Raw genomic sequence first — 119,600 nt, 5'->3', positions numbered from 1 at the left:
CCGGATCAACATATTTGACGTCACAAAGTAATGATATAATTTTTTTATGAGCAAGTGATGAGCAAGAGATGAGCAAGGCGATACAGACAGTGGCACGATCGATAAAGTATTCATATCCAGTACTAGTTGAGCTTAATTTGCTTATCTTTCTGGAGAACACGGGTTTTTGGTTTGGTTTGTAACTAATTTGTAGTTTTCTGTGTAAAAAGTAAAATCACAAAAATACTGAACTTAGAGGAAAATCAATTCGGAAAGTCCATAATCACATGGCAAAATCAAATAACAAAACTGTGTTGTTGAGTGTCGTTTTCCCTTTTGTTCTTTTGTTCTGTTTTCATATTCATATTACATTATTGCCAACTGTTCTTCGACTCTATTTGTATTGTCATTTGGTGATCTTCTACCTCTTTTCTTCAAGGCAGTTTATATAATAATGGAGTTATATTTGCATTTGAATAAAAATACAAGAAATTAGACCCTCGTTGCAATTGGTTGATCTATTATTTATTTGTTGATTGGAAATAGTATCATACCATTAGGCATGCTAGCTTTGACTTTGAATTTCAAAATTACCGTAGATATAAATAACATGAGATTTTGTTAAATATGCGAGTGACACAGCAACCCAATATCACAAATATTCAACATTCATCTAGCGGTTAGCATACATTGTTTAACACTAGACAAGTATCTTTATTATATTATAGTATGCAAGTCTTAAATGTTTAATACATTCAACAAAAACAACCAAATGTAAGAAATCAACCCTCACATTCTTATTAAAAAAATCTTTATTAAGACTACAATTAGACACACTAACAGCGAGTTTCTTGTCGTTTATACGAGTTGTCCAAGGTCCCCATTTAACCCTTTCAATCTCATTTGGTGGAGCTACAAAAGAAACAACAGTATATACAATATACATTTTGATAATCAAAGAATTATCTATTTATACTATAGACATTCGAAACTCTTGTTGATTTTTAACACAGGAATAGAGTGCCATAGCTGTATCTGTGAAATGAGGTCCTCAATGCCTTTCCGAACTTTATTTTGACTTTTAATTTTTATAGAATCGAGCGCCAATGATGAGTCTTTTGTAAACGAAACGTACACAGTTGTAAGCATGATAGGTATAAAGAAGTTGTTTTTATGAACAACTAATCCACCATAAATATGCAAATCAAACGAATTAATCATACATAAGAAATAAGGCATGATATTAACCTAGAACACTAAAAGAAGGTTTATGTGCTCTCACCCTATATGGAATTTTCTAACCCCTTTTATATCGTATTAACCACTAGCAAACATTGTAACGGATTTATCTTACCAAATATCTTAACATGTCGTATTTATTCTGGTGGTCAATGAAGAGATCAAGTTTTCAATTTAAAGATAAAATTGAGAATGGAAATGGAGAATGTGTCAAAGAGACAACAACCCGACCATAAAAAAAACAACAGCAGAAGGTCACCAACAGGTCTTCAATGTAGCGAGAAATTCCCGCATCCGGAGGCGTCCTTCAGTTGGCCCCTAAACAAATATATACTAGTTCAGTGATAATGAACGCCATACTAAACTCCAAATTGTACACAAGAAACTAAAATTAAAATAATAAAAGACCAACAAAGGCAAGAGGCTCTTGACTTGGGACAGGCGCAAAAATGCAGCGGGGTTAAACATGTTAAAGAGATCTCAACCCTCCCCCTATACCTCTAGACAATGTAGAAAAGTAAACGCATCACAATACTCACATTAAAATTCAGTTCAAGAAAAATCAGAGTCTGATGTCAGAAGATGTAACCAAAAAAAGTAAACAAAATGATAATAATACATAAATAACAACAGACTACTAGCAGTTAACTGACATGCCAGCTCCAGACTTCAATTACACTGATTGAAAGATTATGAATTCATCATATGAATATCAGACACAATCCTTCCAGTTAGGTGTTAAGTATCATACCATCATAACATATATGAGAGGAACATAACCCGTGTCATGTCAACAACAGTTTTGTTTTTAATAAATGTGTTTAGTTCCGATGAAAAGACCCTATAAGTGAACCAATATTAACGCCAAAATATGCAATCTTTAATGACCTGGTAACAGTATCGTAACTATATCCCGAAAGAACCTACATACATTGGTCCATACAAAACTAAATGCCAATAATAACCACTTGTTTTCTGCATTTATATAACAGTCGTTCATCATCAATTTCTTCATCTGTTGTTAGAGCGTAACGTTTCATATTTGGCTATAACGTCTTGTAGTGTTTTACAAAGAGACGTACAACTGTTTATTATCCAATATCAAAATAAAACACGCCTACTTACGTTTACCCTATTTGAAATATACATGGGCTCACGTGATTGCTTTTAATCAATGATGTTCCTAGAAATGAATAGGAGGTTAAGATAATGAAGAATATTGCCCAGTCGAGACTTTTATATTGTACAAGCTAATAAGTATACATTTAGATTAGACCATTGGTTTTCCCGTTTGAATTGTTTTACACAAGTAATTTTTGGGACCGTTTATAGCTTGCTGTTTGGTGTGAGACAAGGCTCCGTGTTGAAGGTCGTACCCTGAACTATAATGGTTTACTCTATAAATTGTTATTTGGATGGAAAGTTGTCTCATTGGCACTCACACCACATCTTCGTTAATCTATGTATTTTCGACCAGGGACCATATCATCAATATTCATGCAAAATCCAATTTAATGTTTAATAAACATTGAAAACAACTGTTCTAAAAATTGTTTCGTTAATGATGAGGCCAACATTTTGAAGTTGAAAATACGATATATTTGTTAAGGTGCACTATCATAAAAAAAAGCGAACTTTCTGTGGCGATTTGTTGGAAATATTACGTTGCTATACAATAAACCAATCTACATTTACTATTACATAATCATAGATTGAAATAGAGAAATAATAAACGATATGCACCCTGTTTAATCAAATACACACACACACACACACACACATATATATATATATATATATATATATACAAGTTTTCTTCATACCCCTTTGATGCTGCATAATAATGATATGGCACAAAAATGTTGCAAAAAAATAGATTCTACATTGCAATCCAGGAAGGTAAATTGTAGGTAGTAGAATCAAATATCTTGTCAAGTTTTGATCCTTTTCTTGGAAAATCTTTGAAATATATTGTTGTACCCCCAATGAGCCAGGCAGTCCACCAACCATAACTTCCAGTGGTAACTATAGTATGATTACAGTGAGACATTATCGCCATGTCAACTTCCGGTGAATTTTTCTTGTTAATGAATGCTATATTTGATTCGTTAAAACGATTTTTGCACCATGCTATATCGTCTGACGAAAATATGAAAAAAGCATTTGAAAATTGTGATCGGAATTTTGTCATCGCATTATTTATGTAACTTTCATTTGCTGATGAATATCCAAAATTAACAAAGTGTTGATTGTTTACAAAATCTCCACGGCGAACATGAACAGCAATAAAAGTATGTTTGTTCACATTTGTTATGTTCTTTGACTTTATAATTTCTTGAAATTGTTTAGTGGCTTCTATCTGTACATTTTCTTTAAATTGGAATTCTTTTCTTATTTCTCTACTATTGTCAATAAAGTATTTCCAACTCTGAAAGTAGCCTTTGAGAGTCCAGTTGTATTTTGTATCAAGCTTAAAAGCATTTTCCTCATACACGTTACCTTTTTTCTCTACGTAACGTTTTAAGTTCAATAACGGTTTAACTGAAACAGCAGAAATTTTGAAAAACGTCCTTAACTTACATCCCTCATCAACAATAGGTGTAATGTTATGGTGTTTGGCGATGCCATAAAGTGATGCATATTCAAACATTAAGTTTCCGAGTCGACCTGAAAACTCCACTTTAACATACTTCTTGGATGACCTTGGAATTGCATTAACCTTGTTTAATTCAGCTGAATATACATTAGTAATTATATTTGTTGATACACTGTAAATAAGATTTTGCTCCTTGTAGTTGTTGAAAAGAACAAGACAAATTCCAAGCGTCAAAATCAACATCAAAATATGCTTTGACCAACCTGCAGCTAAAAAAATAATAATATACATATTCATTTTTTAAAATTTTATATTATGAGTTGCGACGCGTAGAAATCGACCTTATGCATGTAAAGGCGAATATGTACATGTACAATTTTCTGATTTATTTGGGAGCATTGACTTACGAAATACAATGAAATAAAAGATGAAGTTTTGTCCATTTTGTAGCTTTTGATTAGCAATTCAACTTGCAAACATTTCTAGACCTTCCGTTGAATTTATTTTCAAAACCTAAATACATTAACAGATACATTGATGTTGATTTGCATAAGGTCGATTTCTATCCGACGCAGCTCTTATGTTATCTGTCATTATTGCCTTAGTGTAATACGTATGAAATTATACTGTTAAAAACTTCAAAATTAAAGGATAAGTACTGTTTAAGTAATGTCCTAAAATTCGATTTAATTTTTTTTTAATCTTCATGTCAACACAGCCTAACTGTTTACTTTATATACTATTAGTTTTCTATTGAATAATCTAAATCGCGCAAAATTAAAATCACAAAAATACAGAACTGCGAGGAAAATTCAAAATGGGAAGCTTTTAATTAAATGGTTAAATCAATAGCTGAAACACAGCAAACGAATGGATAACAACTGTCATATTACTGATTGTGTACAGGCATTTTTCTTATGTCGAAAACAGTGGATTTACCGTCATATACCATAAAAATAAATAAGATTGTTTTTTTTCAACTATGTCCTACAATAATTGCATACACATAAAAATAAAATTGAGAATGGAAATGGGGAATGTGCCAAAAAGACAACAACCCGACCATAGAAAAAAACAACAGCAGAAGGTCATACCGATTTATAAATCTAACTATTTTCAAGCATTTGTATATATTTTTTCTATAGATTTAATTACTCGGACAGCGGTTGTGTCATCACAATAAAAGAACACGAACTGTGAACAAAATGCATCGGCTTTTAAATATTGTAGCAAGTCATTTAATATTTGTTATTGCTTTCATCATGTTTAGTGCATGTATAACATATATATTTGAGATTGTCGATTTTCCGATTTGCTATGTTTTAAACGTGTAATCAATATACCTTTATAATAAAGAGTCACAAATAAAGATGTGTGCAATTCAAACGACGTTCTGTATTTGGATAGAGATGGGAACATTACTATTATACTGTCTCTCGCATTTAACGCACGACTGTTTGTTCATAATCACATCAAATTACAAACTTCCAACCTGTGTGCTGTGTTCTATTAATTTTTAAGATACATACTTTTGTAACACACATTGTTTATCTATAAAAGAAGATTCGGGTCTCATGTCATTGATTTAAAAAAATAAATAACTAAAATAACCAAAAGCTCTTTCGACTGCGCCTCTTTGTTTAGAAGTCTTAAAATCATTTTTAGCATATATGGCTTATTGTTGACAAATAGTTGTATAATATTGGATATACCTTTGAGCTTCATGCAAAGTCTTTTCACACCTGTAATTAAAAATAATTAAAATCAGAAAAAAATGTGATCGTATTAAATGCGCAACCTGAGTACATTAGCATATGATATAAACACAGGAAACGATATCACATAATAATCACAACAATTTATAACATTTTATACATAAGATAAAAGTTTTATTACCCGCACTTGACTGGTTTGGGATGTTGAGGTTTATATAATGTATAGCAGGGTAAAATGGCGTTTCGATTATATGGAATCAAGAAGGAACATTTCGCTCTTCAAACTTTTATCTAAGCAGTCCATCAAGACCGAACAAACTCCAAACTAAAATATAACGTAAGATAACAATAATTACAATAAACATGTATATAAGCATAATCAACTAAAGGATTAATTGCGTTCCGACTATATGTAATCAAGAAGGAACATTTCGCTGCTTAAGGTTTTATTTTAACAGTCGGGAAAGAACGACTACAGTTTAATTGTTAACCATATTTGAAAAATCTGACAAGTTTAGTTCTCAACCGACCCTTGTTTCGATTTTTTTAATATAAATCGGGACATAAATGTGACATGACAGTTTATGTGACTATACATTATTTCAAGGTCAATGTGAGAGAAACGATCAACATAGTCACCAACCTTTTAAATTTTTAAATAACACACAATCTGATTATAATAAGACCTATGTTAATTTGCGTGCTCGTATATAAATAAGTGTACCGAAATCAGCTCTAGAACTGTAGTTTTATTAGATTGCTTAGTAAAAATGGAGAATGTAGTCTTAAAGAAGCAATACTTCAAGTTTGAATTCAGAGTTTAGTTTTAATTTTCAGATAATATAAGTTATAAATACATGCCAGTCATTGTCTTTCCTTTCGTTTGGTTACTTCTAATGCAACGACAAATTTAAGAGACTGTTTCTATTCTTTGGTAATTTGATGACGATAATCTTAACATCTACACATTTTTGTTACAACAGGTCTCCAATCAGAAGTTAATTCATTTCCATTCTCAATTTTATCATTCTGTAATCCTTATTCAAGCTACAAAAATAATCATAGGACTTTCAAATATGATAACTAAAATGTCTGTTTTATATTACGAATTATTTAAACATTTTATTTGGCACTCTAAAGCAATTAAACCTTAGTTTCTTTTCATGTCAGCCTTTTGACAATCACGAGTTGGTTGACCGTTATAGAATAACCGTTTCCAAATGATATCGGATATGTACCTTACGTCGTAACTACAAACCCCTTCCCTTTCATGAATGTGACCTACCGAATTAGACTATTTACCGGATTTGTTATGACATAAGCAACACGACGGGTGCCAAACGTTGGGCAGGATCTGCTTACCCTTCCGGAGCATCTGATATCACCCCTAGTTTTTGGTGGGATTCGTGTTGTGTATTCTTTAGTTTTCTTTGTTGTGTCATGTGTACATTTGTTTTTCTGTGTGTCTGTTTGTCTTTTTCATTTTTAGCCATGGCGTTGTCAGTTTATTTTCGATTTATGAGTTTGGCTGTCTCTTTGATATCTTCCGCCCTACTTTTAAGTCTATCACCTTGGAATCCAATTAAAATTGAGATGTACACGTTATCGAAAATCAAGTGAAAAATGATACCAAAATTAAAAAAGTCGATGTGGTATGATTGCCAATGAGAAAACTCTCCACAAGAGACCAAAATGAGACAGACTTAACAACTAAAGGTCACCATACGACCTTAAACAATGAGCAAAGCACATACCGCATTGTCAGCTATAAAAGGTCACGTAAATACAATGTAAAACAATTCAAATAAAAAATGAACGAAAAACAAATATGTAACACATAAAGAAACGCAAACCAATGAAACAAAGAACTAAATACCCTCCTCCCTTTAGCCATGCATGAATCTCCAGATATCTATATTTCTAAACTTTACTGATCATGTCCTTTATGATGACTATAATATTAAAAACTTCAACCTTAATCAAGGTCCCTACCCTTTATACACAAAATTTCAACCGTCTGTGGTGCCTCGACCGTGTATATACATGATTCCAACCGTCTATAGCGTCTTCTCTCTGTATACACAGGACGAGGAAGTATAGTCTAAAAAATATCGCCTATTATATGTTTTGTTTCTATAACAATGTCGTCAATAACAACACAGATTTACATTTCCTCATCTCATATAAACAGTAAATTGTAATGATGGAATCCTATATATTGACCGACTTCAAACAATGGCTGTATTTTGATCTTGAACGCACGATGAGAATTGCTGTTTACTATTCTATTGTATATTATACATACCTACATACTAGCTATTGTGGGTATATGTATACCAATAGATCCGCTCCTGTATAAATGGAATCGCTAGTTTCATTTGCTACTGCATCAATAATGTATATATTGATTTCACAAATATTATTAAATAGTGTGTATTAAAACACTATGTTCTGGGTGAAAACATATTGTGAAATGGAGCAAATCGTTATTCTTGTTAAACCTTTAAATAAATATTTTAATACCGGGTAAAAAACGACTTTAGTAAACGACTGAATGATATATATGTATATGAACATCTTATAAAACATTAATGCATAAGCTTGTATAGCTTTCATATCCCTAGAAGTTTTTTTTTATTTCAAACTTACATTTGAACAGATTTTACGACAAAATTATAAAAAAAAAAATACAAAACAAGTGTCTGTGTGCGTGTGTGTGATACATGAAAAATGTGTCAAAATGAAATATAACACCAAACATGTATTATGTTATTCAACGAAATATAACAACGTTAAACACATGTAGAATAATATGGGTACTTCTCTATATCAACCGAGGACGCATATGTATTAGAGAAACTAAAAATAACACAGTACAACGTTATGAATAAAAAAACTTGACATAATTTTGCGTGCATTTGCAGCTATTTCATTCATAATAACATTCGATCACTCTGCTTGATACTGGTTTAATTAGGACTATGTGATTTTTACTGGTTATCCGTGTAATGATTTAGAAAATTAAACAAATTATAGATATTTCATATGGTTTACATCCATTTAATGTTTTCTTTTATTAATTCAAAATAATATCATACAATAATTCCATGACGGATTGTACCATTCTATTCTATCTAGGTCTTGTAAACTTATATCGTGATTTGATGCCATGTTTGTATTCTTTGATCACGTTGGTGACTTAATAACTCCTTAATCTAGCAATGGCGTTGGGTATTATTGATCGTCAATAACGTGGCATAATTCCTTGCAATATAAACAGTGCAATTTAATTTGGATTATTTGCATGGTCAAAATTAGTGTCGAGCATGTTTTCGTACCCGGTAAGTGACATCTGTAAAAAGCAAGGCATGGCATACCATTGCTATGCGGATGATACGCAAAAGAGAAGGTTCACGAAGGGTTAAAATTGGCCCTAAATTTTTGGTGTCATTTAATCATTAGATAATTGGGATGACATCACCGATCGACTAGAAGCTTGTTTGAAAGATAGGAAGAATTGGATGTTTACAAACATGTTAAAGTTAAACCAGGATTAGAGCAAATTGATTGTGTTTGCTTCAAAACACAAAGTCAAAAGTCTTGGTAAGTTAAAACTGAATGTTGTTGGAACTGTACTAAGTGAATTATCCTGTGTTCAAAATCTCGAAGTTTTTCTCGACGAAACCTTCAGCATGCAGAACAGACCAATGCAATTACCAAATCCTTTTTCCATCAGATTCGTAACATAGGACGGATTCGATCACATATAAATGATGACGCTTGCAAAACTCTTGTATGTTCCTTTGTTACGTCACGGCTTGATTATGGTTATGATGTAATGTACGGTGTTAATGCCTAGAGTCTCTCCAAACTGCACTGTGTTCACAACACAGCTGCCAGGCTAGTAACCCACTAAAATAAGTTTTGAACATATTACTCCAACCCTTATGACTCTTCATTTGTTAACATTTAAATTCTGATGCCAGTATAAACTATTGATTTACGCATTCAAAACCTTGCATGTATTTGTTCCTTTGTATCTTAGTGAACTGAACTCATACTTTTTTTACAAACCGGCACGATTGTTGCGATCTGAAAATGTAGCTTTAATCTAGATGCTGAAAAATGAACGGACCCAAATGTATGGTGAACGGAGATTCGATGTGGCGGCAAGGACACTGTGGAATAGCTTTCCAGCATATCTTACAACTGAATAACCACTTGAGCTATTTAAGAAAGGACTAAAGACACATATATTCAAAGTTGTATTTGTGGATCGCTTATAGTATAAGTCTGGAACCGTGACTGTTTGACTTATATGACTTGCTGTAATAATGGTTGGTACATTGATTTTGATTTGATATATTTTTGCACATTTTGATATATTTTTTAATAATGAGCCGATGTTTTAGTAGCATATTTTATAAATACAAATAGTAGAATTTTAAAGTTATTTAATCAAAATAACAGTTATTGAAATTTTTACCTATTCATTGATAATTCTTTTACTCCATTTTTTTACCAAATCGGTGAAGTTTTAAAAGTCTTACTTTTTTATAGTTGATTTGATTGTGTGTGATTTTAAAAGTATTTTTTAACTTTGTAGTCTCGTGTATGTACGAATTTGTTTATATATTTTAACATGTAAAGCGCTTAGAGTAATTGTAATGTTATATAATGCGCTATAAAATGCCTTGTAGTAAAAATAGTAATACGCGTAATCCTGTATTCATTCAGTCCAATTTAAATATAATCTCTGAAAAATGGAGGTTTTCCTATGAAGGGTGGCCTTATATAAAGATGTAATATTTTCCAGAAATTTTTAATTTGTGAAGTTTTTTGGTTATAAATAATCCTTACATATGTATTTAATGTACTTTAAATGGAAAGAAAAATTACAAATAGTATATCATATTAGTTTAAAAGGGTCTTAGGCCAAGTAAGACTGAAAATAATTTAGGGTCAATTTAGGTCGTTGCGCATATTTGCATTTAAAAATGTATACTGAAGCCATAGGAAATAAAAAAATGTTTCTGTTTTATCATTTCTATACTCAGGTTAAATGATACAATAAATATGAGCACAAAAGGACTCTTAAATTCAACTTTTATGCAGACAGTATGGTCAGATGGAAAGATTTTTCAATTTTCAATGAAATACTTGCTTGCAATTTTAGTCGCAATAGGCTTATATTTGAACCACTTGCTATCCTACAGAAGGAAAAAAAGATATTATGTGAAATGAAACAGGTACAAAAGACATTATAAAGTGCTTTTTATACAAATTTAGTGCAATCTTTATTATGGACTTCAACTTGTATGTACCAAGCTTCTCACATTTAACTTGATCCAAACAAGGCGTTAGACGAGGGTCATTTATACAACACATTTTGCACACATAATCTGAGATAATCATCTTTTCTGTAGATTCAGAGTTCACAAATGAGTTATACAACTGGACTAAATAATAGAAAAACAAATATTGACACATGAAAACTTGTCAGATACAAAGTCAGAATGCCAATTATGCATCAAAATTGAAAAAGGTTTGAAATGCTCATTTTGACCATATAATGCCAAAATGGGTAATTTTTTTGCAGAATTTCTATCAAATAAAAGTTTAAATCCTTTAGTTTCATGTTTTTTGACATATTGAAATCATTTAATCATTCAGGGAAGTTGACAAAGTACATATTCTTTTTTCAGGATTTCACTACACAGTTATTTCGTAATGCATTTATTTTAGACAATAAATGGAAATAAAAAAATCCCACCTGCGCTTTCTCAATAATATTTTTACGGTGTGGTGTACTACTTTTGGGACAAGTTATGTCAAAATTATAGAAAACGTCATCGGCTCTAACTCAAAATATGGACAATTTTATGATTCAGGTGGTCTTGAAATCTTTTGACAGCTTCCGAATTGATTATTTTTAACCTTTTTCAGCTGGACCAAATCACTACTTGACTTTAAAATTCATGAATCAATTTTTTTCACAGTGTAATTTTATCCCTCTACTTGCTATTTGAGGCATAAAATATGAAAAAAATACATTTGGAAGTTGTATAAAAAAAGATTGGCAAGTAACACACTGTCCGCACTAGGGACTAAATTCGTGGACAACGAAAATCAAGGGACGATAACTGTACTCGGACCTGATGATTTATTTGCGACATGATTTAACCTGTTGCCATGAACCATCGTAATGTTTTTCAACAAATGCTACTTTTTTGCTAGATCTTAATCGTAGAACATATCATATTTTGGCGTATCAAATTTTAATTCTGGTATCTATGATGAGTTGATAAGTGTCATTCAAAGGTTTAGAAAGGAATTACAACTTATTGTTCATGAATATCATTCTGCATCATTACGACTATTAAATGTATATCAATGGGTTCCTTTGCACATATCTTTAATATCATAAACTTATTTGATTGTAAGTTTTTGTTTGTCTTCTATTGCATTAGGTGATGTAACAATTGAAGGAGAACAACAATCATAAGACCAATTTAACCAATATGTTTCTTAAACGAGAGGCGAAAGATACCAGAGGGAGAGTCAAACTCATAGATAGAAAATAAACTGACAACGTCATGGCTACAAATTAAAAAAAACAACAGACAATAATAGTACAGAACACACAACGTAGAAAACTAGAGACTTAGCAACACGAACCCCACCACAAACTTGTGGTGGTCTCAGGTGCTCCAGAAAGATAAGCAGATCCTGCTCCACATGTGTCACCCATAGTGTTGCTTATGTTATTACAAATTATTTATACCGCTTTGTCCGACAACTATCACCGAATAGTTTTGACAGTTTAATTTATTATTACGTAAGATGATTTTTGGATGCGAGTGAGATCAGACTGAAGAAAAATAGTTAATAAGAAGAGTTGAGATGATATTGTGTGAATGAGATCAGGATTATTGTTCATCATGTTTATTTTGTTAAACTGATATTATACATTTAAAAGATTACAGTTTGATTTTAATTGAAAATTTGTGTTGTTTGTTTTCTTTGTGCCATTCGAACATGGATTTTACGTAATTTACGCTACCTCAAAATAACACATCGACACACAAGAATCCATAAAAAAACCGCTACACTAATATCAAAATATTAACCAAAAATTTACGAGATCAAAATCCTACGTAGATTTATATTTCTAAAGTGATTTGATTTTGACTGATTGATAATTTAAATAGATAGAAATAGTTTTGAAAGGATTGAAATAGGACAAACCACAATCGACATCTTTAGAACAAAAATGAACACTGATGTTAATAGGACTATTTACGATTAAGTTGAAGTGAAACAATTATAATAAAAGATAGTAACTGTTACGTTGAACCCTTATTACTGGAATGATTTGTTTGGTAATGAACCTATTAATCACAAATGCAGTAAAGCCGTTGTTCATTATGCTTACGTTGTTTTATTGTTAAAAATCTAAGTTGGATTTATTAAACTTTTAACCTACTGTAGTTTTGTTTATTTTTAATTCTTCAATAAAAATATTAGATAGAGACTCCGAAGAGCGTGTGACGCTCACCTTGGTCTATGTTTTTTTTATTGAGTAAGCTATGCAATTGATATTTTATAGTGTGTATTTCTTTGTTGTGATGTTATATTATTGTTTCAGAAAAAGGAGAAGGTTTGGTATCATTAAAACTTTTAATCCCGCTGCAATTGATTGCACCTGTTCTAAGTCAGGAATCTGATGTTCAGTGGTTGTCGTCTGTTTATGTGATTCATAAGTGATTCTCGTTTCTCGTTTTTATATAGATTAGACCGTTGGTTTTCCCGTTTGAATGGTTTTACAATTTGTCGTGCCCTTTATAACTTACTGTTCGGTGTGAGCCAATGCTCCGTGTCGGAGGCCGTACCTTGACCTATAATGATTTACTTTTATAAATTGTAACTTGGATTGAGAGTTGTCTCATTGGCACTCATACCACATCTTCCTATATCTATATACCATGTGCGCATTCAACCAAGGACACTCTCTAACATTGTAGACAAGAATACTAGAATTCACTATAAAAATCTGTTTTGTTGATCATGTATTACTGATCAATTTGCCTGTTTTGTTTCTATTTGTCGGCTTTAGTTTTTGGCTCAAAACGCATAGGAGGGGAAAACATTCTCATTTAAGGTCAATCACTTTTACAAAGGTTAGTCTACTTAGCTTTATCGGGAAAAAATTACTTGTTACTATAAATTGACTTGCTGATCATTTTTTTTATTAAAAGTATATCTTTATGTTTCTTATTATTTCTATCTTATATGACAAAACGTAAAACGACAATTTTAAAATTGAACTAATTTTTTTGATCATTTTTGCTTTTGTCGAATTTTCTCTCTTGATGATAGTGTTCAAAATAAAAACAAAATTTGCATTGTATCCCCCCTGTTCCCATGTTCTATTTATAGCCATGTTAACCATTTTGACTGGCACGCGGGGTCATTGTATACTTTTTTTAAACTAGATATACCAATGATAATTGTGGCCAATTGTGATTAAATTTGGCATAGTAGTTTCAAGGGAGAAGAATTTTGTAAAAGATTTTAAAAGTTTACGAAATTTAAAAACAAAACTGACTTTAAAAGGCAATAACTTATAAATGGTCAATTGGCAATTTTGGTCATGTTAACCTATTTATAGATCTGACTTTGCTAAACATAAGTGCTGTTTACAGTTTATCTCTATCTTTAATTAACTCATCACAGATACCAGGATGAGTATTTGCACCAGATGCGAGTTTCATCTACAAAAGACACAAATGATATTTCTACGATTTGTTTTTGACAATTTGGGGGAATCCATGGGAGACCTTGACGTATTTTCACAAGCTGAATAAATTATTTATTAATCGATTACTATTCGGTAAAACTATGAAACTGAATACTACTTACTCTGAAATGTGTGATTACCCGTCTTTCCTGCAAAATGATTGCGCGCAAATGTTGTGTACAACATGGTATAGCATATGTAAATAACGCAAAATTAGTCAACATTCAAATGATCGAATATTGATCTCTTTGATTATGGACATTATGTACATGTACAGATTTTAAACGCGTAGATAGACATTCTCCTTGTGATTATATTAGATTGATTAATCAATTAACATTCATAAAATTGAGAATGGAAATGGGGAATGTGCCAAGGAGACAACAATCCGACAATAGAGCAGACAACAGCAGAAGGTCATCAACAGGTCTTCAATGCAACGAGAAATTTCCGCACCCGGAGGCGTCCTTCAGCTGGCCCCTAAATGTATCAAATACTTTCTCATAATCAATTCAATTGTCTTTTAATGTTCGAACCTTGTTAAATGTCTCTCAGAACAGGTAATGCAATTATTTACTCTTCTGATCATATTTTTTTGTTTTTAAAATTAAAAAATAAAATGTTGACATATCCTTCAAACGTACCAATTCGTACTTAAGTATCTAAAGCCAACTTTTCGTTTTTATGTTGTATGATAGTGAATTCTACCATATAACAGCTATGTATATTTGACATATACATACACAGGCACTTGTCTCAGAAATATTTTTTTCTATAAACCTTATTTAAATTTTATTCTGAGACAAGTGCCTGTGCATGCATACCATGCTGTAAAGTAATTGTACTAAGTTTATTTAAAAAATAAAACACAATATCACCATTTGCGCGCAAACTTCTGATGCGATATTGGGTATCCTGATATAATTTTATTAACACGAGATGTTTGAAATTTAGAGCGATTTCATAGCTGCTTTATCATTTAATGTTTAAATAATGAACGAATCATGAAATACGATACATATCCACATATTTCTATTGCAATATTATCAGAACAAGCTTAATTTGTTTGCACAATTTTGTCACTAGACAAAAAACTGGTAATACATGCATATGTTCTACATACTATGCCAGCTTAAAAAGTTTATAAAGTTTCACAATTATTAAAACATTAACCAAAAATTTACGAGATCAACATCCTACATAAATTCATATTTTAAAGTGATTTTTTCTGACCGATTGGAAATTGAAAGGAAAGAAACAGAATTGAAAGGGTTGAAATATCTACTTCTTTAAAACAGAAGTTGAAAACCGATGTTAACTAATAAATGACTGTAATATGTTTTCTATCTATGAAGATATAAAATAAAAAAATGTGGTGCACACTAACAAACTCGGGTACACTGTTCAGGGGCGGATCCAGACATTTTCAAAAGTGAAATTCCCAACCCCGGATTAAAGGGGTCCAACCATATGTCATCATTCAAATTCATTGATCGTCCAAAAAAGAGGGGTTGCAACCCATGAACCCTACCCCTTGATCCGCCACTGTTAATACAAGAGGCAGATATATATAATGTACGGCTTGACAGAAGTGGTATAATAACAGAAATAACTGTTTTAAAAACTTTAACAGCATACTGTATGTAATGTTAACTGGAAGAAAAACTAAGTCCATATATAAGTGAAATACAGATAAAACAGGTACAAAGCTTTAACATCATTTCCTTCTAGATACTTGCTTTTGATCATACACAAGCTTCTGTCCAAGTTTGGTACAAATCCAGAATAAAGTACAAAGTCCAGTTATAAGTAAAATACGGAAAAGAACGGAATGTTATTTTTACAAATGTACCTCTGGATACTATCTTATGATTAAAAACAAGCTTCTGTCCAAGTTTTGTAGGAATCCAGGAAAGTTTAAGAAAGTTATTAAAATTTCAAAAACTTTAACCACAGAATAAATATTTGTGGACGCCGCCGACGACACAGTGACGACGTCGACGATGGAATGTAGGATCGCTATGTCTCGCTTTTTCGACTTAAGTCGAAAGCTCGACAAAAATCATGTATCTGACAAGACTAAATTCTTACCAAAACTTCTGTATATGTTAATTGAGACCCACTGTAAAAATGCATTACCATTGTTCTGTGTAACAGATTGTCATTAATACGTCAACCGTATTGATTTCTCTTTCGTGTATTTTGTTTTAACATCATTTGAAGTTTAAAAGTGTAAGAATTACAAGTAATTGATTTCATGTCCGAAAAACCGTGTGTTGCACTTTTGTTTTTAAAACATGCTAAATGTTTATAAGTACATGGATGTCTAAATATACATTCAAACATTACATGAATTGCCGGCATTTATTTCAAACGTGTCAGAAAACACGCACATATATAGAGTAAGCTGACAATAATTCAAGTGAAACAGAGGTGGGGACTTAATAGAACTCAATCTTTTGATCATTTTTGCTTTTGTCGAATTCTCTCTCTTGATGATAGTTTTCAAAATAAAAACGAAATTTGCATTGTATCCCTACCTTTTCCAATGTTCAATTTTTAGCCATGTTAACCATTTTGATTGGCAGGCGGGGTCATTGTATACTTTTTTTAAACTAGATATACCAATGATAATTGTGGCCAATTGTGTTTAAATTTGACATAGTAGTTTCAAGGGAGATGGATTTTGTTAAAGATTTTAAAAGTTTACGAAATTTAAAAACAAAACTGACTTTAAAAGGCAATAACTTATAAATGGTCAATTGGCAATTTTGGTCATGTTAACCTATTTATAGATCTGACTTTGCTAAACATAAGTGCTGTTTACAGTTTATCTCTATCTTTAATTAACTCATCACAGATACCAGGATGAGTATTTGCACCAGACGCTCGTTTCGTCTACAAAAGACACAAATGATTTTCCTACGATTTGTTTCTGACAATTTCGGGGAATCCATGGGAGACCTTGACGTATTTTCACAAGCTGAATAAATTATTTATTAATCGATCACTATTCGGTAAAATTATGAACCTGAATACTACTTACTCTAAAATGTGTGATTACCCGTGTTTCCTTCAAAATGATTGCGCGCAAATGTTGTGTACCACATGGTATAGCATATGATAAATAACGTAAAATTAGTCAATATTCAAATGATCGAATATTGATATAGTAATTGATTTCATGTCCAAAATACCGTGTGTTGCATTTTGTTTTTAAAACATGCTAAATGTTTATAAGTACATGAATGTCTAAATATATATTCAAACATTACATGAATTGCATTTATTTCAAACGTATCAGAAAACACGCACACATATAGAGTAATCTGACAATAATGGGGATATTTACGTAACAAAGTACTGTGAAAGAAAAGTTAGAGTATATGCAGTTGTTTCTGGAACGCTATAGTATTGATAAACATGCATGGGTTACAAGTCGAGTAGAACCCTCCGTGTTAACTTTGATTTTATTAACTCGGGCTACTCGGGTAAAGATGTTGTACCAAATCAGGAAAATGGCCATTGTTATATTGTAGTTCGTTTCTGTGTTTGTTACATTCTAATGTTGTGTTTCTGTTGTGTCGTAGTTCTCCTCTTATATTTGATGTGTTTCCCTCAGGTTTAGTTTGTAACCCGGATTTGGGGTTTTTTTCTTTCTCAATCGATTGATTAATTTCGCACAGCGATATACAACTGTTGCCTTTATTTGTTCAAAACATAATGTAAAGGATATATAAAGAGAAATGCTGAACAATCTTAGTTTGTAGCTTTAATCAGTTGACCTAAAATAAGCTATTACATATTTCAAAAATGTATATGTAGAAAAATATATAAAATTTGACACTCCTTGTGAAGTGCATGCATATAATCATTTGTCCAAAATAAAGAAATTAAAATTAAGATTGAATAATTTATAATACTATTGGGTGTAGGTAGATGCCAGTGCTGTTGGAGGTTCAACCATAGGTATCACCAGCACAGTAGTCAGAACTTTTGTGTTGGAATCGTAGCGGAGGGGGCATAAAGTGTTACCCTTGTCTGTCCGTCCAGAACGTCCGAAAAAGTAGGTTCTGTTCTCCTACATAAGTGTTGCTCAACCAAATACTAAAAAACTTATACATAATGCTTATTGCCACAAAATACAAAATTGATTTCGAAAGTGAGTGGTGTCACTTTTTCTGTTTATGAGTTATCATCCCCCTTTATAAACATAGAAAACGCAGAATTTTCCATTATTGTTCTCTAACTTAAGTTAGCCTCAATCGAATGTTATAAACCTTAAGATACGCAATGCTTATTACCTCAAACAATAGATCAAGCTCGATATTGGGTGGCGTCAATATGACTGTTCATGGGTTATTAGATTTAAGAATATGTGGTACAACTCTCCTTCCAAGTCACTATTTGTAATAATTCGAAAGGGTTCCGCGGAACGCAGTGGATCGCCTACTTTTGTTGTTAATGGCAGGCTCAACAAATATGAGAAAAAATCTATAAAAATATTCCTCTCGACACTTTCTTTTGATTGTAAAAAGCTTCCGTCCAAGTGTGGTAAAAATCCAGGATAGTTTAGGAATCTCATAAAGGTTTTAACTGTATATAGACGTTATGTAATGTTAAAACATTTTTGTGACGTCATTCTATTGTTTATCCATTCTTTGTTTCACTGATTGGACTATCATTTACCTAAAAGTAAGTTATAAGCCTCTAATAGTCCATTCTGTCCAATATTTTACATAAGGTTCATGTGGACCCTTTGGCTAAAATGGTTGTGTTTTCACCCCAAAATTTTCTCTAAGTACAGACAAACATATACATCTCAAAACGTTTTAAGGCATAGCATAAATAAAATTCAAATGCATTGTATGATTTAGAAAATTAAAAAAAAGTAACTGTATTTTGCAGTGCACTCTTTTTCGTCCATGCAGAAGATGATAAAATTAACAAACATTGGAGTTTTATGTGATATAGATACAACGCTTATCCATTGTATCTATAACTTAAACTATTGTGTTAATGTCTTGTCAAAATTAACGTCTATTCTTAATTAGAAGGTATTGTAAGTGAGTTTAAATAACCATGTTATCGTGTCAAACGATCCCTTACAATAAATTAAATATCACAAATAAATGTTTAAAAATACAAATACATTATTACACAACACGTCTGCCCTTTAAGGTCTTCATATTATCAGCCATCTGAATATTATCTGTTTATACAAAATAAGTTCTATTCGGACTCGTTTCCATTAAAATTGAAAATAGAAAAAAATACATATCGTGCATATAATAAGTGTGTTTCCGAATTTTTTTTAATACGGAGCCTAATTCTAGGCACATAACGATTTTCTAGCATAGGAATTTGCGAATTCGCATTTGTAAAATTATGTAGTAAAACAGATGAAATCATATTATATTAATTTATAAAACAATAATGGACAAACAGAATGTAATCATTTTTATTTCAAACATGTGGAATATATAAAAAAAAAAGAAGATGTGGTATGATTGCCAATGAGACAATTCTTATTAAGAGACCAAAATAACACAGAAATTAACAACTATAGGTCACCGTACGGCCTTTAACAATGAACAAAGCTCATACCGCATAGTTAGCTATAAAAGGCCCCGAAATGACAATGTAAAACAATTCAAACGAGAAAACTAACGGCTTATTTATGTAAAAATTGAACAAAAAAACCTACTGCATTACAGGTAGGCTCCTGACTTGAGACAGGCACATACATACAGAATGTGGCGGGGTTAAAAATGTTAGCGGGATCCCAACCCCCCTAACATGGGACAGTGGTATAACAGTACAACATAAGAACGAACTATAAAAATCAGTTGAAACAGGCTTAACTCACCAGATGGACAGAAATACAAGTGGACGTGGAATAGCCAACATTAATCCGATTATAAACGACTAAACTCGCTTTTACTACGCAAAGTATCAACAATAACATACAAAACAAGAACAAAAACTGAAAAGAGATTATTGACAACAAAGAGAATTCAGGGATTCGAACCTAAACAGACAAGACCTAAACTTTACCTCATTAATCTTAACCATGAAACCTCGTGGCTACCAACTTATATTGTACGTTTGCCTATTATTAATATATAAAGGTACAAGCCCTGTGTGTATGTTGAACCGATGTATATCATTTATTCATTTAAATATATAAAATAAACATATAAATCGTAACCAATTGGTAGCCCAGAGGTTTCATCGATATGTTGAAGTCAGTAACATTTAACAGAATTCATGGACGGGTTCGATTCCCAGTGAAGGCATACAGAAATTAGAAAAATTAAAGGTAAGTTTTTAAAATAATTCCATTTGTGAACAGAAATCAGTAAATTAGTCAATTCAACCTTAATGATATTAGACACACAAAGGAAACAATAGAATATAATCTGGTGGGTCCATTTCAGCGACGGATTTAGGAAGCGTTGATTCTGTTTCGGTTATTGTATAGAAAGGTATATACTATGAAAATTAGAGCGAGGGGCTTTGACCCAAGCTCTTATTTTCATAGTATATACCTTTCTATACAAGATCCAATTTAGCACATATTTACAACTTGAGTAATCCTGTAATTAGTCTATTGATATGTTTTGGCTGACTGGATGTAGCTCATTTACGTAGTTTTGTAAATCTATCTACTCACTATAATATCATTGTAAAAATGGGATTTCAAAAGGCCCTTGACTTTAGAATGTAAAGAAGGTAGCTGCTGGTGTAAGTATGTTTATTGATATGAACGAAGCGTTGTTTTACTATACATGTACTTATTTACATGGTTACAGTAAGATGACAAAATGAATTGACCAAGAGCAGACAATTCTTAAATTGCAGTGAAAGCTTTACATTCTTTAAAAAACATTTTTTTTATTTCACATAAAACCTAAAACTATCACAAACAGTTGGATCCCCCTCCCACATCTTTGGTTGAAACACCTGTTAAAAATGGCTGGATCTGCCCCTGGTATGTACCCATAGGTAGTCTAGTGGATAGTTTATATGCATGAAATATTTGTCACTGGACATTAGGCAACCAATTATCGACCAATTTATGACTAAACATATCAAATTGCTTTATTAATAATTTCCCTTCAAAAGATTCATGGTTGACTCTTTTTGTGTACAAAGTAATTGCATGGAAGATAAAGGATTACACATTTTAGATTGAGTTGTACTTTAATCAAGGTATAAAGCACCATTATAATTACTCTTTAAACTTTTTTAATTGTCAAAGCAAAATTTAGATCAAAAGATTGATTAGTAGGATGTTAAAAATCTGTTTGAAAACTAATTACAAACTATTTAGTTAAATTTGGAACACATCATTTATTTCAAAATAGCCAGTAGCAATTTTTGTTCTAATATCTTGATTACAATACAATGAAATCTTACCCTTGTGGTCATTCATGCGTAGTTACTTAGTACACGGAAAAAGTATGTACTATGAAAATTAGAAGGCAAATTCAAGCAATTTGATTGGACGAGAAGTTGTAAGTATGTGCTAAAGAAAAAGAATCCACGGTAAATGAATAGGCTGACGTCACCACAATGGTTTAATTGATATGGTCCACCCAGGTACACAGTTTAAATCCCCAATTATTGTCAGGTATCTATCGTCAGTGTCAATTTCTACAGCTCACTTCAATTATTACCTGTGGGGAAGTTCTCAAACCTCTTTCCCAACTTAGTTTATTTTGGCACCTTCTGGAGGAATGGAAAAAAGAGCACGGCAAAATCCTGTTAAGTTTTTATTTGTCTTAAACATAAAACATATTTGAAATATATTTACCTAGGGCATGCTATGCTTGAAATATTTTCCAAATGCGTAGGTTTGTCTGTACTCAGAGTAAATTTTGAGGTGAAAAATCAACCATTTTAGGCAAAGGGTCCACATGAACCTTAACTGGAAGACAAGTCCATTCGTAAGTAAAATACGGATAAACAGATACAAAATTTGAAAAGTTTAACCACAGAGTGAAGGTATTATTTCCAGGCCAAAAAGGTATTATTTCCAGGCCAAAAAACTAAGTCCATTTTTAAAGTAAAATACGGGGGGGTGGGATTTTTTTTTAAGGTTCATTGTGGACCCTTTGCCTGAAATGGTTGATTGTTCACCTCTGTTCTTCATTAACTCTCTTTTGAATAAAAAAAAAAAAACCCACTTAAATTATCAATCCTTGACAATATGGCCAAACTTACATATTTTAAGTATTTTCTTTCTAAATATAAACATAGTAAAATGATGGCCAAAAGAGTAAAAATCTGTTAACTGGTTTATTCTTTGATAAACGATTTAGATTGGATCTGGTTATTTGAGGAAACTTTCTGATAAACAATACTATAATTTATTGCATCTTTCCTGGTGGCTTAGTTGACCCCTTCCTAGGCCAAGCTATTGTATTCGGTATTATTTTATTATCGTTTTATGTTTTGCATTCATTATTATCAGCGACATATAATACATTATATGTCTCTGTTATTATCTTGTTGGAAAAATTGCATCTTTCCTGGTGGCTTAGTTGACCCCTTCCTAGGCCAAGCTATTGTATTCGGTATTATTTTATTATCGTTTTATGTTTTGCATTCATTATTATCAGAGACATATAATACATTATATGTCTCTGTTATTATCTTGTTGGAAAATGTATATGTATATATTATATATTGTTTATTTTTGTATGAGAAACATTTTTACTCTGAATAAGTATAAATATTGCAATTCAACTTCTTGTTTCTCTTTTCATTTATGCATTGCCCAAATGGTCCAATAAATGTTAAATACATGAGATACTCGCCGATTCATTCAAGTGAAAGGTAAACCTTTCGTTGTTTGTTTGGGTTGAAGGAGGAAAGCATAAAGGCAAGTTATTTTAATAACTCATTTTATGCAAACGACGAAAACCATTAATTCATTTCTTTTTGATTATTTTCATAATCCTTTGGGGAACCTCTGCATTACGCTCTGTTGACTGGATGCCCATTGGTTAGTTTATTCACTATGTATCTTATTACACTTTCTTGCTTATCTACAGATCGATAGTTTTGTAAACAAGATTTTTATTTTGAGATTTTATAAACTTTCCCACCCTCCTTCCCCTTTCCAACACCTGTAGCTTTTTATTTAAGATATTGGTTAGATGTTCATATATATTTTTGGTCAATTACAAATGTATTTTGGTAATAACGCCAGTTTATTAGTTTGTTGGCTACCATCTTCATTTTTGTATGCTTATGTAGCATGTGTTACATTTATCATTTTATATCTTTATATGGCTTAGTTGACCCCTTCCTAGGCCAAGCTATTGTATTCTGTATTATTTTATTATCGTTTTATGTTTTGCATTCATTATTATCAGAGACATATAATACATTATATATGTCTCTGTTATTATCTTGTTGGAAAATGTATTATATTATATATTGTTTATTTTTGTATGAGAAACATTTTTACTCTGAATAAGTAAAAATATTGCAGTTCAACTTCTTGTTTCTTTTTTCATTCATGCATTGCCCAAATGGTCCAATAAATGTAAATTACATGAGATACTCGCCGATTCATTCAAGTGAAAGGTAAACCTCTCGTTATTTGTTTGGGTTGAAGGAGGATATCCTTGAAATATATTCCAAATACGTAGGTTTGTCTGTACTCAGAGTAAATTTTGAGGTGAAAAATCAACCATTTTAGGCAAAGGGTCCACACGAACCTTAACTGGAAGACAAGTCCATTCGTTAGTAAAATACGGATAAACAGATACAAAATTTGAAAAGTTTAACCACAGAGTGAAGGTATTATTTAAGGTTCATTGTGGACCCTTTGTCTGAAATGGTTGATTGTTCACCTCTGTTCTTCATTAACTCTCTTTTGAATAAAAAAAAAACACTTAAATTATCAATCATTGACAATATGGCCAAACTTACATATTTTAAGTATTTTCTTTCTTAATATAAACATAGTAAAATGATGGTCATAAGAGTAAAAATCTGTTTACTGGTTTATTCTTTGATAAACGATTTAGATTGGACCTGGTTATCTGAGGAAACTTTCTTTCTGATAAACAATACTATAAGTTGGAGGTCACCTTAAAATTGTTGACTGTCATAAATCTTGATCAAAAATAAAAAAATAATTATATATAATCCATAAAGCAGGGGAAATCAACTTTGTATATTTATATAAACGATCATACTTGTAAATAAATAAATATATAAGCTTTATTTAGAGTTGGCAAAGTATACAAACAGAGACAACATACGCTCGAATGAGCTTTTAGCAATTATTCTTTGCGTATTTGTTTTTAAACTTTTGGGTCAGAGGAAGCCATGGAAAGTAATTTATTTCTAAATAACCTGCACGTTTACCCTTTTGTCATTTCAGTATTATAGATTGTAGATTTTTTCATTAAAGATTTTTATTGATGCACATTTTCATTTTTTATTTTGCTACACTTGAAGTGTTGCTTTTTCGGTAAAATTGGTTTTGGTTTTAAGACCACCTTTTCTATTTTTTTTTTTTAAATACTCGAAAGCAAAATTGTGATGAGAATAATAACAGTTGTTGGCACCATTCAAATTCACACAAAATTTCATTGAAGTTCAAGGTTTAATAAAATATACTTACCGAGAATATTAATTACCAGGCCAATAGTCAGTACTTTCAATGATATATCATAGAGAGGGTCTTTCTCTATAAATGAATAGTTAATCAAATTTCAAAATATTCGAAACTATATGTTTGGTTTAACCCAAAAACATAGAGGATATTAACTTTTGTCAAAACTCTTTAGAATGTTTGGTTTTCAATGCGTTCCATCTTTATTATATGAGATTTTTCAATTATCTGATTTTTTTTTAAAGACAACATGCGTTTGTTGTACCACATTTTAAACTTAGTAAATAGAATATTTGGAGAATTTCACATTTTACATAAAAACTCGTTACAATTTCACATTCAAAAGATGGTAGATTTATTTAGGGACTATCTTTACCTTACATAAGCACGATTATGATAATATGAACCAGTGGTGGATCCAGTGTATTTGAAAGGGAGGGCTCTTCCATAAAACAGAATCTTTAAAACATTTTGGCGATTTTAAACTAAAAGCAAACCCATATGAATTGTGAAAAAAATGATATAATAAAAAATAAAATGGCGATAAAAAAGGGGACGTCTTTGTCTATTGCATCCGCACCTGTAAACAGTTTAAAATATTTCATTATAATGTGACTATGTGGTATGAAAACAAATTGTATTGTTTTTGTACTTCCATATACCGGTCATTAGTTGAATCAATAAATATATTCTTTTTATCCACTGTATGTGTAGCATGTATATATTGTATATGCTATGTTTGAAAATAACATTTTTTTGTACATAGAATACAACTTAAAGTTTTTAAACTATTTGAATGCTATATTTTGTTCCGTGCTCTGGTCCCTCATGCTCACAGTATGTGCGTTTCTAAAATAAATACGACGTGTGACTGTCGTTGATAATTTACAATTGTTCTATAAATAAATTCAGATAAGTAGCCTCTATTTCATGTATATACAATTATAGTGTGTGTGTACCTGGTGAAATTTTGTTTGTTTATACACAATATGAGACATTTTAAAAGCTAGACTTTAGGTTTGTATACTTTCCTAATGATATATATTTTGACTCCCGTTTATGCTTTACCAGGTATATGAGCCACATAACGGGCAATATATACAGAGACGCCACGTTAATCAAACGTACATTATAAATATAATGTTTATATGATCTTATATGGTGTTCTTGTTAATTGCATTCTATATTAATCATTGTTTTAGTCATAATTCAGATTGTTGATGTCGGTGAATTGAATTTTCACCAAACAGCAGTCGCCCACTAAAATTTTGTATCCTAAAGTCTTTTTGATCGCGTGTGGTAGAACAATTAATATCCATAAAACATTTGACTTTCTTTTGCACGTGTTTGTAATGTTTTGGTAACTCTATTTTTCATTTATCGTGTGTGATAATTTCATGGAATTTGATGTTAGCTATACAGTTATCCACTGAAGACCAGGAAGTTTTATATGTTAAAAGAGACAATCACTACATCATTTGTAAATTGAATACCATTGTCTAAATGGTGCTATATATTATAGACTTTGCAGTTTCAAGTATACCGTTATAGCCACATGCAGCTAGACATACCTCAGTTTAAGAAAATTACAGTAATTTATCGATTATCGATTATGCAAATCTTATTATTTTTCAGTACGGGCAAGAATGAAGAAAGTCTTATTACTTATATTGACGTCTGGAGCCTGCATAATTGTTTACAGTTTCATTATTTACTGGGATACCATTTACGGCGTTATTAAAGACAACCTTCCAAAGCTCGACCAATTTGGGTCCAGGGAGCTCACAACAACAAGTAATAGCAACCAGGGGTCGTTGCGGTCAATTGACCAGAGTGTCACAACAGAGAAGACAATTGTTTCAACAAAATTACTGAATAAGCTATATTTGGAAAAATCACTTATGCCTGGCAATTTTACAAATAGTCTAGTTACTAGTACTCATTTCCCTGTAAGGGAGAATTTGGCGAAGAATTACATAACAATAACATTTCAAGGTCGCTTAGGAAACCTACTTTTTGAATATGCATCTCTTTATGGCATCGCCGAACACCATAACATGATACCAGTTATTGAAGGAGGATGCCATTTAAAGAAAGTTCTAAAGATATCTGCTACTTCCGGTCAGAAATTAGCAAATGTTAAACGGTACAATGAAGTAAAGGGGTGTACATTTGAGAAAGAGGCATTTAATCTAGACAGGAAATACAACTGGATTCTTAATGGATACTTTCAAAGTTGGAAATACTTTGTTGACAGTAGTGAACATATCAGAAAAGAATTGAAATTTAAAGACAGTATACAGCATGAGGCTACTAATCAGTTTCATAAAATTCTAAATCTAAAAGGTATATCAAACACATCTACTTATGTTGCTGTGCATGTGCGTCGCGGTGATATGGTGCATTCTTCTGTCATGACCAAATATGGATACACATCAGCAGACAAACGTTATATTGATGATGCCATGACAAGTTTTCAGTTAAACTTTTCAAATCCCTTCTTCATTTTTTCCTCTGATGACATATCTTGGTGCAAGACTCATTTTACCAAAGAAAACACTGCATTCATTCTTCAAAAGAATTCACCGGAAGTTGATATGGCAATAATGACAAACTGTAATCATTCTATTATAACAACAGGCAGTTATGGCTGGTGGATTGCATGGTTAATAGGCGGTAAAACAATTTATTATAAAAATTATCCAGTCAAAGGATCTGAACTTGATAAAGTATTTAATTCAGAAACATACAGACCTCCGTCATGGATTGCTCTCTAGCTATATAGCAAACCGTTTGATTCTGAAACATAGACCTCCGTCGTGGTTACCCTCTGGCATGTATAGATAAAACAAACTATTTAATTCGGAAGTGTGCATGGCTCTATCATGAATTGTACTCAAACTGTTTGATTGTGAAACATACAAACCTTCCGTCATTAATTGCAATGAAGCTGTTATACCTTATAATGTGTACTGAAATGTTACGGAATGCTATTAGACACCTATATATATGTGATCGAATCGAGCAGGAAAAGATGTAAAGACTTTTGGAAAATTCTTTTTTTTTTTTTTTTTTTTTTTTCATTCGCTGACCTTTTTTCTGTCTATTCTGCTTTCATGTAATACCGTACAGTGTAGATTTAAGACACTCACAATTTCTTTAGAAAGAGTATTCATTTAAATAAAACGAAGTAAAATGAACTATAGAGGTATGAGTGTGTGGATAATATATCCAGAAGTCAGACCAATGGAGAAAATCATAACTTTAAACTTCCGACTGTTTGGGGAATGTCCGATTTAAAAATACTATGCTTGCTTCACGGGATTTTGACCTAACTAATCACAAGAAGGACAATAAAATATGCAACATTCGTTGTTTAAAAATTATCAATTTTACGTATGCTATTGTTCTGTAATGATTCATCCCTAGAATACAATGTATAAAAAAGAAGATGAGGTATGATGTCCGGTGAGACAAATCACCACCAGACACCAAACTGCGTAGAAGTTAACACGAAACACATACTGCATAGTAAGGTAAAGTAAATCCCCGAAATCACATATTCAAAACTATTCGAACAAGATAATTGTACGTTGGTCTGATTTATGTGCAAAACAATAAACGATACACAAAATATATAATGCTGCAACAAAGAAAACCACTGAATGACTGGCTCCTTACTTGGGACAGGCTCGATCAGAACATGTTTGCTGGTGCCAAAAAGTAAAATATCAAACATATTTAAATGGAACTGAAATCAGTAAAATTTGTGTTTGTAATGGAAAAAGGTTAAATCACAAAAAACACTGAACTCCGAGGAAAAATCAAAACCGGAAAGTCCCTAACCAAATGGAAAGACCATCATCAATATATCTGAATGTGAAATGAAATGATATGGCTTTTTTTAATTTCTTGTTGTTGACAAGAGTTTGTGGGAACTCGGATTCATAGGAACATAGGAACAGGCCGGCAAGGAGAGGCGCACAGTTAGCTTCCATAGGAATGCCGACAACTTCCAAATTCAACAAATATGTTGTCAATAAGAAAATCCAGCATACTGATCACTTGTTCCTCTGTTAAGCTTTTTTTCATTACAAACTGTTACAATAATTTGGTATCCCAAAGCAATATATTCATGGCGTACTAGTACCAATTTTATATCGAAGAAAATCACTGTGAATAATCCTATTTTTGTTAGACGATTTTTCAATTTCACATTGGGAATGTGGTGTTCAGGTTTGAAAAATCAAAAGTTTTGATAGACTTAGTTTCAGAGAAAGATCCAAGATTTAGAATTATCCAGAAATTCTTTTAAATTTTTTAGAATCCAAATATGGTTAATACCAGTACGCTCGTAAACAGTGAACAGAACTTTTATCAATATAATGGGCAATTCCTTCATAGAACATGAAATGAGCCGGCAACGCACCGTTGTTTGTATTGAACTGCTGAAGCTAAGATAAATCCTCAGAAAAAATTTCATTGAAACCATGAAAGACTCATGATTCGCCAAACTCTCATCCTTGTCAAATGATATGATTTTGTATGTGGGATTACCTGAGTGCTTTACTATTCCTTATTCTTTAACAAGACACTCGTAATAATACGAGAAATCATTAAACAAAAAGAAATCATATGACGGCAATTGTCATTTAATTAAAATACTGTTGACCTAACTCACTATGAGTCATAATTTTATTTTGGACGTATTACGTCTTCTGATAGGCTGAAAGGTTTTAATTTTAAAGATCATAGACGTAATTTTGTCATGTGACCGTGACATCATCAACGTTTTTTTTTTAATAAATTTACTTTACGCCGTAAAAAATGGAATTAAGAATGAAACTTTAAGGAAATACTTATATTGTTGCTGTCTTTTTAAAACAATCTGAAAATGTGGTGCACACCGAATAACCCGCACATTCCTTAATTAAATATTTGCTATCATATATTCCTCTGGTACGCCTGTTTGAATTAAGTTTTAAAAGTCTCATTGTCATGTTTAAATGCGTTATAACCGATCGTGACAGATTACATCTTTGTATACCGTTATTATATTTTATCATTATTCAATCATTTAAAAACTATAAAACCGTACATTTGTATATATTGATATACAATTAAGTGGATGTCACTGTGTTGTATAAGTAAGTAGACAATAACTACATTAAAGATTTTGTTTTCTCATTTTAATATTTATTCACTGAAATACAAGCAGCTTAAGGTAGCACAATACAAAGATTTTTTCACTCCCATTCAGATTACTTTAAACTGATGTAATTCATTTCATCCTTCTTTATATTTTATAAATGAGGTACCAAAAGAAAGAAGAAAGATTAATCTTTCAAACTATGATAATTTCATTATGACAAAACTATTTCATAATTAATTATTATGTAATTAGTTGCTATATTGTGATGTCCACACTTGAATGAATTTATAGCGTCTTTGTTCTTCATAGCATCCCAAAATATTTTATAGATTCTTGTACAACACAGCTTGACCTCCATTGGTGAATTGAACATGGTTTTAAAGCTAGCTAAACCTCTCACTTCTATGACAGTCGCAACAAATTCCATTATATTGACAAAGATGTGTGAACAAAACAAAAACACTAAGTAAAAATGTCTTAAATAAGGTAAATAGTTTAATTCGGTAGGTCACATTCGTGAAAAGGGAACGGGAATGTAGTTACGACATAAGGAACATATCCAATATCATCTGTGAAACGGATATTCCTTAATTGGCGGTATTTTGTTCACGGTTATGGTTGTCTTTCTGATATTGTTTTACATCTCCCCCTTTTTTTAAATCAGTTTTGTATTTACAGTGTCATAGATCAAATTAATTCGTTCAGTATATGTACACTTGTTTTTTTATATCTTTTGATTGAGTTAAGCCATTTCATGATATTTTATAGTGTATCTTTCTTTGTCGGGATGTAAGACTATTGTTTCAGGTTAGGGTGAATGTTGGCACCTATTAAAACCCGCTGCATTTGTTAGCACCTGTCCTATGTCAGGAACCTGATGTGCAGTAGTTGTCGTTTGTTGATGTGGTTCATAAGAGTTTCTCGTTTGTTTATATAAACAAGACTGGTTTTCCTGTTTAAATAGTTTCACACTGGTCGATTGTGGGGCCCTTTATAGCTTGCTGTTCGGTGTAAGCCAAGACTCCGTGTTGAATGCCTTACTTTGACCTATAATGGTGTAGTTTTATACTTTGTGACTTGTATGAAGAGTTGTCTCATTGGCACTCAGTCATATCACTGTGGTACATCTTCTTATACCGATATTCCCTAACATTTTTTTTGGTGTTGACCTAAAGGATGTGCAACAACACCTGTCATTGTTGCCTATAGATAATGTACCTGAACACTTGTCGGGCTTAATCTTGTTGTTGGCTGAAAACTCGGTTGCAAATGTTGACCTAGATGCTGTACCTTAACGCTTGTAATTGTTGATCGAGATTATGTACCTTAACATTGATTAGTGTTGACCTTATCGATGTTACCTTATTTATATAAATCCCACAATATAAAAAAAGAAGATGTGGAATGATTGCCAATGAACAAAATTCTCCATAAAAGACCAAAATGACACAGAAGTAAATAACTATTAGGTCACCGTACCGGCTTTCAACAATGAGCAAACCCGTATAATCAACTACGAAAAGCCAAAAAATGACAAATGCAAAACAATTTAAAAGAGAAAACTAACGGACTAATTTTGGTACAAAATTAAATGAACGAAAACGTATAATATGTAACACATCAACAAACGACAACCACTGAATTACAGGTTCCTGACTTTGGAAATCCGTTTAATCATATTAATTCTATATATTTGCAGGATTGCAAGTAAAGATAGAAATATGTCAACATGATGTTTGTACGAGTTATTGTGCGTATAGTTCGTTTCATATACAAAAACATGTGGGTAGTATTGCTGTCAATTGCTTTGCTCATTTTTTGTATAGTAGTAAAGCATTTGTACAAATCAAATCCGACAAATACAGGAATGGAAAACAGTACAAACACGTGGTTGCTCGTCCTATGTACAACATTAGTGCCTAACGAAAGGCGAAATACCGTGTATAATAACACCATGCATAACTGGAGAACACTAGGTTCCGATATATTACCTGTGCTTTTTTTAAGTGATGAATACAAAACTGTAAGAGATACATTTATAAGAAACGGATGGCAAATTTTCCCGATTGAGCATTCTACATCAGACGAAATGCCCATTTTACCTCATTTTTTATCAGTCATACATCGGAAATTCAAATCAAAGTACATTGGTTATGCAAATGCTGATATTCTCTTCACAGCTGATTTGAAAAGCTCTCTTAATTTGATTGGCAAGCATATACAAGTTATTCCAGATGAAAACAGTGTTATATTCATATCAGGATGCCGCTTTGATATTGAAAATATTACATCAAAAGATATTTCCTCGTATGACAAAATACTACAGATAAAAGAAGACGCAAAAAGACACCCGCCTTCAGGACAAGATTATTTTATAACAGATTACACATATCCGTGGGGAGGGATACCCGATGTTGTTGTGGGCAAACACAAGATTGACAACTGGTTATTAATAAATGCAATTGAAAACAATCACACTGCCATTGATGCCTCGTCTTCAATTACAGCAGTTCATCAAACTGTTGATTTTGGTTCATGGGAAAGTAGTAAAATAAATTCTAGTTCGAGTGATCATTTGTACAACGAAAACCTTTTGCAGTCAGAATTCGGTCCTATCCATTTCGCCAGTGGAAATCTCAATTGCTTGCCACTCTATATGACGTACACTTACGGGAGAAAAGATGTTGTGCTTATAGAAAGAACTGTATATCCTGAATACTGTATTCGACAACAGGTATTTAGAGATTTTATTGAAATGGAAAGAAAAAATGCAGAACTACAACGCAAAAAACGTGAAAGACGACTACAAATCATGTTTACAAAGCCTAAAATTAAGGCTATTAAACCAACAGTTCCAGTTAAACACATTCATATCAAACCAAAAGATGATGACGGAAACAAGGAACGAGTCTTACAACAATTACATGCACCCAATCCTAGTTCTAGATGCCGTCTTTGTTTTCAAGAATTAACACAATTACGAGATATAATAGAAAATGTATGTAAGCAAAACTACTAACTTGCTTCGGCGTAGAAAAATAAACGAAGATGTAAAAACAGATGTTATATAAAAGTGTTGAGTAATTCTTCAATATATAAATAGGATATTGCTATTTTTTCTCTGTCCTTGGTTTGGTCTGTTTCGTGTAGGATCATTGATGATGTTAGGTTGATGAAAAACTTTAACGTGAAGTAAACTTTATCTTAAGGACAACCAACATAGGATAAATATTAAATATTAAAGCAGGTGAGACATTTTAATCTTGTTTTTCAATATATACGACTGTTTATCCCAGCTTCACTTGACAATTTATGTGTAACTTTACCTTAATTACTTCCGTTTGCTTACTATAACCTTGGATTTTTTTTTATATTGAACACTGATCACAATACTCTTTTCAATAAATTTTAATAACAGACAGACCGAACCAACCACCGACAAATGAATCATCAAGAATCATTAAATATGATGTACAGTTCAACAGACCATACCAAACATCAACACTTGACTCAACAAGAATCACTTAAAATACAGCACAATACAACAGATCATATAAACCACCGACACCTGACTCAACAAAAAACACTCAAAATACAGCACAATACAACAGACCATATAAACCACCGACACCTGACTCAACAAGAATCCATAAAAATACAGTACAGTACAATAGACCATATCAACCACATGCACCTGACTCAGCAAGAAACACTTAAAATACAGCACTGTACAACAGACCAAACAAACCACCGACACCTGACTCACAAAAAATCACTTAAAATACAGCACAGTACAACAAACCATATAAAAAACCGACACCTGACTCAACAAGAATCATTAAAAATACAGCCCAGTGCAACAGACCATATCAACTACCGACACCAGACTCAACAAGTCACTTAAAATACAGCATAGTACAATAGATCGTACCAACCATCGATACCTGAGTGAACAAGAAACACGAAAAATTCAACACAGTTCAACACACCATATTAATCACCGACACCTGACTTAACAAGAAAAAATAAAAATTAAGAACAGTACAACAGACCATATCAACCACCGACATCTGTCTCAACAAGAATCAATAAAAATACAGCACAGTACAACATACCACATTAACCAACACCTGTCTCAACAAGAATCCCTAAAGATACTGCACAAAACAACAGACCATATCAACCAACCACATCTGTCTCAACAAGAATCACTTAAAATACAGCACAGTACTACAGACCATATCAACAACCAACACCTGACTCAACAAGAATCATTTAAAATACAGCCCAGTGCAACAGACCATATCAACCACCGACACCTGACTCAACAAGGATCACTAAAAACACAGCACAGTACAACAAATCACATTAACCAGAAGCACCTGACTCAACAAGAATCGCTAAAAATACAGCACAATACTACAGACCATAACAACCACCAACATCTGATTTAACAAGGATCACTAAAAATAAAGCACAGCACAACAGACAATTACCACCAACAACTGACTTCTTAAATTGGGACTGATGCCTTATTTTCAAAACACGGTTAATTCATCATTTTTTGTTTATAAACTCAAATAAAGGCAACAGTAGTATACCGCTGTTCAAAACTCATAAATCCATGGACAAAAAACAAAATCGGGATAACAAACTAAAAAGCTACGAAGATGACCTTGTATGGGTTAGCAATTTGTTCTTTATAGCGGATATATGGAGCATCAGATTCTAAAACTATCCTGTTGATCCCTTTGTTGCAAATGATCTGTTTGATTGATGGATATTTGTGGGTAAAGATGAAAGGTGTAATGCCAAATACAATGTCCGAAAAATGTGATGATGCGGATTCAAAAATTAATTCATCATTCTTTGTTTACAACTCAAAAATCCTGAAAGTGATGACACTAAAAGCCCTTGATCTGTGGTTGGTGGTAACAAATGTTGTGTTTTATAAGATTTGGTAGAGGCAAAGTAAAGTTTGCATTGAAATTACAAATTCAGCAATTTGTTCATTTAAAGAGGGGCATCACTCAAGAAAGGTGAATGATACCAATCAAAATTGATCTTGGTCTGTGTTTATTTAGGGTTAACTCCTTTCTGGCACATTTTCGTGGCTAATTATAATCATGATTTTCAAATTTACTTAATGTAGTTTTTAAAATAATGCGGGGTTCACACATTGCCGATTATTGCTCCCGTTTGAGATCAGACAGCGATACGACACGAAAAGTGAAAAAAGTCGGATTAGTATCCTCAGTTATCTGGAATGTCCTATTATTGTCTGAACGCAGTCGTTTTAGTTCTTAACAGATTCCTACTGTTCGGGAAGGGTCCGAATAGTTCGGCAAAGCACCCCGACAGTTAGGTGCGTCCCGTAACATTCGGGGAAACTCAGCCGATTTTGTCTAGTCGGATTACAATCGTGCCTATGTCGTGACAGATTCTGCTGTATCGGATCGAATTCCTAACAATGTTCTGTGTATTCAGGACGGTGTCCTGTGGAACGGGAATGATCTGGAGAAGTCCCGACAATAACAGAATACAATACGACTGAGACCAGACAAAGCCGTTTGCAATGCGATAGAGCGGACCGTGATAGGATTACATTCCGACAGTGCCTGATCATCCCGAGTATGCCGACAGTTTTCGAACGGATAACTTCCGTCAGCGTCGGTTCACTGTCTTGTCACTATCTGATCTCTGTCGGATTACATTCGGTAGAATCGGGACGCAGTCGTGACAGACTCGGTCGAATTTTACCTGGCGAAAGATACAAATCGGATTTCCATCCACGATTCACAGGATCTTGATCAGACTTTTGAAAAATTTTAATCGGGAATGTTCCTGTCAAGGACGGCAGTAAAAATCGTGAATGTGTGACCCCAGCTTAAAGAAAGAGCCAAGTTTTACATGTTCGTGACAACTTTTATTCACGTTATTTTTCTTATCACAAAAGTCATGAAAAATAAATCGCTCGTGAAAATGAGTTGATTTACAGTACTCACTGTATTGCAGTTACAAACTATGACTGAAAGTTGCAGGAAAGGAGAGAAGAAACTGTAAAGTTAAGGCTGGCTGATGTTCAAAGGGCAGATAACTCAACATATTTTGAACGAATATACAATTCAATATTTATTGTATTCCTCATACAAAGAGCTTACTAGTAACATTCCATGTCAAGTAAACAAAAACATTTATATGGCACTAATACCCAAGCAGAAGATTCAACACATAGCAAATCATTGAAATAGTTAATGCTGAAGTTTATCTACATCCAATTTGATGTCTATAAAACAAAACAAAATAAATGTGTATCTGGAAGTAATATATCACTTATATTTATCAATAAACAATGGCAGAAGAAAAGATTTATATTTTTGTCAAAGGGTCAAAGTAAACATTTTGTCAAAATTTTTTGAAAATTAAACACGATAAATTAATTTGAGTGCAAGGTGTGTGGTACCACCTTTAGTTTAACAACAGTATTATGCCATGTGTAGTACATGTACTGGATCTCTAAAGTTAAACTATAGCAGTTATTAATTTAATATTTTTTGTTAAAATATTTTAATGTAAGCAGATTAATATATTTGTGTAGGTCCAATAATGAATTCTCATCTAACATATTATGCTATACATAATTATTTTTACCCAATCAAATTGAACAGAGTATAGAAACTATAGGAAAAATAATCACTATAAATACTCTATCTAAAGATATGTAACAAATAAAATGAAAAAGGCAAAAATAAATAAAACAAAAACAGATCTTACTTAACTATATATTAACAATATACTATACACAAGAAATATAGCTTTGAGAAAAAGGCAACATAAAGAAACTTTTCAAGATTGATTTTTTTTAAAGATAATTATCCAATGCAGCAATTTAAAAGACCCGCCATTCTGTTTCTTACATGTTTTAACAGAAAATACTTTAACAATATATAATTTTGTGTTAAATATCTACAACAGCTTCATAATACTCATACAGATCAGGATCACAGTGCAGAGACAGAAAAATATCCTATTTAGAAGATGTCTATTTTCTATTTTTGTCTATTTTCTATTTTTCTTAATGAAATTAATAAGTCCATTTGTAGAGGAATCATGAGATGAGACTGGATCATCGTCCTTTAGTTCTGGTTGGATGGCTTTAGCAAGCTGTTTGCCCAATTCAACACTGAAAATAAATAAATACAATTATAAAAATGGTTTGCATCCTCAGTATGCAAGGCAACTATAAACAACTCCATCTAAAAAGCAGATATAATTACAAATAATATTCAGGATCAAATACATTCCCTATTAAAATAAAGCTCAATATATTTTAAGATCAGTTCAAAGTCATTTTTGTCTTGCATGCAACAAAAGTCAGGGGAAAGAGAGCAATAGAGATTGCTTTTCCCCACCAAAGGTGATGGTGACAGCAAAGATGACGATGGCATCAACAATTGTTAACTTTTCTGCTTAGTTAGATTTATAAAAATTACTTGTGATTCATGATTGATACTTAAAAATAAAGTTTCATTACTATTAATACCTATCAGTTTGAAGACTAATTTGAGGCCCTGCCCTCTAGGTCATGGTCCATTAACTTTGAGTTAATTGCAATTTTCAATAATAAGATTTCTGCTTCAGTCAGTTATTGTGTTATTCTCAGTTCATATCTATTTTAGGACTATTTCAAGGTCCTGCCCCCTAGGACATAGTCCAACCATATTAAATATTAGCAATCTTTAAAGTTTTCTATAAGATAACAGTACTTTCTGTACATCTCAATTTGTTGACCATTTCTAGGACCGGCCCATAGGATAATGGTTTTTTGACTTTGAATTAATAAGCAATGTTGCTGTCCATCAGATTGTCTTTTTCTGAATTTTATGCTGCCAGGCGAGCCATATCCCTGTGTCAGTAATTCATTTTTACATTCAATTGTTCAAAATTTCATCGTTTTTATGTATAAGACATAGAAACAATAAAGTTTATAATTTTCTGATTCATATATTTCATGTACACCAAATCTCTATGATAGAGGAAATAAAGTTATATATATACATACCCCCACTGATCATATGAGTTGATGTCCCAGATTGTTCCTTGTACAAATATTTTGTGTTCATACATAGCTGTAATACATGAGATTAATTGTAAAATAGAATAATCAAGATACAATTGTGAACCTAAAGATGGAGTTTTTGGTGGTACATGTAACAGGTAATTTTTGTGTCATTGAATGTCTAAATGACCAGTCATTTAACAAAAAAATGTGACGAAGTATATGCAACTTGTCAAGTACAAAACAACATCTTAATTTGAATGCACAAAGATAGTCATATAAAAAAATGTTCAACTTTTTCATTTTATTCAAACACACTTTTAAAGTACAATTACGTTCCTTTATTTCATAGACAAGCATAAATGATGGTTGATGTTCATAATTGTAAACAGCAATTGTCCAAAGTTTGATTGTTTTCTTTTCATGTTAGGGTAGTTATGAAATTTAATATGATCACTGCATATGTTTATCTTTTGTTTTTTAAGTTATTGTCATCATATTACACTATAAACAAAAATGGCAAAATCACTTTATAAAGGATGATACTTAAAAAATAAAATATGAACACTATATTTACTTATCTTAATTTTTTAAAGTCATTTTGTTATCCTTGTTTGGTAAATGAGGTAATATGATTAAATTGAAGAAACAACTCTTAAGAAAATCTACTGAAATAAATCAGGTGAAATCCTAAGGATTACAGGTCTTGAATTTTTCATTTATTGAAAGCAATATCAGTCCATAACCAGAAAATATTCTTTGGATCAACTTTAACATCAGAATCTTCAATTAGCTGGAATTTGGTGTTACAATATATCATACATTCACCTCTTGACATCTCACGGTCATAAATCTTTGGAGCATGATTTTTGTACTCAGACTCGAAAAATCAACCAATTAAATTGCTGGATTTCATGTTTCGAGCATGATTTTTGTGCTCCGAGCACTGAGCAAAGTTTTATGCCTTTTATGGTCACCACAAAATTGTTCTTTGCTTAAACATGTTTAAGTTAGTGGGTTTCATAATAATTTGTTGGATACCAATTTATGTTGATTACATGGGTACAGGTGAACCACTAAATTACATTTTCAAGGAATGACAATGTTTCTATAGGTTTGTATGCAGACTAGGATAAAACCATGAAATTAAATTTACACTAACATGTAAGTTTTCTCTAATCCACAAAAATTGATATCCACCAAAAATAAATGAATCCACAGTATGTCGCATTTTGTTGACAGCCTATGATATACTTACCTATCAGTACACCTAGCATAAAAGGTGTTAATTTCTGGAATAATATGGAATTGCTGGGACGATTTCCTTCAAAAACCTGTAATGGAAAAGGCATTAATAAATTTCATTTTAGCACTCTGGATTCAGTATCATTTGAATGGTACTAATGGTTGTGTATTTTGTGAATCAAGAGCTCTACCAAAAGACTTCTCAAAGGTGTTGGTTCATCATTCCAAGTAAAATTTAATTGTTTAAGGTGGCTCGTGGGTACAAAAATTTCAGCAAAAAATTGAACCTTTATTTTTTCATTACAAATTTTATTTATTACACTATTAGTTATTACTTTATGATATGATAAAAAAATCAACCCAAAAAATTAACCCAAAAAATCGATTCGGTTTGGCCTCAGATGACTTTTAAAATGTTTATATCATTGAAAAAGCTCCAAATTATCTCCCTTTGGTGCAAAAATGCCATTTTTGGCATTAAATTTGAAATATCTTTTTTTAGCTCATCGGTGACCTATATTTTTTATTATTGTTTTCATATAAGCTGTACATAAACTAAATAACTGTCAAATTTAAGCGATTTCTGTAATAAGGTTATTTTTTTATTTCGATATTACCTCTATTTCTCCTATTAGTTCAACAGAAAGAAAGGACATTAACAAAAATGTATGCTTCTTCCGGAGGCAGATTGTGAGCTTAAATGAGCGGTGTCCCCATTTTTTTATTTCCTTTTTCTTTGAAGTATATGATAAAGTTCATTTATAAAAAAAATATAGCGAAATCTTATATTAGAAAAAAAAAATTGATTTATACCCAGGAGCCCCCTTAACAAAAAAAATTATACCGTGCATCATAATGTATGCAGATTGTGTCAAAACTCCAACATTACGTGTCCATAAAAATTTCTTTATTTTACTTCTCATATCTATCGAAGTCTGGTGGTTGTTAAATAATTTTTTCTATCAAACAAAATAAATATAATTGGTCAATCTTAACAAAAATTAATAATAGCTCTAAAGAAGCCTTATGAGGCAGCAATACATGTTCTAAAGATTTTACCTTATGAGGCAATATATTTTCTAAAGATTCTCCTCCCATTCCTGCAGCTACCAGTTCCTCTAAAGCTTCTTCTTTAGACTTTCCCTTCATTAAAGCTTCTGTCTGGGCCAGAAAATTAGATATCAAAATCTGAAATAATATAATTTCTGTTTAAATATTTTTGTAAACAGATAGCATAAATCTCATTACAAAATTGTTTGTCTCCATCAAGACTCAAATTCTGGACTTCTTTACTACAAGGCAATGTGTTAACAAACTGAGCTAAAGAAGTAATTCCTCAGCTCAACAGCTTATGGCTGACTAAGTATCTACCACATTTAACTAAGGGAAGCAATCCTGTCACACTTAAATAACCTAATTTCGTTACCTGCACCAAGTTAGTACCATATTTGTAACCAGTAGGAATATCTGAGATGAAAATGAAGTTATTAAGCCTTGTTTCTAGTAAGATTTACATGCTTTTCTATTTAAGTAAGGTGCAAATAAAAGTTTTATAGCTGTTTTTGTAAACTAAAGCCCTCAAACTGCAACTGAAGGATAAAAATTGCAGCAATCACAGAGCCAACTCAAGTAAACAAGAAAACTGTGATGCAAATTAGAAGTTATAAGAATTATTCCATTTAATCAAAGCATAAAGGCAAGGAGGCTGAAATTTTGCTAATGTACCATTAATTTCATCCCAAACTCAAAGGCATTTTAAGGTAAGAGAGCTCATTTACACATGGGTTACTTACAAAGTTTTTGACCATGACTTTCTGCCTATGGTTTTTCTTATACTTGACACCCCTTCTAGTAGTGATGATTAATCATGTCAATTGTTCATAACCCAACTCTAGGAGAACTTTGGCAAATTAATAGTTGAGGCCCTAATAGAATTACAGAATAACTAATCAAAGAATTCAAATAGAAAAAAATATTCAACAAGTGACCGAACAACACATTAATTCACAGATGCGCGTAGCTCGATGAGTTAATTATCAGTGTTGTTTGGTCATGAGTTAAATATTTTTAAATTTTTGAATTCTTTAATTAGTTATTTTTTTTTATTACATTGGCAAATGGCTTTTTTTAAAGAAATTACTGTAAAACATGTAAGGAACTATATCTTTTTTCTACGCATTCACAATTTGTTTTGATCCTCCGTTATCGACGTCTTGACAACGCCCATTGTTGTAAGATGTCAAAGATACAACAATAACCATGTTTATTTCACATGTGAAATTATCGGTTTTTATTAAACTGGGAAATCAATGTAATTCATTGCAACCAATGTAATAATATAATTTATTGTAACATTTAAAGTTCCATATCATTTTTTTTATAATGACTTTGATATTATGTGCAATGCAAACATACCAAATCATGACCAAAAGAAATCTGAAGATTTTAAAACTCTTTTCATCTCCAACAGTTCATCTATTGTTTAGAGATATATCTGTTATATGGATTTCCTACATAGGAACATTACATTTGTCCAAAATGCAGTTCATGCCTTACAGCTTGCTTCACTGTTTTCCTTCAATGTCATAAATATTACTAATAGACATTTGTATATGGTCCCAGTTTAAACATATTTTATTCGCATAAGGTGATACATAACCCTAAAGGGGAGATTACTCTGTAAAATTCAGCTGTGAAAGTTTTAATGACTTTCCATTATTAAGGAAATATTAGGTATCTCAATGATCAAAATTAGTGTTTGTCAAACTTCTATATATCCAACGAAATTTTTCTAATAAAGTGTGTGGTGCATTTTTTTGAAATTTTTATATTTTAGTCAACGATTCAAAGTAAATATTTCCTCAAAATTTTATGAAAGTTAATGAGCCAAATTAATTTTAGCCAAGGTGTTTTGGTTTAAGTATATGCAAAAGGGATGAGATACAAGTTAATCAAACTTATAAAGCCTTGTCCATGTTTCTATCATGTGTCGTTCATATATGTTTGTTTACATTTGACCACATAAAACAACCATTACTTGATGATGTTTGCCTTCTTGTACAGGATTCTGGGTTTCTACTGGCATCATAAAATCACAGGGTATAAGCCTTGTTCCTGAAATCAAAAGGTGACCAAAAGTCAGTGTATATATCATTTTCAATGATAAATAAAACTTAAACTGTATGAAATAAAGTAAGGATCTGTATCCGAATTTTTATAGTTGAGAAATGAAACATTAATATCTAATTTCAGTAAATTTACAATAACCTCATTCTATTTTAGGTATTAATTTGACCAGAAAATACATATAAATATCTGTATGATATTCTATTGCTGTTGTCACCACTATATTTAATTATGAATACACAAACTAAGTGTCAATCCTAAGCAACTAATACAATCGGATTACAATACAGATCCTTGGTCTATATGCTTTGCTTACATGTCAGGCAGTTCATCTAGCTATGTAAATTGTCAAACATTGACAGGTATGTACATGAATCTTACAACACTTCAATCTACTCTCTGTTCTGCTAGTTATCATGTCATAAAATTATTGAAGGTGTGTTTCATTAGGACAAAACTAGAAAATTCCAAAAATTCTTCAAACAGGAAGTAAAATGGGGAATTCAGCAGGGACTGCTCTGGCTCCCAAAAAGTTGGAGCCAGAAAAATCGCCAGCTCCTACATTTTGTCGCCAGTTTTGAAAACTTGGAGCAAACTTTAGAAACAGCTATTCTTTATTTCTTCTACCATAATTTTGACTATGTTTAATTTAAATTTCTACTGCACTCAGCCTGCACTTTACATCATTTAACATGTAATACTAAGTAAGTTATTGCATAGGTTTATATACAAACAACAAAACAACATGTGTACTTTATTTTCTTTTGTCAGTATTTCATATGTACAAAAATATAAATTAGCTTATGGTCTGTATCTATATGCTACAGAATAGACCAAATGTCTTTAAATTAAAAAATAAAGAATAGAAAAAACTGGTAATTGAATAAAGAAAACAAAATAAGAGGTGTTCAAATTTACAGAATAGTGAAAATTTGTATTAAAAATAAAGAATACAGAAAAAGATGTCAAAAGGCATCCTACCCATACTGCTACTAATACCCTCTTTAACTCTTCCCATAACTCAAAAGACCTAAACATATAAATTCTAAAGCCTGAATTATGTAGACATATCTTTGACATGTCTAAAGTAGGTATTGCAATGATAGGAAAAAGTAAAATTGAGTTATCTTTCTTTATTCTGGTGTGCTCCTTCTTTGGAGGATTGTACACAGTACGTAGAAGAAGTAAGTATGATCAACAATGGATGCTGGTTTTGTTATTTTCATATCATAACTGAGGGCAGTCAAAGACCAATTGCTATTATTTTAATGGAAAACAAGTAAAAAGATGTTTTAAACAAGTTGATTATGGGTTTTGACTTCCTGTCAGTTACACTTTCTTCATACAACTGCAGTAAACATCGAAATTCTGTTGATGTATGAACATTTCTTCAAATGAAATAGACAAAATGCTGACTGATGAATTCTATTGAATTAATTAATGTGGATGATCTTTAATGACCTATCTGATAACTGGATTAGCTGTAACAACAGATTATGACACCTGTTGTAACTGTTGATTGGCTTGGGGTCGTAAACAAAGTCATAAACTTGTCGCCAGGTGAAATTTTGTATAATTTTTTTTTTTTTAATATTTACCAATTAAAATGGAGATTGATATTGTCAAGAAATGAAAGTTTTTACATTAGAAAATGTTGGTGCCAGAAATATCGCTAGCAGCCATATTTTGTCGCAAGTAAAAAAAATAATTGAAAATTGCGACATTGGCGATGCACAGCGCGGTCCCTGCATTGGCAAACCCTTGAAAGAGAAGCAAGGACTGATAATCTGCATGTCAATGAGATTGACATTTAGAAAGTCTTTCTTTTGACATAAAAAATAGTAAAAAAATAAACTAAGTGAAAAAATTACATAAGTTTTCTTAAAATCACAATTAATTGCCAGATAAATTATTAATAACCACTTTACAGAAGATTTCTGCTGCTAAAAATTCCCAATCGAATCTGAATGGTTATAAAATATATCAAATTGATTAGGAAACACCCTGCTTGTAAATTTACCTTGATGTATAAGCTGGTAGAATGCATGTTGACCATTAGTACCTGGCTCCCCCCAGATAACAGGACCAGTGGAATAATCCACACGTTGTCCATTTCTGGTGATGTATTTACCATTACTCTCCATATCACCTTGTTGGAAGTATGCTGCAAATCTATGCATATACTGTAAGAAATTAGTAAATAAAATATCAATTATCAAAAAATCATTAAAATAATCAGTGTTTAATTTATGGCAGTTTTATAGTCTCAGAAAAACCTGTACTTATCTCCCTTTATTTTGCATCTGTTGTCTACATTGCTAAACAGTTCTTTTGTTTTGTTGTGTTGATGGGTGACTGTCTTACCAATCCTTTTGATTGAAAAGAATGTGTTTGTAGCACATTGATGCTCCACTCACACTATCATTTTCTATGTTCAGTTCAGTGGAGCATGAAATTGGGGTCAAAACTCTAATTTGGCATAAAAATTAGAAAGATCATATCATAGGGAACATGTGTTCTTAGTTTGAACTTGAATGGACCTCAACTTCCTTGATCAAAATCTTTAACCCTAAGGGGGACAAACGAACAAACACATACTAAACAAGAATGTGTCCATATCAGTGCTCTAGCTAGAAATCAAAAGGGGCAGGGTGCCAGTGGAGGGCAGGGCACTTTTTATGATAAGAAAGGGCACTGCTAATTTTTTTTGTCTACGTTTCTGTGTGTATCACGAGTTAACGAATCTCTTTTTTTTTTTTTACTGTATATGTTGTTTTTTTTAAATAAAGATGTTTTTCAACTATAGTGCCTAACAAGATTTTGTGAGGTAGACGAAATTGACTTTAAAACGATCGTATTGACTTTTGATGTCCAGAAATAGGCAGATCAAACATATTTTGACTTTATTTACTGACTTGTTAAGTTTGGGATTAATTGTAATTAACACATTCCAATGAGACTGAAAAATGCTTTTTTTTTGTTATGATAAATAATAATTTTACCTGCCGTAGTCGTGCGTAAAATATATTTCGGCATTTCTCTTAAGAAATGACTTATTTAATGGAACAAAACGTCCTATTTGTAAACTTTCTCTTTTATCTCCACAATAGGCTTTTAAAAAATAATCTTTCGACTGTGTATTCAGAAAATTTTGTGAAAATAGAAGAAGTGGCAATTCTTACCTTTCATACCTTAACTTTCATTGATAAAACATAATATTGACTCGTCCAGTGTCCAGTTTGAAGGTAATTTTAGTTACCGTACACATTCATGCACGTTATAATTAATCAATAGTCATGTATGAAAGGCATACACAAGTTTGAAGGTAAACTAATAACAACTTAATCCAATCAAATTGCCTACGATTCAATATTAATGACCAGTCCACATCATAAAATGTATAGGGGTAAACTGGGTAGGGAGAAAATGTCAGATATTTTAAGTTCATTATTTTGCAACAACGAATAAAAATTTGTTAACCAATAGATTTGCTATAATTTCATAAACATGTTTTTCTGTATCGGTATAGTTTTTGGATCTTTTATTTGCGTATTTAAGGCTGTAAAAAGTTTGGCCTTCAAAAGTCAACATAATCATTGACTTTATACAGAAAATTCGCCTTTTTAAAACATTGTATGTATCACGAATAATACGCGACAACAAAGTAAAATCATTTCTTAAAACACCTCAAAAAAAATCATTCTGATTGATACAGTGGTATTGTCATAAATTGCGCTGGAGTGAACAGTGGTACAGCAAACGTCGAATTCCCTCACACAATGTTATCACACACTATAGTCTTTATTTCATTGTTTGTGTAGTTATGAATGATATAGTACATCTTCATCAACATATTATGTTTTCACAGTTTAACTTTGCTCTCCCCGTTATCAAAGAATATGTGGGTTTTTTTTTTATCTATATAGGAATTATAGCTTTTAATACATCATATCAACTGAATTTGAGAGCATTACTAATTTAACAATGTTTAGAACATGGATTGCTAAAAGTATAATTATCAAGTAGAAATTGCAATATATATTTTTTAATATGTTCAAAGACAGTTAATATCTTTAAGGTAACATTACTATGTTATATATATATTAAATTAGTAATTTATTCCTTTTTTTGATACTAGATAATATTTTTAGAGCACAAATTTGTAATAAGCTAAAACAGGGGAAGTAACTCCAAAATCAATTTCCACCACGTTTGGGTTAATTAAAAACTGTGCTTGTCGCTAACAAGTTGAGATGGAAGACATTTCTGTAAAGGCATAGTTTTATTTTGATGACTTAAATTCAATTCTAAAGTCACGAAAGTCTTCATTTATATACGCTCTTCCATTGTGACTTGGACATCGAAAATGCCGACCCAAGCAAAACACACTCGCTGACACATTCATCAAAAGTATGACAAAAAGATACATTGTCCTAATTAAATTACCTAGTTATTAACACCTTTGAAGTCTTTATCATAGTAATTGATTGTAATGACATGATAAACCTGGGGGCAATCACACAGGTGTCATATATGTAATTAACTTGGAGATCAGAAATCGACAAAACAAAATTTTACCAAAACGGCACAAGATAATTTTGGAAAAAGACGACAGGGCAGAAGGGCGCGGATGAAGGCACCCAGGGCGCGGCGCCCTTCTATTTTGGGCTAGCGAGACCACTGGTACACGAATGCCCCACTCACACTATCATTGTCTATGTTCAGTGGACCGTGAAATTGGAGTCAAAACTTTAATTTGGAATTAAAATTAGAAAGATCATATCATAGGGAACAAGTGTACTAAGTTTCAAGTTGATTGGACTTCAACTTCTTCAAAAACTACCTTGACCAAAAACTTTAACCTGAAGCGGACAGACGAACAGAGGCACAGACGGACGGACGGACGAACGGAGGCACAGACGGACGGACGGACGAACGGAGGCACAGACCAGAAAACATAATGCCCCTCTACTATCGTAGGTGGGGCATAAAAGCATAATGCCACTATGTTGGGCATAAGGACTTCAACTTCATCAAAAACTACCTTTACCAAAAACTTTAACCTGAAGGGGGACAGACGGACAGACGAATGAACAAATGAAAGAAGGAATGTACAGAATGAAAAACATAATGCCCCTATGTTGGGTATAAAATAGTAAATGTGGCCTAAATTAACAATTCAACCTGTAGTTATATTTATACACTGTTTATGTTACTTACCTGATCATACGGAAGAAGAGTCTGAGTTTCAGCTTTGTAGAAGTTACTGTACCATATACCAAGTAAAGCTAATATAACTGGTACCTAAAACAGAAATTATTGCACCTTCAGTAAACATTGTAAAAATAACTGGTCCATTTACCAAGTAAAATATAGAAATAACTGATTCTTTTTATATGTGTTTGAATAATAAGTTTTACCTCTTGACTTTTATTTTCACTGTGGTCTGGAAAGTAAAATCACAAAAATACTGAACTCAGAGGAAAATCAATTCAGAAAGTCTATAATCACATGGTAAAATCAAATAAAAAACGCATCAAAAACGAATGGACAAGAACTGTCATATTCTGACTTGGTACAGGCATTTTCAAATGTAGAAAATGGTGGATTGAACCTGGTTTTATAGCTAGCTAAACCTCTCACTTGTATGACAGTCGCATCAAATTCCATTATATCGTCACTGATGCGTGAACACAACAAGCAGACACAATAAGTAAAAAGGTAAAAAAATAGGGGTACAGCAGTCAACAGTGTGTTATCATCTAAATCACTATAAAAACAACAAATGTAACGAAGAAGCACAAAAAGGCATACATCAAATTAACATCCTCATTTTGTTTATATTATACGTTTCAATTTATCTATGTAAAATGCACCCATAAAGAATGGCGGGTTTTAAGTACTGGTGTTAAATTGCGCATTTGAAATTTGCACAGGTAGACATGAAATAATTTTGTCGTTCAAAGTATGACGGGATACATAAATACAAGAAAAGAAACTGTTGTATTAAGAAATATATTCAAACATGATGTCAAATGTAAAAAAAATCTCTGACTTAAGTCTTTATCTTTAAACTAGACGGGAAGTATATATCCAATTAACTTATCATGCTTATTGCAGGTTATCTTGTGTTTAGCGTTTACTTATTGCAATATAGATTGAAAAAAGGTTTGAAAATTTATAATCGAAAACAATGGGGCAAACAGATTGTTTTTTGTAAGTAAGTAAAATAAATTCAAACAAAAAAGTATAGTTAGTTGTCAAAAAATATCAAAAGTGGTGAAACATATATTCTGGAAAAAAAAAAACAACTGTTGACTTGCATGAATATTTCTTTCGATAAAGTTTAATCCACTTATTTCATAAAGGAAAACATATAGTTTTGAATCTCATATATATATTCTATTCATGATTGTGACAGTCTTTGACCATTGTCTAACTTGAACATGTTGAATGTTTTGACATATATCCTGAACAAGATTAGTTAATCTGTTCCCATTACCATACTCACATTTTGTTCTAAAGGAGCTGTGCAGAAATGCTGATCCATAAAATGTCCTCCAGCAAGTAACTCTTCAAAATTATCCATTCCTATTAATGCAAAACATTTTTGTGAAAAAAGTAACAAAATGCACTAACCATGCTAACCCAAATAATTCAGTCCCCCTCCCCGTAATCGATCTCTCCTACTTGCGAGGGCCTGAATTCCTAACATGATAAAAACTCTTCACGAATCCTGGATTTTGATTGGTGACCTGTAGAAAAGGTGAATAATCAGCAATCAGCTCAATTTTATTGGAGATAGGTATATCCCAAGCTAATTTCCGAATGGTTGATTGAAGATTTTTCATTGTCTATGCATTCAGGCGTTAATGTAGTAATTGTAGATCAGCAGAATATAACAACTGAATTATTCGGGTAAAATATGAACTTATTAATATAATTTTAGTATATTCTAATATTTAGTGTGCTAGTGACCTAATATCATATATATGGGTAAGCTCTCACCCTATATGGAATTTACTGACCCCTTATATATCCTGTAAGGTCACTTTATACAAGAGTAATGATGTAATGCATTGTAATTCATGTTCTTAATTAGTACTCATAACTGCATAAATTTGTTGTACATTAAATAAATAGTAGATTTGGTGTTTCGTACACAAATTTTGTACTCTAAGAACTGAGTAAAGTTTTATGGCAGAGAGCCCTCTACTAACATGCTGAACATGACAATTTATCAGTTTGTCACTTTTAGTATATATTTTAACAGAAGCTGTAAGTTTTCATAGAATAAATAATGAATACTCATCAAATAACCTTTAAAATTTCAGTGGTATTCTTAGTATTGCAAATCTATTCTGATTTTAGATTGTTCTATTACTGTTTCATGTAAATAATCTATACTTACCAATAAATAATGCTATAGACATACCAATGGCTGACCACAAGGAGTACCTGCCTCCAACCCACTACAATAATAAAACATAATTCAGAAGATACAATGTCTGCTACACATAGTTACATGCATGAACAAGACGCCTCTTAACTGTAAAAGTTTTTACACTGGAATGAGCCAAAGACTTACATGTAATTATAGATTATTGTTAAACATCTCAACGAGATTGCTTTTCTCGCTTGAGCTGGTACAGCGAAAGTGAGAAAAGCAATCGAGTTGAGATGACCAATGATAATCTGTTTATAGCTATTTTACCTGTGACGACGTTGTCAATTTCATGTCAATTTCGTTAGCAATGCCACGTGGCCTCCTTAGTTTCTAGCGATAATTTTTCCATCTCAAGCGAGAAGCATGATATGAAAATTATCACAAAAAAAGATCAAAGGAAAAATGCACAAAATAGCGATAATAAATATTATTGCAGTTTTATGTTTTATGTATATCTAGACTAGCTCTTTCATTCTTGCTTATCTGTATTCAATCTCAATCAACCTCATTTTTTATCTGTTATTCTTTTACTGTGGATTCATTTATGTACGTGGGGACCAATTTTTGTGGGTTGAGGAAAAATTGTATTTCCTTTGATATTAAATTTTGTGGTTTAGCTAATGTCTGCAGAAAAGCTGACTGTGGATTCACTATTATTCGTTGGATACAAATTTTCGTGGGTTTCGTGGGTAAATGTGAACCACGAAATCAAATGTTCAACGAATAACATAATTTCAATAGTCTTTTTATACAGAGATCGGCAAAACCAGGAAAACATATATCTACGAATATGCAAGTTTTCAGCAATCCACGAAAAATGAATACCCATGAAAATAAATGAATCCACAGTATATTATATCCATTATCACTGAACTTGTACACATTTTTGTTTAGGGGCCAGTTGAAACAAGTCTCTGGGTGTGGAATGTTATTGCTGTATTGAAGATCCATTGGTGTTCTTCGGATGTCTTCTGCTCTTTGGTCGGGTTGTTGTCTTTTTGACACATTCCCCATTTCCATTTTCAATTTTGTAGATCAGGAAAACTTAAACTGACTAACTCTACCTTATTTTTTAATATTGATTCTATGTCATATGAACACACTTTCAGTTTCTCCATATTACATTTAAATTAAACACTGTTACTTGTTATAAGTCAAGTATATTTGTATGAACATTTATACATATTACATTCACATTTGCATGCCACAACTTAAAATGAAACAATTTCCAGTCAAATTTTGCATCACAATTTTACATACCAAATCATAATTAAAAAGTGATGACGCATAATGCCAGAAAGTTAATTGGAGAGAGATCTAGGGTAATTCAGAGCATATTCAGCTATATTCTCAAAAGCGTAAATATGTTCTATCAAATAATATAGATGTATGTTAAAAATGTTATAAATATACTTACATCCCAGAATTCAAACATATTCTTCTCATCGATTCCAAAGGCTTTAACCAATGTCTGTAAAGAAAAAAAATTAGTAAAACAAATCAACAGATAAAATAATTTAGATCTGAATTACAATATGAAATCCATTTAGTACAATTTGTTTATGCCATGCGATATTGCAATTTTTCTTTTTATCAAAATGCATCTACTTATTGATTTTTCACAAATAAATAGTTTTCGTAAGACTATTTCTCTACAAGATTTTCACCAAAAAAAAAATCAAACATTTTCTCAGTTCAAGATATTAACATTTTTCAATTTAAGATGTTCCCAGATTTGTTTAAAATGATTTTCAAAACTTTTGTATTATAGAACAGCAAATAACAATAGGAGTAAAAATACTATTATTTGATAAAAAAAAAATTACCTTTACATGTATCCCTTCCGAAATGCAAAGAAAATGTTTTATCTTTTTAACTATATGAATATGCACATTGCACACATTTCGTATATATAATGTATGTGAATGGTATTTAGTGAAATTAAATCTGAACATTATAATATATTTCATTATCATAAGTGTGTGCACTTTCAAAGTCTGTACTTAAGGAGGCTTGAGGGTAAAAAAAAATCAGAAAAATTTGAAACATTTTTTTTCGTTATAAATTTTATTTATTACAGTATTAATTGTTACTTTATGATCAATATGGTACAAAAATCAACAAAAAAAATGATTTGATTTGGCCCCAGATGACTTTTAAAATGTTTATATCATTGAAATAGCTCCAAATTATCTCCCTTTGGTGAAAAAATATTTCAATATTACCTATTTTTCTTTTATTAGTTCAACAGAATAAAAGTGCCTTAACAAAAATGCTTGCTACTTTCAAAGGCAGATTGTTAGCTTAAATGAACGGTGACTCCCTTTTTCTATTTCATTTTCCTATTAAGTATATGATAAAGTTCATTTATAGAAAAAATGGCGAAATCCTATATTTAAAAAAAAAAAACAATTTATATCCACAAGCCCCTACCATGCACATTAAGAAGGTCAAATACACATATAACCTTTTTGAAAACTCTTTTTCCCATAGTACTTGCTACTTACAACATTAGTTGACAGAGCCACAAAGTGTTTTCCTACTGCACTATTCTACAAAATAAAACAATCTTTATATCAAACTGAATACATCATCCCTTTCTGGTACATTAAAGTATATAACTCAAAGGTTTACAAAAAAATTTTGTCTTGACTATCTGATGAGTTGGTAGATTGATATGATATGCTGCACTTCATTTCGTCTTACAAATTTTATGACTATCAAACATCATTCTTCTACTTCAATTACCGGTAACAATGGTAAAACATCAATAGCATATAAACTTTGAAATTCATAGAATGGAATTCTTAATGTTCATTAAATTATGCAGTCTGATTAAAATCTAACCTCTAAGCACTCCCATTTTCTGATATCAGTAAACGGGAGCACTGAGAGGTTTGATTTTAATCAGAATTCAAATTATGGAAATCTGTTTCACTCTAACTATGAATATTTATTTGCAATCCAGACTTTAAATCTCTTTCAAAACCTTTGAACATACATCCAAGACAATTTGAAGATTTTTTTCATGTTGATATATCTAAACTTAAGTTCTTTTCAGCAACTGTTTGGATATCTAATCACAATTTAAAATGTGTTAGGTACTGACAGGAAAAACCAGTAAATGCTTCTAGGAGTATAAAAAGTCTGGGCACCAAAAACCTGTCAAGTATATATATGTACTTGATTTTTTTATGCCAATTAAACCACAGGGTTTAATAGCATTGTATATTGAATTACTATATTAAACAAAAGTTGAAGCAACTTAGGTGAGATGAATATGTCAGAAATATAAATAAACTGGTCTTGTAAATTCAATACAAATTTCAACACAATTACACAGAAAAAAAATCCATATTCTTTCGTCATCATACTTATTTCTACATATATATTACTATCTTTTTATAAATTTGAAAATTGCTACAATTGCTCTGCAATTAAAAATGTCACTTACATCCTTAGCAGTAGCCAGAAACCATGCTTTTGCTGACTCAGCATTTGTTATTGTTTCCTGTGTGGTAAAGGTCTGAAAGTATATAAATGTAAATACAAATGTACATGTAGTCCCAAACAAAATCATGATTAATGTTCTGTCCCTAACTGTAACACTTTTAAATCATACAGGGAGACACTAACTATTTCAATTTATACCTAAAATAACATGTGAACAAAAGGCTCACAAAATTTAATCTCTCCTTCCCTTGAACTTTTTATACAATGTATTTACTTTGACTTGCAGACAGACAGACAGCCTTATCTGCAATACAATTATGTTGGTAAGTAACAATAAAATCAAGCATTAGTAATAACCTTAAAGACAATCAAAAGATATGTCAGACATGACTCTATAAAATTGACTGTGTGCACATGGCTGTTAAACTAAATTTGTGACCTTTCAATCAGATATTTCACATTCAACTTGTGTTGGCACAATATTTACTCACTTTTAAATTTCTGAATATTGATCTACAGTTGAAATGTTTAACTAAAGTTTATGCACATAATGAGAGAGTGAATACTATACACAACTAAATATGTTTGTGGAATATATTGACACTTGTAAACAAAACAACTATTTTATAGAGAAAAAATTGTCCAAGTTTTAGGTTTTTGAGCCAAACAGTTGCTTAGAAGAATCCTTATTATTAAACTGACAGCTAATTTTAATGCATCTGAACCAATTTTAACAGAAGAAAAACTTTAACACTGTACTATACAATAGATATACTTTACGCTTATACCTATTTTATATATCTGTAATAAGCTATGACTTCCTTAGTATGTGTAAAATTAATATAAGCCAACTTGAATTAGTTACAGTTGGATATAACACTGACAACAGAGCACTACAATAAAACACAACATTCTAATAAATACATGTTAATGTAATGATCATGAATACATGTTAAAGGGTTTTAAAGGTAAAAGCTATTTTTTTTCAATCAATTCATATGCAATACCTACTTTTGAGGCAATGATAAACAAAGTTGTTTCTGGATTCAGATTCTTCAAGGTCTTTGCTAAATGTGTACCATCAATGTTTGATATAAAGTGGGCATTGGGTCCTTTCTGGTATGGTTGTAGAGCTTCTGTTGCCATCAATGGACCCTGAAATCAACATTTAATCAAATATTAATGTTCTCACATAAATAATAAAATCATAACATTTTAGCTAAAACTAGAGGCTCTGTGTCGCTCACCTTGGTCTATGTGAATATTAAACAAAGGAAGCAGATGGATTCATGACAGAATTGTGTTTTGTTGATGGTGATGTGTTTGTACATCTTACTTTACTAAACAGTCTTGCTGCTTACAATTATCTCTATCTATAATGAACTTGGCCCAGCAGTTTTAGTGGAAAATGTTAATAAAAATTTACAAATTTTATGAAAATTGTTAAAAATTGACTATAAAGGACTATAACTCCTTAGGGGGTCAATTGACCATTTTGGTCATGTTGACTTATTTGTAAATCTTACTTTGCTGAACATTATTGCTGTTAACAGTTTATCTCTATCTATAATAATACTCAAGATAATAACCAAAAACAGCAAAATTTCCTTAAGGCCAGGTGAGCTAATAATAGCCAAATAAACAGCTGCGCCATGAGCGCATGATACGCCGGACGTCTTGTGTGGAAGTTTTATGCAATGATCATAAATAGTTTCTGAGAAAGTTTTAAGCAATAACCATATATTGTTATTGAGACACGACAGGACATGTGAAACCCCCAATCCTGTTTTTTTTTTACAAAAAACTAAATATCACTAAAATAAAATTTTGAATCAAAACCAAAAAGTATACAGATCTTTAGATTAATAAAACAAAGAAGTGTGTAAAGTTTTAAGCAATAATATTAAATTATTTTTGAGTTACGGCGCGACATGTAAAATCAAAGCCTTAAAGGCTGTAAAAGCAATTGCTGTCATGTTAATGTTTGGGGACTTTTATTTTTCATCCACATATATATAATAATTAAACCTGACATGAGTGTTGTCTAGTTAGAAGTAAGGTTTTAACTTTATATAAATAAAAGACTTTAGCAGAAAGTCATTTTTAATATGTTTTATATTTCACAAGGAGACAACACGTTTACCAGGCTAAAGTTGGGGTCAAATATACATGTGCTGAAACATATAACTCAAAAAGAAATCATCATGGATTATCCCCTGGTAGTGTTTGTAACTGGGCAATAATTTCCTTTATTGATTTAATTTTAACAATTTTCATTATTAATTTATATTTAACCATTAACACAAATGATTAAGTTAAAACATTTCAACTTTCCAGACGCAAATGTTAAAAAACGGGAAAGAAATAAAATATCTTACAAGACATAAACATGTAAAGAATAAATATATATTTCAGCTTAATAAAAATATTTTCATAATGGTACTTTGTCATCATTTTTAAAACTAAGTTCCAAACATTATTGCTCAGTTGATATACATGTATGTCCTTCTGATGCGGTACGAGCACAGGCACTTGTTTCTATCCAAAATAGTTTTATATGGATAGCCGTCCTTCCTATGGATAGAAACAAGTGCATGTGGGTACGAGATAACTATAATTCTCATGCAATCCCGAAAGAGGGGGGGGGGGGGGGGGTCATCACAGACAAACATGACATTAAATCGTTATCACTGATGTATTGTTTAGGGCCAGTTGAAGGACGCCTCCGGGTGCGGGAATTTTTCGCTGCATTGAAGACCTGTTGGTGACCTTCTGCTGTTGTATGTTTTTCTATGGTCGGGTTGTTGTCTCTTTGACACATTCCCCATTTCCATTCTCAATTTTATTATACGAACAAGAACAAACAGCTCTACGTTGCTTTGACATTTATCAATTTTCAGGAAACATTGCGAAAAATGATCTTCAATATTTCGAAAACATGTGAAATAAAATTGCTAACACGGTGGACCGTCGAGTGTCAACAAACGTAGTAGACATGTTCACTGAAAAGACGAGGATAATGGTTTCATCTGACATTTGTTATGCATTCCCAGTTTTGATCATGATATTTAAAAAGACGTACTTTTTTTCAATCTATGTAACTAGAAAATTCCATGTTGAAATATCTCTTCATCTGGACCGACTTGGCATCTACTACGTTTGGACGGGTCCATTTCATTAGTAAGGTGATCGATAAATATTACGGAGTTTGACAGAAAAGGAAAACGAACTTATTGTTATGTGTTTTCAACAAGGGTTTCGTTCCGCTAAATTATTTGCGCAAACAAAGTTTGTCTATTTTTAGATTACAGGTAATCATTTGACACTACGCATTAACCTGTGTAGTGATTTTGATTTTACAATAAATGTATGAATGAACGATAATTTTATGAATGAACAAGAGCACCTGAACTCTTAAAGAAACACAAATTAAACATATAAAACCGTATTTAATAGGAGATAATTCAGTTAAATTTTCAATACTAAATCAACAACTGAAATGAATCCATATTTTGTTGAAACATCGTACGAACGTCGGAAAACGGAATCGCAATTATAAAAATGTACTTTTTTTCACTCGGACTTCTATGTTATTTGATAGTCAAACGGTTGACCCTTTAAATACAAAAATACATCTACAAGAACATATTCTGAAACTTCTTAAATCCACTAACGTTTTTTTAAAGTTTCAAGCTATGTATTGCATTATAAAACATACATAGGTGTTAAAGAATGACAGACCAGGAGCCTGTTTAACAAAATACTATGGCTTGATATGGGCGGAGTCTCTAATCTGGGTCACAAAGATGGCCATACGCGATAGCATAAAAGCAATTGCTTTAAAAACCCTCCCCTGTTTAACAAAATACTCAAAAACTCCAAAATAAAGTTTTGAATCATCACCAAAAAGTATACAGATCTTTAGATTAATATAACAAAGAAGTGTGTAAAGTTTTAAGCAATAATCATAAATTGTTTTTGAGATACGGCACAACATGTAAAAAAAACCTCCCCCTTTTTTTACAAAATACTCAATAACTCAAAAATGAAATTTTGAATCATCACCAAAAAGTATACAGATCTTCAGATTAATATAACAAAGACATGTGTAAAGTTTTAAGCAATAATCATAAATCGTTTTTGAGATATGGTGCGACATGTAAAAAAAAACCTCCCCCTTTTTTACAAAATACTCAATAACTCAAAAATGAAATTTTGAATCATCACCAAAAAGTATACAGATATTAAGATTAATATAAATAAGAAGTTTTTAAAGTTTTGAGCCATAATCAAGAATCGTTTTTGAGATACGGTGCGACATGTGAAAAAAACACCCCGCTGTTTTAGTTACAAAGTGCCGTAACTCAAAAAGTTTTAATCTTATTTTCACCAAAAAGTATACAGATCATTTGATCATTATAAGAAACAACTATGTTAAGTTTCATGAAATTTGGATAAGTCGTTCTCAAGTTACAGTGCGACATGTTTACGCCGAACAGACAGACGCACGGACGACAGACGGACGGACACCGGACATTTGTATACCATAATACGTCCCGTCAAAATTTTGACGGGCGTATAAAAACGGTATAATTTCTTTAAAATTGCCAATTCAGGGGCAGCAACCCAACAACCGGTGTCCGATTCGTCTGAAAATTTCAGGGCAGATAGATCTTTACCTGATAAACAATTTTACCCCCCCCATGTCAGATTTGCTCTAAATGCTTTGGTTTCAGAGTTATAAGCCTAAATCTACATTTTACCCCTATGTTCTATTTTTTGCCATGGTGGCCATCATGGTTGGTTGGCCGGGTCACGCCACACATTTTTTAAACTAGATACCCCAATGATGATTGTGGCCAAGTTTGGTTTAATTTGGCCCAGTAGTTTCAGTGAAGATTTTTGTAAAAGCTAACGACGGGCGCCGCCGACGACGTCAATGCCGGACGCCAGACGCAAAGTGATGATAAAAGCTCACTTGGCCCTACGGGCCAGGTGAGCTTAAAAGGGAGATGTTTTATGTAAAAAGTCACACTTGAACAAGGGAGATAATTTTTATCTAAAAAGGTCATACATGAACAAGGGAGATAATTTTTATCTAAATAGGTCACACATGAACAAGGAAGATAATTTTTGATAATTTTTTTATCTAAAAAGGTCACACATGAACAATGGAGATAATTACCAGATCTGACCCACCAATACCAATATTTACAACATCTGTGATAGATTTTCCTGTATAACCTTTCCACTTTCCACTGATAACCTCCTCTGTAAATTCTCTCATGTGTTGTAACACTTTGTTCACATCAGGCATCACCTATAATTTAAATTATTGAGTAAAATTTTGTCTCCCTAAATGTCTGACACAAACAGAAAATTGAGAGAACAATTTAAGTAACATGTATAATATTTTACTTTCCAAAAGCAAAAAATTGATATATGACCTTCTTCAATTGATTTATTTCTTTTTTTTCTGCCTGGGCAGGTGAATAGTTTTATCTTCTACCCCATGTGACAGTTTAATTCAATTCAATCAATATCAAATGTTTATGGATGCCCCCAATACTCTGAAAAACCTTTACGTTATTAAAATGTTCTTTCTCTCCCATAAAAGTCATTATTTTTCAACACAATCCCTCAGCATTGTCTTACATCTTTGTCATTTACTAAGATAGGTGTGTTTGATCTGTTTCTCAGGGCAATGTGTAGTACAGCTCTGTCTTCTGTAAAATTAATCTTCTCTCCACTAAACATAGCCTGTCTCATCTCTTCTACTTTACGGTCTCTTGCCTGAAATATTGAAAAAGTCTAAGTTATAAAATATTTACACTTTGTATTTAACTTTTGAGTGTTCCTGATTAGGGCCCCAGTTAAGTTTATAAAAAAAAACGCCTTTTAAGCATTTAAAGTCATACGTAACCAGTGACTGTTGAAAGGTTGTCATTGGCTGAAAGATGTTACATTAGTTACTATGTTTTTTTATTTATTTCTGAAAGCACTTTATAAAACCAGTCTATGTTTTTCCTTAAAATTTTGTCATTTAGTTTTCTTTCCATAGACACATATACATGTCTAATCTAATTGTCATCAAGTTTTTGTTAACTTTTATCATGTTTATAGAATATCTGTGTTAACCATGTTAAAATTGACCAAAGATAAGTTCCATGTGTCTAAGTCACAATTCTGTCCTTTTCTTGAGCAACACAACATGTATATCCTCCTAAAGTAAGAGCACCTTAGGTCATCCAGAAATCTGATGGGGTTTGTGTAGCTCACTATTTAGTTTCTGAGTATTGCTTTGAACTTAATGGAGACTGTTGTTTGTCTTTTCAATTTCAAATTATGATTTTGATACTGTACCTTTTGGTATCTTTTGCTTTTCTTTGTACAAACATGACAAAATAGGAGTCAATTTTGTTCAACATGTACATATAGATGGAAGCAATACAAGCTCTGTAACCAATACTTCAAATAAAGTATTTGAGAGAAAAAAAATGATACAAAATGTGTTTTCTTTATCATGTTTATATTCCAGTTCCACATCAAAATCAATAAGCATGTACATGTATAAATATGACTTTTACCTTGGAATGGGACTATTTTTAAATACTATTGACTATTGTATTTTTCCCTTACAGCATTCTCAATGCTATATATTGTCAGGTATTTCTTAAATCCTTTATGTGATACAATGAATGTATGAAGATTAAGTTAAAGTAACAAAATCTGCTTTAAAAATGCAACTTGGACAAGCAACTACCTTTTTTTGTAAATATATCTCTTAATTCTAATCATACTTATGATACAATTTATGTAAAAATGAAATTCTTCGATAATTAGTTATTAATACATCAACATGATCAAAAAAGGAATAATTTACCAGTTGGAACAACATCTTGAGTACTTCATCATTGACCAAATTTTTGGAATAATCAAGCAGCAACTCTCCATTTTTTGTCAGCAAATTAATACTGAAAAATAAACACATGAAACAGCTATTCAATTACAGTGAAAATTTAATCAAAATAAATTTTGAAAGTTCACACACATCACATTTTGATACTATCACGACACAGGCAATATACATGTATGCCCTCAGTTTTAAATTTAACATTCAAAATTGTTGGTCACTGAGCATGGTGTGTGTTCTACAAGGATCACCATTGGCCAGTTTTTCACCTTTCATCTGAAACCTTCGATGCTGAAATATATTCTACATGACTTTGTGTTTGCACCATTTGCACCGGTCTATGCATAACGAGTATCAATTTTGTTTTGTACAATACTTTTCAGTGTGTTCTTCTTCGACCCAGCCAATTTTGGTGGTGTAATATCTAACAAATATTTAAAGTCTGCTAAGATTCCTCTCATGCCAGTGCTGGGGTTGTCTTAAACTTGAAGTAAGGTGGCGGCTTTTTGTTATCCGAGTTAAAGGGGGTCACTAAGCTTAGAGAATTTTTTTTTTTATTCAAATGATTAAAAAGCTTTGTACCATCTTTATGCAAATACCAGAACATAAGTTTTGAACATGTTGAAACTAGACAAAAATATGAAAAATAAATTTACCACAGACTTACTACAGTTTGTACTGGCATTATACAAAGTTGAGTTAACTTTCTTTTACTCAGCTGGCTCTCCTCACATAAACTGTTTATCTTTGTTTAATCTACCATTTTCTACATAATGAAATGCCTGTACCAAGTTAGGAACAGTCTGCACGGTTAGCCACTAGTCCGATGCCCCAGACTAGTAAAATTTCATTCGGACTAGTAAGTTTTTGCCAAATTTTGTTTGGCCCAATAAGAAAAATGTCAGAATATTGGTCTTCGGACTAGTAGTTGAAAAAGTTTTTGGTGCAGACTGTAGGAATATGATAGTTGTTTTCCATTCATTTGATGTGTTCCAGCTTTTGACTTTGCTATTGCCTTTTTTTAAGAACTTTTCGTTTTGAATTTTCTTTGGAATATTGGACTTTTTTCTTACTTTTTTATACATGCATGACATATTCCATGTATTGTATATATAAATATATCGACATATGACATATCATAATGTTTTTAATGAATGTATTGTATTTAGGAACATGATGAATGTGCATTATGCATGTTGTATGTAAGCCTTTATCGCTATTTGGAAATCTGAGCTAGTTGACATTTTGAGCTATATAGCTACATTGTAGTTGGCCTGAGAATTTGCGCAGCTTGAACTTTCGACTTCATACAACAATTACATCTCCATTGTGTCGTCAGATATCTTGTATTATCATATACTTAGACTAAATAACATATGATTTTTACCGTATGATAATAGCATAAAACTAACGTAAATTCCATATTTTTCTAATAGGGGCTTAGCGGGCTGATATGAAAAGTTTATCACATGCTCCGAATATTATCACATGCCTTTCAGTAACGTTATCACATGGCATTCCAGTGATACTCGAAAAATTCCAGAAAATACACATCCAGTCAGGGGTACTTCTTGTACAAGTGTATTTTATTTTAATATTTACTTGAAGAAGTAAAAAAAAATATACACATATAAGTAAATAAATAATGTTTGAATAATCTCCCCTTATAAATCCCCTTAATTTTCTAAAAAAATTACTTGTATAAGTAAATTTTTTCTTACAATCCCACAAAAATCCTCAAGTTTTGAGATGTAAAATCATGCCTTTAATGATTTTTCCCAGGTTTGCTCAAATTTTTTCATTTAAGTTCAATGTTTCATCTCATTAATTCATCAAAGAAACTGATTGAGCAAAGATCTTGTATATTTGCATAAGGCCTTCAAAAATTTCTCCTTTGGGGCTTGTAAATGAGCAGTGTTATGAAGATGACAGACAAATGGGATTTTCATTGTCCATGAAATTACACTTAAATGATTAGTAAAGACATCTGTAAAGGGTACACAATTTAAAATTCTATTAGAGCAAAGAAATCTTAAGAATTCAAGAAAAGAAGAAAGGATGATTTTTTTACTTATAAATACAAGTAAAAAATTCTGAATGCCTTAGGGACATAACTTAGCCAATTTTTTTTTTACCTATACAAGTAAATAAAATTCACTTGTATAAGTATCATACAAATTTAATTATATGTGTATATTTTTTTTTACTTCTTCAAGTACAAATACACTTGTACAAGTAGTACCCCTGACTGACATCAATCATTTTCAATGGTACTTTTCAGTGAAAAACATTACAAAGAAGGGTACAAAACAATTATTTGGATACAGGAAAGTATATTGTGTAAAATTCAATTATGAATAATAAAAAAAAAACCAAACAAACAAACAAACAAACAAACAAACAAACAAACTTACAAATGATAAAATAAGGCATTTAAAAACAAATCCAACATATTTTAGAAAGTTACTTTAAAAATGATGACTTTTCCAAACAGTGTTCATTATGTTTATTGTTTATATTTTTTTTAATCATCCATACATATTTATAATAATATATCAAACTGTTGTTTTACCTCTCTGTTGAAGCATTTGATCATGTTAATGAAAGATTTCATTTTGGATGTACTACCTTGGGGTCCGATGTCTTTTTGAACTTCTATTTGAGAACCACTTAAAAAAGGATTTATATATTTAATCTGTTATTTTTCTCCATACACCTTATCGCTAATCCCGGCTGACCCGGCCGCTTGAACTTTTGACGCATACAACAATCACTTTTCCATTGTGGCGTCAGATATTTTGCTTTATGACGTCAAATTTTTTACGGGAACCTGTGTGATGGCCAGTAATGCATGTAATGGCGGACAAATAGCGATAAGGTGTATTGTTGAAGCATGTGATAAAAAGAACATAGCATGTCATTTTTTATAGGCAGTGGCTATTTGACCGGCACCGGCTAAATAGCAAATTTGCTATTTGACCGGCACCGGCAAAATAGCAAATTTGCTATTTAGCCGGCACTGAATAAAATTGTTCATTGATGTGATTAGTAGAGAATAAAAAAGCTTAATAAGAATTTAAAATAATTTTATCACAATATCAAGCATTAAATATACAGTACAATCAAAAATAAAATATAAACTTTATAATATTAATTAAAAGCATCAAAACACATTTGTACATTACTAAATATACTTTTTTTAAATATCTATTATTAAAAAGATGTTCAAATCTGTGTAAAATCTATGGTTTAAATATCCTTCCATGCTATAAAAATAGTGTTATGTTAAACTACGTACATCATAAAAAAGACAATATTAAAAGTTGTTTGCTACGAATTTCAAAAGGACACATGATTTAACATTTGCAATTGTTACAAAACCAATTCTTTGCCTTTGTAAGTAGTTTTAATCTAGCACAAGATAAATGTTGCCACTCCGAACAGGAACTACACATTACACTGGCTTCCTTTGAATCTGCATCATGTGTGCATATGTTACATATGTAGATAGATTTCTTTTTCTTCTCTTTATATACGCTCTTAATTTTGATTTTTTTAAAATACTAAGGCTTTTCTACCTCAGGCATAGATTAACACTTTTAGGAATTTTGGATCTCTATACTCTTCAACTTCGTACTTTGTTTGGCTTTTTAAACTTTTTTGGATTCGAGCGTCACTGATGAGTCTTTTGTAGACGAAACTCGCGTCTGGCGTATATATAAAATTTAGTCCTGGTATCTATGATGAGTTTATTTAATAGCTTCCCATGCATCTTTTTGACAATACTTTTTGATTAAACCAATGTTTTCAATTGAGTCCAAACAAGAGGCAGTTAAAAGTATGCTTCTTCTGTGTAGGCATATACTCAAACTAAGAGAAGTTAATCACGAAAATTTGATTGTTGCTGCTGCAGTGTCAGATCGTTGGGAGATTAACACAGTAAGGACATCACTTAGATTATTTGATGATACTGGTATATCAGAAACCCAGTCATCATATGTACCCCAAAAAGAGTGAGGAAAATTTCTCAAAGCACAAAATACAGGGAGACACAAATTCTGTTACAGCAAATGGCTAGGTTCATCCGAAGCTTCTGGTGGCGCATATCACTGAACAGAGAGTGAGATGTTATTCAGAGCGTTACAACTTTTTGCAGTCATGGGAAGAAGTGTATGGTTCTTGACGTTATAGATTCTGATTCTGTGGAAAGTACAAGTTCAAGTGGCAATGAACATGAACAAACACACGTACATGTTAATGAGGATATTGAAAGCATCAATGATGATATAAATGTAACAGACAATAAAGAAAATGATACTGATAATGTTCAAATATTTTTGAAAATTCACGAAAACAAGTTTCACAAGTTTCGCAAAAAGAAGAACGAGATACCGCTCAACAAGAATAACACCTACTGAATTCCAGTTGTTGTGGATCGCGTGTTTCGCATATATTACTTCAACCAAATATTAAGAAATGTGGAAGGCCAAAAGATTTGACCCAAACTATCATTTGTTTTTATTTTGGTTGTACTGTAATTTTAATGCTTGATATTGTGATAAAATTATTTTAATTTATTATTAAGCTTTTTTATTCTCTACTAATCCCATCAATGAACAGTTTTATTCAGTGCCGGCTAAATAGCAAATTTGCTATTTTGCCGGTGCCGGTCAAATAGCAAATTTGCTATTTAGCCGGTGCCGGTCAAATAGCCACTGCCTTTGTTATATCGCATGTATTATCAGCCCTCGGTCAATATAAGCCCTTGAGCCAAGCGGCTCTTGGGCTGATATTGAACGTAGGGCTGATAATATCTGGGATATGAAAAATGCCATGCAATAATCTGATAATATATAATCAAAATTTTACAGGTACCATTGTCATGTTTGCGATGTCCAGTACTGGCGGACTCATATATCTAGTGATTAGGTGTATAAAATAATGTCCTACACTGCAACTAAATAATGGAAGTCTGACAGATATTTAAAGGTATGTTGAAAAAAATTGCAAATGAAGCTGAGTTCACAATGTCTACTGTATAGTAGTAAACCAGGATGTATTTTTTATTTTATAAATTAATTTTTTATAAAAACCTTAATTTGTCAAATCTGGCTTCATCCTCTTTGAACATGTCTGGCATGTTAATTTTTGATCCATTTTCATCATAATATTTTTGAAGATTTTGCCAAGCAGCTTCTGAGGTTAAAAGAGGACGTTTGATTCCAGCCATTCTGCAACAGAAATATGAATCCGTCTGCTTGTAACCTTGACCTTTTTTGACCCTATCATCTTCATTAAAGTGGTGATTATTTCATATTGTTGATGCATTGTGAAAAAATGAAATAATTCAAAATCAAACCAAATATATAGATTAAATATTCTTATTAAGCAGTTTAATGAGACAGCGTCCTTTGAATGTGGAGCCATTTCTGAGGTTTATTTTGGTTTACATGAAAATGATCACTTTAAAGTTTAAATTCAACTTCCGGTACAAACTTTTGCTGAAACCAAAAAGTGAAAAGTAATATTTTCTATCTTTTCCCCATTTCCCTTCTAAAAGGAAATACTATTGAACTTTGTAATTATACACGATGATGTCTTTTCTTGAGTTAAGTTGTTTTGAATTTGTTAATTATGTTCCTGTGTCTGATCATAACGACAAGTCAAAATGCACGAATGCGGAATGGGAGTTTTTTTATTTGTTGACATGGACCTTGTGCAAAAACTCAGATGTATATTCTTTATTGTGTTATCCCTCACCATCGTTAAAAACTGTCATTACTCAAAATTGAAAACTATTTGCAATTGTGTTTTCTTGACATTTGTTCATATACATAATATACATGAGGTATTTTTTTAATATGAGGCAGGCATTACCTGTGAATGGGAACAAAGTCTGTATGAATTTATTTTTTTTGTAGCCTACATATTTGTTAAAAAAAAGAAATGGAAATACCCTTACGTTTCCGATTTTGGTTCTGTTGTTAGGGATTTTACTTGTGACGTTATTTAAGTTATGACGTCATGTTCAATGTAAACAAAGAAACGCAATGCATCAGGTAACGTTATAGATTCAAAGACAAAGAATAATTAAAAATGAAATATTGGTATTGTGTTCCCATATTTTACTAGACTACAAAAGTCTCACAGACAACGAGATCGGAAAAAGGAAGTAGGTTTCTGCGCAAATGCGGGAATTAAAAAAAAAGTGACAAAAAAAATTTGAACGATTTTGAGTTCATTCATTCATTAGTGCAATGAAAATTTTCGGGAAATTTTCCCTATTTTTTTTTTTTTTTTTTTTCTACTATTATTATGTAATAGTGGACTTCGTCCCCATAAAATTACATTGTATATCTTTTATCTGGACTTATTGCAGAAGGCATTGCCCATGTTGGCTGCATACGTTGACATGTTGAAATGTAACAATAATAAAAAAGTAATATTTACATTGAAGACTAACACTCCAAAAGAGGGACAGTCAAACTCATACATCATGTACATGTAGATGGAAAATAAACCGACAACGCCATGGCTAAAAAATAAAAAGACAAACAGACAAATAATAGTACACAAGACACAAAATAGAAAACTAAAGACTAAGCTCAACGTACACCACCAAAACTCTGGGTGATTTTATGTAGGGTAAGCAGATCCTGCTCCACATGTTGCACCCGTTGTGTTGCTCAGTTATTACAAATCCGGTAAATAGTCTAATTCAGTACATGTGATGTAGTTCACATTCATCATATGCAGAAGCTGCTGGAATGTCGCTATATAGAATATAAAAAATAAGAAGTCAAGTGGCTTTGACATGATTCTAAATGAAATGCTAAAATGTAGCCAGTCATTTCTATTAACAGGTTTAAAAAAATTATTTAATCATATTCTTTTAACTGGCTCCTTCCCTTCTATGTGGGCAAAAGGATTTATACTTACCAATATTCAAAAGTGGTTCTACTGATGACCCCTCAAATTACAGGAGTATAACCATTGGAAGTGCACTAGGAAAACTATTTGCAAAAATATTAAACATAAGGCTAGAGAATTTTTTATCAAAGAGAAATATAATGTAAAGAACAGATTGGTTTTTGCAAGAAAAAAAGAACAAGTGACCATATGTTTGTTCTCAAAACATTAATAGAAAAATATACTCAAATGGGCCCTAAGCTTCTCTTTTCTTGTTTTGTCGATTTCAAAAAGGCATTTGATACAGTTTGGCATATGGGTCTCTTCTATAAACTAAGACAATATGGCATCAGTGATTTATATTATAATGTTATTAAAAGCATGTATAAAAAGACTGAGTTGAATGTGAGAATTAGCAAATCTCACATGACAGACTCCTTCTCATCTAATATAGGGGTTCGCCAAGGGGATAATCTCAGCCCTAACCTTTTTAAATTATTCATTAATGACCTCCCTGAAATATTTGATAAAACCTGTGACCCAGTTCAACTTGACTCAATTCAGTTGAACTCAGTGCTTATTATATGCTGATGATGTAGTTTTGCTATCTGAAACTGCAGAAGGCTTACAAAATAGTTTAGATAAGTTGTGCCTGTACTGTAATAAATGGGGATTAGAAATTAACCTTAAGAAAACAAAAAGTTTGGTTTTCAATTGTACAGGAAAAATAAATCATGCATCTTTTAAATTAAATAATTGTCCTATTGACAAAGCTAGACAATATACATACTTAGGGATAAACTTCAGTGCCTCTGGAAGCTTTACAGATGCTAAACATGATCTGTATAAAAGAGGACTAAAAGCTCTTTTTAAAATTTATAAAATATTTAAAGGTCATAAACCCAAAATTAAAACTTTACTTCATATATTTGACCACACAGTAAAACCAATTTTAACTTATGGAAGTGAAATTTGGGGTGCTTTAGATTCAAAAAAGTTAACTGAAAAAGGAGATTGTTATTTTGAAAAATTATGTAAAGAACTGCAAACTGAATCAGTTCATTTAAAAATCTGTAAATTTTCACTGGGAGTAGGAAAGAGAAGCACAAATATGGCAGTGATAGGTGAGCTAGGGAGATATCCTTTATTTATTGAAGTTATAGTTAATATGTTTTCATACTTATCACGTTTAACAAGTACAGAGGACCAATTATTGTCTGAAGCTCTCCTTGTATCAAAATCCTTATCAAACCATAGTAAGAAAAGTTGGTTTAATTCTATAAGTTCACTAGCAAAATACTTAGACATAGATTTATCACAAGTTTTTAATATGAAATCAAACTTGAAAAGATTTATTTTAAACAAACTTAAATTAAAGTATAATAAGTTGTGGTATTCATCTTTAAACAATGACAGAAAAAATATGTCATTTGGAAATAAACTTAGAACATACAGACTTTTTAAGAGAAATATATATTTTGAACCTTATTTGGCTATAGGTAATAGGAATCTGAGAATTCAGATGACAAAATTCAGACTTAGTAATCATGATTTAGAAATAGAGAGAGGTAGATACAGGGGACTTCAGGCAATGGATAGAACTTGTAATCTTTGTAAAAAAGAAGTGGAAGATGAACTCCATTTTTTACTTAAATGTTCATCTTTGGAAAGTGAGAGAGTTTCCATTATTTCCAACATAGTTAAAAGTTACAAAAACTTACACAATTTAGATTATCAATCACAATTTATTTGGCTAATGTCCAATGAAGATAGTCACATTTTTAATCAAGTGAGCAATTTAATTAATAATTTAAATGTTGTTCGAAAACAACTATTAGAAACTTAGTGAGTTTATATATTTTACTGTAAAAAGACCAGTCTGCACCAAAAACTTTTTTAACTACTAGTCCGAAGACCAATATCCTTACATTTTTCTTATTGATCCAAACAAAATTTTGCAAAAACTTACTAGTCCGAATGAAATTTTACTAGTCTGGGGCATCGGACTAGTGGCTAACCGTGCAGACTGAAAGACAGAGGCATAATTTAGATATTTGTACAGTTTCTTATTGTAGGATCATAAAAGCACCAGGGGAAAAACCAGAATATTTAAATTCAGTTTCCTATATTTTTTAGGATCACTGTATTTGTCAAAGTTGAAACATGACACATTTTATAAATATTCATAAGTGTGTCTTTCTTTTCTCTTCGTTGTAATCATTGATTTAATTGTACTCAAATAATTGTAATCATTTTGTAATCATTGTACCAAATTTAACTTGTGATTATTCTGCCTGTAATGGGTGTCTTTAATTGACAATAAAATATATTTGATTGATTTGCATATGTATAGAAGAAAAATGTCAAATTTCAATTTCGATTAAACAACAGGGACAAACCCTAAAACAGTTTGGCACAGACTGGGTTACGTTGTGTTATTGTTATGTTAATGCACCTCAATGTACATGCATGCTGGGACTACTATCATGACTATTATGATTATAAAACATGAAAACTTTTTTTTGAAATATAAATCATAACAATATTGAATACAATTTTATTATTTTTATTTACAATGGCAGTTTTGGTAAAACAATGTTATGTATATCACTTTATCCCTTGTTCAAAGCAGTCTGCAACGTTAAGAGGTAGCCTTAAGGGGGTCTTAAGTTTAAATCTCATTAGACTTGTGCAGAAGCACTGGTGATTGCCATATTGGTCTAGTGAAAAACTTAAATTGTTTGCGAAATCTTAGCTGGCATTTTATTGAATCTATGAGAACAAGTTACAAATTTGATACCGATCTTGTTTCTGTTCTTTAACTGGTATCCCTATTTAATTCATATATGTTTTTCCATTCTTCTAATCAAAGGGAACCAGTTGTCAACACATTATACCTTTATACCAACGATATTGGGAACAAGGCTCAACCATGTGCTTGCAATAGACACAATCTATAATTACCATGAATACCACTCAATGTAAACAAACATTCAAGGATTTGATCTCATAGCCCTTTTACTGTTCCTTGACCTTAAGACCAAGGGTTTGAATGCAAATTATTGTTAAGACAAACAAAAATATGAAAGAAATTATTAGGAATAATCTAAACCGGTTGGGGACATCCACCAATTAGGGGGGGGGGGGGGGGGGGAAAGTAACAATCCATATTGGCTAAGTTCTTAGTTGAGTGATAATTTTACTAGTGCTAAAATGTCTCTTTACTTTAAATGGTACAAGTTTATGATCATGATGGTAACTGCATAAAAATTAAAGATGTTTATAATTAATAATTTGCAGTCTTGCAGAAAGTATACAACACAAGTTTATTCGTTTACCATCAACTTTTTATGCTCAAATTGCTGAAATGAAAAAAAAATAAAGTCAAACAGTAACTAAATTCAATAGGTACAAATGAATATTACTCTTAAATTTTATAGAGGCATTATAACCATCATAACTAGTAAAGATGTAGACAAAAATTTGAAATATGAATTTTTTTAATCAAAAATTAATAAAAACCGAATATTTCATTTTGAATTATTCATATTACCGAGCAGGCAGATGCAAAATAGTGTCTGTGCATGCGCAATAACTTGAAAACATTTGAGGAAATCTATACAAATTTAGATTTTCTGTTTCTTGTGACTAACATGCTTAATAAAGGTCAGGTTTCATGTTCAAGATTTAAGCTTTAATCTTTGTTAAGTTGTAGACCTTTAAGTGCAAATGTAGTGATACATGTAAGAGGAACTTAGAACTGTTGTCTGTGCAATGACATGAAAATGCTTTGACAATACCTTTTCATATATATATATGTTTAGAAGAGTTGTATATACATTATGTACACAGCCATGTATCACCATCATTGATGGCGATCCGATGGATACATCTGTTGTAGAGTTGTCACTGACTCAGACGTACTTATAAATATAATTATTTTCTGTGACTGTATATTACATTAATTTGTAGGATCCTTTACTATAGATAATTTAGCTGATCTGTAACAATAACATCTTCATGCCTTATATATCATGTACTGTAGTACGCCGCTAGATTAAAACTGATGAAGAAAGGTAACACACGGCCAGCGAAAGCTCTTTTTTTGAGAGCCCAGGTGGTCGTGTGGTCTAGCGGGACGGCTGCAGTGCAGGCGATTTGGTGTCACGATATCACAGTAGCATGGGTTCGAATCCCAGCGAGGGAAGAACCATAAATTTGAGAAAGCAAATTCACAGATCTAACATTGTTGGGTTGATGTTTAGACGAGTTGTATATACATTATGTACACAGCCATGTATCACCATCATTGATGGCGATCCGATGGATACATCTGTTGTAGAGTTGTCACTGACTCAGACGTACTTATAAATATAATTATTTTCTGTGACTGTATATTACATTAATTTGTAGGATCCTTTACTATAGATAATTTAGCTGATCTGTAACAATAACATCTTCATGCCTTATATATCATGTACTGTAGTACGCCGCTAGATTAAAACTGACGAAGAAAGGTAACACACGGCCAGCGAAAGCTCTTTTTTTGAGAGCCCAGGTGGTCGTGTGGTCTAGCGGGACGGCTGCAGTGCAGGCGATTTGGTGTCACGATATCACAGTAGCATGGGTTCGAATCCCGGCGAGGGACGAACCATAAATTTGCAAAAGCAAATTTACAGATCTAACATTGTTGGGTTGATGTTTAGACGAGTTGTATATACATTATGTACACAGCCATGTATCACCATCATTGATGGCGATCCGATGGATACATCTGTTGTAGAGTTGTCACTGACTCAGACGTACTTATAAATATAATTATTTTCTGTGACTGTATATTACATTAATTTGTAGGATCCTTTACTATAGATAATTTAGCTGATCTGTAACAATAACATCTTCATGCCTTATATATCATGTACTGTAGTACGCCGCTAGATTAAAACTGACGAAGAAAGGTAACACACGGCCAGCGAAAGCTCTTTTTAGACGAGTTGTATATACATCAACGAGTTGTATAAACATCAACCCAACAATGTTAAATCTGTAAATTTGCTTTCGCAAATTTATGGTTCTTCCCTCGCCGGGATTCGAACCCATGCTACTGTGATATCGTGACACCAAATCGCCTGCACTGCAGCCGTCCCGCTAGACCACACGACCACCTGGGCTATATATATATATATATATATATATATATGTCATGTATGTTATTTCCTGTGACTAAAAGTAAAAGAAGGTCAAGTTTCAATTTCTCAATTTTAGCTTTTATTGTTGATAATTTATACACCTTTGTGTAGTGTAAAATGATATTTAAAGGGTTGTCTCTGCAATAACTTGAAATTCTTGTGGTACAGCATACATGTACAACATGTATTTTGAAGAAACAAGGCAACAACCATTTGAAAGGTGGCCAAGTGGTATAAGTAGTTACTTACTGTAATCACTAGCCAGTCAACACTGAGGTTGTGAGTTTGCGGGTGCACTCAACTCCAATCTTAATTGACTAGGATTGTCAGTTTTCCTATTGAAGGTCGTGGTTTTCTCCAGACACACCAGCTTCATCCACCAATAAAAACTTACCGCCACGAAATAGCCTAAATGTGGTGCTTAAAAGTGGCGTTAAAACACCAAAAATCAAAATCAATCAATGTTAGAAGGTCCAGATTTACAAATTCCAGTTTGGTGTCAATCTGATTGCATCTTGTTGTAAAACATGCAAGACCTTTAAGCTCTAAAGCAAATGCATTAGATACATTTCAAAAATACAAACATGTTTATCTGACAATCTTATGTCCTATGAACATCTGAAATACAAATTTATTTGATTGATTTATAATACTACTATTTGATCAGTGGCGGATCTAGAACTTTTTATAATGGGGCAGCTGACTGACCTAAGGGGGCCCACTCCAGTCATGCTTCAGTGATTGCCTATATAATCAACCAAATTTTTCCCAGGAAATGGGGAGGGGGCAGGGCCTCCTGGATCTGCCTTTGTTGATTTCTAATTCAAGGGGCCAACAAAAGTGGCCTTATCAATTACCTTCTCCTTTGTGGAAAACCTTATAACATCCTGCACGAAACTTGTGATTTTTTTTTAAACATTCGAATAATTAAAAAAAAATGATTAAAATATGGAAATATGAATATATTTTGAAATAAATATTTGATTCAATTAACACAAAAGATTATGATAAAATAATGAAAATTAATAAACCTGTCTCTAAATAAAAGATATTTAATTCATCAAATCAATTTATGTGTGGGTGTTGTATATTGCAGTACAAAATGTCTATGTAACAGCTTGCTGTGTCAAGACATAATACAGCTACCTTTGACATTTAAAACTATTTTGTTGTGCAACTTTTACATATTAAGTTATTTCTTCATCACATTTTTGATTTATATATATATATATCAGAAATATATTTTTGTGAGTATATTGTACAGAGTTAAATACAGTTGATAACTTTAAATATTCATGTGTAAATGTCATCTTTATTAACTTATATTTTCAAAAAAAATATTAAGAGATTTAAACTAACTTATTAGGTAAGTAAGGATCAAATATTGCATTTTGAGCCTAGTCAAAATTATATTTTTGATTGAAATTAGTTCCTCCAGATATGAAATACATGTAAGACTTAAACCATGTAAAATTCAGCATGTTCAGACAAAGCAATAGGATTTTGTTGTATAACCTATATAGCTAGGTACTATATAAGAAGGAATTATGTTTTTGTCTGTCTTTATCAAGTTTTTAGTTTAGCTATTTCAAGGCATCAGCTGGCAATGGGTCCTCTTCTGGTAAACATGTAAAGGTTGTCTCTTGTTTCTTACCATACTTAATGTATTTTTGTTGTTGTTGAACATTAACTTGATAACAAAATATACTTCTTTAAAAAAAAAATATCAATCATTAATCAACATGGTTCATTTATTCTTTCCAATATTTTTATCTGTTACATGATAATTTCATCTGGCCTAGCAATTTCATTTTGTTATGATGACATGTAGTAACTTGATGTTATACTTACTTTTCTCCTGGACATTTCCCCATTACTTTGGATTCATTATTATTTGTTAGATGTCAATTTTCTTGGATCTCAAGTGTATAGAGCTTGGGAAACATGAATTTAAATGTTTAATGTGTGCAGACAAAATATCCTTGAAAATGCAACCACAAAAATAAATACCTATCATATGCATATGCATATACAGTGTAACCTGTCTTATCCGACACCTGAGTATTACAACATCCTGCTTCAACCGACACATTTTCATGGTCACAAAATATGGCTATCCTTGCAGGAAAAATCTGAGTATTCCAACACCCTTCTTAATCTGACATTTTTTTCTGGTCCCAAAGTGTGTTGTTTTAGACAGGTTACATTGTAAATGCAAATAAATGAATCCATTAAATGTATCTCTTTTTTTGTCATATTTATATTTTCTTATGTCTTTGTAGCCCAATCAAGACAGAGACAACTAATGCAATAAATATGGTGCTTGAGAAGAGGCAGAGATATGACCATTCTTCTCAACATGTTTCTATAATATATATACCATAAGTCCTCAAACCATGGAATCATTGAAGAAGCATTTTTCTATGAATGCAGGAGGTAAAGGAAATGAAACGGAAACATCAAAATCTAAATTCTTCTTGAACATGAACAATTCTTCGTTCATGTCACATGTTGTGAACGGATACGAAGGCGTGGTGGAGTACATTGATGCATGGAAGAAATTTGATGGGGCTGGTACCCACCTTATTGATTCCATGCAGAGTGCTGTGAAAGGGACATGTTATGAGAATCTTGGACAGGAAACCAGTAATGCCTTTAAGTCAGTTCACTCCAGTAGTAATGGTATTGATCCATCAGGAAAGTTGAGAGAGATGGAAAATTTATTGTTTGGTCTGAAAAACCAGCTTGAGAGTGGCGATGAAAATGACAGGTGCCATTCAAATTTACAAGTATGTTAAGTTGACTTCATTATTTACATCCCTGCCATTTATAATTTGTTGAGATTTTTTCATTTTAGTCTTTGCTAAATTAATGCTTGTTCCTACTTAATTGTCATTGAATGATTTGATTGTGTTGAAGTCCATTTTTTTTTTAATTACAAACGTTTTTTTTAGCTTAGGAACTCACTCGTCTCCAAACCATTGACTAACATATTATTTGTAAAAATACTGATTCTGAATACAGATAAATTGAACTCAATGCAGTGATCACTGCGAATACAGTATGTTCAAGTTAATTTGAAATTCATTTGGTAATAATGTTCAAGGATTTGATACGTACATGTATTATATTTTAGAGATATGTGAATATTAAAAAGAATTATAAGAGTAGTTCTCCCTTAAGATTTCCTAAAGGGATGCCAAAATCCTAGTCTGACCCTCTTACCATTCATTTTTTGTTTTCATTCGTTGACTTAGAATTAATTTATCTTTTCAGATTTTATGTCGGTGCTTATTGCTGTTCTTAAAAGTTCAGTTAGACTACCATCAAATGTGTTCTGCCACTGTTGCCTCTTTACTCAGTGTACTAGTCCAATCCTACGAGTGTTCAGAAAACAAAGATATTTTACTCCAAATGAGTAACTTAGACATCATACCTCCTTCCCCTAGGCAATCTCCTAGTCGTAATAACTTTCGTAAAAAACAAAACCAAAGCAGCTACTCACCAAAATTGCCTACCAAGCAAAATACTCTAAAATCATCATTTCTCTCACTCTTTGAAAGGAAGAATTCACCAGATGAAAGTAGCAGTGGGACTGCATTTTATGTGGACATAAGTAAAAACGATCAAAGTGATGCACCAACTAAAGATAACCAGAAAGTGCTCAATAAGGATGTAGTTTTTGACAGTATTGAAGAGCCACATGTTGAGTTTAGGGGAGATGTTCAGACAGGGATTCTGGTACAAATAGGACCAGATCCAACTGATGAAGTACTACCAGAGAGCAGTTTAATGAAACCAGTTAGTCCAGGTACAATTTTTTTATTTTGAGTATTATGGTCAAGTATTTGCAGTTCACACATGCAATTGGTCGCTCTCTCTCTCAGTCTCTCTCTCTTGGTTTCTTTTCTTCTAAAATATCAGCTGCTTGAAAATTTTCACAATGTGAAGCTTATTTTGCTGGGCTCACTCACTAAAAAGATTTACATTGAGGCTTGCAGCTGATATTTTATGATATCAAAGTGTAGGAAACACAATAATCGATATATATATATCAAGCAGCAAAATTATATAAACTTATTTATCTGCCAACTGCACCTACGTCATTCTCCAATTCTAACTTCTTGTATTCAAATTGTAAGATTTTGATTGATTATGTTTAAGTTATTTTTGTTAAAAAGAATGTATTGATTGTTTGCGATACATTTAGGTTAGAAAAAGATTGAAAAGCTGAGGAATATTTGTTGTGGATATTTATTTGATAGTTGATTATAAGAATAGTCTTATAATGGAACTATATTTAGAAGAAATAAAAATAAGGAGATTTGGTGTTATTGATGTTTTATTTTGGTCAAAAATTATTTTTTTTTTTTTAATATAATACAACACTTAACTGCACATTGTATTTAGTATCATTATTACTGATGGAATACTTGTATCTTTATATGATTCTTGCTGTACACAAAGAAAAACTATACAAATTTTTACTTTGCAATGCTTATTATAATATATATGTAAGTGCAAAGGAAAAAGATTCAGAAATTCAACCTTGACCACCTTGTACTCAAAACTGAAATTTTTATGACCCGCTGTAGCGTATGTGCCATTAAGTCTTACCCTTGTCTGTCTGTCAGTACATCCCATAACTGGTTTCCATTCTCTAACTTTAGTTTGCCTCAACCAAATGTTATGAAACTTATACACAATGCTTATTACCACAAAACACAGATCATGGTTGATTTTTTTATCATTAATATGCCATACATTTATTTGTATATTTCCAGATCAAAATATAGTAAAACAGATATCAGGCAAAACGCCTTTAGCATCTGCTGAAGAATTAGATAGTGTTATCAACTTATTGTCTGCATGTGGAACCCAGCCAAAACACATGGAAACCATTCATGAAAACCAACTTACTGTGCCAAGTATTTACACATCACGCACACCCTCTCCTGGGAGTGATGAAATGAGGCCAAGCAAAGTTCAGCCACAGAGACACTCAGAAGGATCTCTAGATTTTTCGGGAATGGGAGGAGCTGGTCGTAACACCTGGCCTCATCGCTCAAGCTTGCCTAGTGTAGCATTAAGTGGCCATATGAATTATCATGATATGATGGGTACTGGGGGTACATTACCAAGAAGGTTTTCACATGAACTGAACCGTCCAAATCCAAACTTTCTAAGTCCACAGCCATCTACCAATGCATTAACTGGTTCTAACTGGTCATTCCCAGATTATAAATATGGAAATAGGACCTGGCCAATGAACAGCATGTCTACACAGTGGTAGGTATTATAAATACATATTAAGTTGATAACATATCGTATAGCGGGTTATTTTCGCTTATTTTCGAGGATAGAACAAAATCGCCAAATATATTCCGCAAAACTAAAATAAAATTGAGAATGGAAATGGGGAATGTGTCAAAGAGACAACAACCCGACCAAATAAAAGTTTACATTCAAAGGTATTGATAAAAGTTTTAAATCCGCCAGAATATTGTATACCTTATTCAATAAAAATCGTGAAATTTTACACCCGCGAAAATAGCCCCCTATACAGTAGTATGCCTGGTTGAGACCTTTTTGGCCTTAAATCACCAATTTTTTGTCTTGAATGCTATGAAATAGTATGTCATTTTTGCAGCAGTCTCTATCATTAACTCGTAAGATAAATCAACAAAAAGTAAAATGAGGGTTTTGATGGGGTTTACATAATAGAGAATGATGGGCAAATTAGATCAAGAATAGAGTACAAGGTATATAAAACAATATAAAATGGGCACAATAAAATAAAGAATACAGACTAATCACTATTCAGCAAAATCCATAAAGAATAGAGCAAATCATGGTAAATGGGCCAAACAAATAAAGATTTGAGAATAATTGTATTGTTTAATGTAGATATTTGGTTGCTTAAACATAAAAGAATAAAATTTAGTTTGTTTGAAATATAAAGCAATTTTCTATTTTTTCTTCAATTGTTTTTATTCTCTTGATGGCAACATAACAATTATGCTATTTAGTTTGTTTGAAATATATAGCAAATTTCTGAACAAAAATATATTATATCAGCAGAAAATGATAACTCTCCATATCAAATATACAACCAAATAAAAAAAATAAACTTGTGACAACTCTGCTGCTATTTCTGTAGGTATCAAATTGATATTAAATTAGCTATCCAGAAATGGCCCACATTTTTGTTTTTGTTAAAAAAAACATAGTTTATTAAGAAATATATTAATTTGAACTCAGATACTCTAAACAGTCTAAATAGTAGCTGGTCTGCTATACAGGACTATATCAATGACTATATTCTCTTTACTTTCAGCTCAGATACTCTAAACAGTCTAAATAGTAGCTGGTCTGCTATACAGGACTCAGACGATCTCAGTGACGATTCTTCTTGCGGAGAACAGTTTTTTGCTGTAGGGCTGGACCTTGTACATGCAATGGATTCAAAGTAAGCTTCTTGCAAAGATATGTACTTTAAATAGGAAATTTCTACCATTGTTTATCAGATTTTCTCTAATTTTTGTGCTATTTTCACATTTCCGTACTGGTATGAGAAAAAAAATTCTCCTCACTAGTGAAAAATCTGTTCTCGGCAAATGATTGGTTAAAATTTAATTGTGATGTTTAATTTTCTTGATTTCTTCTGAATTTTCTTATTGTGACGTCATGAAATAAGGCGACCATGCCTGATGACAACACATCAAAAGTACACAACTTTCCTCAAATCTTTTAAAAGGAAGGATGAAAATCATAAGAGAAACAGATTCCACCACTGTAACTTGTGTATTACGATATTTGTCCACTCTCAATAGTTATATTTTAATTATTGAAAAAGCACGGCAAGCCTCGTGCTTTAAATATTAAAATTTAACTGTCTCAAGCTGAGAAATATTGTAATTACACTTGTTGCAGTTGTGGAATCTATATATTTCTAATAGACCATCTGTAAAAAACATGAATAAAAATGTCACAGAATGAAGGTGAATCATTAAAAAAAAATTACTTAAATAAAAGAACAGAGTTTCATTTTCCCCTGTGTTGCACATATTAATCTGTCAGAGGGCATTAAATTAAAAAATATTCTTTTTTTTTTATTCTTCTTTAAAACAAATTGTAAATATCTTAGTGAAATGAAGGCTTGAGCAAATGCAATGGAGTTTCCAATATTGTTAATAAAAGACATTTAGGGCATTAAATCAAAATGGAAAAAAAACCCAACAAACTGTCAAAAACACACTAAGATCACCTTTACCAGGTTGAATTTAATTATTGCAATGTTTTTATTATTGCGAAAAATGCAACAGGATTATAAATTTAAACTCCCATTTTGTAATTTTTAATGAATTAAACAGAATTTTCCTCAATATCACATTTCAGTTAAAAATGACAATATCGCAATGATAAATATACGCAATAATTTCTGAATTTACAGTATATAATTTTGTTGTTTATTACAATAACAGGAATGAAAGTAGTGACGAAGAAACAGACAAACAGGTAAAGAATACAGATGAACAAAATGTTGTAAGTTTTACATTTCATGATTATCTTTCAAATATAATTTACTTTATAGACTGATAGATTTGACACTTATGGTTAGAGTAAAAATATGTCATCTTATACTGTGGTTTCATTATCATTCGTTGGATACCAATTTTCGTGGGAACAGGTGAACCAAGAATTCAAATTTTCAACAAAAAACATAATTTCCATAGGCTTTGTATACTGAGATTGGCAAAACTGCAAAAATCAAATATGCACGAATATGCAAGTTTTTAGCAATTCACAAAAATTTATACAATGTACTAACGAAAATAAATGAATCCACAGTAGTATGTCAAATTACAAACAAGCTTTTGTTATTCATGAATTGTATTTAGTGTTTGATGGCAGAAATATAGAATTCCTTAAAATTTTCTTTATAATTAGAATTTGTATGAGAATTCACAAGCTTTCTTTAAGAGTTATGAAAAGTAAATATTAAAGGGAACTTTTAAAAATAAATATATCACATGTTTCATTTGAGAACTTGTCCTGAAATGATCTTGCATGTAATTTTAGGACATCTTGTCATCAGTATCATGGTCTCAGAAACAGTCATGGCCATCATCCAATCAGACTGCAGCTGTAACACCATGTGACCAAGTGAGAAACCAATCACATCGGCCATTATCTATGCAGTGGAGTGACCCCCTTGCCAATAGAAACATGTGGCCTTCTGCATCAGGTTTAACTTATTTACAAATTTCATGCTAAGATAAACTTGATGATAAACCTTGAGAATATTTTGCTTTTATTAATAAAACATTCTCATTTTGTACTGTGAAAATTTTCCCAAGGTAACTAATGACTTTGGATGAATTTGATAAATATAGTTATCATTGTCCTTTTCAAGCTAAATTTAGATATTTCAGGTTAACTCAGGAAACAAAAATTCAAGACAGTAGAGACATTTGATAGATTCCTTTTGTTATTTTCCTTTTAAGCTCACCTTTCCAAAGGAACAGTGAGCTTTGCCATCACTTATCTTAGTTATCATTCGTCCAGTGTAAACTATTTCAAAAATATTCTAATCTGAAACTACTGAACAATCCAAAGCAAACTTAGGCTGAAAATCCTAAGGGTATCTAGCATAAAGTTTGTGTTTTATTTCCTGTTTCTTCAAAAAAAACCATGCTGCCATGGCTAAAATTGAACATAGGGGTAAAAAGCAGATTTTGGCATATCTCAAAAACCAAAGCATTTAGAGCAAATATGATATGTAAAAATGTTCATTAGATCAAGTTCTATCAGCCCTGACATTTTCAGATGAATCTAATCACCCATTGTTGGGTTGCTCCACTAAACTGGTAATTTTAAGGAAATTTGAGTTTTTGGTTATTACCTTGCATATTAATAATGATAAAGATAAACTGTAAACAGAAAAAAATGTTCAGCAAAGTAAGTTCTTCAAATAAGTTTATCTGACCAAAATTTTCAATTTACTCCTAAAGGAGTTATTGCCCTTTCAACATGTAAAAGACAATTTTTCACAATTTGTTCATCTAGTTAACTTGCTTACTTTAAAAAAAATATTCTACTGTTCAACTGATGAATAATTTTCAGCCAAATTTGGGCTGAATGAGTTTCAAAGTATAAATTTTGTATTTAATTTCCTTGTATGTCAAGAAACATTGCCACAATGGATAAAATACAAAATGTTTCATAATTATAACATTGATAACAAATATATGTTTATTTTATTAGGACTCCAGAATGTACAGAATATACCTGGCTTCGGACACTTACAATAAAGAAAAGAACAGGGTACCAGTTTAAAATGGATTTCTTAGGTAAACAGATGATTACAACACAGTATTGCTATTGTAGTCTATAATTTTCATATAAGGAATTATATCAAGCCATGTTTTTCAATTCTTATTATTCATCTGATATTTACAATACAGTATAAACTCATCAATTATTATAACAGTTAATATGGGAAGCTGAATTTTTCATTTTTGACAGCAGTAATTTAAAAAATATTAGGATTCGCAAAACAAATCTATCTATAGATGATTCTATTCACATTTTTAATAAATATCCCTCATAATTTCATTATTATACACATGATTTGCTTTTGTTTCAATTGATTCAACTTTTATATTTGATGATAAATGATATCTTTTCAGCATATTTTTGTCAGTTATAAGATCTCAATTATTTTTAACAGTTTAATAAGTTGTAGAATATTAACAAACACCTAAATGTGTTTATTTTTTATCGATAGAAAAACTAGTCATCTTTTTTTTATCAACAAGCACTTGTGTTTGAGATTACACATTGAAATTACAAGAGATAACATATGTTTGTTATTTAATTGCTAATTTACTTACAACAGAATTGAATTCCATATATGCATGTTAATTTTGTTGTTTACAATGTGGATCTTGTTGATTTATGTTTGATGAGTTGTTAATGTTGTAAAATACTTTTGAAGTATTGTCATTTTTTGTTTTTTGATTTTATGATATTATGAATAGTTTTTGAAGTACCAAAGTTTTCTTTTATAAAATTGTTTTTCTTTGTTTTTATATGATGATGTACATCTATAACAAATATATATATAAATCACTAAAAAAGATATGTAGAATATATATCAATAAGACACCAACCTAACATTACAAATCCTTAATGACAGATTTCACTTTGTGTCCTATTTAATCTTGACAATGCAAATTTATACAAATCAAATATTTTCTGAATTCACTTGTTATAAATTGTTTCACATTACTTTTTCATCAGATAGAGTCTTTGATTACTTTATATATTCAACAGATGTGATTTTGACATCAAGCTAATTTTTAAATCGTTAAAATATAATTCTTTGAAGAAACTGTTGGTTTTATTTTTGCTTATTAAAGGGAAATAATCCAATACAATGTGTATATCATGTGATATCGTTTAAATAACTTCTTAAATTACATGAAGTATTGTTCTGTGTAAATCTGAAAGGGCATTGAGATTATGGCACAAAAACAAACAGTTTAAAATTACTGTTTCACAAATAATTTTCCATGATGTTATTGTTTATTTCTACTGCATGATATTTATTTACTCAAAACCAAACTATAAACTCTTCTGAAGCACCTGCTGTGGCTTGACTAGTGATGGGTTTTCTGTTGATGATTGTTTAGTTTTCTATATAGTATATTACTGAGTGTTGTGAATCTTTTCGTTGTCCTCCCATTCGGTTGTCTGTCTTTATCAACTTTTTTTTTGGCACTATATAGCTTCTTTCCTAACTATATATATAGTTTAACTATGAAAAATATATCCATCAAAAATTATGTATGATTACAACAGTTACAATTATTCAAGATTTATATATTGGTTGTTGGTGGCAAGGATCTTTCTTACACTTTTTAATAATCTCTTTGGCAATTCCTGTAATTGAGAGATCCCCTTTAAAATTGTCTCCCTTGGGAGGAATTATAAATTTTAATTGACAATGGAGACCTAGTGAAAAGAGCAAATTTATCTGTATGTAATGTGTAACCTTTTTAAATAGTTTTTAAAAACTTTAAATACATTTAATTTGTTGGTATGCTGAATTCTTTTGATACTTGAAATTATTTTTTCACTAAAAATTTCTAAAAGTGCCGATATATCAGTTTCAACCTATCATGATTTGCATTGGCAAAAGCCAATTTTGTTTGGTATAGTACTAGTGTAATATTGACGAAGGGGAATGCCTTTTTTATTGGCAAATGGTCTGATAAAACATTAAGTCAAGTTTAGATATAAGGAAAGGTATATTGATTAGAGTTGATATAAGCATAGTATACAGCAAGTGGACCAAAATTATTTCTTATTAAGTGTTTCGTGTATCATTTCATACAAAGTCAATTTTCGAAAAAATTATGTTGAACCAATTTTTATTCAGTTTTTTTTATCAATTCAAAATTTTGGAAAATCTAATATGAATACATGTACATATGTAAAAAAATATGCTCTAATATTAAAAAGTTAATGAATTGCCCAACACCACTAACAAATATTGTACATTTTTGTAGTTTCAAACATGTTATAATTCTTGGCATTCTTGATTTGGACACTAACTATAAATTGTGTTGCTTAAGTTTTTATATACATATAGTACGACTGCAACTGTATAAATTATACTTTGTGTGATTAAATCGTGAATGCTTGACAGTTGAAATATTGAGAATTAGGTGACAGTAAACTTTGAATAATTTTGATATTGATGTTGAAAGTTATATATAAAAAAATGTCAGTTCAAACAGCTTTTCGAACATGTATGGCATTAATAAAAGATGTGGAGTAAAACTAGGTAAAAGGAATGTCCTTTGTTCATCTAGTGAAGAATACAAATACCTCTGATTTAAATCATTTATTTTAATTTATTAAAAGCAATCTGAGAAATGATGTATGGTGCTATACTGTAGAAACAGTTGCATTTGATTATTTGACATTTTACAATGTTATTGTTGAGCCTTCGACTTTAGTCAAAAAAGCGAGACATAGCGATCCTACATTGCGTCGCCGTCGGCGGCGTCCACAAATATTCACTCTGTGGTTAAAATTTTTAAAATTTTATTAACTTTCTTAACCTATCCTGAAAATGTACCAAACTTGAACAGAAGCTTGTTTATGATCAGAACATAGTATCCAGAAGTAAATTTTGTAAAAATAAAAATTCATTTTTTCCATATTTTACTTATAAATGGACTTAGTTTTTCTTCCAGTTAACTTTACATACAGTCTGCAGTTAAAGTTTTTAAAACATTTTTAAGATTCTTAAACTATCTTGGATTTTTACCAAACTTGGACAGAAGCTTCTGACAATTTAAAGATAATATCGAAAGGAATATTTTTATTGAATTTTTCATCATTTTTGTTGAGTGTGTGATTAACAGCAAAAGTAGGCGAGACACTGGGTTCCGCGGAACCCTTACAAATTTTATTAAAGGTGCCATTTATTTTAATACTTATAATGAAAAATTAATATCTAAGCCTTAGAAATGTTAATAGTAAGTTAATGATATTAGTATTTTTTTTATTTTTTGGAAACTTCAAGTGTACCAGTAGTAGGTATTTCTATTCACAAAATATACAATATTTACAACGGGTATCTCCAAAGATTTTGGATTTGGATACCCTGTGTGATACTGTTGGGTCAAACTTCATGTTTCACCATTGTTATAAAAAAGGGTAACTTTGTTGCTTAGTTTTCTGTACACCATTGTATTCACAAAGAATATCGGATTAAACTAATCTGATCTACATTAGAACTATTTAAATGATCTTAACTTGTTCATAGATCAAAATTCAAATGCCATTAGACTGCATATCACTCAAAACCTAAAAAGAATTATGTTTTATTTCTAGAGGGTTTTATAATTGTGTTCAGAATATTCCTGAAAAATTTGAATTAAAAAAAAATATTGCAGCTATTACTGACTGCAATTTAAATTGCTTTTCTTAAAAAAAAATTTGACATGAATATTTATTGAAATTAGTCATAGCCTTTCAAATATCAATTGTTAAAACATTATGGTTTTAATATTCAAAAAGATATTTTACTAATTGGGGTTTTAACAACCTTGACTTTTCACAGTCACTCAATAGAAAGTCAAAGTTGTATATGTAAATACTTTTGTCATAACAAAATTTGTTCTTTTATGTTTCTGTGATAAATTAATTTTAGAAATCGGCATGTTCCAGGTGAACATGGATGTTTCGATATGTTACGTGTATTTTGATTGGTTGACAGTTGTTTAGAGATAATAATGTGCTCATTATATGTTATGTGTTCTAATTTTGTATTTGTGCTATTATGAGGAATGTATTATTTACCTCAGCTATTTTATTGGCTGATATTTTAAATGATATGCTATTCAATCTTATTTGAAAAATAACAGGGTATAATACCGCCAATTAAAAGTTCTGAATAACACAAATAATTCGTACATTGTTCTGAGTTGTTAGTTGCACCTGAATTCACAATGTTCTCCCCTTATTGCTTTGACAAAATCATTTTCTGATTTGAACGTAGCCTATTCCTGAATATAATGCAATGTGGGTATAATTTCAAAAAGGGTACACCACAACATTATGATTGGTTGAAATCATCCAAAACCTTGGATAACCAACCAATGGCATACCATCATTTTGAATATTGTTACAGAAGTAATGAAATTACCCTAATATTTTTAGATTCTGACACTGCAAATTGAATAAGATGTTTTGAGAGTAACACTAGTTTAAAGTAAAACAGAGTAATATATGCTTTAAGCAGTCTTAATTTTCCTGGCCATCAGTTTCAGATTAATTTATTTCCATCAATATATCGTTTTAGTATTTGCATACTTAAAATTTGTAAATTTAATATCATTTGCTGCAAAATTTTCAGTTCATATATTACAATTATAAGGTAATTAATTATTAGGTATTTATGAGGGAATGACAGTCATTATTTTTATTTTAATTTCAGTGTTATTGAATATCAGTATTAAACAATATAAACATTGTAACTTATATGGTAAACAAACATACAGTGTATTGACTGTCAGGAACAGTAAACAAATTGTGAACCTTTAAATTTTATGCTCAATGCTTTATTGAATTAGAAAATTTTTCAGCTATATCCCTGAAAATCTAATTTTGTATAACAATTGTATCTGAACAATGTAGTTTTGAATAATGAATACTTGCAGGAGTCAAGATTATAGATTTAAGTTGGAATTGAATAAGAGTTAAAAAAGTATAAAGTCTCTCCCCATCTTTAAGGATGTACTTAGGTGAGGTTTTGGAATTTGTGTCAAATTTTCTGACTCCTTGGTGTTTTTCCATACAAAACAAGGTAAAATATTTTGCCCCATAACACCCATTTATTTTTTCATATAAGACTAAATAGCTCATGAAAGGTCATTTACCAAAATTTTAGAAGATTCTTAATTTTCTTTCTTTTGTTTTGGGACCCAAATGATACCAATGCAAACATAAGGTAAAAGTCCGAGTCAGCCTTTTCCCGCCATATTTTAAATCTCAAATATCTCGAATAGGAGGTCCATGACCTATCAATATTTTTAGCTTATTTTTATCCTTAAAGAATGCTCTACAAGCTTACAGTATCAATTTTAAATTCTTGATTTATTAATTTTCACCTAACCTCACCTAAGTACATCCTTAAGTTGTTTATCATAAAAGAAAATGTGTGGTTTAAAAATGTAACAGCAAAAGTAAATCAAACTTTTATACAGTATGAAAGGGGTGACTTGTAAAATAACCACTTCTTCTGCCTTAATAAAAGGACTTTGTGTTTACCCATAATCCTTTGCTGCTGAGATATTGTTATACTAGTGCTTTAATGGTGTTCTGATTCATTTTTTGTATGATATTAATTCATCCAGTTTTTGGAAAGTTGTGGGTATTTTTTTTAGATGATTTTTCCTGTTTGTAATGTCATCTGGTATGAATCTAATTATTTTGGAAATAAACTTTGCTGTGCAAAGACTAATAAAGAATAAAATGATTTGTATTTGTTTGTTTTTTTTAATGTTGGAAATCATCGATGAGCACCATCTTGTGACACATATCCATCAAAACAACTGACTTTTAGTTTTAATTTAAGATTCTCCTTATCTTCTTGGGAAGAAAAATTTGTATTTAAGGAATGACTGTAACATTTTATCTTTCTATAAAGAAATAATATAAAAAATATCACAGTCATCCTTTATAATTTAATTCTAAATAAGTCATTGTGAAAAAGTTAATGACATCAAGGTCACATGACAAAGATACATTTATGGGCTGATAGACCAAAAAAAACCAGCAAATCAGAAAACATGTTACATTTTAAAATTAAGTTATTACTATTTAACACCAAAATGTTTGTCATGTGTATCGAATATTTACCATCATGGTCCAGGTTACTAAGAGTTCAACATTACAAATTGATATAGATATGAGAAGATGTGGTATGAGTGTATATGAGACAACTCTTCATCCAAGTCACAATTTGTAAAAGTAAACCATTATAGGTCAAAGTATGGCCTTTAACATGGAGCCTTGGCTCAGACAGAACAACAACTATTAAGGCCCCCAAAATGGCTACTGTAAAACCATTCAAACAGGAAAACCAATGGTCTTACCTATTTACCTATATAATAAATGAAACATGATAAACACTAATGAAGCATATCAACAAACTACAACCAATGAACTTCGGGTTCCTGAATTATGACAGGAGCAAACAAATGCAGTGGGTTTAAACTTTTTAATAAGCACCAACCTTCACCCAACCTGAAACAATAGTGTAACATCACAAAATACCAGGTTATAACTTTCTAACTATTTGAAGGGTATCACTTAAATATCTTTCATTTAATTTGTGATTGAAGAAAATGCATTTGTATTTTGCCTTTCTTTTACATGCATATAAGAATGATAATATACTTATGTGTTCTAAATATAAACATGAATTCTTTCTTTCTTTGTAAAGTCGGAAATACTAAGTTGGATCAATTACATGCTAGTTTACATTCTCCATCTGACCCTGACATTATACTGATTTGAGGATACCAATCTCTGCTCTTGCTCTTAAACATAAGATGCCAAATAGAGAAGCTGCAAATGCCAATTTTTGACACATTTTGTTCAAACTGATGTTTTATAACATTTGGTTGAGGCAAACTGAAGTTAAAGAATGGAAAAGAAAAATTCAATGATTTTTATACGCCTGTTCACGGGACCTATTATGGCATACCGTTGTCTGTCACTCTGTCCATCTGTCCGTCGTCAACATGTCAACTCAAAAACGCTTTGACGAGTTTGCATAAAACTTTGGTGAATTAATTATATCTATTGATATGAGCTCCCTTTCGTATTTTATAAATTTTAGATTTTACGTTTCTGAACAAAGGGGTTTTATTCATTAAAAAATGGTGATTTTCCATTTTTCGGACAATAACTCAAAAATGCTTTCAGCAGTTCTTATGAAATTTGGTGAATTGTTTATATCTTGATGTAATCTCCCTTTAGATTTTCGTAAATTTCTAATATGACATTGCATAAGAAGCTATTGAACTTTATTCTTTGAAAATGCGACGTACATATCATGCGCTCATGGTGCAGCTGTTTAATCCATTTGTAAAGGAGCATTACTCTAGAACGGTTGAAGTGACTCCACTGATATTCAAACTTGATCTGTGTTTTGTGGTAATAAGGGTTGTACATATAAGTTTCATATCATTTACTTGAGGCAAATTAAAGGTAGAGAACGAAAACTAACTCTAGGACGTACAGACGGACAAGGGTAATACTTAATGTCTTCTCTGCTACGGGACATTTATTTTTTATTTTGAAGCCACTGTCTATTTCGAATCACTCACTCACTCATCCTCGTCATGCATGTGAGCACAAAAGGCCTCAAACAGTACTCGCTACTTTTGCCTGTCTGCCTTCTTCTCAATCTCCTTCCAGGTCTACCCAAGGACTTTCATCTCAGTGTCTCACCAATTGCAATCTACGCTAGGTCTCTTTTGGCCTCCCTCTTTTTCGTCAGGTGTCCATCGCAAAGCATTCTTCAAGATATCCTAATTTCCTTTCCTCAACACATGATCAATCCAACGCCATCTCTTCCTTTAAATCTTGATCTCAATACAACATTGATTGGTATTGTGGTACAGGTCTTTGTTGGTTATCTTATTGGGCCTGAATAGCTTGCAGAATTTCCTCAAGCAGGATCGAGTTATGGAATGAGGAAAGCCTTTAATGTCTGAATGAATAATTCTCCAGAATTCTGTCACATATATACACATGGTGAAAAGTATTGCAACACCAAATTGAAATTCAAATTAAAAAAAAAAACATTCTTTTTTTGTGATATAATTTGTTAAAATAGAACTAATTAAACATTATCTAAATATCACCCGAGTTTAATCAATAAATATCGACTCGATAAGGTCTTATCTGCACATGCAGCTACTGTACTCGTAAACAATAAAACAGATGGTTTATCCTCATTGTTTTCAACACTTTAAATAACCAAGTTGATAATGTAATGTGATTGACACCTTGTAAGTGGTCATCCACAACTCATAACTGCAGCAAGATGGCAGATAATCAACATGAGAGAAGCAGGTATATTGCTCTAACAATTGCACGTATTATTGGTCATCACCATTCCATTTTAAGTCGTTTTGAGAATAAAAATCAGGCAACAAACGATGTTAAAGACCTTCCGAGATCAAGAAGACCCCCTATAACATCTGCTAGGGAAAATCAAGCATAATGAAGGTTGGTCAGAAGGGAAACCATTGCAAACAATACAATCCTAAAAAGAGAGTGATGACCATACATGAGCCTTTAAACAAGAACTGTTCGAGATCGGCTCATCGCTACTGGTTATCGTGTGATAAGACCAGTTCGGGGACCTTTATCTACGAACAGACACAGATTTGTCCGTATCCAATATAATGCAGAGCTCGCTAAAGTTGGAAACTAGCATCGTGGAAGAAGATCCATTGTTCAAATGGAATTCGGTTTATCATCCTTGGCCCGATCGTAGCCCGAATTTGAACCATATCGAGCATATAGCGGACACTTTTGTGCGTGAAGTGCACGAAAGGACACCCCAGTTCAAACACGTCATGAAATAAACAATACCCTTCGTCAGGAATGGTTGCTGCTACCTTAGCAACAAATTAGTCGACTTATGGCAGGAATCAGAAGACGTTAAGATTCGGTTATCCGTTTGAATGGAGGCTGTGCACAAAGTGCTTATTCTTTAGCGTATAACGATCAACCATGATGTGAACAATCATCTGAAGATTAATTTTAAAATGTCTGACATTGTAAAGTTCGACTACAGTAAAAGTTGTAAAATGCATTTTTTTTGTACAAAATAAATCACTTCATTTTGTTATAAAATTTTTTGTTAGATAAAACATTTTGTTTTCCTACATTTTTTGTTCGTTTTAATGCCAATGTTATCATTAACTACTTTTCAATATTATTTTACAAATATTTTATCATATTCCATCCAAAAAAAGAGGCTGATTTTTCAAATTTTAAAAAATCAACAAGTTGCAATACCTTTTTCCATGTGTATAGAAGGCCTGAGTTCACATTGCTGGCGTATATTCTGATATCTTCGTTTCAAACTAATAGACCTTATTTTCCACATGGGCTGTAATTGGTAGAATGCATATCTAGCTTTGCTAATTCTGGATCTTATATCTTTCGCTGTTCCATTTGAGTAACTTAGCATGCTTTCAAGATATGCAAAGTCCTCAACCTCTTCTATAATGTTATTTTCTAAGTACACTGGTTGTTATTGTGTGACTGTTGATATTCATGAAGTTGGTCTTCTTCTCGTTTATAGTCCGGTCTATGCTTTGCGCTGTTTCATTCTGTCTGTTGGTTTTGTTCATCAAGTTGATCCTGGTGCAAGAATAAGACAGATATCATCAGCAAAGTGTAGATCTTCTAGAAAGGAATTCATGGTTCATAATTAAACTCCTCATAGATACCAGGATTGAAATTTCGTATATACGCCAGACTCATCATTGACGCTCGAATAAAACAATGTTGAAAAGGCCAAATAAAGTACGACGTTGAAGGGCATTGAGGACCAAAAGTTCCTAAAATTTTAGCCAAATACAGCTACGGTAATCTATTCCTGAGGTAGAAAAGCCTTAGTATTTCAAAAATTCAAAATTTTGTTAACAGTTACTTTATCATTATGAACATATCAATGATAACCCATGTCAAAACAGAAGTGCTGACTACTGGGCTTGTGATAACCTCGGGGAAATAAATCTCCACCAGCAGTGGCATCGATCCGGAGGTTGGAAATAAACCCCTCATAGTTACCAGGATTGAAATTTCGTATATACGCCAGACGCGCATCGGATGCCTGTGACTTCATTTCCCAATGTTGTTCTCAAACACCTATCCATCTATTACTGGGATGAATAAGATCGGAGATATAATACACCCTTCTCATACTCTAGATGTTACTTGGAATCATTCTGACTGCTGACCGTTTATGTAATACACAGCATTCATAGATTATGTAAAGAGCTTGTATTAAGGTGATTATTTTTAATGGTAAACCATATGCGCTAAGGATGGCCCATCAGCAACTACTTTTAATGCTGTCAAAGTCGATGAAATTAAGGACTAGTTTGTTATGCCACTCTATACTTTGCTCTATTTTATTTTTGATGGTAAAAAATATGGTCTTTACATCCTCTACCTGATCTAATATCTAATAATCTTGTGATTTTATAAAACAGTGCTAAGTTCCACTGCTTCGTTGGAAAGTGACTCTAGGTATATTATTGCCTTATCCACTTCAAAATGGCTTTACGTTTTAATTCTTTTTTTCGACTAAATATTCTTTTCTTAGAGGAGTTTGGATTCGTTCTGATTTTGTGCTATTATATTTGGTTGTTATATCTTTTCTCTGCTGAATTCTTATCCAGGTGTTATCACTTCTTTCACGTTTTATGAGTCCTAGAGTGTTTCTTGGTGTTTCTTTGAACACAGTTTAGATCTTACCACAGCCTTGTTCTCCATTTTCGATTATAGATATAGTGCAAGGTTCATGCTTGCCAATTACTCTATCTTAGTTGTATTTTCCTACTTTATCATTCATGTCTCTTAAGTCAATAAGGATGTCATGGCTTGGTCTATTGCAAGTCATATTTTGCAGATTCTCATAAAAGGTTCTTTTTGTTTCATCATCTGCATAATTTTTTGGTGCACAGCATTCAATCATCTGTTCATATTTGGAATGGAAAGTTGCAACAAATATTCTCTCATCTACTGGTTATCATTATATGAGCGCACGTGCACCTTTAGCATTTTTGTTCATGATGACAGCAATCCGAGCTGATGTTTATTAACTTTTCTACCTGAATATATGATCGTTTCAACTGTAGATGTAGTAAAAGTTCCACAGTGACTCCACCTACATTCAATTACTCAAATAATATCAATATTGTACGATTGAATATCTTGAACTACATGGGCAGTCTTCCCACATTCATACATTTTAAATCAACCCCTATTTGTCTCTTTTATAAGAAAACGACAGTTTAACCAATGCTTACCATTCATAAAGGATCATAACTCATGCAGTAAAATTGAACCACCCAATTTTAACTAGATATGTTTTTGTGGTAATAAGCATTAAGTGTAAGTTTTGTAACAGGTTGAGGCAAACGGAAATGAGAGAACGGAAACGGCTGATTAATTAATTTTCGCCATTTATAAAGGGGCATAATTCATAATCGTAAAAGTGACGCCACCCAATTTCTAACTTGGTTTGCTCCATTCTAAATCTCATACTTATTAGGATTTATAAAACTTATCTTATTTTGAATCGTTTAACTCTTATCAATTGAAAATACACTACATAAATGTATTGCACCTGAAGCACTTTTCTGGTTTTACTTTTACCAGGAACACTCAAACATGGGCAATTGGGGATCACATGGCAGAAATGTCTTCTTCCAATGAAGTGTTAGTGCAGCATAGAATAATTGTCCGACATGTCTCAGACCACTGGAGTTTGCCTATGAGGCAAGGATCACACGCCAGACATTTTCCTTACAACTAATCCATATACCAAATATTAATTAAATGAGATTTCTAGGTCTTATTAATCAAAGGGGATATGGCCGGTCTACTGTCAGAAAACTATACTCAGCGCTCTGAATACAAAATTTGTGCTTGACACACTAAATCATGTATTTTAATTGCTTATTTCCGAGTACAAAAAAAGTAAAATCACAAAAATACTGAACTTAGAGGAAGATCAATTGGGAAAGTCCATAATCACATGGCAAAATCAAATAACAAAACGCATCAAAAACGAATGGACAAGAACTGTCATATTCCTGACTTGGTACAGGCATTTTCAAATGTAGAAAATGGTGGATTAAACCTGGTTCTATAGCGCTAACCCTCTCACTTTAATGACAGTCTCATCAATTTCCGATATTTTTTCTACAATAATCCTGTAGAAATCTTAATGTCAGTAAGCCATGGTGTTAACCCAATGACAAGAATGCATTATATTATCTTTTCAATGTTTGATTCTTTTATCCACAGTTTTTGAACAATGAAAACTTGTTTCACATGATAAGCAGACAGGAAAACTGGTACACCTAGTTAATTGAGATTGGAGTTAAATAAAGTTGCTATGTGTAGTGTTCGAACTCATAACATCAGTGACGACAGAATAGTGATACAATATATGATTAATTACCAGAACTAAGATAAATCTGCCACCAAAGCCCTCCAAATAATCTGTTCTATTGATGTGAATGTACTAAAGACAAAAACATGGCATAGCTGCTGTCATTAATTACCAAATAAACTGTTATTTATTATAATGGCTTGAAGATGGCAATAATACTGCGGCGAACAATATCAAACTGAAGACATTTTTTCATCCTCCACTGTCCTCTGACATAGTGAAATGATATTAAAATAATTAACTTCTAATTTTTTTATTTATTCAAATACACAACGGAAATTACATATTGTAATTATAAACAAACATTTTTATCAAAACACTTACAGCTGATTTGTAAATATTCTAAATGCAAATACATATAATATGGATCAGTTAATAATTAAGTCACGTTTTCTACATTTTTTTATTTAGGTTGTTTGTTCCCTTTATTTTGAAACACATACGGTGTGAGAAGAATTGTTGTTATACAAAATTCAGGCATAATTGTATTTTTTCTGAACAAAAAAAGAATGCATTAAAACTTGGTAATGGTTGGGTTTCTTATAAATCTTTGAAGACTATGAAAATTTCTAGGACTGAAATGTTTATCTTTGAAGTTTTTTCTAAACAATGCTGTATTATAATGATAAATATATGGTAAAGGGTACTTTTCATTTTATCCATCAATGCCCTAAATTTTAAATGACCAAGCACTTAACTTCTTAATGCTAATTTCAATGAAAAAAGGTAACGAACACATGTCAAATTATGTCGAAAGTACCTTCCCTTTTCCCTCCATTACATTTCTGTGTAGATGTACCAACATGAAATGATGGGGGTTGGAAGGAATTTCAGTTAAATCTTAATGGATTTTTTTGGTTTTTTTTGAAAAGTTTATACTACACAATAAGGTGAAAGAATTCAATTTAAATCCATATATGTTGGGATAGCATGAACAATGCAATCTGACTACCCCACACCCCTCACACCCTTTTACCTTTATTTGTAACCCTCCAAAACCCAAACAACAGTATCTGCATGATAGACCAAAACATCATCTGACAACAATAACTTTCACAAACTCTAAGATAAAATTGTATAAAAATGTACTTTAAGTAAAATACCAAAATTGAATATAAAAATACACATCAATTAAGGCACAATTTATCTTTAACAATGCTGCAAAAATTTATATATATATAACAAATTTAACTTTATGCCTTTTTTCTTAATTGGAAGACTTTAAAATTACAAATATTAAAAACGAAGATATGTGTGAAGTTCTAGCCAAGGTGTTAAGTACATTTAAATAATCATATGTAAAGTATGTTTTAAAATAAAACGCAGGTGGGCACAATAAAATAAATGTAATAATGTTCATTTAACCACAAAAGTCATAAAAATATTCATATATTTGTAAAAACATCACAATTACATAACATTGTATTTTCATTATCAAAAGAAATAGAAATACAACTGACATTACTTGAGGCATGTTTATATCATTCAACATGCTATATAGATAATAATAAAGTACAAGGGACTCGAAAAAATGACCAAGAAATTCATAATTCTTTATTCTGGAACAGATGTCTATTGGAGGACAATGTCTGAGATACAATGCAATGAAAAAGAGCATCTTATAAAAAGATATAGGTTTAGTGTGTGAAGATGTGCATACAAAAACATAACAAAAAATGATGGATTTTTTTCAGACAAAATACCCCGCTGGTTCCCAATCCTGAAGATAATACAATTACTCAGAAGCACCACTCAAAAGATGAATTTGTTATATTTTCAGAAGATTTTAATGATTTAGAACACATTAAAGAGGTAATGTTACTCATAAAATATTTAAATAAAGCTTAAAAACTATCAGACCAAATAAACATGTAACACAACCAAATGATAAAACAAAACAAACAAAATACATTGGCTGGGTATCATGTGTATACAGTAAAATAAGACTTACATAGAATTAAATAAAATTAATATGAAAACAAAGCAGTGCAATAAAACTACTTCAGATCTATATAAGATATTCAACTAACAACTGTGCTATTCCTTCAATTATCATAATTAACTTTTAAAAAGATATTAACAAACAATTTTTCAAAGAAATCTATAAAAAAAACTAATTTAAGATAACATAACAAATTCTTAACAGAACAAATAGGTTGTAATTTAAGTAAAAAAACAACAACTGTAGAATGAAAAAGAAATAACCAGCTGAAACACTGAATGCATAAAACTTTCAAATTATAAATACATGAAAGAAAAATTTAAACAAAACAATAAATCAATTTCATGTAGTTTAAACATTTCTTTTTAAACAGATAACAGCTGTATGTTATTATCATTTACTTTTTTAAACAAAACAAATCTGTATTCAAATTTGTTGGTACCTTTAAGGGTCATTAGCTATTGAATGCATATTCACTGATTTAACCCAAATTCTCATACTAAAACTTATATATATAAAAATTACAAAAAGTCCAAAAGAAACAACTCATAATCATCATAAAGTTTTTTAAAAGGAATCAGCACTTTAAGCACATTTTAGACAAGGCACCACCTAATTAACCAACAAAATTGCTATTGCTATATCTTCATTGTTTTACTTTTCTTTTAACGAATTTACACGCTGACCACTGGAGCAACCCATCTCCACTAAAAGTAATATTAAAGTTTGCTTCAATATGAAGGCAAATACGGTTGAATTATTGACTTGCAAGCCAATTATAAATCAGCTATATTGGTTTTTTTTAACTTATTTTGACAAAATGGAATCAAATTGACTGATTATAGCAAAATATCATTGATTTTTCTGCTTTTATAAATGTTTGAAAAAGATAAATATATTTTGAAGTATATAATATTTTTCCTCATTCCTAGCTTTTGTCTTTTTAAGTAAAATTGCTAAGGTAATATTCACCTCACCTACCTTAATGATGTAAGATATGTAAAAAAAAAAAGAACTACTAGACAGCATCCACACAACAAGAAGAAACTGCACCATGTATGCACATATATAGTCATATGTATTATCAATCACTTCCATTTAACAATTATATCATGCACACATGATAAAAGAAGATTCTTCCTACTTGACAGAATTCCAATGCTGAAATGTGTTATTACAACTAAATACTTATTACTGTTTTCATTTTATAAAACATTATCAAAAACAACATATTTGAGAAATTAAACAGATATCCAATTTTCTTTTGTTTCATTCCAATCACTGAAACATTCACAAAAGATAATGATAATAGTTTGTTCTGTATAATATGAACTCGCTTATACATTTATCCTATGTGGACTACTACAGCCAGAGACAATTGCAGACACTTGTACCAGAAAAAGTACCTCATGTCTTGAAGAGCCTTCTTCTGACACCCCTCCCCAAATACAATTTTCACCATATACTTAATACTAAAATATCTTGACCATACCATCCTTACAAACTTGTATGTAAGAGCTGATACAATAACTTTGTCTAAAACAAGCCTAAATTGATGTAACAAATGTACTAGTCCATTCCTATACATTGTACCTATACCTCCAAAAATAGGGGGTTTAACACAGATTAACAGACAGCCTATGAAACAAACCTATTTAGGATAATTGATTTCAAAGTTTGAATAAACCCTTTCCCTTAAAGTGTTAAAAATCAAACTGATTCTATAATTTTTGCTTGTTTTGTTTCAGACATTCATTTATTCAACACAAAAACATATTAAAAATTCAAATTTAATAATTAGTCATAGCTGTCAGATTTTTTTGTACTATTGGGTTATATATGTTGAAATTATCCCTTACATCATTTCTAATGAAGTTAAGTTTTTGTTAAACTATTTCTGAATCACTGCAGAACTTAACATACCTAACAACCTTTTGGCTGCCTTTCATTTCAAATTCAATGCTGTACTAAAATTTACAAGTGCAACTACTTCAGTCTGAAATGTGGCAAATTACAAGAAGTATATTTAAAGATATTTCTTGTTAGAAGTTGCCAACTTTATGCAGCTTCAATATCAGGAAAGTATTTGACAAAATGTTAATTTTAACATTAACTAACTGGGTCAAGAATACATCAAATCACGTAACGAAAAAGTGTATCATTAAATAGTGGATTTGGATTAATATTAAATATACACTTAAAATACTGAATGTTGAAACCTAGTTTAACATTTTTCAGATCTTATAAGTTTGATATCAAAAACATCTATTTCTTTATACACGCTTGATATCAAATTCATCTATTTCGTCTTCGATAATTTCTTCCTCATTGTGATCTTCATGTTTTCTTTCAAATTGTTTTATTACTGCTTCTTTGTCAACAAGTTCTTCTATTATCTTTTCTTCCTCAAAAACCTCTTTCACATCCTCCTCCTCCTCTTCTCCTTCATCGCCATCATCCCCGTCCTCATCTGGACAGAGGCGACATTTTGGTTTGTTGAGGCCATAATTAATACATGCCGAACTAATGCATTGACAACATCCATGTTCATGGAACCATCTGTAACGGGATGCTCCCATAGATTGGCAAGACAGTTTACACCGTTTTAATGACAGACAGTCAGACATGAAAGCTACAGTACAATTGTCGTCTTTTTTGCCTTGTTGAATGATACTTTTTCTGTTATGGTCCTTTTCTGCAGCACCTACAATAAGAATAGAGAACCAATGTAAAATAGCAATGAACTTTTGGATCTTGTTTACATACAGTACACAACCAATAATTTTTTTCAAGTTGTGAACATTACTTTGTTAAAACGTGCAAAAAACATTATAAATTATAAACAAATAGTTTAGACAAACAAGAAACAAATAATCCAAGGATGCGCTTAAAATTAACTAAGATTTCATTTTTACAAAGTTTGGTTTTCTCATTGTTGGCGGCTGTATACATGTGTATAACTGTTTATAATTGCTAACATTTACTTCATTTAAACCTTTGTGGATAGTTATGTCATTGGCAATCATACTTGAATATAAGTTAAGATCAGTATTTAATGATACATATCTTTAATTGTAAATATCCAAAGTTTAAAAAAAAAATATGACAACATTCGCATAGAATTCCATGTCGTTCCCTGTTAGTGTAAAACTGTAATGTTAAATGCCAAATAGTACAATCTACACTCAATTTATCATTTAAATACAAGTTTGATATCAAGTATTACAAGCATAATTATATTTAGTAATGGGTTTAAATTTCGTAATGATTTTACTGATGAACATGAGGAATTTCAGTTATCATATACACAAATAAATTTGTATTCTATGATGTTTGGACATCTTTAATAGGTTTATATATAAATAAATAAATGTATATAAATCATGTTAATGACATATTATTTTGTAACATATTAATCCAGACTTTTCTTCCTGTTAATACATTGTGTCTGCCTTATAATTTGTTTTGATTTGTCATCATTAGGATGTGTCCAGATATCAAAAGGATTGGTCCAGATAAAACTTATCAACCCAGTCATAAAAAACAAAATACCTGTACAATATATTACCACAAAAATCTGTGGTTAAGTAGACATATCTATGTCAATCATTTCAAACAAACCATTTCTTTTTTATCCCTACACAAATCAGTTAAAATAACAAACCGGTTAAAAACCAATTTCACCCCACAGTACCCCACCTTGTTTAGCAATCAACATTTTGACTGATGTTTATTACAGAAACAAATTAAAGGTATTTATAGGTGAGCACCTGGTAACTTTGAAATTTACTAATTTCTATAACCCAGGTGCAGAAGTCTACCTCAGGGGGGTCTGTTAGGGGATGGAAACCCAAAAATGTTAAGAATTTAAACAATAAATGTGTGTCCCAGACAGGAACATTTGCACAAACTAATTTATTTAGATCAATGATTACCTTGTAAAGTGATTGATAACAATTGATCAGTTTGAGTAATACTTAATGTATGTGGGTGGTAATTAGACATGTTTTGGTGTTGCATACATTTTTGTACTGTTAATTCATATTTTTTATTTATATTGGAAATTTTTAAAGCATATTCAAAGTGCTCCTAAAGAAATAGCTTAATGTACTAATGATTACATTCTAAATATGGTAAAATATCAAAGTTAAATAAGAAATAATAATAGCAGTTTTGCAATTTATTTTTATCTTTTAATGTAAAAGAAAAAGATGTGAACATGGAAATTGAAACCTGATTTCTTTGGTTACCCCAAAACCAGGAAAAATTATTTTGACAATAAATCCAATAAAATATCATTGATCTTCAAATGGTTCTCATTTCTAATTGGCCTTTTATTTTCATTATACTTTATGTTCATATGCCAGATTTAGTTGGTTCTATCATCTCATATAATCAATCACTGGAAAAGACAATTATTTAAATACATGAAACAAACAAAATTCAATTTTATAGTATACAAAGAAAAGATCTTTAATTTTGAAAAAAAAATATGTACAATGTATATATTAAAGGACAATAATAACAGTAAATGCTTCAGTATCTGTTGACTATGTTCTCGATATAAAAAGATCACCCTCTCATCTACGGTATATGTTAAGCATACAATTCTTGGTAAATTTTTCTGGTTTTTTTTGCACTGTCAATTTACAATATGTATTTAATCAATCACTTTATATATATCAAAACATCATTTATTTCTATTTACTTTAACTAAAGTTATAGTGAGAAAACCTAGAAAATGCTTATTTGGGCCCTTTTTGGCCCCTAATTCCTAAACTGTTGGGACCAAAACTTCCAAAATCAATCCCAACCTTCCTTTTATGGTCATAAACCTTACAGTGTTTAAATTTCATACATTTCTATTTGCTTAAACTAAAGTAATAGTGCGAAAACCAAAAGTCTTCAGACGACGACGCAGGCCACAACGCCAACATGATATGTGTACCAATATACGACCAAAAAAATTTCAATTGTAAGTTTATTTTCAAGCTATCTCCCATTTCAAATTAACCACTGTAATTATTCTCTTTTTCTAACTTTTTCCAAACTTCAACAATTTTTAGACACAGCCAAAGCCAACAGAAACAGAATTCCAAAATCAAACTTCACAACTTCATTGAGGCAAAACATATCATTTTTTTTTTGATAGACTATGCAATAACATGACAACTATGAATGTTTATAATTGGTACTTGTCTACATCATGGACATAAAAAAAATAAACACTAAAATGTGTTATACCCAACAAAACAAGCATTCTGAGAGTATTGCAGGGCAATACATCATGTACATAGTCCCTTACTGGGTAAAAATTACATTATACTGCAACAAAATGCTAACTTGTTTTATAACTATTCATGGTGTAAACAAAAAGTAAATATCAAGTCATCATATTTAAGCATGACTAAAAACAGTGTGAATTACTGATTATATGAGTGAATTTTTCAAGTCCAAGGACCATAATAACATGCAGAAAATTATCATACCAAAACAAAAATTTGAACTTGATCTAGATCTGAAACTAATATGCCAATTGTCAATCAATATCTTCAAGCATGATGAAAAAAGTGTGGAAAACACTCTTGACATTGGATATAATTAATAGTTCTCTAAAATCCCCTACCGACTACTAACAATCAAAGTTTATTATAAGGTATAAACTAGTTTTTTGCTTATTGTTGAAAGCATTAACCATGACCTAATTATCTAAATAAGAGACTTATTTCTAAAAAAAAAAACAAGCCCCTGCAATGGACCCACAGACCAAAATACTTATGCCCATAAATGTGGCATAAAAAGCTTGAGGTGATTGTTTGAAAATTATCAGCAGTGTTCTCCCCCCAAAAAATAATATACTTTGTCACATCCTTCAGGCATACAGAGAATTTTGAAATACCATATTGTTTCTATAAATGATATCATAGTATCACACCCATAACGCATATCCTATTTGAAAATTATTTCAGATAGCATGCTGCATCACATTCAAGAAAAACACAAATATAGCATCAAATATATATATATAACATTATGGTACTATAAAGCAAAATAATAATGCATACAAATATGACCAGCAAATTATCTTGTTTTGAATAAGTCACAAAACAATTCAAGATACAAATGTACAAAGACAAGAAATGGACAGAGCCAAGGTCAATAATAAAATCCAACATTCCCTTGTATTTCTCAACATCAGTGCCATATGAAAGCCCACTTTAAATTTTGTTCGTCACAAGAAAAAATTGTCATTTATGCAAGCCTTTATGACGTCATTCACCAGATAGTGGGGATTGCCTGTATCCCTGTACTATGAACGTTCATCAAGCGTCTTAGTGATCGTCATTGTGCGGGATAAACTAGAAAAAATGTTTGTTCTGTAGGTACATAATCACAATTCCCTGATGACAGCAGTGCTGATGGTCAATTACGAGAATACAATTTGCTGAATAATTCCTGTATAGTATCATATTTTTCCAACTAGTCGCTCAGCATGGGAACAGTAGTGACGCACGAATGCATGATGTTCACTAAAACCAAGGTTTTTTTTATGGAAATGCATCGTACTTGAAAGTTGTCTATTACTTCTACAATGTTCTATCTTTGTCATTTGAACAATGATACAACATCTCCATTTTTTTTATTAACAGAAGTACTGCAAACAGCTAGAACAAACATGATATTTTAGGATAATCATTTTAGTCCCAACCAAGTCAAATGCAATATTGTACTGAGGAATCATAATAAGTGAAAAAATACTGATAATAAGAGCAAATTTTAGGGATAGTACAATATTATGTACCTGGTGTGTTGCAGGATGTTTACTGCATTTTTTTGTCCTAATAACACATTTTGTAATAATGTAGAACAAGTCTACTTTATCTTTATCAGAATTGTTTCTTGCAAAAACATAAAAAAAACTTGAAAGAATTACTTTACATTTGACACCTGTTATCATGATAACCTATAATTGTATTTTTTCTTTTCAGTAATTTAGGAATATATAGTTAGAAATTTGTATAATATTCCTACAGAAAAGTTTTATTTTCTCATTAATTGCACTTTAACAAATGTCGGAACAAGAAATATGTCAAATTAACCAATGAACATGATGAACATGTCCCTTTTATTGTTAGTTTAAATGTGTTCCACATTAACCAATGAACATGTAACTTTTTATTGTTATTTTAAATGAACATTTGACATTCCCATTATTATTTTTAGTTTTATAACATATTTATTAATCAATTATATTCTTGTACATCATTTTTCAACATGTTCAATTCTTTTCCTGGTTCCCCATTAAACCGCAAATCTAACATTTATGGTTTTTATATCTTTTTGTATAAAATATACATTATACCTTCATAAAAAGTGACAGATCCAATATATAAACATTTATTTTCAGCTTAATATAATTCTACTAAGTATTTTGTCATTTTTCTGTTCTCATTTTAAAGGGACATTTTGGTATGATTTTAAAAGAAAAAAAAAATAAGGATGAATTTCAGGTTTCAAGCTTTCATAAAAGTGGAAATACTTAAAATAATTTTTTACTTTTACATGTTGCAGACAGTTATGTCAACTTTTGCAAACATAACCATCACCAATGAATAATTGGCTTGCAAGTCAATAATTCACCCTTTTTGAATCAGTATTTATGAAACCTTTGATTTTACCTTAGTTTGAGAAGGTGTGCTCTAAATTTCAGCTGGAAGAGTGAAAGTAGGAAAGACAGCAACAGGTCGACGGATTTTGATTATTGATTTGACCAACAAAAAAAATCTACTAGACAGCTGGCTTTAAAAAAATTGATTTATATTGCATTTATATGATTTTATATATGAATTTACATCAAACAGAATTAAGAAATTTTACCTTCTTATAAACTATTGCATTTATGCTTATTTGTCAAAATCGTTTATAATTTGTCCAATTTTATGAATTTATATCATTCTGTTTATTTAAGAAAATATCATTTAAATAATATGTATAAATCGCATATGAATTAGTATTTGTAATCATGGTAATTGACCCCCCCCCCCCCCCCCCCCCCTGTTCTTTACTGAAAGCTCTGCAGACTAAAAATTAGATATAAATTGATACTTTGTACTTTCATGTACAAAATGTGATTCACATTTCCAAATCTTTCTTTACATAGTACATATAATTGTACCAGTATTTTTTTTTCTAAAGTCTTATATCAGGTCTATTACACTGATCAGGACAATAAAAAGTTGAAAATAAAGTTCCCCCTATTGACACCTCAATAAAAAATACAACTATTTCATTCATAACAGAGTACAATACTACAAAGTCTAATTGCTTTGAAGTAGTGAATTATGTCTCTTACCTGAGTGACATATCACTGACACCTGTGTAAACTTATCTGATCTTATTTAACCTTTTTGACCTCCACCTGGCTTTAGGTTCCACAAAAGTTGTTAAAGCAGTAAATTCAAAAGTGACTATATAAAAGACCTCTCTTATCACAAAATTTGATCAAAGTGTACCAGGGTATATTACAAAAGATAATAATGTACCAAAGTACAATATGTGATTTGTTTAATACTGACAATTAGTGCTATAAACATGATTAAATAAGGTGTGGTTAATATTTGAGATATTACACATGCATAGGCAAACCAGCACAGCTAGTACTGATTGTCTTGTACCTTTATTGTAAAAAAAAATATTCAAATAAAGCATGGTTAGAAGGTGTTTTTTGTACTGAGGAACATGATTTCTGCATAACTGACAATGCAAATGTTTGCAAAACCTTCCTGGTCAAACCAAAGCCTCTTTCACTCATATATTTAACATAATTAGCTAAGGAGGAATCCTGAGATTTTGTTAAATAAGGTTTTTGTCCACCTTTTTTTCAATTATACTCTTTCCAAGTATATAATCTGACAAAGTTTTTCTTGGTATTTTGTATAGTTTGGAAGCCTTAGATTTCGAAATTAACCCTATCTTTACTTTGTTGATTGCTGTGGCAATTAGCTATTGTTTATATTTAGCCATCTACAAAATTGTTATTCAAAGCAGATATTTAAAAATACAAATGGGAAAACATTCAAACTAAGGTTTATAAAAGTTTAACCAATGTGTTTCTGAAAAATAACATTCTATTTACAAACTTGATGAAAGTAAAGTACATGTACATGTATCCTGACTTTTCTTTTACCATTGTTACGAACAGGGGCTGAAGGATTTTTTAAAGGAATTCTGGATTGATCGTTTCATTCACAGGTTTGGGAATACCATTTAAATCATCAGGAATTTAGGAATTGATTATATAGTAACGTAGGAAAAGACGCATTATTTTCACAGGACATTTTTGTACTTTCTCTGGAATTCAGGATGGTACTGGTACCCTTTTCTACCCTCCCCCTTACAATTACAACATAATCTGTAAATCAGAATGAGATCTTACCAAAATTGACATCTAACATTCCATGACCAGGTTTAAAGTAAAGTGCATCATAATGTGCAGGATATGTATATGTGGTCCATCTCATTTCCTCGTCTTTCTCCTCGGTCAATACATCAAACAGCTCTGGTATGGGAGCTTTCAATTCTTCTATAGTACTTGTAAGGTGTAGACCCTCTTCTGGGTCAGGTGCTGGACACATTCCTGAAGTCAGAAATATTTTAGATGGTAGATACATGTACATGTGTATTAATTGGTTTTTTTTTTTCTCACCTACATGTACATGTATAATGACATTGTTTTTGTAAATTTTGTACAAGTTATCAGAAATCATTCAGGTTGTGATGCAAGTTATTTTTATAATTTTAAACAAAAAACTTCAACATTACACTTCAACATTACATAATGCATTTATTCTCTTTGCTGTAAAAGCTTCAAAGGTGGACAAAATGTTAGTTCAGATTTTTTCTATGTTTTTTTCTATAGTACACTGTTTTTGTTCCCTAAATTATCTTTTAATTTCCTTACATGTACAAAACTTTATACCTTTATATCAGTGTAAAGGTAGCATGTATACATGTACATGATAATGTGACAAGAAGTGAAATAAAAGACGGTGTTTGTTTTATCAAATTTTGGAGGTTAGCAAAATACTGGTAATTAGATGTACAAATGAACTTGACCTTCATTTAGCAATGTTTAGTCACATGAAACAACATATATCTAAATTTGAAAAGATAAGTCATAGCTATGTTTATAAAGGACACTCCTTGGCAATGGCCTGCTGTACATGTATATATACATCAACCAAATCAATAAACAATTTTTTGTTTTTTTTAATCTGGTCAAAAAGCCAGGACAAATAAATTTGAAATAATGATCATGATGATTTGACATATTTTTTTTTATTTTACTTTTTCTTTTAAATTTTAACTTGTCATGCTTGTTCACAACACACTGCTTGTACATCCTGTACATTGCATCAGTGGTTTTGTCTATTCCTTCTCAATTCATTAATGGTCATGTTGGACAAGTCCAGAAAATCAATTTCAACATGTACAAATGTAAGTCACATTTCTGATGTAAAAATGTACATTTGTAGATGTTTTTCAAAACCTTTTACTTCAAATGCTTTAATTTGTATCCTCAATTTAACAAACAATCAACACATGCACAAAAAATGTACATTGTGTACAATATTAACAAATTTGATATTACCAAAACAGGAGAGCTCAGAATTATGTTCACTATGTTCATAAAAGTAGAACTTATCAACAAATGAATACCATTCTGTATGCAGTTATTATAAAAGCAAAATTTACTAACATACAAATGTACAATGTACATGTACATGTACACGTATGAACACCATATGCATTATATGTACAATGTTTCAAAACATGATAAAAGCTGAATTCATCAACACATGTCAGAGGAGGCTGGAGCAATATCTCATTCTGTCATGTCTGTACTAACATGTACATGAATGTTTATAAAAGCTGAACTTATCACATACATGTATGAGCCGCATTATCTGTACAATGTCTATAAAAGCTAAACTTACCAACACATGAGCAGCATTCTGTGTACAACGTTGACAAGCACATGTTACAGTCCTTACAACAGGAACAGTTTCTAATGTCTGTCATGTCACAATCACATGACTTGATTAACATACATTTACTGACAATACTGACACACAACGCTTCATTACATCCTTCTGATATATCCAAACAACACCACAACACTAGAAGTCCAACGATATACAAACGCATGGTTGTTGTTGTATTCTGTAAAAGAAAACTATGTTTAATAATGTATACATGGTTCTTGTCAAAACGAATACAGACATGTACATCATACATTTGTACATGTTAACATGTACAAATGTGTGATGTACATGTTAGTCATGTTAGTCAACAAAAATATTGATCTATATATCACATAAATTCTTTAAATCGACTTCCTGTTTAGTTTCTCGTGTGGAAACAATGCCGGTGATCATAAATTCTAGTCAAAATGATGAGCTTGGGACTCAGGAAATACAATCAGGACGCATCTCAGGGACTCACAGGTTTCAAAATGATGCGTCCAGCTTGATTTCCATTCCTGCAGGTAGTGTACACATTTCATTTGTCTTCTTAACAAGAACCCTGCTAGGAAGGCTATATTATGATGTTTGCTTTGACGTCATACTGTGATGTAAGGCGTCAAAGAAAAAATATAATAGCTTTTCAAGACGTAATAATTATGCCCCTAAATTTTGTAAATGCATAAATGATGTTTGCCCAAACTTAATTTTTTGATGGAATGCAATGAACTCCAAAGGTTTATACATATAACAGGCTATTATTTAAACTTGGAATTATTTTTAATTATGGAATTTGCTAAATTTTCTGGGCTGGAAATTTTTAATAAATTCCATGTTTATTTGGTATAATAATGTTTTGAGTGGTTCATTACACTTTACATATAATGTATTTTGTATAGATAGTGTTGTGCGCGGCACAGTACATTCTATTGAAAATGTACTATCTTCTATGTAAAAGAAAGTGTTGTGTGCAGCACAGACCAATGCAGTACAGAATAATCATGGAATTTATTAGAAATTTCCAGCACAAGAAATTATGAAAATTCCATAATTAATAATAATTCCAAGTTTAAATAATAGCCTGTTATATATAGATTATTGGGTTTTCTACACATTGATACATGTATATATTACGATATCTATACATGCTACACTACAGCTCAGGTGGATTTTGCTTTGTCCACCGGCCCACCATGGGAGTGGGCACCCGGTGGGCAAAATTTCTACCTTGTCCACTCTGCCCACCCGTAGGAGTGGGCATGCAATTTCTTTTGTTTAATCTATAGACTTGCAAGTACAATCACTTGAAAAAAGCAGAATAACATTTGTAATCAATATTTTTATAAAAAAAAAGAGATTAATATACTAGAGTGGGCATGGGTGGGCTGCCCACGGTGGGCAGGTGGAAAAAGCAAAATCCACACGGGCTGTTGTGTACATGTATCGATACAAAGAAAACTCAATCATCTGTTTATCGTTCTATTACTGGTCTTTTTCCTTTCCCTAAGACAATTTACTTTTGACAAAAGCAAGCTTGATAACGCTCCTCTTACATTGTGAAGTCGATAATAACTTCTCCTCTCACATTGTGACGTCTTTGATAATGCCTGGTCTCTTTTTGAAGCCTTGATACGAGAATTACGGAGCTACGGAGCAACAGAGCAGGGTGATATAGGCGTATGGAAGGGCGATAAACATGCATATATTATTCCTGTGTGACAACTGGGGTGGGGGGTAGGAGGGGTCCTTATATCGAAATTCCATGCTTAAAAACACGAAATCCTGAGGTCCTCAGTTAAAATAAATTTAAATCCTAACATCACGAAAAATTGAAAAACAAATTCTTGGATCCCGAAATCCTGAGCTTAAACACACAATCCCAGAATCCTGATAAAGGTCCTATTCCCCTCACAATTTCAGGCATATTCAACTCATTTAATTTACACTTAAAATTCATTTTAGGTTACATGTATTTCATTATAGAATGTTAATTTCCAAACTATCTATAAACATGTTCATCAGTTCAAAAAACCAAACTTTTTTTATTAACTCAATCTAAATTTTTGTTTTTCACATACCCAAAAATAAACACATTTTCTTTTAATTATTTGTTCACAAAATTACAGTAAAAACATTCGAACAGAATATATTTCAGAAAAACAGAAAGAAGCAACTAAGCGAGCGGCTCAGCCGGGTTGAATGAAAACATATTTTGTCGATGATCAAAATTCACAGTTTATAATGTTTACGTTTATTATTAAACTTACCTTTTTTAATATAAACTCACATATTCACAGAGAAACAAGTAATGTTATTGTATGTCAAGCGAGAAAACCAAAGGCCAATAAGAAATCTCAGTGTTTATAGCGCTTAATCGCTTTCAACGGAGTGTTTGAATATAGGGGCACCTTAGGGGTCCTGGAAAAGCGAACCCTACAAAATATATGATCTAATCGAATATCTTTATCTCTTTTAAATTAACGGGCCCATATAGAGCATATGGATACCGTTTACAGCTACGTATGAATTTAATTTGAAAGTTATGGCGATAAGAGAAAAAATTTCTAAGTTATCATTTGTAAGAGCACTGTCAGAGAGGTCCATTATAGACCATTATACAAATAAAATAGCACTATTGCTTTATTACTGATGTTTTCCAAACGGCAGTTTCTTGAATCATTGAATCATCGGCGAAAAATGTCAAGACATAATATATATGTAATGAAATTATTAATTTTTATATTTGTATTTAATATATCGAATCGTATCGATCATCTTAATAAAGGCGATTACCGCTAGATTGTTATATATATATATAAGCTCTTTTATGTTATTAACAGACCATTATTTATTTTTTTGATTTCTAACAAGATGTTTGTTTCCAATAAAAATGATTTAAATATTGATAGCAATCATAGTTTAGTTTCCGGTATGTTAAGCTGATAAAAGACAGAAGAAAGATTTGATGGACAATTATAACCACTTACGAGTACGTTTGACTTTGTACTTTCTACATGTCTGGAAATAGTATTATCAGAGACACATGTTATAAATAAAAGTATTATATGTCTTTGGTATTACATTGAATAATTATATTGCGATGAAATTTCCATTTGTACTTGGTTTAGAATGTAAAAAATAATATTATTTCCTGCAATTTGAATGGCCTATTTCTATATTTGAGATGAAATAATAAGAAATATATCACATTCGTATTGCTCTTTCACTAGACCCTTTACAATTTCTATGCTATTTTTCTTAGCAGATTTCAGAACAAAAAACTTTTCGAAGGAACTGGAGAATGCTATAACACATTTTTTTTTCGGACAATCAGATTTATGAATAAACCCCACACAACTATGTGTCAGCTGATTGAATTATTTAACATAACAAGCTTTTTCCATCGCACAAGAGAACTAACGATTACCGCAGATCTTTATTAAAATAAGTTTTATTTCCTTTATTACTAGATCATAAGTTTTTATTTAGGTTTAACGCAGAGCGGTCTATTTGCAGTTGTTAAGAATAAATCAATCAGCTTTTGTATGTGCCGCGCTTTATCAACGGTGTTACTTTGATTTTTAATTATTAAAGCAATGCAACTTTAAAAAGTTCTTATGAATTTTCATCAAATACATAATTACCATGAAATACTGTACGTATGTCTTTTTGAGGTTTGACGGTGCTTTATATTAAACATAACGATTGATTATATGACCGATTTTTATGAAATAAATACCATAAATTTTTATGTTCAATTTGTCAAAATTCAAATGTTCAGGCTAAATTTATCTTCTCATGTGTCCCTCCGGAAGCAATAATTTTTTTTAAAGGTTGCTATGTACATGATGTATTCTATCCAAAATAAATTTGGAAAAATTTGCATTTTTTTTTGTAATTTATTTTTATTTCATCTGAAAATACACCAAGTATTGTGATACATAATTATATAGTTAGTTCATAATACATGTATTGATATTAAATTTTTCAATAACAGTCTAAAATTAAAAAGTTTGTTATGCTAATTGTTCTAAATTTTCTACTCGATCATACACATCCTTTTTCACTCTGGATTAGAATACCTGAATATGCTGATAAGGTTAATGATGGCAACAGCCTTCTCCTCTAGCCACACGCATCACTGCCTATACAATGATATTGAACATGAGAGGTACCAGAAGAGGCCAATAGAGATCATTAACAGATAACATGTTGGACAGAATCACATAATAAATGTCAACTTTAGTCAAGGGGAGATAATTCAAATACAATCAAACGAAAACTAGTATATCAATATATATATATAACAATATCAATAAACATAGATAGTACTTTTAAGATGCACACAAATCACTGTCCAGTTGTGATGTGCATCAACATATTATTATTAACCAACTAAGTGCATTATTGCCAAAAGTGACTGTTTATTAAAAATTACATATTTTCTGTAATGGCCCTGTTTTTCTGTAATGGCCCTGTTTTTTCTGTAATGGCCCTGTTTTTCTGTATTGGCCCTGTATTAATGCCCAGTTTGTCTGTATTAAGCCCTGTTAGGGTTTTTAATAAAGTTAATAAAACTAAGTTGTAAAGAGTATAATACCTTTTTGTATTTTATTTAATTTAGTAACCAGCAACCAACATTAAAGAACCATATAAAGGGATCACTGTTCATCCTGTTTAACACATATCTCTTTCAACTTAATATCTTGGATATTTGGTATACTTAAAGCTTTATAATGGTGAAGTACACATTATTTTGTTCAAACTAAACTGCCATTAAAAGAGTAAGACAGTACATCAAGTTAGCAGCAACACATACACTTTTGATCAGTTGGTTAATAAATGTATTAAGAAATGGGTGTTTTTATAATGGTTCATGTAGAATTAATATAATGGCCCTGTTATATGTCCTCGGTCAGTAATAATGGCCTCGGATGTCTGTGATAACCCTCGGCGTTGCCTCGGGCCATTACAGACTTCCTCGACCATTATTACAGACCTTGGACATATAACAGTGCCATTATAAAAACACCCATTCATTAATACTATATTAATTCTACATGAACTATTATAAAGCCTTAAGTAAGTACAAAATAGACAGATCTCTCCTCAAATGTGAACTAAGTTTTGAATTAATTCCCATTTACTATAAAATTTCTCTCTTGCTTTAGGGGATCTGTAAAAGGAGGTTGATATTTTTTCTATTCGGTAGGAATTTTTAATCATAGATATGTCACCTGTAAGAGTCGGTAATGAAGTATTAAAGCGACATGTATAAATGTAATATTTAACCAAAATAATGAGTAAGTTTAGGGAAAAATCCCAAGACTCTGACCCAAGAACAATATAATCCACATTAGGTATTAAAGTTAAATTATTTTCAACTAGAAGAAGTGCTGCAATTTCTAACCACACAAATTTCTAACTAGGGTACATTCCCAGAAAAGGTGACTTATAGTTTCTTTAGTTTCATTACAGAAACTACAAAAGTTAGTTTCTTTTAACCCATAGTTCAGCAATAATGCATTTGTAGCAAGAGTTCTATGTAAAATCTCAAACTGGAACATACTAAATTTGTTGTTTTTAGTGCAACAAAAGGTAAACTATAAATGAAATCCCAATTTTCTATATGAGTGCCTAGTTCCTTACACATTTTGTCTTCTTGTTTCTACGTCCTACAAAACAAGAAGAGAAAAGTTTGCATTTGTTTGAAATCATCTAATCACAGATCAGAAAATAAAAACAATCCTTACGTAATTAATTGCCTTATACATGATAAATTTTGAAACATTTCTTCAGCGTATGGTATTTGTTTGATAACAGTCGATCGAGTAGCCAGGTACTCCGCTCTTGATAACAAAATGTCAAAGTTAGCATATGGCGTCAAATTTAATTGTCAATTATACATGTTACGTCTTGCGACGCAATACCGTACGTAACGCTACAGTATAGTGAGTCAAATAGACATTTTTTTGAAAATTCAATGCTTTATTGACCTGACCGTAACTTTTAACGCTGAGTTGCCCATCATGACCGATTGTTTTATATTAAAACAACTATCTTTTATAGATACACGCAGATTCAAAATTCATTCTGCAAATTCGAGAACATATGAACTATCCTTCATTTAAAAGACACCAGGGTACACATTGTACCTTTCTCCTTTTTTTAAGTTTTTTTTTTGTAATAAGCAATATGATTGTTTATACACTGTTGAAGTTTTCGTCTAATAAGTAACGTTAATTTTAATTCGAAAAGATGTTCATTGTAATTGAGTTATTTAGGATATGATGTTTTTATATGTTCTAAACAATATCTAGGTAGTTTAATTTCATTATATGGCGGAGATACTTCACAGAAATCAACGACATCTTATTTCACTACTTCACTGATGAGGACTTTTCCTTCATGCGATTATCAATAATTTATTTGATAATAAATTCTTAAAGTATTTGTCCAAGACTGAAGAGCACTTCTCATCGTTTGATCATATTTATTTGTCAAAATAATCAATAGAGATAAAATTCCAGTCTTTTTGCTGCCAGTCTATACTAATGATGGTATAATCTCATTTGAATCAATGTCAAAATTGAGCGAATTTGACATCTCGTACCTTCAATCTACAGTCTGAATGCAGTGAGTTTTAAACGAGAGCCCCATGAAGAGGTCACATCTGACGAGAACGCCCTTTCAGAAATACCAACAAAAAAGAATTTAGAATACCATCATGCAAAACAACATTTCGGAATGAGTCGTTATATCCTAGAACAATCAGAGATTGGAACACCTTGTCCAGTTGGAAGGTCTCTGCCTCGAGTCCCGAATCTTTTAATGCTCAGCTCCGTCAGTAAATTGCATGAAATGTTTTTATTTGCACCTGTTTATAAATTTCACCCAATTTTAGTTTTTGTATTAAATTTCAAATTGCGCGTACTCCAAAAATGTGGCATCGTAGTCAATCAGTTTCCAAAAATGTGGCAGCGTAGTCAATCAGTTGAAGATGGCCGCTTACTGTAAGAAGAAGATGTAAAAAGTCTGTGATAAAAGTTTATGCCTCAGATTCGTTATCACCAATTTTATCCATGGCGATTTTTAAAAATGTAAAAAATAATGACATGTTTTTGGGAAGTCTTAAATGGGCTACAGTATGGATAGCTTAAAAATTAAGGCATGAAAAACAAATAGATACAATAGAAACTTAGCCCGTTGAATAACACTATTTGTAAAGAAAGATTATGCCTATTATTTTTTTCTTCAGTCCGACCGTTATAAAAAAACGTAACTTAACACACATCAGGAACATATATCGTTAGATATACTGTTCCCAGCACAAATACAGATCATAACGGAAAGTCCTTTATAAAATGGCCAAATCAGAATCTGAAACACATCAAACAAATGGAAAACAACTATCATATTCCTGACATGGTACAGGCATTTCCATATGTAGAAAATGATGGCCAATAGTTTATAACACTCTTTAAAATAGTCGTTCTACATTTTGCCGATACCCTCGCAAGTACAAGGATAAATTATACTATTTTTGTTGCATTATCGCTTTCGGAAGTGTGCCATTTTTATTCTATTCCAATAAACTCATCATAGATTCCAGGACTAAATTTAGTATATACGCCAGACTCGCGTTTCGTCTATTAAAGACTCATCAGTGACGCTCGAATCCCAAAAAGTTAAAAATGCCAAATAAAGTACGAAGTTGAAGAGCATTGAGGACCAAAATTCCTAAAAGTTTTGCCAAATACAGCTAAGGTAATCTATGCCTGAGGTAGAAAAGCCTTAGTATTTCAAAAAATTCAAAAATTTGTAAACAGTAAATTTATAAATATAACCATATCAATGACAATTCATGTCAGCACAAAAAGTGCTGACTACTGGCCAAATGATTTCGGAGATACATGTATGAACCATTTATACGAATCAATTTTTTTCACTAAATTCGCACCATTTAAATTGTGTGGCGCTCGTGTAAGTTATACTCCAAACAAAGTAAATTGAATTTTAATAGGATTTGAAAAAAAAGCACTTCTTATAAAGAAAGAGAGCCGTATACTAGTAAAGCGCCGGTTTCAGAAATAATTCTGGTTATAGAAACATATTGCTGTTATCTGTGGGTTTTTTTTCAAGATCGGATAAAATGCTTGACTATATGCTATCTTTCCCAATGTCCCAAATAAACGTTACAATAAAGTGTTCATTCACTATTTGATTGAGACAAAGTAACTCAATACCTAGAACTCTTATATTATTTATTGTATTGTTTGGTAGCTGTCTCCGTGACAAATGCCCAACATCTTTTATTGATATCCTAATTTAAAAGAAAGGGTTAATCTAATGTCATTTCTGGTGTCCTATTTTGCTTGGCCTTTGAAGTCTTGAACCAGGTGAGCAAAAAGGTATTAATTTAATCAGCTTTGCTTCCAGATTCCGCATACCAGATTGAAGTGGCTGAAGAAATCGAATTCCAATTTTTGTTTCAGTCTTATTAAGAATCACAATTCTTTCGGTTTTGTAAAAGACATCTGCAATGAAGAAAGTTCTATTAATCTTACTTGGTGATTTTTTTAAAATACTTTCATCTCTAACATTTAAGTTTAAGAAATAAGAATTAAAAAAAAAAATTGGAAAAATAAATAACATTGACATTAAGACGAATGTTATACCGGGAATCGTAATTTAAAGTGATTAATTTACTTTTACTTGAAATGTAAAGTAAAATTCACCTTTTGTCAACATTTTGTTTGCTTTGTTTAGATTTTAAATGGTTTTTATGCATTTAATTGTATTTTGTAGAATTGTCAATGATAACAGCAAGGAAGGATCCAGTTCCAGAATACCAATGGCCACTCGGAAACAAATCTTTGCTTACAGAAACAATGAGTAGAGTTGATTTTGTACGAGAACCAGTCGGAGACTGTTACAAGTTTGAAAAGAAACCGGATCAGCTACCATTTGATGCAATGTCTTTTGGTCCAACATCAGACGATTTGAAATATTTGAAGACAAACATTCGAGATGACTCGGAATTTAAGAACCTTTCTATCTCCATGTATGTTTATCCTATCGGAACACCAAAAGGGACATTATTACATTATGTTTTGGGACAAGAGGAAAAAATAAGAATTAATTTTGTTATGACACACACTGTTGTTTCATTCCGTGATGAATATGCAAATCCCACTGGATTGGTTGCCGAGGAAGATCTACTTAAAGAAAATGAATGGAATCACTTGTACATAGAGCGCCAGTTTGAATCAGGACGGATAAAGATTTACGTAAATGGTGAAGAAAAGGTCAATGCAAATGATGACTTTCAGAAAAACATCCCCATGCCAACAGGAGGAACAGTATACCTAGGGAATGCTGTTGCTAAGGGTGCGTCAGAAGACGACCAACAATTTACCGGTTACATCACGTGTTTTCAAATATACACTGAGCTAGTTCCAAAAGATAACATAAATGAAATGTGGAAAAACTGCCTACAGAAGAATTGGAAATATCAACCACCAGGTAAGCAAATACATGAGAATAAAAATCATATTTCGTCTTCATTGTATCCTTCTTCTAAAAAAGAGAACAACAGATCTTTGATTTCTATAGATCGGAAATTTAATCAGATTGAGTAGAGGGAATGCTACTTAATTTGCGATTATTCGGCACAGTCCATCTGTATCCTTTTTGTATACCGTGTTCAAGCTATGTCATCTTTTCTACGAAAAACACAAAAATAGTTGGGAATGTAACCCCCACATGTATCAGACAGTATAAGTGATCTTTATACACCCTTTTTATGGTGACCGTCTTGTTTAGTTTCTTTATATCCCGTTATGTTCATACTCGTCGCCACACTTTATATGCAGTCTGTCTCTCCATCAAACATATCAGTTAAGTGAAATACAATACAAAGTATCTATAAAAAAGAATATGTGGTATGATTGCCAATGAGACAACTCTCAACAAGCGACCAAATGACATAGAAATTAATAACTATAGGTCACCATACGGTCTTCAAAAATGTGCAAAGCCCATATTGCATGGTCTGCGTTTGACCAGTTTCTATTGATGATAGATAAAAAAAAGATGTGGCATGAGTGCCAAAGAGACAACTCTACATCCAAGTCACAAATTGAAAAAGTAAAGTTTGAATGTTCCTTTGGTATCTTTCACCTCTCTTTCAATAATGATAGCTCGTGATTGTTTGAAGAGACAGTGCATATATAATTACTACGATTTATTTGTAGCGATTTAGTATATACAAATGTATATAAATTCACAGTTTCAATATGTAATATGTAAGATAGTGTTTCTTGTATCGATTAACTAAAGCCTAAGCTTTTACAAAATTATGTTGTTTTGAAACATTGTTCTTTTCTTTTTAGTGTTTTATCTTATTTCAAACGAGAATTTGAAATGCGTGAGTAGCACACCACCTACAACACCCGCCCCTCCTCCTATTACAAATCTTGTAACGAGAAATATCTTGGGTATAGAAAAGGAATGGAATGAATTTCGACATCAATTCAATTGGAAAACTAGCCCCAGAACAACTGGTTACTTCATGGTGAAAGCACGTGACATGAAACCTTCACCATTCTCCTTTGGAATTGTCAACGCAACAGACACCAGAGTGTGCTCTCGACTGTGCATGCGCATAGATGGTTGCCAGTCATTTTCAATGGACGAACGAATTGCGGATTACGTTACATGCCATATGTACAATTCTGTCTATGGCGATTTGGTAGCAGACCCCGGTTCAAAGTATTATACTGTTGTAAATGTCGACTAACATTCTTGTTTACACATGTATTTGTTGATAAACGACGACAAAGGAAAACATATGTATTCAGTAAAAACTACATAAAACATTCTTACTAAGTAACAACTTAGTGAAATAAACAAAGAAATCTAGAGGGTTACAATTATTTACATAAATAGCGTGTGTTCTCAAGTGACATGCATTGGTGTACAATGAAAATCTGATAAAAAAAACTGTTGACAGTTATTTGAATAAAATTAGAATACTCGTCTGTTGATATTTAATTGCCTCATTTTGAAAACAATTCTGTATTAGTTATAAGGTTCTTGATATACCAATTTCTGTAACTAAAAAAATAAACTCAAAGTACTTGCAAAGCGGTTGTGTTGTATCGGCGGACAAAGCAGCCAATAACGAAGTGGTGGTATGACACAAAACATACTACACAGAAGTTCTCCAAAACGAAATTATAAATTCTTTACTGAGGTTCGTACGCTCCACAGACAGTCAAATTGTAAACAAGCATATCACTGCAACTATCCAAATTAAGGCCTCGTCCGAATATTTGAAAGTCCCGACTTTGTACTTGTTACCTAAATTACACGAGCAATCATTTAAATTTCATTTCATTATCTAGTATAATAATTGCTCTACTACCAATCTGTCAGTGCTTCGAACTGCCCCCCCCCCCCCCTCTCTCTCTCTCTCTCTCTCTCTCTCTCTCTCTCTCTCTCTCTCTCTCTCTCTCTCTCTCTCTCTCCTCTCTCTCTCTCTCTCTCTCTCTCTCTCTCTCTCTCTCTCTCTCTCTCTCTCTCTCTCTCTCTATTTTTAACGTTTATAAAAATAGTTATATGAACTATTTTTGGCGTGTTAATAATTCTTTAGAGGTTTTAGACAAAATACGTGATTTTGATGGTCCTGTTTATTCTGTTGACAGTTGTGATTTTTTCCCAATTCTCCAAAATACCTTTTCACAATCTTAACAAGAAAATTTTTATAAACTAATTAAATGGTCTTTTGAAAAATGTCATTGCAAGTTTGAAGCCCTTTTCTGTAACAAAAAAGAAAAGTATATTAGCTACTACAATGTAAATCAACTCGTCATAGATACCAGGACTAAATTTTGTATATACGCCAGAAGCGCGTTTCGTCTACAAAAGGCTCATCAGTGACGCTCGAATCCAAAAAAGTAAAAAAAAAAAAAAAGAAAAAAAAAAGCCAAATAAAGTACAAAGTTGAAGAGCATTGAGATTCAAAATTCCTAAAAGTGTTGCCAAATACAGCTAAGGTAATCTAGCCTGAGGTAGAAAAGCCTTATTATTTCAAAAAATTCAAAATTTTGTAAACAGTTAATTTATAAATATAACAATATCAATGATAATTCATGTCAGCACAAGAAGTGCTGACTACTGGGCTTGTGATACCCTCGGGGAAATAAATCTCCACCAGCAGTGGCATCGACCCAGTGGTTGTAAATAAAATCATCATAGATACCAGGACTAAAATTTGTATATACGCCAGACGCGCGTTTTCTCTACAAAAGACTCATCAGTAACGCTCGAATCCAAAAATGTTAAAAAAGCCAAATAAAGTACAAAGTTGAAGA

At 31.5% G+C, this 119,600-nt stretch overlaps 7 protein-coding genes across 11 annotated transcripts; 4 read left to right on the top strand and 3 right to left on the bottom strand.

Moving 5' to 3' along the window:
• Positions 1 to 2,949: 2,949 nt before the first annotated feature.
• LOC139523254 (galactoside 2-alpha-L-fucosyltransferase Sec1-like) lies at positions 2,950 to 8,004 on the bottom strand. 4 transcript variants are annotated; one of them, XM_071317104.1, is made up of 4 exons: positions 7,835 to 8,004; positions 6,391 to 6,576; positions 5,527 to 5,556; positions 2,950 to 4,083 (listed from the first exon to the last, which is right to left on the bottom strand). In XM_071317104.1, the coding sequence occupies exons 2-4, from the start codon at positions 6,395 to 6,397 to the stop codon at positions 3,098 to 3,100; spliced, it is 1,023 nt and encodes a 340-aa protein (XP_071173205.1). In that variant the 5' UTR covers positions 6,398 to 6,576; positions 7,835 to 8,004; the 3' UTR covers positions 2,950 to 3,097. The 4 variants fall into 4 exon arrangements, with proteins under 4 accessions (XP_071173205.1, XP_071173206.1, XP_071173208.1 ...); XM_071317105.1 differs by lacking the exon at positions 7,835 to 8,004 and adding an exon at positions 7,522 to 7,675; XM_071317107.1 differs by lacking the exon at positions 6,391 to 6,576.
• Positions 8,005 to 25,889: 17,885 nt separating this feature from the next.
• On the top strand, positions 25,890 to 28,354 carry LOC139523289 (galactoside alpha-(1,2)-fucosyltransferase 2-like). Its single transcript, XM_071317155.1, has 2 exons — positions 25,890 to 25,985; positions 26,604 to 28,354. The coding sequence occupies exon 2, from the start codon at positions 26,615 to 26,617 to the stop codon at positions 27,743 to 27,745; it is 1,131 nt and encodes a 376-aa protein (XP_071173256.1). The 5' UTR covers positions 25,890 to 25,985; positions 26,604 to 26,614; the 3' UTR covers positions 27,746 to 28,354.
• A 1,689-nt stretch (positions 28,355 to 30,043) lies between these two features.
• Positions 30,044 to 33,381, top strand: LOC139523291 (uncharacterized). The gene is made up of 2 exons (XM_071317158.1): positions 30,044 to 30,115; positions 31,820 to 33,381. The coding sequence occupies exon 2, from the start codon at positions 31,850 to 31,852 to the stop codon at positions 33,137 to 33,139; it is 1,290 nt and encodes a 429-aa protein (XP_071173259.1). The 5' UTR covers positions 30,044 to 30,115; positions 31,820 to 31,849; the 3' UTR covers positions 33,140 to 33,381.
• A 2,858-nt stretch (positions 33,382 to 36,239) lies between these two features.
• Positions 36,240 to 65,662, bottom strand: LOC139523286 (glucose-6-phosphate isomerase-like). The gene is made up of 17 exons (XM_071317153.1): positions 65,457 to 65,662; positions 60,334 to 60,424; positions 59,106 to 59,243; positions 58,636 to 58,770; positions 54,462 to 54,605; positions 53,452 to 53,523; positions 52,505 to 52,549; positions 51,415 to 51,468; positions 49,962 to 50,022; positions 49,062 to 49,141; positions 47,771 to 47,854; positions 44,571 to 44,733; positions 42,462 to 42,538; positions 40,484 to 40,612; positions 39,438 to 39,513; positions 38,183 to 38,249; positions 36,240 to 37,303 (listed from the first exon to the last, which is right to left on the bottom strand). Exons 1-17 carry the CDS (start codon positions 65,591 to 65,593, stop codon positions 37,180 to 37,182), a joined length of 1,677 nt encoding a protein of 558 aa, XP_071173254.1. The 5' UTR covers positions 65,594 to 65,662; the 3' UTR covers positions 36,240 to 37,179.
• Positions 65,663 to 65,825: 163 nt separating this feature from the next.
• Positions 65,826 to 85,094, top strand: LOC139523285 (uncharacterized). The gene is made up of 8 exons (XM_071317152.1): positions 65,826 to 65,884; positions 74,744 to 75,250; positions 75,738 to 76,272; positions 77,246 to 77,750; positions 78,799 to 78,930; positions 79,946 to 80,006; positions 80,544 to 80,709; positions 81,729 to 85,094. Exons 2-8 carry the CDS (start codon positions 74,858 to 74,860, stop codon positions 81,773 to 81,775), a joined length of 1,839 nt encoding a protein of 612 aa, XP_071173253.1. The 5' UTR covers positions 65,826 to 65,884; positions 74,744 to 74,857; the 3' UTR covers positions 81,776 to 85,094.
• A 9,400-nt stretch (positions 85,095 to 94,494) lies between these two features.
• LOC139523293 (twisted gastrulation protein homolog 1-B-like) lies at positions 94,495 to 109,603 on the bottom strand. Of its 2 annotated transcripts, none has more exons than XM_071317160.1 (4): positions 109,491 to 109,603; positions 107,197 to 107,422; positions 105,636 to 105,836; positions 94,495 to 98,903 (listed from the first exon to the last, which is right to left on the bottom strand). In XM_071317160.1, exons 2-4 carry the CDS (start codon positions 107,405 to 107,407, stop codon positions 98,473 to 98,475), a joined length of 843 nt encoding a protein of 280 aa, XP_071173261.1. In that variant the 5' UTR covers positions 107,408 to 107,422; positions 109,491 to 109,603; the 3' UTR covers positions 94,495 to 98,472. The 2 variants fall into 2 exon arrangements, with proteins under 2 accessions (XP_071173261.1, XP_071173262.1); XM_071317161.1 differs by having other exon boundaries at positions 109,511 to 109,600.
• Positions 109,604 to 115,690: 6,087 nt separating this feature from the next.
• Positions 115,691 to 118,253, top strand: LOC139523281 (uncharacterized). Its single transcript, XM_071317146.1, has 3 exons — positions 115,691 to 115,793; positions 116,032 to 116,748; positions 117,618 to 118,253. Exons 1-3 carry the CDS (start codon positions 115,766 to 115,768, stop codon positions 118,022 to 118,024), a joined length of 1,152 nt encoding a protein of 383 aa, XP_071173247.1. The 5' UTR covers positions 115,691 to 115,765; the 3' UTR covers positions 118,025 to 118,253.
• The last annotated feature ends 1,347 nt before the right edge of the window (positions 118,254 to 119,600 follow it).

This window comes from Mytilus edulis, chromosome 5, assembly GCF_963676685.1.
Source record: "Mytilus edulis chromosome 5, xbMytEdul2.2, whole genome shotgun sequence".
NCBI lineage: Eukaryota > Metazoa > Mollusca > Bivalvia > Mytilida > Mytilidae > Mytilus > Mytilus edulis.
The sequence above is the reverse complement of the archived record's forward strand: the minus strand, read 5'-3'. Positions and strand labels throughout refer to the sequence as shown.

What these genes read in the sequence shown, in the direction of transcription:
- LOC139523254 (XM_071317104.1), bottom strand. An exon ending in ACTTTGCATGAAGCTCAAAG is followed by an intron (nt 4,084 to 5,526) that starts GTATATCCAATA and finishes TTATTTTTTTAG; the next exon opens with CTGCAGGTTGGTCAAAGCAT.
- LOC139523289 (XM_071317155.1), top strand. Translation starts at nt 26,615, where the DNA reads ATGAAGAAAGTCTTATTACTTATATTGACGTCTGGAGCCTGCATAATT.
- LOC139523291 (XM_071317158.1), top strand. Translation starts at nt 31,850, where the DNA reads ATGATGTTTGTACGAGTTATTGTGCGTATAGTTCGTTTCATATACAAA.
- LOC139523286 (XM_071317153.1), bottom strand. Translation starts at nt 65,593, where the DNA reads ATGGCTGGAATCAAACGTCCTCTTTTAACCTCAGAAGCTGCTTGGCAA. An exon ending in GTATTGGTGGGTCAGATCTG is followed by an intron (nt 54,606 to 58,635) that starts GTAATTATCTCC and finishes TGTTGATTTCAG; the next exon opens with GGTCCATTGATGGCAACAGA. An exon ending in CTACCAGCTTATACATCAAG is followed by an intron (nt 42,539 to 44,570) that starts GTAAATTTACAA and finishes TTTTGATTTCAG; the next exon opens with GAACAAGGCTTATACCCTGT.
- LOC139523285 (XM_071317152.1), top strand. Translation starts at nt 74,858, where the DNA reads ATGGAATCATTGAAGAAGCATTTTTCTATGAATGCAGGAGGTAAAGGA. An exon ending in GGTGCCATTCAAATTTACAA is followed by an intron (nt 75,251 to 75,737) that starts GTATGTTAAGTT and finishes TTATCTTTTCAG; the next exon opens with ATTTTATGTCGGTGCTTATT. An exon ending in CATGTGGCCTTCTGCATCAG is followed by an intron (nt 80,710 to 81,728) that starts GTTTAACTTATT and finishes TTATTTTATTAG; the next exon opens with GACTCCAGAATGTACAGAAT.
- LOC139523293 (XM_071317160.1), bottom strand. Translation starts at nt 107,407, where the DNA reads ATGCGTTTGTATATCGTTGGACTTCTAGTGTTGTGGTGTTGTTTGGAT. An exon ending in AGAATGCTGCTCATGTGTTG is followed by an intron (nt 105,837 to 107,196) that starts GTAAGTTTAGCT and finishes TTCTGACTTCAG; the next exon opens with GAATGTGTCCAGCACCTGAC. An exon ending in AATGTTAGATGTCAATTTTG is followed by an intron (nt 98,904 to 105,635) that starts GTAAGATCTCAT and finishes TTCTTATTGTAG; the next exon opens with GTGCTGCAGAAAAGGACCAT.
- LOC139523281 (XM_071317146.1), top strand. Translation starts at nt 115,766, where the DNA reads ATGAAGAAAGTTCTATTAATCTTACTTG. An exon ending in AGTTCTATTAATCTTACTTG is followed by an intron (nt 115,794 to 116,031) that starts GTGATTTTTTTA and finishes TGTATTTTGTAG; the next exon opens with AATTGTCAATGATAACAGCA. An exon ending in TTGGAAATATCAACCACCAG is followed by an intron (nt 116,749 to 117,617) that starts GTAAGCAAATAC and finishes TTTTCTTTTTAG; the next exon opens with TGTTTTATCTTATTTCAAAC.